The following is a 144,179-nucleotide window of genomic DNA, read 5'->3' on the forward strand; positions in this document are numbered from 1 at the left end:
AGACGTAATACACTTGTGTTTGGGCAACAGCAGCAACACCCTTCTGAGGAAGAGGTTTGAATAGCCAGGGAAAAAGGTGTGAAGTGCAAACATGGGTCCAGGAGGTGCTACGGTGGCAAGGCTGGTGAGATCCACAAAGACAACTCTGCTGGGTGATGTTTGCCAGACTTGCCGTCTCCTCTGTGCCCAGATAAGGGAAGTGAGTCCACAGAGCCAGAGAAACCACTGTCCTAGCTTTGCATATTCCAATCTGAAGTTGCACTTGAAATAATGACTGTGTAAATACACATTTGCCAAAAGCATAAGGAAAATTCTCATGGCTGTGGCACTGAAATAACAACATGCTTCCTCAAATTTAGCTGCATGTTTGATATTGATTCAAACTGGTCTGAACACACAGTGTACAGGGGTGTTGACAGACCAGCCTACTCGGCAGAAACTCCATGTTATAGTCCAATTTCATATTTTACCTGGTCTACCATTTGATACATGTGATAAAAGCTGCACCACATAACAATCTCAATGGGCTGACAATCAAAAGGAAGCCAAGAACTGAAAAATAGCCATTGCAAGGCAAAAAACTGAGTGCCACTGGCAGAACTGTAGATGGGAGTTTGCATTACCTCTCCTTCCCCTTCTCTGTGCTATGCCTGAATAATTTGCAATCATTGAGTCAAATTCTCTGATCTCTTAGGACTGATTTGCATGATATGTGGGAACATTAAAAGCTGCAAACCACCCGGGCGTGCAGTGTCCCAACAGGTAAGACTCAGAGTTATTCCTTGATTTCTCAGCCTGTAGGTGTTTTTGCTGCATGTGTGGATGGGTTTTTCTCTGCAGTCAAAGCATGTTAGAAATGGAGAGGAGTGTTTATAGAAAAGCTGAGATTCTCAGGTGACATAGTTCCAACAGCTCAGACTATTTAAAAAAAAAAGACACACCAAAACACACAAAAGGAGACTAGGACACCTTGCAAAAACTCTAATGATAAAATCATGATAAAATCAAGATAAACCTGGTCATGGAAATACTTGTGAAAAATTTCTATCGTTGATCCTGTCAAAGTAATGTCCTTGTGCCCTACCCACTAGGAAAAATCCCTTCCAGCTTTCTGCTTTGATATCAGAAAATGCAACACTTGTCCATCGTTTTCTTTAACTGAATTGAGCTAGGACTGACTGAGTAGTTTGCAAGAACTAACGAGAGCCGAACACCATCTGGGATGCCTAAATTGAGACCAAGTTATCAGATGTTCAGAAGTGCCAGCGCGGCTATTTGTGGAGATGTTTGCCATGTCCAAAAGTTAACATAATAATTTGGAAAGCTTGTTTGGCTACAAATTCAATCCTGAGTCAGCTGAACCAAAAGTTGCCAATTCAGAGGCAGCGTCAGTGTTTTCTAGCCCAGGTCAGCTGCACAGTCAGTCTGTGGGGCAGAGAGCTGTTCATGGAGGGAGCCTTTGCCTCCCTATAAAATCAAATGAGGGGGAGAGTGGCACCTCATATTGGTAAGTGGGACCACACCTGAGAAGTCTTTATCAACCGTGTTGGAGTTATTTTAGGGGCTCTGAATTACAGTGTTTGGGGGACTGGGCATTTTAGGGACTGTAGTACCTATGCTGGAGGCTGAAGAGGCTGTCTGCATCTGGCCTTCTGCTCTATTTTGGTTTCTGGAGCTGGTCTGCAATGATGTTAAGACATCAGGAAGAGAGACTGCTACCTATTACTGCTGTAATCTCCTGTTTAAGACCTGCATGCAGCTTTGAAGCAGAGCCATATGAAGTCATCATCATTCTAGTCTCATTCTGGTTTGAGACATCATGGAAGAAAATTAAATAAGCAGATAATATAAATACTGCTTTACAAATTATCCCACAGGTATTACGAAGGCGATAAAATGCACAGAGCAATTCCAGATCCATTATCAGCGGATGTGCTTAGAAGCCCTGTGTCTCTTATGGAAATTTGTGGGCAGGTGTCCATAAATTGATAAAAATGCATACTTCAGGCAATGCTTATGAAGCTGAGGCTGGAACAGTAACGGGGGAGCTGTGCAAAGCTCTAAGTATTCTCCATAACTATACACTCAGAGAAACAAAGACGAGGCTGGGAAAATCAGAATTAATGGCAATCTAACTTAACAAGGAGAAGTGATTGTTTCACAAGTGCTTATAGAAGGAATTAAGAATGTTTAATGCAGAAATTAGGATAAAAGGAGAAAAACCATTGGGTATAATCAGGGGCTCAGTCTGACTCACAGCAAAATCAAAAGCATTTCAAAGGTATAGCTGTCTTTGCCTTATCAAGCCTATACTATGGAATAAGGTCTAAACAAATGAAGAAGCACATGGTGTTATAGATGCAATAACTACCTGATCATGCGAAAGGGGAGAAGGTATACAAATAATTCTATGGGAGATGTTAACTTTAAAGCAACTTGTTTGTAGAAAATTAGGTTCAGGGGCAACAGAGGAGGGTAATAAGGTGAATTGTGGAAAGGAGAATGAAAGATTACTATGGGCAATGCTGTGTGAAGTTTTAAAGTAGAAAACACTCCCTCATGCATATGACCAAGCAGCTGAGGCTTAGAAGCTTGCCTAGAGGTGGGATTTGTATAACGGACACTGCTGAGAAAATTCTGTATAAACTTGTTTCTGTTGAAGAAAAAAAAAGCAAAATAGGCATCTGCTGACATAAGCATAAAAATGCCACCCACAGGATTTCGGATTAAATTTAAATGAATAAACTTGTGGATTTTTAATAAATAATAATAAACCAACAGAGCATATCTATATGGGATACCAAGAAATGCAGTTGCTAAAAGAAAATTTCTTTCCCTTTTCTAATGCAACACAGCTGAGGAAGAAAGCAAAGTGACTTTATAATTTTTTTAACTACAGTTGTGCAGACAGAACTTTTTGAATGGTTTATACAGAATTTTATCACAGAGGGAAAACAAAGCATCTATGTCTGAGCTGCATGGGATACTGTAAGAATGCAAATGAGTAGAAGAAATGTATTTGATTCACATGGGAGAAATCTGGCCATGTGAATTCCAGTCTCTCCATACTGTAAGTAAAAGTGAGAAAGGGATGCACGAGAAGCAGAGACATCTTTTTGTATGATACCTTCAAACCATTGGGAATTGCTCATGTGACAGCAATGGGGGGATCCAGGTACAAGCCTTTGTAAGCTACATTTGATTTTATTAAGTCAAACTAGGTGAAGAACATGGTTGAAGCTTTGCCTGTGGAGCGGATGGATAAGGTGTTAGTGGTCACACTGCAGGGCAGGTCAGTCTGGTGTATATTTGCATGATGTCCTTTCTACTTGGTGCCAAAATCAAACCTTGCAGAGCTCTTGGGTGGTGCTAGTACAGTACAGGGAGACTGCACTATGGTGGTCTGACGTTTTGAGCTTGATGGGAGTACGTGAACAGGAGCTACTCCCTTCATGGTGTTAGTTATTGGATACATCTTCTTGTTATGCAAGTAAGTGTAATCTTACTACCATAAGACTAGGAAGGACTATTGGGTCTTTTATTCCACCGTCTTTGCTGGGCCATGACTGCAAATGTTAAACCCAAACCTGCTGGGAGAGCTCAGGGGGTTCCCCTGGTAGATGTCCACACCTGCATGAGCTCTCTAGAAATGCGTTAGGTCAGCCAAACTCTCAAACTGCTTCTTCACCTACCTTGACCAAGTGGCTCCAGATGACTAATTCACATGTGAACATTTAGTCTGCAGACATCTGGAGTTAGGAGAGATGAATCTCACCTCTGTCATCCACATTAGGTGGATCATAACCTAGCAAACTGGTGACTTGCAACACAACTCCCTTCTCAGAGGAAAGAGGAGAGAAAACAGCAGAATAATAGGAAATTTGGCAGCAGGTTCAAGTTCCTCCTTTTATATTAGAATTGTCCTGTGCATGGCTGTCTTCATTTTGCACCGTTTTTGTCAGGTTTGTGGGTAAGAGGGGGAATGGATTGTTTTAACATGGAGGTAAGCTGATGGGATAAGTGAAGTAAAATGAAAGAGAGCCTCTTATCCTGGAGACTAATACTACTGTCAGCAGAATTGCAAATACTGCTGCTGTAAAGGCAATCATGTAGTAGGAGGGCTTGAGTGTGAGAGGATACAGTGTTGTAGAAATTACAGCATGGGCTACAGAGATAACAGATCTTTGCCATGTTTGTTTCCTGATGCTTAAGAACAGCAAGTCAGGGGGAAAAAAAACTCAGAGCATTTAAGGCTGTCATGTCAGGGAGTCAGAAACGTGCCCAAAGTAGCATCATGACTACATAGCACCCATGTTTGTGGGTGCTCAGCATCCAGGCCTGCAAGGTGCTGAGCACCCATGGTCCCATTGCAATCACTGGGAGCAGACTTTGCCAAGCAGTTTCACATGCTCCAGCCCATAGATTTCACAGTGGTACAGCCCTTTTCCTTGGCCCTGTCATAACTTGTGCTGGAATGTTGTGCTCAGAGTTTCTGGCAGTGGACGAGAGGGTTCTGTGTTGTTTAGATGGGTAGGGTGCCACAGTGTATCAGGTACATCACCTGCTCTCCACCACACATAGCTGCCTGTGGATGGAGGAACCAAGCGTCCTGGTGGCCACATGGCTCCTGTGGGGCTTAGGACAGACACTGCTGTGGGTGCTGGAGAGTGGGGTCGTAGGGGAGGACAGGACTGTGGTGGTCTCTCTGTCCATGGTCGTCTTCCACACTAGCTGTGACTCGCATCCTGCAGTTGTGTGACAGATGCCTGGCTCTCTCTTTGCTGTGCGTTTGGAAATGGAGATGTCTTCCCTTGTGGTCAGGCTGTGCTGGTGCTAGTGAGGGAGGGTGGCCCCTCCTAAAACCCTTGTGGTGGTGGAAGCTGAAGGTTTCCCCCCTCAGAAAGGCTACAGGGGAGCAGGGAGGGTTCAGAGAGAACAGCCTTGATAATCCACAGGATAGGAAACAGCTGAGAACAACAGGGTTTTGTGACTTTTTGAAGAGAAAAAGAGATGAGGGAGGGCATGGTAGAGGTCTATAAAGCCCAGAGTGGCCCAGGGAGAGGGTGGACATCACTCCAGGCCAATCAATTGCACTAAAAGACAGTGTCAAAACAAAAAAGTGTTTGGTTTAGGCAAGATTTAGGTATCAGGTTTAGGCATCGGGTTTAGGCAAGCTGTGGAGCAGGTGGCACTGGGGAGCTGTGGTTGCTAGAGGCGCTGGGGTGAAGTGCTTTGCTCTCCCTTCTCTCCCTTCCTAATTCAGCTGCTACAGACCAAGCAAATCCAACTCTTGTGGGGCTTGGCCCCCTTAGCAGGGTTTCTCAGGAGTGTGCCCTGCCATCATTTTCCAGCAGATATTCCTCTTGCCGTAACTGCTGCTATTTCTACTAACTAATTCAGAGAAAAGCAGGGCCACTCCTTACCTCCCTTCCTCTGGAAGGCTTGGACCTCCAGGAGATCTCATGCCTGAGCAACATCTAGCACAAGTTTTTCCTGGAGACGGTGGCCCAGGCTTATGCTTTGCCCAGGCTGTGGCAGAGCGGAGATGAGCTGCAGCCTCCCCGGTATGCGCCAGACTCCCCATCAGCTTCAGTTAGGCAGCATAAAATGTAATCTGTGTGCCTCAGGGGGTTCCTGTTCAGAAAGGGGCCATCAAACTTTTATGGCAGGTTGTAGTTAATTTACATGAGAACTCTTCTTCCATTTCAGTGCATGGAAAATGTTTTTAGAGTAGCTGTGCATGATGTCTATTCCAATCTTTTTACATCAATAACCGTCTTTTCAGGACTGAATTTATTCATGAAAACCCAGTGACTTTCCCCAAGATGTCTGAACTGCTAGAGAAGCCAAAGATGATGACCTATTAATTGTGAATTTAAAACCCCTTTGCTTTAAAAACCTACTGTATTTGAGAACCTTGCCCTCTGTGCTCTGAATGGAATAGTTTTGCCCTGAATTTGTTCTGGTATATCGACAGTTACGTGGTCCTGCACTAAGTAGCAACAGCTTATCTGCTTCATCTGTTCAACACTGTAGTTACGTGTCTTATGCAAAATGCTTCTACAGAGAGCAACTGTGAACAAGTGTTTCCTGCTGATCTTTGCCATTCCACTAATGATTTTAGAGGCCCTAATGTATCCCACCCATTTATCTTTTCCAAGCGTCAGTGTCCTAATTTCTGTAGCTGTAACTTGTCTGGAAGCTGCTCTGTGCCCTTGATCACCTCAGTCACTCTCTGTCCCCTGCCAGTTTCTACTGTCTTCTTGTGGGAGGACTGCACAGAATATTAGACTGCACAGAATATTAAAACTAGGGGTATAGAGTGGCATAATACTTTTTGTCACAAAATGAAGAAATGATGGATGCTTTATCCACAAAAGGGACTCTTAGACATGACCACTGCATAAATAAAATGTCCTTGTAATGAAATCCCCAAGTGAATTTTCACAATAAACTGCTGCATTTGTCTTTCCCCCTTCCTTCTGAAGCTTATGAGAACCTCTGCCAGCTTTGCATCTGCCTGGGTGGAGCCCTTTTCGTCATTGCCTGTTTTCCCATTTCTGTCCAGCAATGTGCTTTACCTGGACTGTGCTTCTCTTTGGCATTTCAGCGCACTACATTACGTTACTCAAACCCTCCCTTGCAAGCATAATGGCACTGTTCAAACTAATAATGATAACCATGTAATGAAAGCTAGCCGCACCTTTGGGCTACTCTCATGTAAACTGTCTAATCAACTCTCCTTGTCAGGGGTTGAGGAAATATTAGTGGGTAAACATTTATGAGTCACAGCGGTTTCTACAAGTCACCTGCCCGGGAAGCAGGAAAGTGCCCAGGTTCACGTAATCCCTCAGCCAGAGAGCTCTCTATGGTCAGCATTGCATCACTGCAGATGGGTTCAGACAGACCTGCTTCTGCCTTTTTTCACCCCTATAGAAACACAAAATGTTTTCCATATTTAATTGTCAAGTAGCTGTTTTGAAAAAAATGTTCATGTGTTCTTGAGTTATTAGTGTCAATTGATACCAAACCAAATCCCACTGTTGGAAGGCAGCAGGAACTCCACTATGGATTTCCAACAGAGTCAATCATTATTGAATATTTATACTATAAAAGTCTATTTATACTATAAAATTACCCCACTGTTTTTATGAGTATGTATTAACCCTAAGATATCAGCAGAGTGAAAGCCTGGTATCAACACACTTTTCCTGTTCCTTTTCTCCCTGCAGACAACAGACCATCACCACAGTCACAGCTTTCAGCTCACAGTTAGTATTTTGCAGCCTTCTCTGCCGCTGCAGTGTTCAAGTGGATCAGACAGACCTTGCTGAACTCCTGGGTGACCTCCTCCAGGGCACTGAAGTGTCCCTCATTTCACTTTCATTTATTTCACTTCCAAACTTAAGCAAACCAAATCAAATTACTGTCACAGTAATTGTGAGGATGTGTCTGTGCACAGAGATTAATGCAGTTGAAGTTGTCCACTTTAAAAGTTAATTCAGATTAACTCCCTTGGGCCCCCTGTGCAGTAAAGCCTTCAGTGGTCTCCCACAGAGCCAGCAGACTGGCTTCTTCCAGGGAATTAGAGAAATAAAAATACCTAGGGTGAGATTAATGTCACTTAATCTCATAAAGCCCCTTTCTAGTCCATGCAGGGCAATGAGGCGCAGCTCCACTGGCCTCCTCTGGACAGGTACATTAGGAAGCTTCCTGGAACGGTGAATCAAGGGCAGCTGGACCCTGTTGGATGTCTTGCACCATGTGAGATGATTCTCCCTCCTTAAGACGGGTCAGTATCCTAAATGTGAAGGAAACTACATCAGTTCTGTAATGTAATGATCAGTGGTGGCTATAATATCCACTGAGCTAACTGTGCTCCAGAAAAATGCCCCAAATAATTATGAAGTGAAAGACCCCAGCACTGTGAAAGGCAAAGCCCCTTGAATGTGGGAGCTGGACTAGGAATAGCTTGGAACGACTTTCCAAAAAAATTGAGTTTCCATCTTTTGTTGTATTTGAATCAGTTTTCAGAACTCAGCCCTGCAGCATTACCTACCAAAAATTAGTGTGTCACACTCAGTCCCCCTAATCTCCTGTATCACATGCAAAATGGGAACTGTATAAACACAGGCACCTAGTGCCATTAGAGATTCCAGGGAGCTCAACCACGCACAAGGGCTGGCAGGTATAGTACAGGATCCATAGCACACCCACACATTTCTGGAGCAGTGAAGGGAGACCAAGTGGGATGTTCTTAAGCATCATAAATTGCACTGATTGCCCCTGCTGAGGCACAATTGCTCCCTTTGCATCCTTATTTCTGAACCTGCGTCCAGTTTTCCTGATGAGCACTCACCTAGATGTACCTAGAGTCCTACCTCAGACAGCTGCTAGAACTACTTTGTCAGGATAAACTTATCTTTGGGTGAAGGAAGGAGGAAACAGCTCTTCTGGTACCTTCATGGGCCTCATAGGGAACCTGTGAATCTAGAACAAGTACTTTGGATTGTGGTTTCATCAGCATCTGAGCCAACCTGATGGCTCCATCTTCTCTCCTGTCCTTCCTTCTGCTCCCCGCTGCATGATGGTGCTGCCTCCTTTCCTCCTGGCTCCAGACTCCCTGGTTCCTCCTGTAAGATAGTTCCAAATTGTCCACTTGTTTCTGGTGGATTAGTGAGTGAAACTGGCTCAGAGCAGCATTTTTACAGTTGGCGTCAGCATCAGGAACATGGCTGAGAGCAGAAGAGGGGATTGGTAAGGGGGAGTGAGTGATCCCTTCTCAGCAGCAGTGAGCTGTTAAATTGGCTCAGATTACTATGTGAAACCCCACCAATGATAAATGTCTAAACTAGATGGTACGACCATGTCCCTGTGTGTTTTCCTTAGCACCTAGAACATCTGTGCTGATTAGCCAAGTGCTAAACCAGCCATAAACCCTAGAAAATAAAATAAATTCTAAGAAATGTTGATGCCCTTTATTGTGGCCCTCTGACACAACCTGTTTTTAATCAAGATGGAGAGCAGTTTCTGATTGGAAAGATGCGAATTAACCTTCTCGATTTAAGACATTCCTCTTGCCAAGAGGTCAGGATATTCTTTTCTTCCCCATTTGCTCCTCAGCACAACTCTTTGGCAACACTTGAATTTTTTTTAATACATGAAACAGCTTTACTTTCACAGAACTGTGCAGCACAGTGAAGCATGTATATATTTTTTATACTAGAGATGGAATGATCAGCTAGTTAACACCCTCTGTATTTGGTCAGCAGGTTGATGTCCAGTTAGTTTAATTAGGTTAAACAAGACATTGCCTAAAGTATGCCTGTTCTTTGTCGCAAAGTTTACATTCGTATTGCTCAAAGGAGTAATGGCAATGTTGCATTTGCTGTATTGCTGTGACACCATAGATCATCATTTGCAGTATAAATAATTTTAAACTTTTGTACTATGCTTGCAAATGCCCCAGGGAACTGAGGAACTGGAATCATCCCCATATTGCAGCTGCATAAGCTGTACTTCAGAGAGGATGTGTGACTCGTGTGGTCAGAGTAACATCAACATAGCTACAGGGAGCAGATTTCATCCTCAACCCATGCTGTAAATCCTGATATACCTGCACACACCATTACCAGTATCAGGATATAGGATGGTAGGATAGGATCACAGGAGAAATGAGTCTGGAAGGGCCCTTGGGTGGTCCTAGTCCAACCTCCTGCTCCAAGCAGGGTCATCCATGAGTACAGACCAGGTTGCTCAGGGCTTTGTCCACTGAGGTATTGAAAACCTGCAAGGACAGAGACTGTACAACCTCACTGAGCAGCTTTTCTAATGCTGGACTGTCCTCATCATGGAAACGTGGTTTTTTTTTTTTTTGTATACGCAGGACATATAGGGAGCAATATCTCTGAACCCTGGAGGGAACTAAACTCCTGAGCTTTTTCTTGTGCCTATCCACTCCACCAGTCTCTAATATCTTGCCCAAACTCCTGTTGATCTCATTGGGATATTTGTACAGTGGGGAGAGTAGTCTGGACTGGCAAGTCTGGAGAGAGGGTCTGTGCATGTGGAGAAGGAGTAGAATGTAGTGCAGCAAATACCTGAACTGGATGAAGCCCTGTGAAAGGAAATGCATACCCCATTTTGGCATCATCTCACCCCAGAATATCAGGCTGTTGTGTTTCTGGAGCTGTTTTATGAGCCAAAATGCGTAAGCTGGTTCCACCTGACCACAGCAGGGCGGAGAACCCACTCATGGCAGGAGGAGGAAAAACTGTCTCTGTAAAGGAGCACTATGAGCCAAAACCACAGAGTTTTGCAAGGCTTCACTAAGCACCTAACTACACTGGTACACTTCAGTGCTTTGGGAAACCTTATCTAGAATGAGTCATGAATGTAATTAAATGTTTAAACAGCCTCACCCTACTGTGGTGGATATCTCAGTGAGTTAATCATAAACGCAGGCAGAATCCCTATGGAAGCCAAGAGAAGAAGAGTGGTGTGTCTTGCAGGTGCTGGATGAGTTGCTGAAGACCATTTTGACACCAGACAACAGGAAAGCATAGGAGATGGAGGAAAAAAAGCTGAAGTAATGTCTCTTTTATTTTTCCTTTTTTTTGGCAGTTAAAATATAAGACATTCTGCAGTGAGAAAAATGAGGTTTAGAAATACTTAAAGACTTAGAATTTTAACATTGAGGTGCTTGCGTGAGTGTTTTATTTATGTCAGAAAGTTTTGTATTTATTATTTTTATACTTTAAAAGTTTTTAAAGAAAGATCATTAATTCTACTGAACTGCAGATGGGAGAAGATTAATGTCTCTGACAAGCATATTTTCTTGTGTCTTTAGGTTTTTCTTTTCCTGTCCATGGTTTTTTAGAAGTGTAGAGTCTTTGGGATTACCCTGGTTCACATTTGGTGTGCGTCAGCCCAGCAGTGCAAGTAGGGGAACAGAAATCAGCTGGAGTGCCCTAGGCCAGGGCTTTGGGGCTCGAAAGTATGAGAGTGGTTTCTATGGCCAGATCAAGTGGTCTGACATAACTGGTATCTCTCACTGCAGATTTGTGATTCTGCCTTGAAGAACTATGTACAGACAGCATGGCATGTTTCTTAGGCAGATGCATGTATGCTTCACTTGCCCAGTGAGAACTTCTTTTGACTTTAATAGGATGCATCTAAGGGCAAAACTTGACACTTAAATCTTTTGATGCTCAGGTACAGCAGCTGGAAATAATCTTATTTTCCTGAAATCAATCCAGTTAATGAGCTGAGGTTTAGCTAGAATTTCTGAAGTGCTTGTTTTTCATAAGGAGAGGATACTGGCTTTTTGCTGAAAGAGAACAGAGGAATCTGTGGGTGTTTGTGCCTATGAGTATATAAGTGTGCATATAACCATGTTTATTTGATGTTTCTGTATTTATTTTGGTTTACAGTAAGATTATTTAAATAGGATGTCCTGCTTATAGTGCATTTTCTTGTTTCTACCTTCTTTTGCAGTTGACCTGAATGTGATACGAGTAAAAAAATTTTGCCCTGGCTATAGTAGACAAAACCCAGAACTTTTTCATGGTGTCCTGGTTTCGGCTGGGATAGAGTTAATTTTCTTCCTAGTAGCAGGCATAGTGCTGTCTTTTGGATTTAGTAGGAGAAGAATGTTGATAACACCCTGATGTTTTTAGTTGTTGCTGAGTACTGCTTATGCTAGTCAAGGACTTTTTCAGCTTCCCATGCTCTGCCAGGTGCACAAGAAACTGGGAGGGGGCACAGCCAGGACAGCTGACCCAAACTGCCCAAAGCTCTATTCCATACCATATGACATCATGCTCAGTATATAAACTGGGGGGGGGTTGGCCGGGGAGCAGCGATCGCTGCTCGGGAACTGTCTGGGTATCAGTCGGTGGGTGGTGAGCAATTGCATTGTGCATCACATGCTTTGTATATTATTATTACTGTTATTATTATATTGTTATTATTATCATTACTATTTTACTTTATTTCAATTATTAACTGTTCTTATCTCAACCCAGGAGTGTTTCTCACTCTTACTCCTCCGATTCTCTCCCCCATCCCATTGGGGTAGGGGGAGTGAGCGAGCGGCTGCATGGTGCTTAGTTGCTGGCTGGGGCTAAACCACGACACATGGATTTTGTAGCGTCTCTACAGACTGAGAGATGTAGAACTGAGACCAAAGCTTAGTCAAAGTGCTTAGAGATTTGCCTGAGAATTTACCATAAATTAATTTACATAAATATTAAATAAATAGTAGTGGTTAAATAAATTTAATGTAGTGACAAATTTTAATTTGTGCCTGCCCTAAATTCCAGGACAACTGCACATGGTTTTGTGTGTGAAGAGACAGCCATGTTTTGTTTCAATAGTTTGCTTCCTTCATTGAAACAGTCTAAGTCTATGCACCTAAAACTAATCTAGCATTAGTTCTGGTAAGATTTAGATCAACTTTTCTGTTCCTTCTGCTGAAATGGATTTGTTCTGCTAAGAGAGCTACATGGTTTTGGAACCTGAGTCATTGACTGTTCTGTGGGTCTGATCCTGCAGACAAGAGAAATCTTCTCTATCACATGCCTGTGGTGTTGGATTAGTCTCTGAACCAGAGCGTTCCCAGGTTCAGGGTTTTTAAAATTGACTCTAAACAATTTATTAGCTTTGGCAGGTGGTAATGGTTTGTTTTTCCTGGATTAGATACATCTAATTTCAGTTGATGTAGTTGATTTTTAAGAAACCATAGTCGCAACAGAGCAAAGTATTGTAAACAAGCAGTGCTCAAGCACTTGGGAATTTGAATCGTTCACAGGAAAATGTGAAATAGCTCAGTGACACGAATCCAATCTAAAAAATATTAATACCAACTTCTTGTGGGTCCTTTGCTTAGATTGCTCATTCTGACATCAATAGCTTTTTACTCTGAGTGTGTTGAAGTATTTGGCATTTCATTCAGTTCATGGTCTTATTTATTGCTATTGTAACTTTAGAAGTGAACCTAGTTTCTATGGGTAGTAAGGAAATACATGTAATATCAGAGCTGACATTCTACTTACTTATTGATTCTGATTTTATCTCAGATGCCATTCTGGGATAGCTCTAGAGAAATAAAGAATTACTTCAGAGTTGACATCAGCATACCTGACAGCAGGATTTGATCCACTAAAACAAAATGATGCAACTTCAGATATTTATTAAGGTGTAAATGACTGATTTAAAAAAAAAATTGCACAATTATTATAAATGAGACCAAAAATCATTTTACAATTGAAAACAAAGCACAGTTGTTCCCACTTGTGTATGTCTCTTTGCCACCCCATAGTCTGAACACTTTGAGGCTGCTGGCATGCAGCCGTGTTTTGTGCAGCACGGGAAGGAAACCCACATCCCAAGGCAGATTTGGGCTGAGGCAGGCACAGGGAGTTTGTCAGAAAAAACACACAACATGCAGCAAGGAAGGAGCAGGGCCGCCCCTTGGCAAGTTCTGGGCAGCTGCAAGAAGCATCTGACTATGCTGACACTGCTTTGCGTGAGGGTTTGGGTTTCTCTGCGAGCGCTCAGGAAATTGTAATCCCTCTTTTTTCTGCCCTGTGCTATGGATTATCATCCGCACCACTGCTGAGGGAAAGGCAGCAGGGAGAATCCCCCCACAAGCATTTTGCTCACATCAGCTCTGTGCTGAGTGGCACAGTCTAGTCCTTGCGTGTGAGCATGACATGAACATCTGCTTGGGCTCTGGGGCGCTAGTTTGTTTAGCTGAATCATGATGGCATTTGGTGTCTTGGGGCTCCATTGCTCAGTGTCGCAGGTTGACCTCTCCTGACTTGGGTGGTTATGTCCGAGCATGGGATTTGGATGTGCTCAGTGGCTGCAGTTTGGCTCAAGCCAGCACATCGCCAGCTCTCATGTGTAAAAGTCCTGGTGCATGAAAAACTTGAGTGTTCAGAATTAGAGCTCTGAGTACTGGGCCATTGCTCAAGATGCCCTTAATTCATAGCAAGCCATGAGCTATTGATGCAAGTTTTGCTTGCTGGGAAAGGCAAAAATCCAGCTTGAGGGTTGTATGACCTGTCTGTGTAGAAGTAGCTCCTGGTGTTAAGCCTGTAAACACAGTGAGAAAACTTCTGCTGCTGGTTTTGCACCTAGATAAAGTGTGGTGTCTTATGAGGCCCAGAAAGTGCTCTCCACTGAGAAACAAACAAACAAACAAATCAATGGTACTCTGGAGTATTTTGAGCAAGTACCTCCAGAATACTTTCTGCCTCAAGGATGCATAAAATGCAGCCTTCTTCCTCTTTCTTTGTTACATGCTTTGAATCCTTTTTCCGGGCATTTTCATGGGTCAGGGTGATGTACAAACACTGGAGAGCAAGACTGTGCCTCCAGCAAGTGACCTGGGAAGTCTGGGACAGCAAGGTCCTGGTTTCACTCTCTGTGGATGGAGAAAGCTGTCCTGGGAGAAGGGGATCTCCTCCAGTCCCCTTTCCCCTGGAGAATGTAGGAAATCATCTGTGATCTGCTGTGATAACCAGCAACTTGCTGCACATGCAGTGGCAGTGGAGCTCTGGGACATCCCCTGCCAAAGGTGAAACCGCTGCTCTTCGAATCAAGTCATTCCTTTTCTTCCTGACTCCTTGTTACTTCTTTATTGCTAATTGTTTTCATTTTATTGCCTTTCTATTGTTTATTACGGAGCTACTGTAAAAGCTCTGGGAGGCTGCCATTCAGGTCTTGCTCCTAAAGCTGCTAATGGTATCACTGAATAACTTCACCTGACTAAAATGAGCTGCATGGATAGAAAAGGTGACTGATGATGAGTTCTTTGGATGGGACTTGGAAAACAGGCATTGACTCCTGTGTGTAACACCAGCCTTGGGTCCTGCCTGTGATGCACATGAGCTGTGCACACCTCAGGGAAGTTTTGCTGAATTGGTTCTGATGCAGATTTTCCCCATCGTCCCTTTCTGTTATATTCTGCATTACTTGCACCAATGTTTACTTCTGTATTACAAGCCCATCAAATAAATACATTCTATGGGGACCAGGACTGTAGACATCTCCATTCCTGTAGAAAGCTTGCTACTCACAGGACACAACTCAGCCCTTTTTATCCTCAAAGGATGCCTGTAATGACCCAACAGGGCTTTGAAGAGGCACCACCAGGTGGCATTTGAGGACCAAAGCACTGGTGGCACTGACAGGCTTTGCAAAGTCACTTACTCCTCCATCAGCACAGGGTGATGGGTAATCTCACTTTGGAATGGGGAGATTTGCTGACTCCAACAATGAGCGGGCAAGAACTCACACTGCTGTCTCCTCTTCACCGACCCAGAGAAATGCTGACATCAAGTTACTTGTGTGGAGCCCTGAAGTAGAGCTAAACTGAGCATGTTCATAAAAAGATGAACTGTGCTCCATGTGGGGGGGGGGCAGTGCAAGGGCAGGGAAACGATTACATTTGGGCTTCTCAAGTGAAATCCCCTGGATTTTACTAAAACATGGGGTTTTTTTTGCCTCAAAACACAATCTCTCTGTATTTGAAATCTCTCTGTGTCTCATTAAGAAAGTTTGATATATATTTTTTTGTTGTTTTTACACGTTCTTGCTCAGGCTTGCCACATGGGGGTGGGATTAATTTGGACAAATGTAGATGTCTCAGGTGTCTAGACTCACTTTCCTGTTGATGGGAAGAAATGAACACTTCTGCTGCCATTCATTTGGCTGCATTTCTGATGTCTACTTGATATGGATTGCCTGGGATGACTGGCTGGGATGTAGCAGTTTACTTCTAGATGTCTGACGTTAGGTGAGATGAATCTGTGCATCTAGATGTGTGGCAACAGATCACACTCAAATAAAAGCCATATTGTGACTTTATGGGGTCTTTTTTTCTTTATCTTCTTATGCTTTCTGATGAAAGTGCTGGCCAGGTGGCTAAGCTGGATCCAGCTGGTGTAAGTGGGGAAACTGTCAAAGGGACTGTGCTGGTTGACATAAACTGAGCATCTGGCCTAAACTTCTTTTTCAGTGTTGATTCATATTTCCTACTTCATTTTCATGTGAAATTCACCCTGGAAGTCTTGTTTCCCGGGATTTTTTTTTAATTTTATTTTTTTTAAGCTGCACCATTGCAAATATCAAAATTGAAGCAAAGCGTATTTTTCCTGCTAGCTCTTTACTCTTACTGCCTCCTGAGGAGATGAGGTGGATTTTCTGTGCATTTTATAGAATTTCTGAAGAACACAGTCTTTTCTGTGACAATGGATATCTTAAAATTTTGTGTTTCTGGCTCTGCAGGCTGGAGCCATACAAAAAACCTGGAAGAACCATTATCCAACCTGCACATGCAGACTGAGGGTGAGACGTGCACACTGTGCCTGATCGGCAGTAACTCTGGCCTTCTATGCTCTTAGAAAAGAGGAGATAATTGGATTAAATTTAGCCTGCAACAACAGACATTTATGTTAAGTCTTGGCATTTCCTGCAGTTAATGATCTGTACTGATACAAGGCAACCCTCTTCTCATTGGCTGTGTCTCTTCCAAGCTGTAGCTCAGGGCTTTGGCTAGCTCTAAAACAATGGCTTTAGCCAGCACTGTCAGAAATGCTGCCCTAGTAGAAGTAGCTGAAAAAAGCATGTCCCTTATAAGGGACTGTGCAGATGGAAAACTACCAGGCTTTGGTGTGTCCCTGCCGAAGGCAAACGGGTCAAAAATTCTGCTGCACATTGTGGCTTCCTCCAAGACAGAGATGATGTAGGATAGTCTCTCCATCAAGAGCAAATGGCTCTATTGCCTCTCCCAGAGTGTCTCACGTTGCTTCAGCTAATGTTCATTCGTACTGGGGATTTGTCAACGGCAGGGAATTATAGAAGATAAAAAAGAGACTTGCTGTAATGCATTGCTTTTGACAAAAATAAGTAATCCTTTCTAAATCCAAAATCAGCTTTCACTTCTCACCTTTTTTCACACGCCTTAACTATGTCCCAAATAATCCTGTCTTTTGGGCAAGCAGATAGGAACTGCGAGCTATGACTTATAGCCTAGCCTCCATAGTACCATTAACTTCTCTGTTCCTTGGTTTTACTGTCTTTAAGAATGAGTCTATGCTTGCCCTTGAAAAGCGCTCTGAAATCCTCAGAAGAAAGGATTTCTAGTTATCATCAGATAGATATTTCTGCTGCATTACTGAGGAATACGTTTAAAATAAACAAAAGGATGTGTCTTCTGAAAAGGGCTTATCACAGTAGAAAGGCAATAGGAGGCTGGATGGGATTATTCTGATTAATTTCAGGTATTATATAGGATCCAGGCTGCTTGTTGTCATTGACGAAAGTATTCCTCCTGAAAACAATTCACATAATACCAGATAAGCCTTTGCTGTTAAATGCTTTCTGGAAGAGCCTGTCTGTCTCCACTGGTCTGCTAGGGGGAAGACTGCCTGCTAACATGCAGTGGGGCCCTCCCTTCCTCAACCTCAGCAATGGTTAACATAGTGGGTGACTTTTATTTCAAGTTTGGGGGAATAATCTACTCACTAGAGCTCAGCAGCTCTGTTAGGGACTGCAACACAACGGAAAGTGAATCAATTGTGGTAGAGAAAAAATATTTTTGAAAAAGTGGATATGGAAAATGACTTCAGTGATGTATTGCTTTCCTCCTTCAGTAATATGAATACCCTCAGCAAGTTTGCAGATGACACCAAGCTGAACTGATTCGCTAGTGGGATGGGATGCCTTCCAGAGGGACCGTGACAGGCGTGAGGAGTGGGCCTGTGTGAACCTCATGAAATTCAACAAGTCCAAGTGCAAGGTCCTGCACCTGGGTCAAGGCAACCCCCGGTATCGATACAGACCGGGGGATGAATGGATTGTGAGCAGCCCTGTGGAAAAAGCCTTGGGGATACTGTTGGACAAAAAATTGGAAACAAGCTGGCAACGTGCACTTGCAGCCCAGAAAGCCAATCATATTCTGGGCTGTATAAAAAGAAGTGTGGCCAGCAGGTCAAGGGACGTGATGCTCCCCCTCTACTCTGCTCTTGCAAGACCCCACCTGGAGTCCCCTGCCACCACTGTGTCCAGCTCTGGGGTTCCCAGTACAAGAAGGACATGGACCTGTTAAAGCAGGTCCAGAGGAGGGCCACGAGAATGCCTCTCCTTGGGGAAAGGGTGAATGAGTTGGGGTTGTTGAGCCTGGAGAAGAGAGGGCTCCGGTGAGACCTTATTGAGGCCTTTCAATATATAAAGGGGTCTTATAAGAAAGATGGAGAAAGATGTTTTACCAGGGCCTGTAGTCACAGGACAAGTGGCAACAGCTTTAAACTGAAAGGGGGTAGGTTTAGATTGGACATAAGGAGGAAATTTATTACAATAAGGGTGGTGACACCAGGTGAGAACAGGTTGCACAGAGAAATTGTGGGTGCCCTATCATTGGCAGTGTTCAAGGTCAGGTTGGATGGGGCTTTGAGCAACCTGATCTAGTGCAAGATGTCCCTGTCCATGGCAGGGAGGTTGGACTAGATAATCTTCAAAGGTCCCTTCCAACCCAAACAGTTCTATGATTCTATGAATAGAAGATTGATTATTTGCCTGTATCGTTATACAAAAGGGGGCATATTAGTCATTCCTCCAACAATCTTTCTTCATATAACTATTGTATCTTATTTTTTGTTTGTTTGCTTTTCTTCTTTATAAAATAGTCCCAGTAAAATATGAATGAAATTTGAAGCACAAGGGTTACAGACCTGATCCTTGCAAGGAGGTTCATTCCAATTTTTTTTGGAGGCAGGCTCCTTGCCAGACTATGCAGACAGCTATTTTTAACAAGTCATTTCCATCTCTGATACTAACAATGCTTGTGGCAATTGCTGGAGCTCAGCTGCTTCCAAACACCTTGAGAAATACTGCAGTAACTGGTTCAACCGAATGTGCTTATTGTTGACAAAGCATGAATCATACCCCAGAACAGCAAACTCCTTTGAGTTGTGCCCTGTGAAGGCAGGATGCTCTCTGGGACACTGATGGGAAGCAAATATTGAGACATAAAGATGTTTGTTGTAGGCACTAGTAGTACTCTAGTCATTTTATACAGCCTTTGTTTGAACAGCTTCCCTCCAACACCAGTAAAGGAGTAATACTGATGAATGATGTTATATTGATAGCTATGATAAAAGTGGAGAGAGGAGATGTTTTTCTGGGAAACTTTCAGGCCCTCTCCTCTGCAAGATACAGCTGGCTTTGAATGAAAGGGTGATCTTATGGAAAGTTTGGGCTGGTTGCACTCTTTCTTTTTACAAGTTTGGATTTTCTGGTAGCAAATGGAAACGGAATTGCTGCAGCACCAGTGGAGACCGATTTCCAGTCCAGTTTAAAGGCATTTGGCAGCATCAGCGTGCAGTACATGTACTTGTGGCTGGCCATTGCTACCTCCCTGATCAGCACCTCCAGAGGGTCACCTGGTGCTGAGTGGCAGCAGCCCCGTGTCCTGCTTGTAGCGTTGAAAGCTCCCTGGGATTTGGCTTGGGCAATAACCTAATGCTCTACAAATAATTGTTCAAGGTGATATTATTTTTCTCTCTCTCTCATGACTAGTTCAGGACCGGAGACGAAAGTAGTTTATTTGGTCTGGCAGGGTACAGGCTATCCAGAGTGAAAATCGAATCACCCTGCAATGATTGCTGTTTGAATTTGGACACCATTACTGTACCAGCTGTTTCATAAAACGCTCAGTTTAAACTTGATATCTATAGAAAGGCTGAAGGCAGCATCTGCTCCTCTGGCTTTCAAAAGAAACAAGTCTGTTATGAAGATAATCCTCTAAAATCACACTGAAGATTAATTTGAAAGTTTTGCAGAACAGGAGGTTATTCTGGAATATATAACTGTTAAGCTCTAGCATTTCACAGCCCCACTGAGCCAGAACTAAATGAATTCTTAGCACTTTAAGAGAAGTGGGATATTCATCCTGTTTCAAGAAATGTCAGAAACACCTGCTACTAGTCTCTTCATCTAGGAGCATTTTTTACTTTGGTCAGCTACTGTCCTCTTACTTACTTGGACTGGGACTGAAGTAGGCACAATAAGAACAGATTTACAGTGGAAGGACAGATTTAAAAAGGAAAGAGATCCGATGTTGGTGATCACAGAATCATAGAATCATAGAATGCTTTGGGTTGGAAGGCACCTTTAGAGATCATCTAGTCCAACCCCCCTGCAGTGAGCAGGGACAGCTTTAACTAGATCAGGTTGCTCAGAGCCCCATCCAACCTGACCTTGAATGTTTCTAGGGAGGGGGCCTCCACTACCTCTCTGGGCAACCTGTTCCAGTGCTTCACCACCCTCATTGTAAAAAATTTCTTCCTTATATCCAGTCTGAATCTATTCTTCTTTAGTTTAAATCCATTATTCCTTGTTAAATCCATTATTCCATTATTCCACAACAGGCCTTGCTAAAAAGATTGTCCCCATCCTTCCTATAGGCCCCCTTTAAGTACTGAAAGGCTGCAATATGGTCTCCCCACAGCCTTCTCTTCTCCAGGCTGAACAACCCCAATGCTCTCAGCCTCTCCTCGCAGGAGAGGAGCTCCAGGCCTCGGATTGTTTTTGTGGCCCTCCTTTTGTGTGATATAGGATCAAAGGGACATAGGAAGTGAAAAAGTGTTGTCGGCACATGGGCAATGCAAAAATCATTACTTTAATCTCATACATAGGCAGCTGTAAATAGAGAACTATACTATGTGCTCAAGAATTGGCAGTAGCTTTCAGTTTACTCTGGGAGGGCAACCTACATCCCTCACCCTCCACATCTGCCCATCAGGGTCCTTGCATGTGCCCAACAGGCCTCCTGCTGCTGAACCTTGGTACTTTTCTTGGTAAGGTGAGCTACAACCTTTCTGAGGCTGGAATAAAAAAAAGGCTCTCTGCCAGGTAGAGTGACTTCTGAGCTACTTTGTGCTCAGACACCTTTTTGTTTATGGAATCCAACCTGCTTGGCCCCCTGAACAGTGTTTAAGCTTCATGTCTACTTGGTAGAGAATCTCACTGTGTATGCGATGAGCTCAGATGCCAAGCACTTCCCACAGCAAACAGTCCAGTTTTGTTCCTATACCAGAAAGGATTCATTTGGGATTAATACTCCCCTGCTGAACAGCCAACAGTTATATTCCACTGCAAACAACGTGCTGATAAAACAGAAGCATCTTTGCAAATGTCACTGCATAATTGGCATTCACAGAATATTTTACCTCATCGCTGGAGAGTGATGAACCAGCCAGCAGTGTGGGGGTCGTACTGGTGGGCTGTAGTTTTGGGCCATGAGTCCTAATAGCTGTACTGAGCAGAAGGTGGAGCCTTGTTTCCCCATCAGAGCATCGGAGAGCTCACGGCTCTGCCTGTGGGACCGACAGGGTTTGGTACAAAATAGGGCAGCCCTAAGGTTGTTTCATATCCATGGCGCAAGCAGCCTTCCATGACTGGGAATGCGTGTGTGGGGAAGGGAGGGAGGGGACTTAAACCACTGTGGCTTAATTAATACCTTGACAAGAGACTAACTTCTGGCTTGGGACTGATCCTACAACCATGTCCAAACCTTACATATTATTGTGTGCTAAGTCCACCCAGATGGGACTTCTTATTCCTTTCCTCTTCTAACTCCACAGTAATTTACTGACAAATCTTGCCAACAGTCTTTGGAAAGTTGAAGATTGTGTTGGGAGTACTGTAAAATAACAAGTCCCTCAGGGAGAATTAGGATGTACAGCTAAGCTGCAAAACATGGGCTTGAATGCTGAGACCTGGCATTGCCTGTGAAGGGTTGAACCACTGTCTGTAAGAAATGGCTTGGTAAGGGATAGTTGTCTGACTGATTTCATGGGAAGAAAGCTTGGTCAGGAATGGTTCCTGTCCAGGATGGAGACGCAGGCTTGTTTTTATACCCACAGGGCACTAACTGAGGTATCAGCACTGATTATAGGCTGATTATAGACCGCTCCTGGCTGACCTGGCAATGAGGCTTCTCTCTGCCTTGCTGGCTGAGCAGGTTTCTTTTGCAGACCAGCACAGACCCAAGCCTGTCACTGATGCTTCATTACTTCTATAGATATAATAGTTTTTTATGACATTGCAAAAGTAGAACCAAAGGCATTAGCAAAGGTCTGAGCCACTTTGTGCTGCCTGAGCCATGCTGCAGCTCTCGCTGTACAAGCAGGTAGGTGGGGGGGGAAGCAGGGGTGCAGAGACCTGCCAGCAGCTGCTCGGCTGCCTTGAGGCAAAGTTGGGATTACAATTCAGGGCTCCGAAATACCACCCCCTCTGCACTTCAGTATGTTTTTCTCTTTCTAAAATAAAAATTTCTAGTAAAGCAAGTGCTAAAAGATTGAGTTAGAGATGTTATCACAAAGCCAAGGTCCCCCTGGGTAGGGCACTGAATGTAATATTTCACTTCCACAAAGCATTTTTTTTTTTTTCAAATTTGAAATCTTTTCCTTTACATCAAAGCATCCATCAGTTCAATATTCAGTAAGAAGTGCACTCACTGAGGGTAACCCGACAGCATTCCCCACACCAGCCAGGACTTACCGCAGTCAGCAAGTTCTGGCTCTCCATCGCTGGCTGACCGCCCTGCAACATACTCGCTGAAGCTGCAGGAGGCATCAGGAAAATGCTCCTGCTACAGTCCCATATGGATGCTTCCGTATCTGCACTTCTCTTGGCCCACAATCAGCTGGCATCATCACTTACAAAACTCAAATCCTGGTTTTTATACTAGGCTCCATCAAATGTCTTTATTCACTTTCAGCTGGATCATTAGCTGCATGCCTCTGCCTAGTTTTTAACACATGGATTCCTCTCTCAAAAATTACAGTAATCCCATTTCTAGGGCCACTCAGTCACTGAGATAACATGCCAATTTATACCTGCTGAGGAGGTGGCTTATTTAAGCTTCTCAGTTTTTCTAACGAAGTATCTTGTCTTAAATAATGTTGTTCCCACGCAGTGAGGACTCCCCAGCAGCAGACGATCTGTGGTTCGGGTTCTCTGACATACAACAACAAGAATTAACTTCTATTTGTAGCTGCTTGCATTTGGCAGCAATGTGCCCAGTTTGGGACCATTTGGCTCAGTCCAGATCCCACAGAGCAAAAGGCACCAGGTCCCTCAGGCTTTCAAAAATGATTGAGAACAATATTCTGCAGCCATTAGAGAAACCCAAACCAAAACATGTGGATTGCTAAGTGCCTGTAGTAGTTGTGAGGATCTATTTTGTTCAAGGGAGTCTTTCCTTAGATGCACTGGCCCATCTCTATAAATATGGTTTTGATCAGAGCACTTCTCAAACAACACTGGAGCCTCCTGATGCTCTTCCTGTGGGACAGGTAAATGTTTGAAATCCATTAACTGAACAGGCCACCAAAAGCTACATAACTTTATGGATGTGGCAGGAGTGAACCTGGAAATAGACTCAATATCTTGACTTTCTTCTTATCCCTTCCCTTCCACTGGAGACAGGGCTTAGCCCAGGACTGGTCTGCTTTTTTATGAGAGAAGAGGGGCTGAGTAATTTTTTTAACACATTGACTATTGAAAACCTCCCCTTATGTAAGCTTTCTGTTCTTTTACACTCCTAAACATCCTATAACTTGGTGCTGGGCATAGTCCCCACCTTGGTTTATCAGGCAGCTCAGAGAAACACCCCCTTTGTAAATACAAGGGAGTTTTCTGTTCAGTCTCAGATTCATAAAATGAAAACCCCAGCACTTTCTGTTCAGCTGTTCCTGTGGCACAGAGCAGTTCACCAGGCAGAGGGATTACTGCCCTGTGCTGCCTTGCACAGCAGGCACAAAGGCATTGGTGCTACGGCCGGCAGGCTGATGCTCGCAGCCCGGCAGGCAGGGTGTTTCTGCTGGATGGCAATGGGAGATGCAAAGCACAGTCAGCCTCTGAGCACAGCAGGAAAAAATGAATTTAACAAATATTACCAGTGCTGGATTTACTAAGGGAGGGGAGAAAAGAGGCAAGGCTCAGGGAAACATAGCCCCCCAGGCAGCGATTTGTGAGTGTTTTGCAATCTGTGATGGATGGTTGGTGAAGGCAGGGTGCCGGCAGCGCTGTTTGCTGCCGCTTTCCTGTGTTAACACCACAGCTAGAACCAGCCCCCTATATTTTACACTGATTTCAATATGATGCTGTTAACCACCTGCTGAAGACAGCTTCAGTTTTGGCTACCACCTGCCTGAAGCCTGTTATCCCAACCCTGGACACCATGCCCCTCAGGGGCATATAGCGTGTGCCACAGCAATAGCCAGAATTATGCTGGTGACATTTTTCACTGCCCTTGAGGTGACGGCAGGTAGAGGTCAGGACCCCACTGTGTTTGGGCCAGGATATGTGCACAGGCAGAGACAGTCTTTGTCTCAAAGAGCTTTTAGTTTCACTAGCAAAGACAGGCAAAGGGTGAGGGGAAAGGAATTATCAGTACAGAGGTTGTACAGGTAGGAAACACCACATAGCCTGATTTCAATAATTCAGCACATATCTTCTGTCAAGCAGCCATCACTTTTTTGATGATTAATAATAAAAGGAAAGGGTAGTTCCTAGGACAAGAGTCTCCATTGTACCAGGTGCTCTGCAAATATGGATTGATTTCAGTGTGTATATAGACACATATGAGGAGTCTGCTTCTGCCCTGCTTGTTGCACCTCAGCTCTGGAAAAGTAAACTTTGGGCAACATGAGCAGAAGTTGCAGCTGGAAGCATAGCAACGTGGTCCTTCCTGGCAATGGGAACAGGAGATACCACCCTCACAGCCTTTGCTTGCTGTTACTACACTTAGTTATAAAACAGTCAGTGGGACTTCTCCTCCATGCCAACTCTTGCCAGTCTGGAAGCACACGGACTGAGGAGCAGTGTACATGTTTACATCCACATCTTTCAGCATTAAACCTCCTCTTAAAAAAGCCCTGTAGGCAGCTCAAGGCAGGCATCCCATGTAGTCTGGGGGCTGATTTACACCTCTTTGCATGTTGAACGTTGATTGTTAAATTCTGTAAGTCTGAAAATATTTCCTATACAAAATGAAACAGTCAAGACACACGTACTCTATTTTCTCCTTCTTCCCAACAAAGTGTCTCCTCTTTAGACCTTTTAATCAAGACCTGTCTTTACTACCACATATAAAAAAAAAAAAGAGAAGAAAAAAGAAAAAGTAAAGAAAAAAGTCCTGATTAGGACAGAGCAGCTGCTAAAAATTTGTCTCAGCTTTTGCTACTCAAGTACTAATTGGGTGCTCACTATAGAGCCACTGTTTCCAGCTGAGAAAAAGGGATGCTTGCTGGCTTGTTTCAGGTCTTATGGGAAGTTTTGTGTGCTTAGGAAAGAAGCTGTTTGGGACCCAGATGGTGTAGGTGGCACACAGCCTGGCAGGGAGGCTCTCTGCCTTTGCAAGGAGAGTTTGGTTGCCCGCCAGGATGCTGGTGAGCAAAACTGATCAGCTGCTTGTGGGTACTCGGGGTCTAGAGGACTGTCTCTCCCTGACAGCCTTTTTCCTGCAGAGCTACCAATTCATCTTATTCAGTTGCAAATTTTAAGGTAAGGTAGTGAAACCATTCTGTATTGGTAATGAATAATTTCTGAATTCAGCCCTGCAAGAGAGATGGGGTTGGATGTTTGGGTTTTTTGTTTGTTCAGGGGTTTTTGGTGGTTTTTTTGGGGGAGGGGGTGGTGGTTTTTTTTTTTTTTGGATGTTACTAGGCTATGAACAACCCTCCACTGAGAGGGCTCATGGGCTGCTCCTGGTGTTTAGGGTTTCATTTGGAAACAATGTTTTAAAACCTGATTTTGGTGAATGTGCTTTGAAGTGGCAGTGTCCTGTGGAATGTCCCAGAGACAGCACTGTTCTGCTGTCAGCCAAGTCCACCTGGACTAGATACACTATTATATGCTATTATACATGTTGCTATACCCTTCCTTAGCGTAGCTCATGCTTTTCACTTTAAAAGTTATTAAGCCTTTTAGGGAATTAGAAAGCTAAATCAATGGTAACTGCCTGAGGCATGGGCACATCATCACCCAAACATGTGCTGCCTGGTGAATTCTGTTATTATTTTTATGATGGCTTGTTTGTGGTAGAAACAGAAAGAAGATGAGAGAAAGTAAGACAAGAAATTGAAGAGAAGCACACCCATAAAAACCCAGAATCAGAACTTGGGGCTAACTGTGAACTTCAGAAGGGTGAATGAAAAAAAGGTAATTAATTTTCTGCTCCACTGGAGAAACAGGGATTTTGCACAGGCTTTTTAAAGATACAGGACTGTATGAGATATCTGATTTAATTACTACTACTTCTCCTAGCAGAGCTTTGCCCAACCGCTCAAGTCAAACAAGAGTATGATTGGTGCTGGTGAAGGGCAGGCAGCTTCTGGACAACTAGGCTGGAAGCTTGTACCTTGTTGAACCAAGGCAGAGCAAATAAGCTTGACCTGCAGAGGCAGCCATCTCCCAAAGATCAACCAAAAGAAATGAAAGGATGGAGAACTTTGAACCTGGCTGATCGCTGGGTAAAACTACTGACACCTCATGTGTTATGGGTACTTCATCACAGCAGGGAACTTAATTATGTATTGTGGAAAGAATGAATCCCCTGCTCTGCTGGGGTTCAAATACTTAATTCCAAAGGCGTCCTTAAAGAGACGTTCAGCCTCATGGTAATAGACTATCCTCTCTATAGGTCAGTTCCCATCAGACAAGGTTAAGGACAGTGTGAAAATGGTCTTGGAGGAAGTACAGAACAAAAGAGGTCTTGTGCCTCTGTAACTTGTTCTCAGCAAGGACTGGAGTGTGGCCAAGAGGAAATGTCAAGGAAATAGCTGTACATACAAGACTGGAGGCAAGAGTTGTGAATAATATGAAAGCTTGCTAACTAAAAATAACACATATTAAGCCTTTTAACTGGGGAGATGGGAAGGGTAGAAGGGGCAACCACAGTCCAGAGCTGTGTACATTGGGCTGCAATAGAGAGAAGTCAGGTAAGTTATGGGTGGAAAAAGTGAGAAAATAGAGAAAAAGAAATTATGTTCTTAATAACTGGGTGTAAATACATGAATACATAAAATAGGCCTATTTTTCCAGAGAGTGGTTGCTCTGTCTGAAATCTAAACCTTTTCAAGGTGTCTTGGTGGGTGTGAAAATCTCTGTGTCCTTTTAGCTTGGAGCTGTTGCTTGAGGGCAGTGTGGCTTGCTGGCTTGCTCCCGCAGGTCTCTGTAGAGCAAGAGGAGTTAATGTTTGCACAGGGATAAGTCTTTGTTCTTGTTCAGTGTTTACCAACTTAACTAACCAGGCATCACATATGCTGCCAGCAAGTAGCAAACTTAAATGCAGTCTTAAATACAACTGTGAGCTTGGAGAGCCTGTTCATGATGTAAAAGGTAGCCACTGGAAGAAAAACAGCAGGATGGAGCACTCAGCAGTGGCATGTCAGGCCCACAGTTATGTCTAATACCCTCAGGGCATTCTTCCAAGGTTTCAGTTAAATTCAGCTAATTGTATTTAAAGATGACTTCTTGAAGGAAAATAAACAAGTCCTTTAAAGCTTGTTTAACTGCTCCTGGCAGACATTATTATTGCTGGTATTTATCTATTCCATACTACCTTGTGCTTTCTTTAATCATTTCTACCTGCACAAAGTCAAGGGAAGACTTTGAGACCACCAGGAGATGGCTCAAGATCCCTGTGGAGGGAGGAAAGGACTCTAAGAGGTGCAGGAATAGGAGAAAAGAACCCCCGTGTGTAATAACTGCATTCTTGATTTTGTGGGCATATGTCAGTACTTAGTAGGCTTGTTACCCAGCTCTTGTGCATTGACCTAAGAAAAGTCATTGAGTATGACCACTAATTTGCACCTGTTCAAGATGTGCCTTCTTTGTTGTCATGACTCATGTTGTATAAAGACCCTAAATGTGTCAATAAAAAGTCATTGCTTTTCTTCAGAAAGGTCAGGATTTGAAAGAACCAAGGCTGTATGTGCCTGGGTAAATGGCCAGTGTTTGCGGAGGTCCCATGCTGGGGCACTGCTGTCTCTGAAGCCTCCTCAGAGCTTTGGAGTTTACGGTCATTTGTGGCAGAACTGTGCACAATTCAAAAGTTCAAATTACCAGTTGTTCATAGTGAGTTTGAATATACCTGGTATTTCTTCTTTCAGATCATCTTTTAGCCATTCTGCATATAACAGCATTGAGGGAAATAATATTTTTTTAATTAGAATGATAAAAACATGGAAGCAAATGGGTCAAACTGTAAGGTGTCTGTCACCCCAGTTTCTGCCTCCCAAGAGGGTCCAAGGGTGGATACGCGGGAGAAGAGTCTGTGAAACAGGTATGAGCAAGTGATTCTGCCCTTACCAGTTTCATGCAGTTAGGAAGTTTATAAACTGGGTGGATATTGGACCCTCTGGCCACAAACTCCTTAAATTTTCCTGAAATCTCTTTGAATTCTTTGGTCTCAACAACATTCCTTGCAGTGTGTGTTATGGTTTATGTGTCTCACTGAAGAACACTTCTGCTCATTTGTTTTAACTTGTTGCCCGATAATGTCATTGAGTGTTCCTATTTTGTGATCTGGGGACTGAAACTGAGACACTCCTCTATTCATCTCTCCATGTTGCTCATTATTTTATACCCCATTTTCAAACACCACTTCAGCTGCAGTTAGACAATAGAGTAACTCTCAAGAACATGGTGATCACATGAGGCCATGCTACTTGGGGTTGAACTTGCCTTCCTGCTCAATTGTGTTCCAAGAGCAGATTAGTTTTTTAACATTCAGGCTTTATGTTGGATTAGGTATAATTCTGGCAAAAGCTTGTGTTGTGTGCTTTGATCACTCTGACAGAAATGTGATAATGAACCCATACCAGATTCAAATCTAGCATGACTGCCAGGTGACCCAGCCATACACAGATCTGGCATTTATGATCAGAGAACCATCAGAACATGAGAAATTTGTCGTGAATATGATTTTTTTACACAGCTTTGGTTACCAGCAATTTAAGATTTATTAATAATTTTGAGAGAGATCACAGTATTAGGTTGTATAATTCTTAACAACATTTAAGCATCAGCCAATTTGAAACAGCGATTTGATGGAATTTGTTATAATCAAGCCAGTAACTTAGTTAAAAATTTGAGAATGGCAAGGTTCATGCTATTACTTACAGGGAAGAAGTACACAAAGGAGAATTCAGCTACACAGAGGGCTCATGGGTGCAGGGGATAAGGGGGACCCTCCCGTTGAGTCATGAGGTTCAGAATAGACCCCCTTGCTTTCTAAACTCCTTTCAGATAGGAGTCTAGGTGCGGCTGGGTCCAATCTTAGTCTCAGACTTGGTCAATGGTTTATGGGAGTAGGGATAGTATATATTGATATATATGTAGTCAAATTGCACACATACACACACCGAGGTTAACCTGTGACCAAAATCTCCCTTTTTGTAAGTTTCGTGAATTACTCACTTGTATGTGCCGGCATTCATCAACGGATGGTCAGTGAACCTCATGAAGTCAGTTCTTTGAGTCCTCGTGAAATCTAAGGACAATTCTTCAATCCTCATGAAATCTACCCTGAGAGGTGTCCCAGCTCAGGGGGAGATACTGGGTCACACAGCCTGCTGTGGTCCCAGAGAGCTCAAAGTCTCCCTCTTGGATCACTATTTATAGGATCTTGAGATGATTGGCTTTGGTCAGTAATTTACACTCTGGCCACAATTTGTGCTGAGTTGTTCTGATGTACCATTCAGTCAGCAGAGAGCCCAGGTGCGGACAGAGATTGCCTGATGCCCAGGTCATTATGACCAAGATAACAGCACAATGGGGCTTTTCTTGGGATCTCAGAGTGGCCTGGTGGGCTGTACCACCATAATACCCTATGAGGTCAAATCCAGTATCTGTCTAGCAAGGTGCTCTGTCTTCAGCAGTGACAAAAGGAGGTGATATTCAGGGAGAGCATGTGAGCCTGGACACTTTCTATGGTCCATTTTCCCCCCAGCATCCAGAATATTTTTATCATGAGTGTGGAGCACAGGTCTTACAAGGAGCAGCTGAGGGAACTGGGGTTGTTTAGCCTGGAGAAGAGGAGGCTGAGGGGAGACCTTACTGCTCTCTACAACTCCCTGAAAGGAGGTTGTAGTGAGGTGGGTGTTGGTCTCTTCTCCCAAGTAGTTAGCGATAGGACAAGAGGAAATGGGCTCAAGCTGCACCAGGGGAGGTTTAGGTTGGAAATTAGGAAAAATTTCTTCACTGAAAGAGTGATCAAGCATTGGAAGAGGCTGCCCAGAGAGGTGGTGGAGTCACCATCCCTGGAAGCGTTCAAAAAACGGGTAGATGTGGCACTTTGGGACATGGTTTAGTCTAGTCTACCCTTAATTGGTTTAGTGGTGACTTGGTAATATTAGGTTAATAGTTGGACTGGATGATCTTAAAGGTCATTTCCAACCTAAACGATTCTATGATTAATAGATACATCCCTGTCTGGTCCTTTTAGTATTTTTAGACCTGTTTTATCAAATGCATCCTCATTCTAGTGTTGTGGGTTTTGCTGAGTAACACGCAGCTCTGCTTTCACCTTATTCATGAGCTTAAATTTATAAACTTTGATCCTATTCCCAGTTAGTCATCACTTCTCCAAATGAAGAGTCCAAACTGTTTCAGTCCCTCATCAGGTGGCTTCTCCCACCCTTTTCTGTGCCTCCTGTAACCCTGCTGTATTTCTTGTTATGTGGAAACCAAGCTGCACACAGTATTTGAGATGTCAACATGAATTATTCTGTGATCCTGTCTTATGATCCCTTGTGGGTTCACCAGTGTTTCAGAGGCAAAATGACACCCGCTGGCTTCTTCCCAATATCCATCCTGATGATACCTGTGGCTTTTTTGACCGATGCTGCACACTGAGCTGCTGACTTCAGAGACCACCAGTGATGACTCCAGGACCATCTCCTTGAGTTTGATTGCCAGTTCCAAGTTCAGCGCTTCTCAGGCATGCTTGGTTATTTTTATCTCAGTGCACCACCTTAAAAACACAGTCTATCATCTCTTTTCCAGGCTGAATAGGCTCTGCCAGGAGCGATTACGCTCCCCTGATCACACTTACTAGTGTTTTCTGCACATTGCTGAGTTTTGTGCTCTTTTCAAGAGAAGCCAATTGGAGCAGCAAGCAGTTGCCAAAATGCAGTAATTTAGTGGCATATGATGTTCCCTATCATAATTTTATCTCATTTCTTACACTTCCTAATTCCTAATTTCAGTTTTTGACTGCTGCAGTGCAATAAACTGAAGTTCTATAGAGAATTATCCACAAAGACAGCAGCATTTCTTTCCTCAGTTGTAATAGCTAATTTAGAGCCTATTATTGAACATACAGGTTTGATATACAACTTACATTGACCACCATATTGCCACCTTGCAATGTTTTTTTCCTAATGTTGATGAGATATTCATAGTTGAGACAAGACATATATAATGTCATAGTGTCACATAGATGTGAAAATCCCTAAGCTTCAGAACTGATACCTGTGTGTGTGTGCCACAGGTGGTTTTTAAATAGCAGCTTGTCATACAGAATTGTGTATTCATCTTCTTGAGGAGCTGAAGCTTTTCCATTGCAAATCCTTGGACCTGTCAAAACAGCAGAACCAGTGGGAAATCAGGAAAAATGGAAACAAGTTAAGACAGCTAGTGAGAGCTCCAGGCTGTGAAAGAACCACAGCAGAAATAATGGATTTTGGGATAAAGGGAGTCTTGTTACTGCATCAGAATAAAGTATCTGACAATATACTGTATGAAGCAACTCTGCGCTGGCAAAAGAGATAAATTAAATAAATAAGCAGAAAAAAGTCTTCACTTAACTTCTGTAATCCTGAGAAAAGAAGGCATGAAATGAGTACATCATTAACCATTCATTAAGGTGTTTCTTGCTTTCCATATGACCAAGTACACAGAAGCTATTTTATTTAGCCCACTTTGACAATTAAATGTAATACAATAAATTTCTTCTCTGGGACTTCATTTATTATCACAAATGACATACTAGCTTAATAAAAAATGTTTCTGAATGAACCAATTATGCTTGCATTATAGTTTTAGATTGATTAGGCTTTTTATTTTGAAGCTTCATCTTTGTATTGTAATTATGTTTTACTCTTTGGGATGAGTGGTTTAAATTAGGAGACGATTTACTATTCCTTTCAATTTCCTTGACTAATACATATTTTGGCAGTGATGAAGTGAGCCAAGAGTCTTTCTTATGTTTTTGCATTTAAAAATGAGAGAGAAAACATTTTTATCACCTAGAGAATTAGGTTCTTTTTGCTTGTGTTTATTTGATGAAAATTAGAACTAATCATGTGGAGATAATTATTAAACTGGTGCAATACTGGTTGATTTACTACAAAACTCTTTTGAAAATTAAGTTTTGTTGAAAGAGGAAGAATTTTAAGGAGCTTCAAAAAATACAAACCACCTTACAAAATGCAAAGATACAGATCCACCTAACAAATTTTACATTCATGTGTGAGAAGGCTGAAGGCTGTTTTTCCTCTTTCTTCAGTTTCTAACACTTTCTCAGTCAAGGCAGTCACTCTACCCATAGCTTTACAATCCTTAGGCACTGGAGCTGTCTCAGATCTGAGCTGCACAAACCTTTGATCATCCCTGAAATAATTAATTTTGATGGTGCCAAAAAGTTTGCTGAGACTGCTGCTTCCAGAGAGGAGGAGACTTGGGGGGGGGGAAAAGCGGGGCAGCTGCTCCAATAAGGATTTTCTGCTGCCAGGACCACACTGGAAGCTTGCTCACCCTGTCCCCGTGAGGACTTCTGGATGGTCTTGGGAGATGTACTGGATAAAACAGGATTTGTTTCTGTGTCTGCCTTTCATGTTTCCAAGGATCCCCAACTCCCACCTCCCTGGTTTAATTCCTCTGTGCCCACCATGAGTGGTTCACATGTGAGCACTCAGAAAAGGCATCCCAAGGCTCATGGCTACAAAAATGAGCCTTGACAAGCATCTCGGTCTAATGCAGGTTAAGCCCAAGACTGGGTTTTGCTTGAACAAGAGGTAGAAAGCTGCACTGAGAGGGGGCCTTGTGGAAGGGGACAGAAGGTCCCTCCTCAAGCTACACCTCCCTGTGTTTAGATGGCTGAGGTTATTCTTCTGACTTTATAACCAATGGAGAAGTGATTTCTGCCATCCTACGGTAAATGTCTAGAGTGAGTCAGATAACCTGCACCGTAGAAGTGACTGTTTGTCTCTGGATGACGCGTGACCATTCCCGCAGCAAGAAGCAATCTCATACATTAATTCTCTGAGCACATGGAGTTCTGGAAGTATTTTGCTGGAAGAAGAAACGTAAGTTTAAACAATGTGGAAAAACTCCAAGCAGATTCAGTATTTAGTAAGGTCACTTGTACTCTCTTGCTGACAACTCTGAAGTGCTTTTTTTGCCAGCTTTCCTTTAAATTAGACTGCAAGTTACAATTATTGGATACCTGAGAGAACATTATGCGGTGCAAGAAGTGATCATGAAGCCTCTGTGATAATGAGACAGCTTAAATGGAAAAGAAAGGGCACAAAAGGATTTTTTTGAAAGCTAACAAAGCTGGAATGCTAGAAGCTGCCATGCATAAATCTTGCTGAGAGTAGAATAGAGTTTGTGGGTCTTTTTCAAAGAGTATGAAAATTAATTCAGAGACCCAGTGGACCTGTGTTACTGATAACGGGAAACGAATCCTTGTATTTACAGATATCTGGTGCGAATCTGACACAGTCTGAGTATAGTCAAATGCTGTGGTATGGTTGGTGTCCCACTCATTTAATATTTGTACCAGGGAAACCTCAATGAATCACAGTCATAAACTAGGACCCACATTGTCACTGTACCTATGCAGAAGGAAAAAAACGTTGTCCTTACTCCAGATTTTTTTACAATCCCCATGTGGAAGGAGCTGGGAGGCTCACTTAATCAATGTTCTTGATTAGCTGAGATGTCTGATTTTTAATTGCTTCCAATCAAGGCACTTACAATGGGAAACTTCCAAGGTAAGCATGTTGGTGGCCTGTAGAAACTCTTTCCTTCACCTTCTTTTTGGACATGAATTTGTTTTATTGTGTCTTCAGTTAGCTTGTTGGCTCCAAGAAGGAACAAAATCCTTATCTGTATCTGTGTATCATGTAGCATATGGGGACTAAATCGTCGCTGAAGTTTGTCAGTACTACCACAATCCTAACAGTTGCCAACCTCACCATGGGTCACTCATGAAAGACTTTTTCTGCACCCCAAAGAATCTGCACCCCAAGTCTCTCCTGATTTCCCACCTTCTTGCAGTGCCATGTTTGTGCCTTGCTGACAGCCAGGAGGTCCTCCGGGGAAGATGGGAGACACTTCCTCACGACATCTTTGGGGTCTACCTAGAGGCGGCACACAGTTTTGTGCCTGGCTTAGGGATAACAGATGGGTGTGAATAACTTTGGGGACATTATCAAATCTGATGAAGCTGCATGGAAGCCTGAAACTTTCCCATTTTGGCAACATCTTCCTGTGAAAATTTTCACAATCGCAGGAAGAGGGGAAGGAGTAATTTTCAAGTTTTCAGCAGCTGATTGAATTTATGTTGAAGCTGCAGTAAAAAGAAACATTCTTTGTGGAAATTTGAAGAAAGATTACTTTATTTTTCTTTCTAAGAGAACAAACTTTCTATTGCAAAAAGAATATCCATAGAACATTTTTAAGAAGCCTAAATGATTTTATTAAGCACTGTGGATGCATGTGCACAATATTTAAAGCACATACACTGTCATTGGATGACAAGGAGTTTACGTATCAAAGTGATGGAGCCTCTCTGTTGTGAGGGACTGATAGCTTCAGTTCCCTGAAAACTTCATTTACTTAGCTTAGACCTTTACAGAGAAGATTCTCCCTGGCAAATCCCATGTATAACGAACGCTGCCCTGCCATCTTGGCAAACAACCCCATGCTTGGTTGTACCGGTTGGTACCCGCTGCTGGTTGTACAGGTTGGCAGTGATGATGTTGCAGAGAGAAGTCCTAAAGCAATCAAAAGGGACTTCAGGGCACTGGGGTGATTGGTTGCAGGATCGGGAGCACAGGTAGTGTTTTCCTCGCCTGATTAACAAGTGGCTCAGAGGCTGGTGCTGCCAGTGGAATTTTGTTTTCTTTGATCATGGGGAGGTTCACACAGCACTGGGCCTGCTGGTGGCAGACAGAGATCAGTTGTCTCCACAGGGGAAAAGGATTCTCGCCCATGAGTTGGCGGGACTCATTGAGAGGGCTTTAAACTAGGTTCAAAGGGGGAAGGGGACATAACGAGGCTCGCTAGAGAGGAGCCCAGGGATGGCATGGCAACGTTGGGGGCAAAATCGATAGCCTGTCTCAAGTGCATCTACACCAATGCATGTAGCATGGGCAACAAACAGGAGGAGCTGGAAGCCCTTGTGCAGCAGGATAGCTGTGACATGGTCACCATCACAGAAACATGGTGGGACGACTCTCATGACTGGAGTGCTGTACTGGATGGCTATAAGCTATTCAGGAGGGATAGGCAGGGAAGGAGAGGCGGTGGGGTGGCTCTGTATGTTAGGGAGTGTTTTGACTGTATAGAGCTGGACAGTGGTGATGATAAGGTTGAGTGCTTATGGGTAAGGATGAGGAGGAAGGCCAACAAGGCAGATGTCCTGTTGGGAGTCTGCTATAGACCACCCAACCAGGATGTGGAGGTAGATGAAGCGTTCTATAAGCGGCTGGCAGAAGTCTCGCAATCGCTAGCCCTTGTTCTCGTAGGGGACTTTAACTTGCTGGACATCTGCTGGAAATACAACACACCAGAGAGGGAACAGCCTCGGAAGTTCCTAGACTGTGTGGAGGATAAATTCCTGACACAGCTGGCAAGTGAGCCTACCAGGGGAGGTGCCTCACTTGACCTGCTGTTTACAAACAGAGAAGGGCTTGTGAGACATGTCGTGGTTGGAGGCTGTCTTGGGCTTAATGACCATGATATGATAGAGTTCTCGATTCTTGGCAATGTAAAGAGGAGGGGCAGCAAAACTGTTACCATGGACTTCCGGAGGGCAGACTTTGGCCTGTTCAGGATGCTGGTTGGGAAAGTCCCTTGGGAGGCAGTCCTGAAGGGCAAAGGGGTCCAGGAAGGCTGAGCCTTCTTCAAGAAGGAAGTCTTAAGGGCGCAGGAGCGGGCTGTCCCCGTGTGCTGTAAGACCAACTGGTGGGGAAGACGACCGGCCTGGCTGAATAGGGAGCTTTTGCTGGTACTCAGGGGGAAAAAAGGAGAGTTTACCACCTTTGGAATAAGGGGCAGGCAACTCAGGAAGAGTACAGGGATCTTGTTAGGTCGTGCAGAGAGGAAATTAGAAAGGCAAAAGCCCAGCTAGGACTCAATCTGGCCACTGTTGTAAAAGATAATAAAAAATGTTTTTGTAGCTACATCAGCAATAAAAAGAGAGCCAAGGAGAATCTCCATCCTTTGCTGGATGTCGGGGGGAACATTGTCACTAAGGATGAGGAAAAGGCTGAGGTACTTAATGCCTTCTTTGCCTCTGTCTTTAATATCCAGACCAGTCATCCCAGGGTACTCAGCCCCCTGAGCTGTAAGACAGGGACAGGGAGCAGAATGGAGCCCTCATAATCCAGGAGGAAGCAGTTAATGACCTGCTATGCCACCTGGATGCTCACAAGTCTATGGGGCTGGATGGGATCCACCCGAGAGTACTGAGGGAGCTGGCGGAGGAGCTTGCCAAGCCACTTTCCATCATCTATCAGCAGTCCTGGTTAACAGGGGAGGTCCCTGATGACTGGAGACTTGCCAATGTGATGCCCATCTACAAGAAGGGCCAGAAGGAGGACCCAGGGAACTACAGGCCTGTCAGCCTGACCTCAGTGCCGGGAAAGATTATGGAGCAGTTCATATTGAGTGTGCTCAACAGGCAAGTGCAGGTCAACCAGGGGATCGGGCCCAGCCAGCATGGGTTCATGAAAGGCAGGTCCTGCTTGACCAACCTGATCTCCTTTTATGACCTGGTGACCCTCCTGGTAGATGATGGAAAGGCTGTGGATGTCATTTACCTGGACTTCAGCAAAGCCTTTGACACCATCTCCCATAGCATTCTCCTTAGGAAGCTGGCAGCTCATGGCTTGGATGGGTGTACTCTTCGCTGGGTAAAAAACTGGTTGGGTGGCCGAGCCCAGAGATTAGTGGTGAATGGAGTTAAGTCCAGCTGGTGGCTGGTCACGAGTGGTGTTCCCCAGGGCTCTGTTTTGGGGGCAGTCCTGTTTAATATCTTTATCAATGATCTGGATGAGGGGATTGAGTGCACCCTCAGTAAGTTTGCAGATGACACCAAACTGGGTGGGAGTGTCGATCTGCTGGAGGGTAGGATGGCCCTGCAGAGGGACCCAGACAGGCTGGACCGACGGGCTGAGGCCAGCTGTATGAGGTTTAACAAGGCCAAGTGCCGGGTCCTGCACTTCGGTCACAACAACCCCATGCAACGCTACAGGCTTGGGGAAGAGTGGCTGGAAAGCTGCCTGGCTGAAAAGGACCTGGGGGTGCTGGTAGACAGCCGGCTGAACATGAGGCAGCAGTGTGCCCAGGTGGCCAAGAAGGCCAACAGCATCCTGGCTTGTACCAGGAATAGTGTGGCCAGCAGGAGCAGGGAGGTGATTGTCCCCCTGTACTCGGCACTGGTGAGGCTGCACCTGGAATACTGTGTCCAGTTTTGGGCCCCTCACTATAAGAAAGACATTGAGGTGCTGGAGCGTGTCCAGAGAAGGGCAACAAGGCTGGTGAAGGGTCTGGAGCACAGGCCTTATGAGGAGCTTCTGAGGGAACTGGGATTGTTTATCCTGGAGAAGAGGAGGCTGAGGGGAGACCTTATCGCTCTCTACAACTCCCTGAAAGGAGGTTGTAGTGAGGTGGGTGTTGGTCTCTTCTCCCAAGTAGCTAGCAATAGGACAAGAGGAAATGGGCTCAAGCTGCACCAGGGGAGGTTTAGGTTGGAGATTAGGAAAAATTTCTTTACGGAAAGGGTAGTCAAGCATTGGAACAAGCTGCCCAGAGAGGTGGTGGAGTCACCATCCCTGGAAGTGTTCAAAAAACGGGTAGACGTGGCACTTTAGGACATGGTTTAGTGGGCATGGTGGTGTTGGGTTGATGATTGGACTGATGATCTTAGAGGCCCTTTCCAATCTTAATGATTCCTAGTTTTTACTTTCATTATAAATAATCCAGCCACCAAGCCAGGAAACATGAAATTGCTCCTCTACCCTTAATTAGTTTAGTGGTGGACTTGGTAATGTTAGGTTAATGGTTGGACTGGATGATCTTAAAGGTCTTTTCCAACCTAAACGATTCTATGATTCTGTGCTCTTCTCCTTTCCTATAGCTGAGCTTTGCAGGTGGTTTGTGCTTGCTGTCTCTCTGGTGCTTTTGAGGGACAGTTCTCTGTGTGGTCACGGCTGCCCTTGGCCGAGGTAACCGGTGGGGTCAGGGGTGCAGGAGAGCTCAGGTGCACCCTGATGCCTTTCTGTGCCCAAGCCTCCGGCAGACTAAAAAAACTGAGATTGAAATCTGGTTTGCTTCAAAGAGAGATTTTGCTGTTGGCGCCTGTGCAGTTATCTCAGGCTTGGCTGTTTCCCTTTCTGTCACTCCATGGCACCTTCTGCAGTTCTGTCTTTAAGAAGTTTTGGTGTTATGTAAACATAAAATCATGGAAGACGGCCCAGTTTCCACATCAGGCTTTATTAATGGCCATTCCCTCCAGTTGCCCCCTGACTCCTGCTTTGCATGAGCCATTTTTTGTCTTGCTACTACCTTTCCACTCATACTGGTCAGGTTATGGTGTTCTTTGGCACAGGGAATTTGCGCATTTTCTGTGGTCGTGCCCAGCGTTGCTGACTTTCCTCTCAGGCCTGGCCGGTAAACTTAATCTGCTTGCTCTGAATACAACTTTTAAACATTATCTGCTTCCCTTTCCTGTTTGCAGTAACGTTTTCTCCATAGCTAAATGCACCTTGAGTTTGCAGGTAATTTCAGATGTTTGAGCAGTGATTGCTATCAGGTTTGCTCAGCTGGTAGGTGCCTGCTTGTTTGGGCTAGTTGGGCTGTGTGCTTCCCCAGGTAAGTTTGTATTCCTACAGCAATTTAGGCAAACAAGTCCTCTGATGATAGGGGGGAAAAAAAATGCTGAATGTTTATCACTGCATGCTTGTGGCCATGCTTTGTCAGTAGAGTTAATAGCACAAAATTCTCGAGCAGCATAGGTTGTTTCTCCCTCTGAAATATGTGACATGTTTGTTTCCTTGGAAAAACTGTAGTATGAAATCATGCCCACAGAGAGCTCCTCTTGAACCAATGTGACCAATAATTGGGAAAATAGTACAGAGCAATATACTAATAAAAGCGAAGTTCTAGGTGCATTGAAATCCAACACTGCTCACAAATTTGCATGAGATTTAGTGAATGTTTCAGCTCTCAAAATGAGGTGTAAAGAAGTATATTTTCAAAAATGGAAAAACATGTAATTTCAACATTTCAAAATGAAGTTTCGGATATGATGAAATGTTTTTCTTGACATTCCAAATTGAAAAGGACCAAATTGCCTGCAAATAGAACCACATATTTCACTACTATATAGTATGAAATCTGAACTATATTGATTTCAGCAAGCACGTAAGATCTGCAACAATGGGATTTACATTTTCACCATCAAGTAAAGCCAAGTGAATCGTTTGCAATGACTTTGCATTTCTGAGGATAAGTCAGGTTGGTCTGGTTAATTCACAATGATAAATCCACAGGCTTTTATTTCATGAGTTTTTACCTCTCAAGCTCGGTTTGGTTCTACTGATTTCCCATTTTTTCTTTTTTGTTTTAGTTCGGGCATTCAAAGCCAAAAGTCCATTATTGCCCAATTCTAGTCCAAGCACTGTCCAGTTTACTGTTAAGGAAGAATTTTTGTGTATATTTCCTGTGTTATTGTGACTATTTTACCAGACCTTGATTGGCAGCAAGAAAAGACATGTGCAGACTCTAAGGGTCATTATTAAACACTGGTTTAAGCCTCCAGAAACCTTCAGAAACCTGGAAAAATTAAACTGCATGCTCCAGTGCTCAGAGATTTGATTTCCATTCCCCAACCCGCTTTCAAATGATGAATCGTGCGGCTTAAAAACACACACTTTGTAAAAGGGAGAAAAGCTAAGAAAATCATGAAGATAAATAAAAACCAGCCAGTCTTTTCCCAAAGTGTAAGGATAACTGTACTAAATTCCCCTTTAATCTCTCAGGGAGGCAATTACAGGACAGCTGGAAGCTTCCTATCCCTTCTCCAAAATCTTGGGTTGAAAGGGGCTCTCTGGGCACAGCTTTAACACAGAAAATGGTGTTTCTCTTCCATGTTGCTAAGAATGGATGCTGTGCTGAGCCCTGCTCAGGGGCAAGGGGAGAAGTCCCATCTTCTTCCCACAGCTTGCTTTCTCTGCAGTGTATCAGCTCCTGCCTCGGCTCTAGGCTCTGGCAGAGCAGAAGTTGGAGCAGTAGGTCAGGTGTGAATTGGAGACTGTTAAAGTTATTAGTGTTGTAGTCATACTTTGTTCTGTGCTTGCAAAATGTCAGAACAGCACGGGTATCCTATTGCAGGACCAGTGCTCCTGGACCTCAACATGGGGCAAACAAGGAGTTTGGTGGGATGAGCAAGGCTGGCAACCAAGAAGGAGGGACTGGTGGCTATGGGAGGAAAAATGAGACCCTTTGTTGAGGGGAAAATACTATATGACATTTGTAGAGGTATTTCCTTTTGCCTCCCTCTTTAAAGACCAACTCTACAAAACACAACTGCTCTTTCTTTCTACTCACTGAAGAGCTGAAGGACCAACTGAAGAATAAATAGGAAAAGGACAACCAGCACAGACCTCTGAACAGCCAGCCTGGGCCTGTGCTGTCTCTGGGAGCGGTGCTTTATCTTAGCTCAGCAGCTGTACCGCCTCCCGCCTCGGGGCCACGGGGAGTTTTGCCATCAGTTTCCCAAGAAGCAGGACTGCACCGTGGGTCCTTGCTGACTGTCTTGACATGTTTTATCTGCGGTAGCAACCAGACTGGGGCCACGCTTCCCTGCCTGCATCTCACCCCATTAACTCACCTCGTTCCTGGATGATTATGGCAGGCTCCTGGCAAGGAGTTGTGGCTAAAACTGGGTTGAACACAAGGAATAAGGAAGCCCTAAGGATGCTATAGAGCCACTTCAGCCAGGCATGATCTGAAAAATGACCTGACCAAGCTTTAACTGGGGTGGTTAATTTTAAGCTGGATGAATTCCTTAATCCACTATAGGAAGAAGCAGGAGGCAGAAAAGCCCCATGCTGTGGTAGCTGGGGTTGATGCTGGACTGAAGCATCTCAGTAACACAGCTTGAGGAGAAACCCTTGTCTAGTCCTGTTCATGGCTTTGCTGCTGGAAGGGAGTGAGAACTAACTAAATAAATGGCAAAAGCTGTTGTAGTGCATGTGGCACTGATACAGTGGGTGTCCTCACCAAGGAAGTGTACACAAATGCTTTTATGTTTATCTTAATTCACTGGAAAACTGCCTTTGATCTGGAATCTGTAATTTGTGGGAAGCTTTTATCTCTGGTCTTGTCACAGGTGTAAGAATTACGTGTGTGGGAAGTCAATAGATTGGAAACTTATCTTGGATTTCCTTTCTTTGCTTTTTGCTGTCTTGGTTTGAAAAGAAGTTTTGACTCTTCTCTCAGTATGTTTGCCTGTACATGGCCAAATTTTAAAAATAAATTAAAATAGATGAAGCATAAAACCAGAGCTTTCTCTTGTTTGCTTTCAAGAAAAGGAAAATCAGAATATAATGATCTCACTTTGAAATCAAAACTCCATTTTAACAGCTCCTTGAGTTAAATTAGAGTCCAGCACAGAAAAGAGCTTGAAGATATTGCACTGATCACTTTTGTTTACTTTTTTCAGAAAGGGGCTGTTCGCAGGCATGAAGCTGAAGAAGAAGAAAAAGTGCGAGAAAGGGTTGACTATTGCAAACAAAGATGCACTGGGTAAGGCCTCATAAATAAATATTGCAACTGGGAAGAGGAGGTGGGGGATTATATTATATCTAATTTCATGCGAACTCATTTGAATTGTGTGCTAGGGCTTAGTATTGATAAGAAGGGCAGTAAACTCCTTATCACTCCCAAGTAATCAGAGAAGTAATTCTTTTTGCATTAACTGTTTTGTTAACTCCACCTTCAGATTTTGTGAGTTCAGGCTGTGGTATCTGGTAGACTGAAACAAAGACGTCAGCCTGACTCTTACCATAGAGAGATGACATGTTTTTGAAAGTTTTTTTCCTACTCTAGAGATAGATAATTCATTACAGGTGTGTAATTCCTCTGGAAGATCTGCTGATTCTAGAAACCATAAGAACACAACCTGAGTAGGCTCTGATGGCTGGATGGTCTGGCTCGATAAAGCCAGGAGCTTTACTTAGTAGCCAGTCTCCGCTTAAATGTACAGCAGTTACTTATTTTATTTTAATTTTTATTTTTAACAGATGTGGGTACACCCATAAGACATGCAGAGTCTCCTGTTTATTTCCCTTAACACACCATTGGTTTCCAAGATAAAGATACATTCCCCTGCACATCCTACCACTGTCATTTTTCTCCTATTACCACAGTCCTCCCATTCACAAAAACCTGTAGTTCAGCCACAACAAAGTCTTCACCTTCCATAGTTTTATTTTGCAGTCTCATGCCTCAAACTTAATGGAATTTTTAAAGCATAGAGTACTATGTGTTTAGTGCAGCCCTTGAGTTACAGTGTTATAATAAACCAGCCATGTGTGTCTTGACTCACTGTTGGGCAGAAACAGGAATACATATTTTGTGTCAGAAGCATTATTTAGCTAAAAGGCACTAGTTTTAAAAAGATTCTCCTCTGGTCCTTACAGCAAGGGGTTTGGGCTTTTGAGGCAGAGAAAATCCATTAAACTTCTTACTAATTACAGAGACGTTGGAGTTTATTTATCTTATGCTCCATGAAATATATTATGTTCTACACTATACTGTAGTTTGCTCCAGTCTTCCATGAGAGCATTCAGATCTCTGTTTATTTCAAATGATTGTGCTTGAATCATTGGATAGATTGGGGTCCTTATGCTGCATCTTCATCTGTTTCATTAGTGTCTTTGTTGGTGAAGAGTCTGAACTAGCAAAGATACAGCAATCACCAGTTCTCTCTTGTCTTAATTGGGATTTGGGCTTAGGACATCTATTGGGGAAGTGTGCAGTAGGGGAATGTTGTCACTCACTCAACTATTTGCATTTTCTGTCACTGGATCCATACAGAGGAATAATTCCTGCTGGTCAGTTATGCACAACATACATATGGTTATTGAGGGGAAAAAAAGATAGTGATTCAGATATTAAAATGTCAGGAAAATGGAGCTGTAAAGGGAAAGAAGCATTGCAAAGAGTTTACATCTCAATAGAAACAACATGGAACTCACAAAAAGGGGTCCAGGCAGGGTGTCACGCTGACACATGCCTGTCCCCCAACTGGGGGAAAGTCTTATCTGCTTTAGCCTCAGAGCAAACAATACAGACTGCTACAAGCCCATAATCAAACAGCATGCTCTAGAGTAAATAGGATATGGAGGGTAGTCATGGGAACTTGGTGCTACAGATGCAAAACTATGGACAGATGCCTTTGCCTCAAGGGCTGAAGATCAGGCTATGCCTACACGGATGCAGAGACAAGTTCACCTTGTCTAGGGCGGTTGGACAAGAGCCAGAGGGTCAGTCGGGGAGCATATAAGTTATATGAGATTGCTAGTGGAGGAGCCTTCATGAAGCTGCCTCATGCCTGTCTGCCTTGCAGCAAAAGTTGTGTCTGTACCTGCCTGGTGGTTTGCCTCGGAGTAGGGGCTTGAGGAAGCCAGCCAAAAAAGGAACATTCAGACCTGATGAGAGCTATCCAAGTGAGTTTTACTGTACAATGGATAGTCCTTTGCTACCATCACCAGTTTCTAAACACCCCTCAAGTAACCATACCTTTGCAAAGAGACAAGGAAGCACTATTACAACCCTTTGCCTAGTTTTGTAATGGGAGCACAGTGCTGTAGAGTACTTGCAGAAGATGCACTTGGATGTGTTTCCTTTCATTCGATGCAAGGTTATCCATAAGGTCTGTTGGGGGTTGGGCTAGATGATCTCTAAAGGTCCCTTCCAACCCAAAGCATTCTATGATTCTATGATAAGGTCACATAAGCCCCTGGGTTTTGCTGGGCAAATCATCTTTACCGTTGCAGGTACCACTTGACAGCTTCTAGACCAGAAATAACTCACGTCCAGAGTCACTGAACATTTCTTGCTTATAAATGTAAATATTGGAATGAACTACAGGCACCCAAATTTTAAACTTTCACCTAAAACAACACATGGCTCCTTTGCCAAGGCAGGTGTTGAGCACAGACATGTTCGGCAAGGGGCAGAGATGCTGGTAGGACTTCTGTCAGACCAGGAGGACAAAGCGGAGCAGTGTGGGAAAGGCTTCTCTGGCCAAATGTAAATGTGTACATCTAAGCTAGCTGCTGAGATTCTCTTTATGGTCAGGAAGAAAAATAAGCACTTCTGGAAGCAATTTGTCTTATCTGAGTATAACTTTCTACAAGAGTTCCCATGAATCATGCTCTTCAACTCTCTTCTTCTGTCCTTGATCTTCCAGTTCATCATCTCTGCAAAGAGGAAAGGTGAGAGATGATTTCTAAGCTAGGCTCTGCTTTGGTTGCTTGGAAGGGACTGAAGCGTGTCAAACTGTTATGACAAACCATGGATGGCAGACCCACTGCTGCAAAGTAATACATGCAAAACCCAGCAAGAATCTGTCCCACCATCTTTCTAGCAGATGAGAGAGGGGGCAGTCAGATGCAACTAGTGTGCACGTGCCTGTTCTGGGTGTACATGGGGTCAAGAGAGTGGCTACAGCCACAATTTGTATGGTATATAATTTTGCACAGGAGGGGACCTGCTGCTGTAATCAATGCTGCTCAGTACAAACCACTACTGTATCTCTAACTGTGATACCTAAATAAATGAAATATTCAGTTCATGCTGATGAATTCACTGCTCTGCTCCAAGTTAGCTTTTTGCTAGTAGAAATCAGAGGTGGGTTTTACTTTCTTGATTGTTTTCTTCATCAGGTGATCATGATGAAAGTACAAATCTTCACCATGACACTCTTGGAAGACAAGAAGAGGGAGAGGAAGACATAATGAACAGTGATGCGCTGTCCAATGCTTTTGGATCCTTAAGCCCAAAGAGGAAAAGGTGCTCCTAGGCATACCTTACCTAATATCCTCCAAAACACCTTTTGCATCCTTCTCAGGAATGGCATTGTCCTAGGACAATACATCTGCTGACAGACAATCCACTTGCTGACAGCAGCGATCCCTTCACTCCTGCTCTCCCACATGACAGAGTAGGATGTACTTATCAGCAAAATATTATCAGCTCAAGACAGATTGTCACCAGATGCTATCCAGTGCAGGGAGAGATTGAAATGGATGCTGAGAGTGCCTCAACTGTGATAACGAACTCTGCTAATGAAAATGAGCCAAAGGAGACAGCAATCTCTATAGCCAAGAGCTTGTGTAGTTGTTTTTTTCATACAGGGGAGGAATGGAGTCAGGTTTGATGGGATCAACAAGTGAAATCATTCCTATGTATACCAGGTAGCTGCACTGGTCTGTGTGGATGCAAAACATTTCTCTATTACAAAGTATATGAGAAAGACAGGGATGGCCTCTGCTAATGAAATCAAGCCTATCAGTTCACAACAAAGCTACCTGCCATAAACAATGCTTGTTTAGTGACGAAAAGTCTTTCCAACGTGTCCAAGTACCAGGTCTTGCCTAGACATGCCTAATGACCTGTTTTGTCATTTAAACAGGGCAAAGCTGGTGACCAGAATTCACGAAGAGGACATGAAATCCCAGAACTACCAGGTAAGCAGGAGGTGATGGCCTTTATGCTCCTGTGAAATTCCCAGGCAGGCTGGACCTGAGCCCAGGAGTGTGTGGTGTCCTTGTGCCCCACAGATTGCCATCACCATCATTGAGGCCAGGCAGCTGGCGGGTGAGAACATCGACCCTGTGGTGATCATCGAGATAGGTGATGAGAAGAAGCAAACAACAGTAAAGGAATGCACAAACGCCCCTTTCTACAATGAGGTAGGTGCTTTCTCTTGAAGAAGGCACTTTTTTCAATGGCTCTGGGTGCCTTCCACCACTTGGTAGCTCAAAAGGGGATGAACTAAGTTTGTAGCACCTGCATGTCTGAGCAGGGAAGTCTGTCCAGGAGCTGTTTGAGTTTCAAGCTTGGCCAAGCACCAGCAATAGCTCTCTTGGGTTTAGCTGTATTTGGTCTTTCTCTTCTCAAGCTCTGTCCATCCTGTTCCCTGCCCCCTCCACTGCATCCTGCCCTACTACCACTACCTCTGCATTTTCTCAAATGATCCATTTGATGATGGATCAAGTGATCCATCCAGCTTTGTCTAAACTTCCCCCCCAACCTCCCTTTTCTATCATTTCACTGTTTCAGCCTTTCCTTGACATGTGTTTGTCCCAGCTGGTGACAAATGAGACCAAAACAACTCACAAAACCAACTGGTCCTTTGGGTTTCCTTGTGCCTTCTGTCCTTTTGACAATACTGTCTGATGTGGAGTGAGGGCCACAGGCATTTGTGAAGGGCAGTGCTGTGCAGCCTTGCAAGGAGGAGAGTAGAAGACAGGTCTGGGCCACAGCAGAAATGAGCCAGGGAGTGAGGAAAGGGTTTTGCTGTGTCCACCACTGCTTCCCCAGCACTCCCAGTGTCTCATCGGGGCTCTGTGCGGTAACCCAAAAAGCTAAAGCATGCTGCTGACAGTGCTGGCTACCAGCACAAGGAAGATTCTGATCTGCTGTCCCTTTTTCCCACAGCACTTTGTGTTTGATTTCGTTGGACCACAGGTGTTCCTGTTCGACAAAATAATCAACATCTCTGTAAGTACCTAGGAAAGCTTAGCACATTGTTGTTTGTGTCACTTCAGCTCTAAATGATTCTTCTTAATGTAATTAAAAAGAGAAATCATTTTAAATACCAAGAGTGCTATAAAGTCAGCATGAAGTATAGAAAAGAGAAAGAATAGGGGAGAGGAAAAGGGAGAAAGGCAGCTGGCAATGGTTTGAAGGAACGTAACCCTAAAGGAAGATTAAGTGTGCATTTTCAGGGACACTCATTGCTGGCTTGGCAGTCAGCAAGGTAGAGTGAGAAAATTCAGCTTAGTTAACTTGTTAGCATTACCTTCATCCCTCTAATTTTCAAGCTGCCGCTTGTTTCAAATGATTGAGTTGAAACTTCTGGCTTACCTCAGTTCCTCAGATATGACTGTTTCTAACTAAACTATCCAGGTACCTTATCCTCAGCAGCAGCTCTCGGGCTGTCTGGGAGTGTCAGTGGCTGGTTGCTATTAGCATGGCAGTGGGCTCCAAGCATTCAGTGCTGCTCCCACTGCTTGCTGCAAGTAAAGTCCCAGTGAAGCTATGTGACATCTCAGAACAGCCCTGATGGAAGACACACACGCTCTTGGTCTTGGGGCATTAGATAATGATTTGCAGTTTGGAAGGCCAAGTCTGTGGAGCTATGCTAATTATCTTACCTGAGGCTCCTGAGGTTCATCACTACATTTAGCAAAGCTGTGGAGGAATTAAGGAAGATCTTATGAGACTCTGGACAGTGCTGTATTTGTATTACTTAGAAATATCACAAGCTGTGCTCTTCATGAGCTGTTTTTTACATTTCTACTGCCAAAAGTCCCACCACTTGGCCAGAGAAATGAGCAGTGAATTGTTGCCCCAGGAAGGGTTCTTTTTGCCTGAAGTGCTTTGTCCATTTCAAAAAAGTACACCAGGAAAGGGTCTGTGCTGGTTGTGCTTGACGGAGACAGGCGGTGCTCAGGAGCTATAGGAAACATCTGTGCAAAACCTCTTAGAGAAGTTCACTGTGTACCTGTTTTGCTGAGCTGGTAATAAAGTGACTTTTCCCAGCTACAGAAATAAAAAATGTTCATTTACACATGGCCAGCTGGACAACTAGGTTTTCAATGCTGGTAGCAAATTGACAGTCTGAATCCTAAGCTCCAGTTGAAATCCATTATATCACATGCACAGCTCAAATACATGAAATTCATACCTACATAAGGTATCTGTAGATCTGACCTTCACTTATCCCTGAGGACAGTTTACTACAGGCTGACAATGGCCCATCTTTTGTGTGGGAGTAGATATTGTCTCACTGTTATGACTTATATCACAGTGTGGTACAACACACACATGTTTCCAACATGGTTAGTATCAGCACAGTACCGAGGCATCAACTCTGGTGAGCTTCTGCTGCTTGGGGATGTATAGTTATTTTTCTCCAAGATTTTTCTCCAGTCTTTCCGATTTCACATTCTTCTGATAAGGATTCCATATATCCAGTGGTGGAGGGGAGAGTGCCAGCTTTCTGAGTGTGTTGGGGGTGTGGGGAAATGTGTCATCATTACTTGCTGTAAATCTGCATAGTTTCATCAGGCTCAGCAAACTTATTTGATCTATAGCTGGTGAAGGTGCAACACTAAGAAATTAAAGGTCTCCTAGATAAAAATGACTTTTTGTAAAAAACCCCAACAAACTAACCCAGTGCAATGCTCATGTATACTACTGAAAACAGATTCATTACCTTGCAAGATAGTTATGGAGAATGCAATATATCAGGGGAATAGAAACCAATAGAGGAAATATGTGTGCTGGGAGTGAAGGAAACCCTGGGGGATGAAAAGTTTCACAGCACTTGCTTAGTATGAATCTCACGTAAGGAGAAACAAAGATTGGCAGTCTCCATTACCAGCAATCATTCATGCATTGAATTTGCTTAATCTGTGAAAATGAACTCATCTGCATATGGAAGCTCAAGGAAAATAAAAAAGATTAGTGCTGTTGTCCGTCAGTTCAGCAGTTAGTCTAGCTGTATTTAAACCTTGCATTTGAGGGGAAAATGAGATTTTCGATTTCTCAGCACCTGCTAATAATAGATTTTTTCTTCATCCCATCTTGTATCAGCCGATTTCAGCAAGCTCCTATTTCCATTTAGTTCCTCCAAAGCTGTAATTTTGCCTGGATTCAAGATGAAACCCACCAGTTTTCACAGCTTCTTCCCACCCCTGTGTGCCCTAGTCCAACCTCATAGGAGCGAGGGTCCAGTGCTATGATGGGAGCATCAGGGATTGAGGAAGAGCAGCACCAGTGCATGAAGCATTGGTTTCATGCTGGCTTCTCTCTCACATGAAGGTTGCTTAATTTTTAAGCTTTAATAGTAGAGTAAAATCAAACTGCTCTGTTGTCCACTTTTGATTTTTCAGCCCCAGAAACTCCTTCCATGTTGAAGTGAGGAATTATGAAGGACAACTGAATGTGTTCCCTAAATCACAGGGGCACAGTGGCCCAAGGCCTTTAACAGGGAATGACATTATGTTGCAACAAGAAACCTCCTGAATTTTCTGGTAGATCTTGATGAAGGTGTCAGTGGTCTTTACTTTGGAACTTATGTCTCCTGGTCTTGAAGAAAAATGCACAAAATGAAGTCACATGACAAATCCAATGCAAAATCACAAAAGTCTTGTATCCCTATCTGGGATGTATAGGTCCAAAGCCATGGTATGATGTCTTCCAGATTCCTAAAATGCTCTCAGAGGCTTGGTTGTTTAGCTCCAACATTTAGATTTAGCTTCTGTGGACTTGAATCCCATGGGTTTAGTTTCTCTTTGCAGTTTGGCCAAGGTGTTCCAGACAATTCACCCTGCTTTCAGAAGCTTTTCCACAATCAAGGAATAGGTTTCAACCTTTTAAGCTATTCTGAAACCAGGTGAGATACATTTTTTAAGAAATACAGTTCTAGAGCCAATCTTCCCTTTACTTATTAAATTGTCTTTATCTCAAAAAAAAAAAAAAGAAACCCCAAAAATCTGTCATGATTTAACCCCATCCAGCAACAAAGCACCACACAGCTGCTTGCTCACTCCCCCCTGGTGGGATGGGGGAGGGAATCAGAAGAGTAAAAGTGAGAAAACTCGTGGGTTGAGATAAAGACAGTTTAATAAGGAAAGCAAAAGCCACGCATGCAAGCAAAGCAAAACAAGGAATCCATTCACTACTTCCCAGTGGCAGGCAGGTGTTCAGCCATCTCCAGGAAAGCAGGGCTCCATCATGTATAACGGTTACTTGGGAAGACAAACACCATCACTCTGAACATCCCCCCCTTCCTTCTTCTTCCCCCAGCTTTATATGTTGAGCATGCCGTCATATGGTATGGAATATCCCTTTGGTCAGCTGGGGTCAGCTGTCCTGGCTGTGTCCCCTCCCAACTCCTTGTGCACCCCCAGCCTACTCGCTGGTGGGGTGGGGTGAGGAGCAGAAAAGGCCTTGACTCTGTGTAAGCACTGCTCAGCAGTAACAAAAACACCCCTGTATTATCAACACTGTTTTCAGCACAAATCCAAAACATGGCCCCATACTAGCTACTATGAAGAAAATTAACTCTACTCCGGCTAAAACCAGCACATTCTCCACCCCTTATTCTATACCATATGATGTCATGCTGAACAAAAAACGGGGGGTTTGGCCAGGGGATCATGGCTGCTGCTTGGGAACTGGCTGGGCATCAGTTAGTGGGTGGTGAGCAATTGCATTGTACATCACTTGTTTTGTATAGTCTTTTGTCTTTATTATTATTTTCCCTTCCTTTTCTGTCACATTAAATTGTCTTCAGATCACCTTCCGAGTTTCACCTTTTTTCCAATTCTCTCCCCCATCCCATGGGGCAGGCAATGTGGCTGAATAGCTGCGTGGTGTTTAGCTGCCTGCTGGGTTAAACCACAACAAAGGTGTTGCTAGCCTCTGCCTTGTCTGAAAAGTGAAATACATGCATGCATTTGAAAACCAGACACAGAAGTACATAGATCCAGGAATCCTGGCAAAGGAAAATTATTAAATAAATTTGAATTAAATTAAATTTAATTAATTACTTGGCAGGAAGGATAAGGAGCCAGACTCAGGCCTGTTTGCCATCTCATTTACATCTATATCACTTCTCTGGTTTCATTAATATTGTGGGGGGTAAATCAGAATTGAGTCTCTTGGTTTATGTGCACATTGAAATGTTGCAAAGAAACACTTTAATTCTTTCTCCTCTGGGTGTACTCAGTTCTTATGGCAATTCAGCTATTGCACAGAAAGAGATATGATTTCTGCAGCCTAGTGTGAAACCAGTTATGCCCCATGTGTTTATATTCATTATGATTTATTTAAAAATACCAGGATAAATAGTATAACTGCATCTGCTCTGAAGACACATCCATCTGATTCCCACTCTGTATAATCCTGGGACCTGGGATGAACCTGTGTGATTCCACTTGGATGCAACTATATTGGTTTCTAAATTGGCACAATATTGGGCAAAGAACAGATTTCAAATGCTTGCTGTATCTGCTGTGGCTATGTACACCCAGTGCTGGGTGGTGCTGGATGTCACTGCCCATTACCTATGAACCAAATATGATCTTTCTTTCTTTGGATTGCTCTTTCTTATGCTGACTGGGAAGAGAGATAGTGACATTCTTTAACAGACCTTTTTCTAACAGGTTATGCACAATAAACTGATCGGGAGTGTGCTGATAGGCTGCTTTAAAGTAGATCTGGGGACAGTATACAGTCAGCCAGGTAAGTGGTGCATTTTCTGCCCTTTTTGTCTGTTAAATGAGATGTGAGGCAGCGAAGGAGAGGAGAGGGAGGTATGCTGCTTTTCCACTTCAATGCTTGTGGTTTATGCCAAGGGATAAACTTAACGAGGCTTTGGAAGCGTTGTTTTCCTATTTGGATACCGGAGCACCAGCCAAATTTTTGGAAAAATGTTCAACGCTGAAAACACCTTGACAATCTGCCCGTTGGTGGGAAGCACTTATCAAGAACGGCTTTTCTTTAGAGGGTCAGAGTGGGCAGCTGAATGCTCTACAAAACCCAACTCCACTCATTTGTTACAGAACATCCAAAGCTCTGCTGCATGTTTTGGGGTAGAAGGGGTGGAGGGAGGGAGAGTGGGATGGAGTGTGGAAGGAATGGTGAGGAGAGCACGAGACAAGAGAAGGAGCAGACCATAATGGAAGAGAGAAGGAGATGACAAAGTGGTGACCATGGGTTCACTTGACCTGCCATCTTCAGAGCCATAGAATCATAGCCATCCAGTGCTTTCTGAAATGTGAAGCTAAGAAAAGATCACGTACCCCTTTTTTGGCCTGTTTTTACAACCATCCACAAACCATGTATCTTTCTCTCTTCCGTAATTACTCAAGGACCTGGTCTCTGCTCAGTCTTTGGGAATGAACATATTTAGGCCACTCACTATAGATGTCACCCAGTTACAGCAAAAATGTAGAGTCATTCAGGCCACCGTCTCTTCAGGGCTCCTGCAAGTCAGCAGAGAGAAAGGGCCTGACTGAAGTGAGCAGTCTACATCCATAATTAGACTGCATTAGTCTCTGAATTCTGTCCTGTATTTCCTGCTCAGACTTTTACAGGAGGGTGGTGTCTGAGGGTCAATCTTGAGCTCCTATCTCTGGTACACGCTGGTGTCTCCCTCCCACTCCTTTACATACCCAAGGTGATGGCCAAAGACTTAATGTAAGGTTTTAGGACCTTGCTCAAGGGGGGTTGCTGAAGCAGGGCTGCAGCAAGGGCTGTTGTGGGTGAATTGTCTTGTGCATTTTCCCACTGGAAAGGTGGACCTGAACCTGCTTCTGGCTGCTGCTTCTTCCTCTGAGGGCTGTCTGCCCTCCTTCTTCCCTTTCTCAGCTGGCTGCCAGTGTTATGCCTGGCCACAGCTCCCAGCAAGGGTTTTGCTGCTGGAGAGTTCTGAGATGTTCAGACAATTCTTATCAAACAGTTGGCCATTCCTCATAAAGTCTTAACCTTAATTCAGCTGCTGAAATCTCACCCAACCTTCCACTGGTCTTTAGTCACTGAACTCAGCAACCATTAATGAAAATGAGCTTGTTCCTGATGAGCTCTAGATCAATCATTTGTTTGCCTTTTGGTCACACAACATTTTGGACCCTCAGGATGCACCTAGTAAACAAGTGTACTACAGCATGATCCTCCTGAATGTACAAATGTTGTTTGCATTGCCCATTCTGGGAGTGGAGAGGAGAAATACTTGCACTTTTTGCATCCTCTATTTGGGTGTTTAAGTTTGTCTATCTTACAGGTCATCAATTTTGTGACAAGTGGGCGCTTCTCACAGACCCTGCTGACATTAGGACGGGAGCCAAGGGATACCTGAAGTGTGACATCAGTGTGACTGGGAAAGGTGATGCAGTACAAGCTACGCAGAAAACAGTTGATACTGAGGAGCAGATTGAAAAGTACTGCAATAGTTTCTTTTTTACTGCTTTCTTTTTTACTAAGTACCTCAAGCCTCCTTTCAGTCCTTTCCTTGCTAACTCAGGGTTAATAGCTGGATAAAATTGTACACCTGGCTGTTCTGATGTGCTCAAAGAGAGTTTTTACAATCCTCTCAACTAAATTGAAGGGCATGTTAGGGTCACTTCTCTGCAACTGATAGAGTAGACCATGCCCTGTGGCTAAGTGCCAGATTATCCCTGACAGAAGGTTCATTCATGTGAAACTGGTTAAATATTTCTGAAAAGCAGCAAAGTAAGAAGAAAAGATATGAGGAAAAGCTATTCCTTCTCCCCTACCGTGTGTGTGCATGGATATTCTCCATATCCTTAGATAAACTCAAGTGCATTAGCATTGTCCTTGTAAAATACAGAAGTTCAAGGTGGTAAAGTATGCTGCCAGCACACTTTAAATTTTACAGGGGCAATGTTTCTGGTCAGTACTGACATACTGGACCAAGTCCATGGAGAGTCACCAAGATGCTTGAGGGCTGGAGCACATGGTCTATAGGGAAAGGGGTGTGTTTGGGTGGAATTGGTTTCTTGAGCCTTAAGAAGAGCAAGTTAAGGGGTATTCTACATGAAGAGGGCAGAGCCAGACTCTTTTCAGAGGAATACAGCAGAAGGATGAGAGGCTTTGGACACAGGTTAGAAAAAGTGAATTTCAGAACAGATATAAGAATTTTTGTTACCATGAAGGTGGTCAAATGTAACAGGGGCCCAGAGACAGTGGGGAATCTCCATCCTTGGAGATATTCAGAATTTACTGGACAAGGTCCTGAGCAACCTGATCTAACTGGACCTGGTTCTATATCATATACATAAGTTTGCTGAGTAATGCTGTATCATTTTCTCATGGAAACCAGAAAATGTTTTGGTTTAGATGCAGAAGCAAATTCATACAGCTTTTTGTGTCTTTTCAGGATGCAAGATAACTCGAGATGACAATTTTGTTGGAAAAAATATCACTTCATTGTCTGAGTTTTCAATTTTAAGGAAATGGCTTCTTTTTTCTTTCAGGAACCTCTTGATCCCCAAAGGCTTTCCATCTGAAAGACCATGGGCCAGATTTTATGTGAGAATTTACAAAGCAGAAGGACTTCCGAAGATGAACTCTAGCATCATGGCCAATGTCACCAAAGCATTCATAGGCGACAGTAAGGACCTTGTGGATCCCTATGTGGTGGTCATGTTTGCAGGTCAAATGGTAATTAGGATCGTCTTAATCACAAATGTAGGCTTTCTTTCCTATTAGCTGTACTACAGGCAGGTGATTATGCTGATGTCCTTTAACTTAGAGTTACATAAATTAAGTAAAACACATATTTCTGTCATCAGAAAGAAAATTTTCAATTCTTAAATTATGCAGGAACAAAGTGATGGAAACAATGCCAGCATATCTAATATCAGCTTCACAGCAGTAGGTCAGAGTCAGGCAGCAGGAGGGGAAAGAGAATTCTGTAGATCTGTTACTAAGACATCAAGTTACAAGACAGTGAATTACCCAGTGTGGTATTAAGTAAGCGCTATGTTCTGGTCTCCCTAGAGTGAAAAAAGGAAGCAGGGCTGAAATCAGTAAAGATGGTTCAATCTGGATTTTAGGGCTGTGTATTGACTTCTGAATTACTCTGCCATAACTCAGGACCCTTGCAGCTTTTCTGTGGGCAGCAGAAGAGGAAGCATTTGAGTAGACTCTGTCTCAGTGTTGCCTGGCTTCATTGCTCCCAGAGCTCCTTCAACATCAAGCATGATGCTACAGAGAGCTGCTGAGAGGGGCCTTCTGACTTTGGTGGAAGAGTGCAGAGGAGGTCCAGGGGCCTGGTTCCTCTGGGGTACACCCATAAAACACTGTGTCAGGGAGCTTGCCTTGGTTATTGGCGTAAATGATGGAAGAATCAAACTGGAAATGATTTTAAGCCAGCAATGCTTTCTGTGTGCAAGGAAGCCTTAGACAGAACTCCAGTTAGTCCTTTACAGATGTTTCAGGCATGAGAATGAGGCCCTTGGTGCTGATGCCATGTGGTGTTGTGAATCTGAATTGCAAAGTATTGCATCTCAAACTAGTATGGTTTAAAACGGTCAAATGCATGCAGCTAATTCAGGTTTAATAGAGGGCTGAAGAAGATATAAGAATGGGTCACTCATGTGAGTTTGCACGCTGGTGTGTAAAATATGGGTTTAGAGGTATTGTTGGTGGGTTTCCTGACTCAATTTTCCCCAGCAAATATGAAAGTAGAAGGCTGCCACCACCTGTGGCTGGACAGACTGTGATACGGTTCTGCCGTCTCCTTCAGGCTAGAAGGAATAGCTCCGGTCTCTACATCCCTAGCACACAGGCCTATGACCAGAATGCAAACCACAGTAATCATATTTCATAGTAGATGAATTGCCTCATTTAAGGTAATTCTATTGGTACATGCAGCCTGGCAGCTGTAATGAATTTCATCTTTTATGAGACAAACTGCACTGCATTACCACTACCCAGGTATTTCAAAAGCCATTTGAAGATGTATAGTTTATAGCAGAAATGCCAAAGTCTGACTTCACAAATATGTTTTGTGCATAAGGGCCCTGAAGAATTAGATCTTATCCCAGGGTCTGCTGTGTACAGGTGAGAATTCTTTAGCCATAATGTGGTCTTTTATTAGATATGGAGAAGAAAATAAACAAGCTAATAGAAAAGCTGAAGTACTTTCAAGATAGGATATTTGTGCTTTAAAAATGACTGGAGAGGTGTTGCTAAGTGCAATTCGTGCTATACTCATTGCCATTCTCCGGAGTCTGACCCACCTGGACTTTCATTTCAGGGTCGGACAACAGTGCAAAAGAACTGTGCAGATCCAATATGGCATGAACAGATTATCTTCAAGGAAATGTTCCCTCCACTCTGCAGAAGAGTCAAAATCCAGGTCTGGGATGAAGGCAGCATGAATGATGTGGCCTTAGCCACCCACTTCATTGACTTGAAGAAAATATCAAATGAACAAGATGGTGACAAAGGTAAAGGGGAAAATGTCTGTTCCAGAATATGCCCTTAAGGTAAAATGTACTTGCTTGGGATCTCGGCACTGGCTAATCCCATTTCAAGAATGCCCAGAGCTCAAGTGAACATCCATAGTATTTGTTGGTTCTGAGAGACCTTCCCTTGTTTAATTTGAAGTTATATTATGTTGTGCTTGGTGCATGGTGGTCTGCCACTGCCTTTCTTGTTACAGGGCTGGTACATAATTTAGTACCTCCTTTGGAATCATGACAATAGTCTGCTCTAGTCCATTAGGGATGACTGATGTAAGTTTATAGTTTGTGAGAGTTTCTGTTGGGCAGTGAAAGCACAAAGTGCAAATCAGGGGCAGAGCAGGCTTCTGTTTTTGAACCACCCAGTAAGAGAAAAGTGTTTAGGTAAGGCTTAGCTGGGTGCTATCACAGCTCAAGGAGGTACCATGGACTAGTGTGTTTGTCCTCATGTATGTGAGGTAAAGCTCACTATCCTTTCACTGATGTTTGAGTCTATATGTATAGCCTTATTTATATTGTGTGATCTACGTGTAGAACATGGTCAGTTATCATAGCTCAGAAAAGGCACAGTAACTCCTTAAACTTGGCAATTCAAATGTGTATCTGAGTCCTTAATCAGAAAATAAAAGATAAATCATATAAACTGAGTAGTGACATGGGCTTGGGAACAGTTTGAACAAGGTGAGAAAGCCTCTGTTCCTCTCCCACCATGTCCCAGCCCTCAGTCTATGGGAGCAAGCTCTTTTTTCAAGAGGTGCAATAGGCCTCATGCTCCAGCATGTGTGATATGAACACCTTCTGAGAAAGAGCTCCATACTGGCAGAGACCCTGGTTGGGCATTGGCAGAGGCTCCTTGGTGTCTAAGAATTGCCCTGCAAAACAGCGCTCTGTATGAGGTGGTCCCCACCTGCATAGAAATGGGTCCAGGTTTGGCTTTTGGTGTGCAAGAGGCAAGATTTCTTGGAGAAGACAGTGAGGAGAGCGTGCTAACACCTAACAGAAATGCCATAAAAGGTGCTTTATCTCCAGGGTTTTTGCCTACCTTTGGGCCTGCCTGGATCAATCTTTATGGCTCACCCAGGAACCACAGCCTCATGGATGACTACCAGGAGCTTAACGAAGGTTTTGGAGAAGGCGTCTCCTTCAGGGGACGTCTCTTCATTGAGATCGCTGTGGAGATACTTTCAGGAGGAGCCCGTGAGTCGAAGTTTTCAAGTGTTATCAAGGATATCAAATTGCCATCTAAAGATAAAGACTTCAGAGCACCCAAAGGAAAAGACAAAACTGAGAAAGCAGGAGAGGATCGAAAGTCAGCTTCTCCTTCAGATAAGATGAACTCAACTGAAGTGGAAGTCGAGCCATTTGATGTGCCTTTAGAGGTCAGTATGATATTAAGAGATTGATTGACTTATGTCCCTAAACCTCCAAGGATGGCACTGGTGTGTATTTAGGTTCAGACCATGTAATACTGCTTTTCTGTGCTCCCTACTACTTCTCCATGCCTCCATAGTCTTGGGACCTTCCCATAATAATGCAGCACAAATGGAGCATTAATGTGTTCCTGTAACTCATAAAAAAATCTCAAGTAGGATCTGGTTTCTATAAAACTTACTCTCCTGTCCCATTGTCCCCTGTGCACTAGCTACATCCATGTATTCCTACTACAAACTTATATGATGTAATATCTGCTAAATGACAGAGAGCTGATGGGGGCAGCTGGTAATTATAAAGTCTGATTTCTTGCATTCATTTGAGAAAATTGGTAGTTGTCAATTGAAGTCAGTAGGGAATCACTGACATAGAATTTGTACAAATGCAGAGAGATACAGCCTAGCCTGTGTTGCTCTCCTCCTTTAACCCTGCATTGTCAATGTAATTTTAGATTGCTAATATCTTTAGGAGAGGGGCTGCAAATCACATGCTCAGTTTCAACTGGTGTTAACTGATGTTACTTTCCTAACTCCACCTGTTGTACTTGGTTACACCATGGGAAGATCTGTGCTACAATGCTTTGAGAAGGTTGTGCAGTTGTGGCAGGGCATGTGGGCTCAGGTATTGAGCCAATACTTGGGCTTTGATTCTCTGCTCCATCACATCACTGTCTGGGAGCAACAGCAGATTGGTGCATATGCAAGCTCTATTTTATTTTTACCCAATAAATAGGAAGAAAAATATTCTTACAACCAATTTTCTTCCCACTTCAGTATGTCATTGATCAAAATTTTGGCTTGTGTAGTGGGAGTTCCACCTCAGTGCTTAAGGCACTCATGTCCTTTATTAGATTTGATTCTTGGTCTTTTGACTCCATCTCTGCAAGTGAATAGGAGAGGAGAAATGGTCTTGAGGCCTAGCCTTGACAAGTGCTCTTCCTTGACCTGTGCTCTGGCATTGCCAGCATGAGTGCTAGCTGGAGCAGGTCAAGGAGAGTGTTAGCAGAGAAATGGCATGGGTAATTGCAAGTCGGTTGTGTGAACCTGTGCCCTGGTCTTTCTTTATATACTCATATAGTTGTAAATTGTCTCTGTCCCTCAGTTCTTCTCTGAAGATTGTAATAGAGGTGACATGAGAAGAAATTTATTTCCATATAGATTTTCCTTTATATGGAAGAAATACATTATTGTGAGCAGCTCAAACACTGGTCTTAGGTGCTAGCTAAATACTCCAGGTAGAGGAGCAAACCCTGCTGTAACACCAATAAATATTAATAGTAGTAATAAGGATTTATTTCTAGCTACTGTACCTCAGTTTCAAATACAGGATGAGTAAAAGGCAACAACATAATACAGTGATGCTTGATATTCTTTTGGTTTTGACATTCAGCAATATTTCATGCTGCAGTAGACACAGTAATTGTATTACAACTCTCCAAAAGGAAAAGCAGGAACTGGAGACATTACAAATAAGGCGAAAAATGTCTCATATTGCCTCTGAGACAACAGAGGCAAATCACCCACCCCCACAGCACAATTTTATGGACCTATTCTGGCAGCAAGAAGACATTAAATATTTGCAAATTCCTTTCTTTATAATGGGAGATAGATGTGTGTGCCATAGTCTCTGAGCCTCAGCTTTATTAGGCACCCTGTGCTCTGCGTTCATGCTGAAAATAATCAAGGCACAGGCAAGCTAAAACTGCTCTGGAGATGCAATCTGTTTGTGGTGTTAGCTTTGATATGTGATGGGGCTAATCCTTTCACTGAAGACCTATGCCCTTTTACTATGTATAGCAGTGGTTTTTCAAAATGAAGAGATCAAGGGCTGTGTCAAAAGCTGTTTCTGCTTTGCAAAAGTCAGGGAAACAAAATATTCATATACAAGTGATGTTTTATTCATTGCCTCACTCTGTTGCAAAAGAAGCTAGTACTGATCTTGCCTAATGGGCATCAGTACGCTGGTGTCCAAGCTGTGAAATGAGTAGGGTTTGCGTTTGAGGGATTGTGGCAGTCAGGGTGTAAATTTGAGGAGAACTCAAACATAAAATATATCTCCTTTGAGCTTAGTCTTGGTTTTGGGGCTAGTAGCTTGTTTTATTAATGACCCAAGAGCACTAGAGGTGTTAGCTGGCCTTCCTTGGGTGAAAGCGTGTGCCAGGGACAAGCAGATGCTGGGTCTCCAATAGGTTTAAACAGAGCCTAGCAGAGCCTTAAAACTCCACAAAAGGTCATTACACTTGCCAGGGTGCACTGCTGTGCTGAGACACTTTGGCTCCTGTGCTTCCAAATTTTGTCAAAAGCTGAAAACAAAGTTATTGGGTCACTGGTTTCTGTGCTGTGATGCCAGGGAAGGCAAAGAGTGGAGCACTGCAGCCCCTCCGCCCCCCACCCCCCCCAAGATCCCCTCTTCGGGCTTGTGGTTTAAAACAAAGCAGGATAAAAAAAGAATGAACAACTGCTTGATTTCAGTAGACTTTTGCACAGGGCTGTCACCTAAATTGTGGATACCAGAAATCTTTGTGTCTTACTGGTGTCACTGAGAGCTGAGTGTCAAAGTCTTGACTTTGAGCAAGGTCAAAGTCTTGATAGTACAAACACATGGGCAGTAGGTTAAAGTCATGCTGGGGAAAGCAGAGCTGGGCCAGCACTCCCCTGCCTGGATGCATTACAATGGCAGCATTTACTATTGCAATGCAAAGGAAGACTACTGCCACATTCACTCATAAATGGCTTATATCGGGATGGTGATATTTTGTTGCTGTTGCACTAAAAGAGTGCCCTTAAACTGCCCTTGAACTGCCATAGATGTATAGTTTGAATGATAGTATAAGAGCATGTGAGGATGCTGAAACCATTTAATAGCGACTACTGGTGAGGCAAAGTCTGAAGTGAGGGGTAATGACTTTTAGGTAACCAATTATGATATAACTGGACAACACTGACAAGGCCAAAGTTACACAGGCTTATCTCTTTTTCCAATCATATCAATTTCTCAGAGAAGAGGTATTACCTCTTCCTACAAATTGTGCCTCACTGACCGCCTCAGACTGATAGATCTACCACAGTAACACAGCTGTTAGAGACTTATAAAGACTCCTCTGTGCTGTAAAAAAGAACAGAAGGTAAAATAAATGACATTTTTCTGCCTCCTCCTTCTCCAATAGATCTATGAAGAGAAATGTGAGGAATTCCTCCTCTTTGGGACATTTTTTGAAGCCACAATGATTGAGAGGAAGGTTGGGGACAAGCCAATAACCTTTGAGGTTTCTGTTGGTAAGTGTGTTAAGCTCTTCTCCAAAGCAGAGGGGGAGTCTCAGGAGCAAGGTGATGCTGCATGATATTGACAGCTGTGTCTCAGAGCTCAGCAGTCAGCTTCAGAGTAGGGCTTACATTTGAATTAAACCATAATCATAATTTCTCTGGATAGCAGTTAAGTTGGGCATACTGATGCCTAGCTGTCTCTACTCCCAGATGCCCTGTATTAATACATCTCACCCACTTGCATTAATACTTCTCATCCACTATATACAGCAACTCACCCAGTATTTAGCCTCCTAATCTCTTGAGAGACCAAACTCAAATAATTTACTTCAGGGCAGAGGGGCAAAGTTCAATCTGTAGTACCCATTGCAATTACTCCCTGGCTGTGAGGGAGCCCCTTTGCAGGGAGGATCCATGCGGACAATCTTGGCCAACCCTATTCAGCTATGTGTGGGTCTGTGAGTGTGGCATGTGGGGGATGTACAGCCAAGCCTCACAATGCGTGCACCAGCTTGTCCTTTAAGATCCTCCTGGTAAGTTCTGTCCTCTTTCTGAGTAAAGCAGGACTGCACTGCATGAGGGACCTCCTCATGGTGGAGCTGAATTGTCCCAGGAGCAGACTAAAGAGAAAATGAAGACATTTTCATGAACATTGAGTGAATATTTTCAAAGCAGAAAAGATTTCCCTTAAGAGAGAAGCTTGAACTGGTCTCATTTCCCTTGAAGGGGTTTGCTTATCTTTGTACTAGCCCCACTTGGAGTCCAAGTGCGCAGTAGGACCCTGGCACTTCCCATCTTTGTGCTTGTCTATCTGAGTGTGCTCAACTGTAAGGCTATGTGTGCAGGAAGAGATGTCTGTGACAAACAGGGCAATCAATGAGTGATATTGATTCCTGCTGAAACTTAGCAGGAAGCAGAGCTGAGAATGACAAGAAACTCATTTGTATAGTTGGGCAAGAAATTATACTGATTCCTGTCAGAATTAATACTGAAGATGAATCTGGCTCTGAATTCTGGACCTGAACATCTACCACCTACCTGTGCAGTTGCAATTTGGATCCAAATTTGGCAAATGGCCATTATTTACATGAAAGGCTGAACCAAAAGTCCAGATCAGGATGTCACATGGGGTGATTCAGCACATCCTTCTGCAGGGAATGTTTTTTGCCTGTCTCTAATAAAATCTGTAATTACCAGTCTGATGGATGCACCTCTTTCCCAGTGCTGATAATTGCCCTTTAAGGCAAAATCCTATCAGAGAAGATGGCTGTATCATTAGCAGAGTTGTCTGGCATTAGGCTTGAAGCTGGGGGCTCAAAGCATTGTCATTACTAACTCTGCAACCCTACCATGCAAAATTTGCTTTTCTCAAAATGAGCTTTAGCACTTCTGAGATCAGACTTTGAAATGGTCATCCATCTGTTGTAAAGAAGATATACATTTCCTAGGTATATCAAACACATATCGGGGCTCCTGGGTCTACAAGTATCAACAGCAGTATTGTTTTTGCTTCTGAATTTCTTTAGCAAAAGCAGAAGGTCCTGGGGGCCAGCAACCAGAGGATTGCATCACTTAGTGATGGGGGTAGTAGACTAGTTATATATTTCATAGGGCAGGTAAAGAAGCACGGTCCTGGAGTCTGAAAAGTCATTGGGACTGACATAACCTGTCAGAACCTTTATAAACTGTGGTATGGCCAGAACAGCTAATGAACAGCAGGGGATAAAGATTTTCCACTGGTATGGCTGGTCTTTCTCTTTTTTAAAACCTCATTCAGTTTACCACTTCCAAGCTAATCATCTCTTCACTTGTAACCCTGTGTCTCTAGGTAACTTTGGAAATAATACTGATGGGGTGTCAGCAGGAGCTGGAGAGAAAAAGAAGACATATGATGGAGAAGCAGAAGAAAGCCTGCTGCATGAAGGGGAGGATGAAATTTGTCATGACCTTGGAGTACCCCTGATATCCACCACACCCCCTGAGAAGCCACTGATCACAGGTGGGAACAGGTGAGGATCTGTGTTTCAAAACCTTATCATGCACGACTCTGGTTCCTATCTAGTAATCCTGCAGGACTCATTAATGAACCCTGGCAGCTTTAAACAGCCTGTGTGGAATTGAGAGTTTGAAATCCTCAATTACATCTTTTACACATTGGAAAGCTATAGGAAAGTGCAACTCCTTCAGTGCTATCCCTGGTTTAGGGTCCCATACTGTGATCACGAGTAACATCCACCCAGTGACCAGCTCCAGAAGCAGAATAACACTTCAAAAATATTGAAATCTGGTCAAGACAAAGTCAGCTTCTCGGAATGCTTTCCAGAGCTAATAATTGTAGATGTAGACTTAAATAGCAAGTAGTAACAGAAGAAGGAGTAAATAATCCTTGAAAAAAAGAATGGAGCAATAGATGAAAACACGCAGAACAGTTCTTCTAAATGGCCTTGTTTGTAAACAGAAGCGTAAAGGTTTAATTCATTTCAAAGATGCTAATAAAAAGAAATATTTTCTTTGTTGCTTTGGTAGGTAGAATGATCCCTGATATTGCTGAATGCCAAGACTAGATGGTATCTCTTTCTTTAGAAGGCCAGGCACTGCCAAGCATTTACAGATAGAAGGACCAGGTGGGAAATACCAACCTGGATCTGTTTGGTTTCTGGACCTCCCTAAAGTTAAAAGGTACTTTCATCCTTTCTTGCAACCAATGGCTCAGTCAGATTAAATAAGGCCTAGTGGAAGAAAACAAGAATGAAAATACCGTGGTAGAAATTTTTGTTTCTGCAGCAAATAAATAAAGAGAAGGGGGAAAAAACTGAATGTTTGACAGAAAGATAGTTGCCTCTCCTCATTAACAGGATTGCAGATTTGGGTACATGCTGGGTTATTATCCTCGCTGAGAAACTGTGGTATTTTTAGTTTTTCCCTTAACAAGAATTTAGATGTAAAGAACCATTGTAAAAGACTGAATCATTCTTCAAATCTGCTATTTGCTTCTTGGCTCACTCTAATTTTAACAAAGTTTTCTCTCATTAAAGATCCCTTTTCCTCAAATTTATGTAAAATGCTGCATCTTTTATTCCCTCCTGTGCTATCTAAAACAGTTTGGCCAGCCACAGATACCAACTAACGGGTTTATGACTGTAATCTCATATTGGCATCTTAGTGGTCTCATCACTGGATATTTTGAGTATTAATCAGTACTTAATGGGATATCCAATAGTTTAGATAAACTCTGCATTTTAGATTCATAAATGTACAGTAGAAAACAATAACAAGAATCCATTTTGGAGATTAAAACCACTAACTAATTAAAGGAACAGGCAGAGCAATAAGACTTCTAAAGCAGACACCATGAAATTACAAGGAATTTTCCACATTTATGTCAAAATGTATAGCAAGGATAAGCTAATATTGAAAAAGTCATTCCATCAAATTCTCACAGAGGGAATAATAGACATGAAAGTTCATGTCTTCCATGTGCGTTATTTAATGGTTATATCATTTTCTTCGTAATTCCCATGAAGAGACTCATAAGCTCTATGAATTTCAGGTTAAGGTGTTCTGGCATTGGGAGATAGTTGAATGATTTTTTTCCTCTTATAAAACCACCAAAATTAATGATTGCCTGAGACCTGTGCAGCTCTGCTATGCACTGAGTTCAATGGGTAATGATCACCTTGTTGTGGGATATTGAGGAGAAAGTGAATGGGAAATTCTCTTTCTCTTTTGATATCCCATAGGGCAGTAAAATCAAGTTCTAGAGAAGATCTTCATCTTTTTAAACAGAAAAGTTCTCACATAAACCTATTAGGGATGTGTGGAAGTTAGGAGTTATGGGTAGAATGCTCAAGAGCAACAAGTGATTTGGTTTCTGTGGGCTTGGCTTAGTGCTTAAACACATGTGCCCAGTTCTATCTGAAATTACTTAGGGTGTCTGAGGCATCTTTACAAGCAAACACGAGAGACCCAGCTCCTTCTGGATGCCCATGCTTAGGCAACTCAGCCTATTGGGGCTCTGGATTTCAGGAGTGGATGATCAGGACTTTCTAAAAATTTGGCTGTACTCGGATAGAGACACCTTGAAATGGAAGAAGTCAAGTCTTCTCTCCATACCAAGTACACTCTCCCTTCTTGGATACCACAGCCTCTCCCAGCAGAGAGGAAATAGAAAATGCAAGCATTTTTTTCTGCCGGTTGTTGAACATCATGAAGAGCAGAAGGCTCAGGTAGTTTTATACTTTATTATTTAGGGAATCGGTTTCTATGGAGAAATACCGAAGGGTCACAAGGCAAGTTGTGCTGGTTTTGACTGAGATAGAGTTAATTTTCTTCATAGTAGCTAGTATAGGACTATGTTTTGGATTTGTGCTGAAAACAGTGTTGATAATACAGGGGTGTTTTCATTACTGCTGAGCAGTGCTTACACACAGTCAAGGCCTTTTCTGCTTCTCACCCCACCCCACCAGCGAGTAGGCTGGGGGTGCACAAGAAGCTGGGAGGGGACACAGCCAGGACAGCTGACCCCAACTGACCGAAGGGGTATTCCATACCATATGACATCATGCTCAGCATATAAAGCTGGGGGAAGAAGAAGGAAGGGGGGCACATTCATAGAATCATAGAATGCTTTGGGTTGGAAGGGACCTTTAGAGGTCATCTAGCCCAACCCCCCTGCAGTGAGCAGGGACAGCTTTAACTAGATCAGGTTGCTCAGAGCACCATCCAACCTGACCTTGAATGTTGCCAGGGATGGGGCCTCTACCATCTCTCTGGGCAACCTGTTCCAGTGCTTCACCACACTCATTGTAAAAAACTTCTTTCTAATGTCTAGTCTAAATCTATTCTTCTTTAGTTTAAATCCATTATTCCTTGTACTGTCACAACAGGCCTTATTAAAAAGATTCTCCCCATCTTTCCTGTAGGCCCCCTTTAAGTACTGGAAGGTCGCAATAAGGTCTCCTAGCAGCCTTCTCTTCTCTAGGCTGAACAATCCCAACTCTTTCAGTCTGGCCTCATAGGAGAGGTGCTCCAGCCCTCAGATCATTTTTGTGGCCCTCTTCTGGACCCACTCCAGCAGGTCCATGTCCTTCTTGTGCTGAGGGCCCCAGAGCTGGACGCAGTACCCCGGGTGAGGTCTCACCAGAGCAGAGTAGAGGGGCAGAATCACCTCCCTCGACCTGCTGGCCACGCTTCTTTTGATGCAGCCCAGGATACCGTTGGCTTTCTGGGCTGCAAGCGCACATTGCCACCTCATGTCCAGCTTTTCATCCACCAGTACCCCTAAGTCCTTCTCTGCAAGGCTGCTCTCAATCTCTTCATCCCCCAACCTGTACTGATACCGGGGGTTGCCCCGTCCCAGGTGCAGGACCTTGCACTTGGCCTTGTTGAACCTCATGAGGTTCACACAGGCCCACCTCTCCAGCTTGTCCAGGTCCCTCTGGATGACATCTCGTCCTCCTGGTGTGTCAAGGGCACCACTCAGCTTGGTGTCATCTGCAAACTTGCTGAGGGTGCACTCGATCCCACTGTCTATGTCATTGATGAAGATGTTAAATAGCACCGGTCCCAGTACGGACCCCTGAGGGACCCCACTTGTCACTGGTCTCCACGTGGACATCGAGCCATTGACCACGACCCTCTGGATGCGACCATCCAGCCAATTCCTTATCCATCGAACAGTCCACCCATCAAACCCATATCTCTCCAATTTAGAGAGAAGGATGTTGTGGGGGACTGTGTCGAACGCTTTACAGAAATCCAAGTAGATGACATCCATTGCTTTTCCCTTGTCCACTGATGCAGTCACTCCTTCCTAGAAAGCCACTAGGTTGGTCAGGCAGGACTTGCCCTTGGTGAAGCCGTGCTGACTGTCTCGAATCACCTCCGTGTCCTCCATGTGCCTTAGCATATCTTCTAGGAGGATCTGTTCCATGATCTTCCCAGGCACAGAGGTGAGGCTGACAGGTCGATAGTTCCCAGGGTCCTCCTTTCTTCCCTTTTTAAAAATGGGCACAACATTCCCCTTTCAGCAGGGACTTCACTGGACTGCCATGACTTTTCAAATATCAAGGAGAGTGGTTTGGCAACTACATCAGCCAATTCCCTCAGGACTCTGGGATGCATCTCATCAGGTCCCATAGACTTGTGTACATTGAGGTTCTTCAGGTGGTCTCGAACCTGATCTTCCCTTACAGTGGGAGGGGCTTTACCCCCCTGCTCCCCATCTTTTGATCCATCGATTCAGGAGGGGTGAGGAGAGAAGTTGCTGGTGAAGACTGAGGCAAAGAAGTTGTTGAGTACCTCAGCCTTCTCCTCGTCCGTTGATACAAGTTTGCCTTTCTTGTTCACCAAGGCGGGTATGCTTTCTTTAACCTTCCTTTTCTGGTTGATATACCTGTAGAAGCCCTTCTTGTTATTCTTTACATCCCTTGCCAAATTCAGCTCCATCCTCGCCTTGGCCTTCCTGACCTCCTCCCTACACAACCGGGCCGTTTCCCTGTATTCCCCCCAGGGGAAAATTCCCCCTGCTTCCACTGCCTGTGCAGTTCCCTCTTCCTCTTTAGTTTGACCAGCAGGTCTCGACTCAGCCATGCTGGTCTCTTCCCATCCTTGCCTGATTTTTTACACTTGGGGACTGATAGCTCTTGTGCTCTATGGAAGGTGTCCTTAAAGATCTGTCAACTCTGTTCCGTTCCCCTGTCCCTGAGGACCGTCTCCCAGGGGGTCCTTCTGACTAAGTCCTTGAAGAGCTGGAAGTTTGCTTTCCTAAAATTTAGGGTCCTGACTGTACTCCTCGCTTTTCCCATGTCCCTCAGGAGCGTGAACTCCACCAATGCGTGATCACTGCAGCCCAAGCTGCCTCCAGTCTTGATATCACCGATGAGCTCAGTTGCATTGGTGACCATCACATCCAGTATCGCATCCCCTTGGGTAGGTGTGTCTATTACCTGGCTTAGGAAGTTGTCGTCTATGCATTCCAGGAATCTCCTGGATTGCCTACAGCTCGCCGTGTTGCTTTTCCAGCAAATGTTGGGGTGGTTGAAGTTCCCCAGCAGGACAAGAGTCTGCAAGCGCGAAGCCTCCTGGAGCTGGAGGAAAAAGGCTTTGTCAGCAGGCTCCCCTTGATCAGGCGGCCTGTAGTAGACACCAACCACAAGGTTCCCTTTGTTGCCTCTGTCTCCGACTCTTACCCATAAGCTTTCGACCTGCTCGTGGCTATTCTTCAGGGACAGCTCTTCACACTGTATTGATTTCTTTACTAGAGGGCAACGCCTCCACCCCTCCTTCCTCGCCTGTCCCTTCTGAACAGCCTGTAGCCATCGATAGCCACGTTCCAGTCGTGGGATTTGTCCCACCAGGTTTTGGTTATGGCAATCAGGTCGTAGCTGTCTAGTAGCACAGCAGCTTCCAGCTCCTCCTGTTTGTTCCCCATGCTGCGTGTGTTCGTGTAGAAGCATTTCATCTGGGCTGTTGGCCGTGTCACCTCCTTAGTGGAACATCCCTTATTTCCCTTGGGGTGTTCCACGAAGGTTTCCTTGTGAGCTCTAACTATCTCAGGAGCCCCCGACTCATCTCTGCCAGACTTCAGCTGTGCTGCAGCATCCCCATCATGCCTCTGCACAACAGGTTGAGGGCTCACAGTAGCACCCTGTCCTTCTAGCCATTGCATACCATCCCACAGCTTGTCACAGGCAAGCCTGGTATGTTCCCCCTCCCCCTTCACATCTAGTTTAAAGCCCTGTCAATGAGCCCCACAAGCTCCTGTGCAAAGACCCTCTTTCCTCTTTGAGAAAGGTGGCTCCCATTTGTCACCAGCAAGCCTGGTGCCATGTAGGCCATCCCATTGTTGAAGAACCCAAAGTTGTGATGGTGGCAGCAGCCTCGGAGCCATGTGTTAAGAGATTGGATCTGCCTGTTCCTACCAATGTCACCTCCCACAACAGGAAGGAGGGAGGAAAATATGACCTGTGCCCCCGATTCCCTCACTAAGCGTCCCAAGGCCCTGAAGTCTCTTTTAATCACCCTTGGGCTGTGTACTGCAACTTCATCACCACCCACGTGGAAGAGCAGTAAGGGGTAGTAGTCTGAGAGCCGTACCAGGCTGGGAAGTCTCCTGGCGATATCTCTGACCCGGGCTCCTGGCAGGGAGCAGACTTCCCTATGAGGAGGGTCCACCCGGCGTATTGGACCCTCCGTTCCCCTCAGGAGGGAGTCTCCTATGACTGTGACCCGTCTTGTCTTTCCTGTGGAGGTGGTAGTAATACGGGGGGTAGGTCTTTGTGATCTTGGCAACATTCAGAGTGATGGTGTTTGTCTTCCTGGGTAACCATTACGTGTGAGGGAGCCCTGCTTTCCTGGAGATGGCTGAACAGCTGCCTGCCGCTGGGAAGTAGTGAATGTTTTGCTTTGCTTGCACACACAGCTTTTGCTTTGCCTGTTAAACTGTCTTTATCTCATCCCACAAGCTTTCTCACTGTTATCCTTCTGATTCCCTCCCCCATCCCATCAGAGGGGGAGTGAGCGAGCGGCTGTGTGGTGCTTAGTTGCTGGCTGGGGTTAAACCACAACACAAGTATACTCCAGAAAATAACTCTCCAGTACGGCTTCTTCTCAGCTACAGATGATGTATTGGTGGCATTGGGCTAGGGCCATTCCCAGAAGAACATAAAGCAGTTTACAGAGCTTTATATCCATTAAAAAGCTCTCCACTGTCCCACCATTAGTAAGGAAAATGATGAGACCTTTAGTGTTAAATCTAGTATGGCTGAGCATAGGGCTATAGCGTTTATATAAAGGGAAGACAACGTGGTTATCAGGTACATGGTTTTGACATAGTGCCTACCACAACTCTATTCAAAATGTCAGGCTTTGTGGCAGGTGTGGATTAAAGTCCGGAGAGCCTCTGGTTATGCTGGAATCTTGCTCATTTTTTTCAGTACAATATGGCTGAACACCCAAAGAAAGCAGCATTACAAGAAGAGTCAATATGGCAACTTGGACCTAAGATGAAAAGTGAGAAAAGACAGAGCAGCAGATGCATTTTATCATTGGGTTATTATGAATTTGTTATCACTTTTACTAAGCAGGGTCCTGCAGATCATCTTCTGCCAAGGAATGTTAATCTCCACTAGCTATTGCTTCTGAAAAAAAGCATCTTGTGAAAGTAATGTGGTGGTGAGACTCTGCCATGCCTCTCCTGCCTTGCAGTGTGTGGAGCCATTGCTCTTGGAGAGGTGATCAGATTTTAATCTTTGCTCTGTTTTCCCTTGTTGCTTCCCACCATTAACAGTATTTCAGAGCTTCTCTGCGTGCCTCGTTGCCTGGCTTTTCTCCCCCCCCTGGAAAGCACTGAAATTAGATCCACTGACTTCAAGCTTTTTCTCTTCAGGGATCTCACAGGTAGCACAAGTGATGTTTCTGTTTGTTCTTCTTGTGTTTGTTCTTCTCACAGTTAGCACATGTGAACTGGTTACCACATGTGAACACATCCTATTGTGTCTTTGGTTTCTGTGCCATGAGAGAGCACCAAACTGTTTTTCTTTCCCGCGCCTCTCCGTGAACTCCTCTCTCACCTTTATGATCTGCTGTGTACTTTGTTTTCACAGGAACTACCAGTACCTGCCGTATGATGAGAGGAAGCCCTGTATCTGTGTCAAGTGCTACTGGGGCAACCAGACCTTTCGTCTGTACTCTGCCAACGCTCTTGAGAAAATGGTGGATCACCTAGTAAGTGGCAACCATCCTCCCAGGCTCATGTATTATCATAGAATCATAGAATTATTTAGGTTGGAAAAGACCTTTAAGATCATCCAGTCCAACCATTAACCTAACAGTACCAAGTCCACCACTAAACCAGTTAAGGGTAGAGTAGCAATTTCATGTTTCCTGGCTTGGTGGCTGGATTATTTTTTAATGCAAGTAAATACTACGAATCATTAAGGTTGGAAGGGATCTCTAAGATCATCAGTCCAACCATCAACCCAACACCACCATGCCCACTAAACCATGTCCTAAAGTACCACTTCTATCCATTTTTTGAACACCTTCAGGGATGGTGACTCCACCACCTCTCTGGGCAGCCTGTTCCAATGCTTGACTACTCTTTCTGTGAAGAAATTCAGCAGAGTATGGCAGTGAGAGGTCATGTTTCCAAAAACAGGCCTTCAAAATTTCTGCCAATTGCATTCCTTGCTGTTCATTTTGTGAAAGAGTAGCTGATATGAGCTCCTTCCTTTTTTTTTCCCCACATTGCTTTGATTTATTAGAGCTAGTCAAGTATTCCTGTCCACAATTTTTTTATGGCTGTAGGGCTGTCTTCTTTTCTCAGAAACATTTTATTCTTTGTAAGACCAAACGATTAAAATACGACATATAGAATAATTCTGTCTCCTGTGGCTCTTCCTCTGATGTCTTCTTGCACAGACCACATGGTTTAACCTGTGTTTATGCGGGAGACACTTTAAAGGATGCTTTTTGGTTTTAGTTTTCCTAAAAACATTGATAGAGACAAAATGGCATATTGCCTCATGGACAATCACTGGGATGCCCTAGTCATAGTGTTTTCCCATAATGATTTTTTTTCTACCCTTGTTTAAAGTTGACTATCAACAGTCTCAAGAAAGTAGTAATATTTTTTAAAAAGTGATTTCTAATGTTGAATATTTTAATTTGGGGCACTCAGATTAAGAGTCTGATTCATCCCTCATTTATCCTTATATACCTCATAAGCAACAACACTGAAGTCACACTCATGCAAGGCTGTATCATGAGAAGACAGTGGCTTATAGACCAACATTTTGAACCCAGGTATTTGAAAATCAAACAGCTGAATATATATATGGAGAGATACGTTTGTCAGTGTACCTGAACACTCACAGGCCTTGCTGGAAATCCAGTCATTTATTTTAGTTTGTAAGAACAGAATCCATTTCTCAATGATAACAGAAGGCGTTGTAGTGGACCTTGCATATGGATTCAGGTGCCCACTAAAGTTTAAGAAGTTAACTCCAACAACTTGCTAAATTTAAGCAGCAGGGCTAGAAACAGAACCAAGGAGAACTACAGTTTTTCCTTCTACCTAGTGGAGAATGTTTCCCACTGACTGATCTTCACCAAAGAAGTGAGAAAACAAAGCTGCTCCAAGCAGTAGTAGCTTGGACTAGTAGTTAGAGAGATGGGGGAAAGATCAAAATAAATCACGCTGCTGGAGTCTTCTCTCTGTGCACTTCAAGCGTAGTGATATATCAAAGGTCCTGTTCTGTCAGGTTACAAAGTTGCCTCCCTCATTCTTGCTAGTCATACAGTGAATAATGGTGTTATAACACTGGCAGAATGACAAAGTGCCCTCCTTTACGTAATGTTTTTTTCATGTGTTTTTCATAGGAAGAATCATTAGAGCAAGTAAAGGACTTGATCAAGGTTTCAGAGATTGCATCTGAGGAGAAAATGAGGATGACCCTAAATGATTTTATCAATCAAAGCAGGTAACTACATTTACTGGAGGCATACAGAAAATCAAGGCATTCAGAAAATCAACTTTATATGCTGGCTACAAATTCAAGGCTAGACAAGGACACTGATGATAAAAAAAAGTACAGTAAAGTTACTGATATATGTGTTTTGTTTTTTCTGCTATAAAAGCCAAAGGCCTTCCCAAATTGCAGTTTCTATTTATACGAGAAAATATTTTATTTTCAATATTTGGTATTGACAGTACACTACTGCCAATCATTGTCATATTATTTTGGCTTTCTGGACTCTAAAAATAGAGTGTATATGGGATAAGTAGGATTTAATAAAGTGTGTGATAGACATACTCTAAAAAAGGACAAAGTTAAGATAAAAACAAAGGATTCCACATGCTGGGATAAATAATCCAGTGGGCTCTGTGTCAGATGACACAATTGGGCTCAAAATAGATATAAAGCCTAATTTCTAGATATTAATCCTGTTTCTGTGAAATGTGGTGCAGATTTTTTTTTACTCTATTCTTTGAGTCTTATAGGTGCTCAATATTTATTTTAGAGAATTTCAACATCTCTGTCTTCTGATTCATGTACTGCAGCAGACAGAGAACATTTCACTCCAATGTATTTAGCAGCTCACTATAAAAAATAACCCATTTAAAGAACCTGTTACTCTTGTGTCCTAGGGCCTTCATTACCATTGCTGAAAAGAAGCCCAAAGGGTTAAACTACACTGCTTTGGACAAAAAGAGACTCATGCTGTTCAAGCAAGAGCTGGTATGTGTTTCTTTTCCTTTAAGCTTTGATGCAATGATGTTAACTGAAAGCACGCTAGCTATATACCTTTTAATTTCTATTTGATTTCACCACACTGGAATGCTTTGTACTTAATATGAATATAGCATCCAAGAGCTTTTTTTTTTTCATAAAACCCACTGTGCTTAATAAAGAGTTGTAAGATACCCTAAAATAATTCAGAACATGTTGCTTTTAAACACAAATAAGACATTATGATAATGACCTGATTTTTCTATTCCATGCATCTTAAAATGGGATGATGCTGAGTTCAGTGGAAAAACACCAAATTAACACTGCTGGTAGGCATTTAATTACTGTGGTGGGGCTGAACTTCAAGACTAGTAAAGTCTGGCATTTGATATTCCTGGACCTAGTCACCTCCTCCAGGGAACTGGTGAGAAGAAACCGAACTGGGTGGAGGTTGTCTGAATGTTTACTAGCTTTATTTACTGTTTGTAGCACAGAATTTGGTTGTGACTTCTGTCAGGACTGAGGCCCAATAATTCTGCGTGGTAATCGCATGTCTCTTGGGACTTCCATACATGCAGTATACATGCAAACAAAAAGAAAATGGGGGACATTTATATTTTAAGCTGTTCAGCTCCAAAGAGTTGATTGCTTTCTGTTGTGACAAAGAAGGTAATTGTTACCTTGAACCAAGTGTCCCCATCTTCTCTTTTCAATTTGAATCAAAGACTTTTTCTCCTTCTGTGTCCAGTTCAAACTACTTGATAATGCATAAAAAATACGTATTGTCTTTCCTGACTGCAGGAAGCAATGTCCAATGATGCCAAGGGAATTGTTCAGCAGCAGAAAAAGAAGATGCCACTGGATGAAATGATGCGTGAGACTCAGAGCTTTATAGATAAAATTCGATTCTTGGTTGATGAGGTAATCCACACAGAAATTCAGATAAATTTAAAATCCATGGTTTGGCTTTGATTTTCATAATCCCATGTGAATAATAACTCCTGGTCTGGTTATCCAAAGAGTTCTTTGGATGTCTGGACCCAATCCTGTTTTGCATTAAATGGAGCTGTTAACAGACTGGCGTAGGAAACACTGGCCTATGTGGTATGGAGAGGATGCAGTACGGAGAGTTTTTTCTTCTTTTTTTTAAAGTAAGGTCATCCCATATGTGTCTTAGTGATTTGAAGACAGCCTGCTTTCTGATCTGAATTCATGTCTCCACTTATACGGATGTAGTGACTTAGACTGGTATGAGCTCAGGGGTCTCTATACTATTCTTCACTGTACAGACATTGCTTAGACATGCTATTAAGCCTGAGAATAACAGCAGAACAGCCATATTTGGTCAGGCCAAAATCCAGCCAGTGGAGTGCTGTCTCTCTGAGAGCTGTCTATGCTAGCAAACTAAACAGGACCATGGCTATTCCCTGGCTTAGAAAGCAAGTGGCACAGCCTGGCATGGGTTACCTGCTATGCCCAAATTATCTTCCTTCCCAAAACAGAGTGACTGTGCTCACAGTGCCTCCTGGGAACAGCCCCTGGTCTTTGCTTCGAACTACACACAGGCTTTCCTTAGGGAAATGTTATTTGGGGCAGGACAAGGCCATGCACACAAGCAGAATAGATGATCATGTGCCACGTCTTGAGTTTGGCCCTGGTCCTTTTTGGTTTGCTGGTATAGATGAAGTTGATGATATTTCCATGGTAAGTACTCTCAGCTTATGCAGTCTGTGGGTAATTTATTTCCTGAGACAGAGTCATACCCACATTTTCAGTTTTAGTTTCTCCTGAAATGATGTATAGAGTGGATGCTCCTTAGTCATTCTACAAAGCTCTTTACCTTCAGCTGGGCTTAGGAATGGAAGTTTGGACTGCAAAGCATGAAGTGACAACCTCTTGTATTCTGGGTGCACATCTGCCACTCCACAGGAGCCATGAGGGAATCAGCTCTTGGTAGAGAGTGTTTTAACAAAAAATAATGGTGGTGGCTCATAGAAAGAATTCAGTTTTAGTTCAATATTCCTCATCATTTAACAGCCGCAGAATACGGTGCCGGATGTGTTTATCTGGATGCTCAGCAGCAACAAGAGAGTTGCATATGCAAGAGTCCCAGCAAAAAACGTACTCTATTCCCCAGTGAAAGAGCAGAGAGGCAAGGACTGTGGGAAGATTAAAACCCATTTCCTGAAAGTAAGTCTGGGGCGGTCTGCAAACACAGGTAATGCCTGGGGAGCATTCGGTATTCAAATTTCTACCATGGATTGTATTTTACAGGCTATCTTTGTAATATACTAAAAATGTGTACCTGTTTATATAGGCCATCTATTAATGTTTACTTCTTATATTTATTTGTATACATTTATGTCTGCCACTATTAATGTTAACTTCTTATATTTACGCTTATCTTTCTTTAAGCACTGTATCATTGCCAGGCTTTTGGTGTCCGAGTAATTAATTCTCTCACTACTTGTTATGACAAGTTTATAGCATTGTTTATCTCTAGCTATATACATAAACAGATAGAAGAGGTACAGCCTCTTTGCTGGCAAAGGCATCAGAATGCAGCACATGAGTCTGGGAGGAGATTGGTAAGACATCAGCACGCAGCAACACACATAGCAAGGAAACCTGGGTATTCAGAGGTAATACAGCAATTACTTATGCGTGCTATTTAAAATGTGCCTAATTTGTGCAATATATGTCCAAAATATTGTTATGGGATTATTCATCTTGAAGGAAAGTCTTACTGGATATACTCCTACAAAGGCAGTGTGACCGGTAGTATCCGGCAGTGGAATATTATGCAATGTAATTGTTACTATGGCCAGCAGGAAAAGCCCAAACACATGAGACAATAGTAACTTTGTATAATGACTTTCTAGTGGTTTTTCATCTGGAGCTGCTGGGCGCACTCCTGTAAAGCACAGTTAAAGAGCAGATAGAAATATCTAAGCTCCTGATAGTTGCCATAGGTACTTGTTAAGCACAGTACTATTTGCCTGCGTGAACAAAAAGTACCATAATTAACTCTCCAGCCCCTTTAATATCAAGAGTTACATTAAGAACAGATAATACTAAACACTGAGCTTAGCAGAGCTAGATGAAGTGGGAGGGGAGAGGAAGGAAATAATAGTATTGTTTGTCAAGACTAATAACATTTATACTGGAATATGTTTTCTGACCTACCCAGTGGGATAATATTTTTAGGAATACAGAGGACTAATATTTGAGACCAGCAAAACTGCATGATATGTAAAGCAGGCTGAAGTCTGGAAAAAGTAAAGTACTACCAGCCAGCGCTGATACACTTGCAGCTATTAGCTAGTCTGCACAAACCTCTGCATATTAGTCAGTATGCCATTTACGTAGACTTTAACCAAGCAAACTACTGATTTCTTCCCTAAGAATCACAGAATTTGCTTGGCTAAATGGGTCTCAGGGCCATTCACTGTGGAGAAATGCCATTTTTCAGTGTATCAAGTCAGTGGATGCTCCTTTATTTCACTCTGGCTTGGTAGAACTCAGCACCCAGCCATCTCTCTTATTGACTTTGTTGGTGATGGATGGATTTTTTTTCTTCAGTTACCAGGCAAGCGCCCGCTGGGCTGGACTGTGCAGGCAAAGGTGGACCTCTATCTATGGCTTGGACCTGCCAGCTTTGCCCATAGCATCATGGAGAATTTACCTGTAGGGTATGAGACCAAAATACCATCCAACACCAGCCCAGGGCACAGCATGGTGCCCTCACCTGCCTGCCTGCTGTATAAAAGTAAGGCACTGTTTCTTCTCCATATTAGCAATTAAGAGGGCTTGTAAGAACCACATGGCCCCAAAAGCCCTAATTCAGAGGGCTGCAAAACCCCTGTTTAAAGTAACTGTTCTAAGATGATCACGGCTTAGCATCTTTTGATCAGAAAAGGCTGGTTTCATGGCCAAATCTTCAGTCCTGCCTCTGACACTTTGCAGATGTCAGGGAAAGAAAGGACGTGTTCTCTTGCAATTTCTGTTCCCTGTCCCACGGGTCTGTCTCCTCCTAATGAAGAAGCATCTTTCAGTTCTGCTGATGAAGCTACCGTGTTGAACACCTAGTAGATAAACCAGTGATGGGAGATAAAAACTGGCAGTTAACAACCTTGCAGTAGTCTTACATCAGACATTGATTTTAAGTCAATACAGAAGTCCTACACAACTTCTGAGTGTCTCAGGTGTTTCATTAGTGAGACAGTGCCAGCAACAGTTCCCCTTGTCAGGTTCTCGTTGGATGGCGGGTGGTGAATCTTCCCTTCCTACCTATGTGCTGCACCATTTCCATGATGCTGACATTACTGTTTTCTTTGCAATGATGTAGCCCCACACTTCTTCCAGCTGAGAGCCCACATGTATCAGGCCAGGGGGCTCATTGCAGCTGACAGCACTGGACTTTCTGATCCTTTTGCAAAAGTTACTTTCACATCACACTGCCAGACCACAAAGGTAAGTTCCAAAGTCTCTTTCAGTAAAACAAAACAGATTTTTTTTTTCTTTTCTTTATTAAGCCACGGAAAGGAAAATTCTTGGTTTTGCAAGGAGATACCTAGCAGGAGAAGTTAGATGCCTGCTGTTAAAGGGCAACTCCTGACAGTCCACTGCAAGCAAGGCAAAAGTTTAGGTGTAACCCACTACTCTAACATGAGGTGCAGTAGTAGGAGTTTATTTTAGCTCCTTCAGATGTCATATTCTCTGGGGCTGCTGGGCCTTTGCAGCAAGTGAATTACCTTTCTCTACATCTTTTTCTATATGTTTTAAGTGTGGGCTGTTGTCATTGCTTGATATGAAGATGAACCCCCATGGTTCTCTTTTCCCATACTCTATGTGTGCAATGATTGAGCAAAGAGTGAAGACCTTTATAGGAATTCTGTAGCCATGTGAGCCAGCATGGCTCTTTGTGATGGAATTCGGTAAAGCACACTGGTGGTTTTAGAGTGGCAAAGTTGAAATGAGCTGGAAACAGAGAGCTGTGAGACTTCCTGCACCACTTAAATGCTGCAAAAATGTGCCTATAGAGAGTGGTCTCACATCTCCCTCAGGCATCTCCAGGGAGAAAATGGTCTTCTGTGGACGTTTGATGGAGCCTCTAGAGAGAAGGGGGAACTTCTACAGAGCTCCAGCAAGAAGGGTTGAAGTAGAGCCCTGGCAAATGAGCAGGAGGATGGTCCCTCACCGAACACAAGGACTGACTTTCAGAGGTCCTGAGACCTCTACAACTATTCTGGGGTTAAAATGGGACTGAAAGTTCTGAAACCCATGCCACAAGCAGAATTTGCTGGGCCAAACATGGTCTTGCTTCAGAAAAAGCATTTAACCCCCCACCCAAACCCTCCCTCAAAAACTCCACAGAAGACTGTTTTAATTTAATTAGTTCTAACATTCCTCTGACACCTTCTTTTCTTAGGAAGCAAGTCTTGTAGCATGTGCCTAAGGGAGCAAGAAGCAAAAATCTTTCTCTGCTCTAAGTTATAGGTGATGGTGCTGCTTTTGCCTCAAGGATACAAACTGATTTTTTCCTGTAATGTGATTGTAAATTCTAATAAGAGTTGGTGAATGAAGCCAATGAAGTTAGTGTTTAGATGCACCAGATTCAGGAAAGTAGAATTTGTCCCAGGAAAAATAGCATTTTATAGGCACAGCAGTATTAAGTTTATTCACTGCCTGAATAAAATATTGTGGCTAATATCTTGCATGTTTTTAGATGACTGTCAGCCAAGTGCCAATAAACTGTACTCAGGAGCCTTATTTCCATTTGAAAGAACGATAGCAGGTTATGAGTCATTTTGCAGTTGGCATATTTTTCCTCTTTAAATGTTATCTTTGTTAAATATATTTCCTGCCAAGACAGTTAAAACATTGTCTATGATGAGATACCATAAGCACCCACATAAGCCAAATTGCAACAAATTAAAAACTGTTTAGTATGAGCAATTCTTTAAAATATATTTTCCTTCTTCTTTTTTTTTTTTTTTAATAAAGTGTTATGTGTCATTACACTGAAGTAAAAATAAGATTGAAAAAATGTACCCTGGAGAAGTGAAAACTGGCCTCGGTTTAGGGCAAAGGCTTTATTTTAATAGCATTGGGCATGTGCCTGCTTTCCTAAAACAACAGCTTTCCTCTAAATTTAATACTGAGCCTTGTCTACACAGACTGGTGGTCATGTATTGGTATGCCCGTGAGGGGTCTGTGAGGCAAGCAGGGAAATGAAGGCACCAGAGATACTGGCCTCAAAGCAAAAGAATCTTGTTCTGGCTGGGAACAGCTGCCGAAAAATGCAGTGTCTCAGACGAGGAATTGTTCGGGCTGTGGGAAAGAACATCACCAACAGATCAGCATATCCTGCTGAAGGACTCCCAACCAACCAGTTCATAGGTCATTAAACATTTCCTCTCTTTCATTAGATCATTTCTCAGACGTTATCCCCCACCTGGAACCAGACGCTGCTTTTCAACAGCATTGTGCTTCATGGTGACAGAGAGGAGATCGCTCAGTTCCCACCAGAGATCGTCATCGAGCTGTACGATGATGATGCAGTGGTAAACTCAAAATCCTTCTTAGTAAAAACCTGGGCTCTTACATCTTACTGCTAGTGTGAAAGCAGAGATATGTCACTGAATAGGCATTAAATGGATGACCTTGCTGAATGGAGCTCAGTGTTACAGTGGTTTGCACTTTAACATCTGAAAACAGCCCTGAGACTTACTTTATGTCCTTGCAAAGCTGTGGCCTTGTTTTTTCCCAAGTGAATCTTGCTCCCAAAGACTGGCTTAGAGAAATCAGAAGCATCTTGCCCCCACCTCCCTTGCACACAAGTGTAAATATTGTGTCTAATTCTGGGGAGACATGGATTTATCTCTGACCATGCAAACTCTGACACAGTCTCACTGGTTGAATGCAAAGCCCAGAAACTTTGGATGATTTAAAGAAGTACTAAATACTCAGCTCTTCCATTTTCATAGCTGCCTTACATTTTACTTTGCTGTTTATTTCAGGAGAAGGTTTTTTTCACAAATACTAAACTCTGCATCATCTTGGCTCCTATGAGAGCTGTGAAATTCAAATGCAATTGACACCTATATTCTCCCTTATTTAGGGTAAAGCAGAATATATTGGGTCTACAGTGGCTGCCCCTGTCGTGAGACTTTCTGACGAAAAGTATGAACCACCTAAACTTTCTTACCACCCAGTGTATTGTGGAAATCTTTCAGGAGGAGACCTTCTTGCTACATTTGAGCTTCTGGAGGTAAACGACTTTCTGGACCGTTACACTTTTACACCCTGGGCTCACAAAAACAGCTGTGGCATCAAGGCCCATCATCCTCCTGAATTAGTGGGAATTGCAACTGGAGCAGGATCATTCTCTTGTTGGACCTCATAGTCCCCATGCAACCTCTGTCACTGCCTCCACCCTGCCAGGGGAACAGGGACCACTGCCCGTGCACACACCATCGCCAGCCCCTCGCATGCTCTAAGCCTCATTTGCCCATCACTTGCCCTGCCCTAAATCAGGCTCTGGCTTGAGAAACAACTGTGAAAATCCCACTGTTGTTGCAATGAGTTGCTCTTTGGAGTAGCACATGGCCCTGACTTTAGCAACCTCAAAGCTCTCAGTACTACTTTCTCTCTAGGAAGGGGGAGCAGTGAATAATAAGGATTGGATTAGGGACACTGAGTTTTCAGATACCCTTAACGTATTAAGAGAAATGTTACACTGGTTTCCAACTGCAAGACAAGAAGCAAATTCAGCATACGTCTGGGGCTAGCCCAGTGGATGCATCAGTGGGGTGTATCATGCCTGGGATTTCGGGGAATTTCAGTAGAATTTGCAGAGCCACCAGTTAGAGGAAACCTCTTTGCTGAAAACCTACAGCAGTTGCTGAAATCTGAAATGGGAAAAATGTGGAACTCTGTGACACCTTTTGGAGATATTCCCAGGATAAAACAGGCTTTTAAGCATGATGGGCTAATTATATTCTTGGTGAAAGCCTGAAATATGACACCGTGTGGAACATTTCCTCATTACAGTGGGTACCTAGGGATAGATTCTAGTACCTTAGCCATAATTTTCCCACTTGTTTCTTGAAATCCACTTTTTGGTGATCAAAGAGAGCATTGTATTTTGTTTTGCCATCTTTTGGGACAAAGGAAGCAGCACTGCTTCTGGGATATATCCAAATATACCCCTAAGACTTCTCTAGAGAGTTGACAAGAACTGTAAGTAAAGACCCTACAGTCCTTATTTTCACACTCTGTATTATTCTTCTCAGTGACAACACTCTAGAGCATCTCACATGGCAGATAATAGCAATATGGACATTAAAGAAATTTTCAGGAAAAGATAGATGTAAACATCTGCCAGGCTTCAAAGCACTCGCAGAGCTGATGTGCCGGTGGCTCCTTCCAACATCAGGGGCTTCCTGATGATGCTCTGTGTGAAGATGGAAACAAAAATCTCTCATCACTGATTTATTCTCATTCTGAGCCCATAACCTTTCCCATGACATACTGCAATCAATAACTCTGATCTGCGGGTACTGTTTGGTTCAGCTGAAGAAGTTTGGTTTAAGAAGTGAATGCTCCTTTCTCAAAATGAATGCTATTATGCTGGATTTTGCTGGGGGGATAAAATTATTCTTATAACTAAGCATCCCAGCATTTAGAAAAATAGTAGACTAAAAAAATACAGACTAATGAATACTAGGAGTCTTGATTTTGCTCAAAGTGGGCTCAGGATTCACTGATTTTTTTTTTTGTTTGTTTGTTTTAATCAAAAGAGTGAAATCCCCTTGTAAACACACTTTATGGTTATTTTCCTCTACTGTCATTTGAGTGCTAGATCATTCCTCACCTCTGGTTCTGCACAGTTTCACTGTGGCCATGAAGCAGAGTCCTTTCTGAGTTATACAAAGCTAATTTCACTGAAATTAACGGAGTTTCACTGTGTAATACAGAAACACTCTCAAATCCACTAGTGGTTGTTAGATCTTGGAAAACTGGGGACCTTGCAATATATTGGAGAACTGTTCAGTTAACTGCAATACTTAAAAATAACAGAAGTGAAGATCCCAGGAATCTTGATTTGATATCAGTCTTAAGTTTTGCAGTCCCGGAGTTCAGTTTAATAAAACTCTTTATGAGGCAGTTCTGTCCTCAAATGTGAGATCTTGCCAGCCTTCCTCTCCTAAGCCATGTCCTTTGGAACTAATCCCTTCTCACAGCTGTAAGAGGAGACCTGAATAGCTTTGTATGTTCTAGTTTAAAAAAAAATAAAATAAATGGTGCAGTTTAGAAATTACCTATGTGTAAGTCACTGTATCATGCAGATTAATGTATTTTTCTTGATCACCTGTCATTAGTACCCAAGTCAGATAATGCAATGAAAGTGGGTACCCTGAGGTGTGAACTGTGTGCCGGGACATGACATCTGGTATGTGGTCTGGTTCAGGTAGTCTTTGCCTCTTATTTTTTTTTTTTAAGTACCAGTTAATCTATTATGGGGTAAATTTTTGGAGCATTTAATGTCAGTTAATATGGAGTTGGAAGCTCTGAATATAATTAAACAGGTTGATTTCTAGACAGGCAGATATTGTTGACAATGTTGTGTGTTTCTGTTTGGCTTTTTAAACAGCATCTCAGAGGTGGCTGATAGAAACCACATACATTGGGGAACAACAAAACTAGACCTAGATCTCTGGCTGGCCTCAAGTTCAATGAAATCTATTAAATTAATTGCTTTAGATTTTTACTGATAAAAAGCAGTAAGCATGTGCATGTGAATTATTGCTGTTAATTACGTGAATACTTATATATGCTGCAGGTCCTGTGCTAGAAGATAGTTTTTCACCCATCTCCTCCTTCACCTATAAGGTGCTAGGGAACATATCCTTTCTCCCTTATGCTAATTAAACTCCTGCACAAATGTACATAGCTGCAGATAACAGACAGATGGCCTAGTTAAAATAAGCAGATGACTTTATAGGTCCTTTGAGAGCTGTATCTCAGCTGTTTCACCTTTCAACAGCAACAAGTTCACTTAGGAATGCTGAAGCACTCCAGAAGTTGTGTTTCTTTTTCCCGGAAGCCATACGTCCAGTACACTTTAGGTATCGTACTTCATGTGAAAGCTGAGGCGAGCTCTGTCTGTAGGTCGTTAGCTCACCTGTGAAACTTGTGTTCCTACTGTTCTCTGCTATCACAGCCTGGGCTTCTGGTAGGACTGATCATCAGGTGCTGGCTTCAACTGTTTTATGTAGAAATTTGCTAAATCAGGCCAGGCTTCAGATCATAGAATCATAGAATCATTGAATGCTTTGGTTTGGAAGGGACCTTTAGAGGTCATCTAGCCCAACCCCCCTGCAGTGAGCAGGGACAGCTTTAACCAGATCAGGTTGCTCAGAGCACCATCCAACCTGACCTTGAATGTTGCCAGGGATGGGGCCTCTACCACCTCTCTGGGCAACCTGTTCCAGTGCTTCACCACCCTCATTGTAAAAAATTTCTTTCTAATGTCTAGTCTAAATCTATTCTTTAGTTTAAATCTGTTATTCCTTGTCCTGTCACAACAGGCCTTATTAAAAAGATTCTCCCCATCTTTCCTGTAGGCCCCCTTTAAGTACTGAAAGGCCGCAATAAGGTCTGCTCGCAGCCTTCTCTTCTCCAGGCTGAACAACCCCAACTCTCTCAGCCTGGCCTCATAGGAGAGGTGCTCCAGCCCTCAGATCATTTTTGTGGCCCTCTTCTGGACCCGCTCCAGCAGGTCCATGTTGGATCTGGTCCAGGTTGCCCAGAGAGGCAGTAGAGGCCCCATCCCTGGCAACATTCAAGGTCAGGTTGGATGGGGCTCTGAGCAACCTGATCTGATTAAAGCTGTCCCTGCTCACTGCAGGGGAGTTGGGCTAGATGATCTCTAAAGGTCCCCTCCAACCCAAAGCATTCTATGATTCTCTGATCTACCCTGCATGGACTGAGAAGGTCATAAACACACTGTTGAAAATTAGGGAGGGATTGGGAAATGAAGCCAGGGAGCTTTTCCACAGAAGGTGAACCAAACAAGCAGCACAGCCTGGAGCATGGCAAGAGGCAAAGAGATGGTCAAGCCTCAGACCTGTGGTGGAGCGTGCTCTCCTCCCACCCATCTGGCACAGGGCAGTCGTGTACGCCCAAATAAGCTCCTGAATGTGGGGCAGACTTATGTGCAATCACACATATAAGTGCTTTCTGCCACAAGGTTTTAGTAGTTGCACAGAGAAGACGCGGCCCTAACACTGGAGATGCTATTTGCAAGTTCTGAAATGCTGAAAGCGTGCAACAATGCAGGACTGCTATTCTGTAGTGGCTGAAGAACATTATGTCTGTCCGGCAAATGTGTGGTTTAGCTGATGTGTACTGCTGTTCACCAGCCTTTTTTAGCTAAAATCAGATCTAGAATGTTCCTGTGAAAATCTTCTAAGCAGTTTTGCACAGGATTTTCGTTAAATAGAATTACCATGCTTCAGTACACACATGTCTTTAGGGCAGACTACGTCCTGCTAGGACAAACGAGACTTTTTTCAGAAAGGTGCATAAACCCAATCTATTGAATACCCTTCCTGCCAAGTGTTTCAGCATCACAGCATGACAGTTAGCAATGCAGGTCACATTCCTCTCATGGCACAACCTGTCTGCTCTGCAACAGGTCTTGTGAAACTGCATTAAATTTATGTGTTCTATGTACCATTCACAGATACTTCTGATACTGGTTTTATTCTTCAGAAAAACAGCCTAAGTTATGACTGCTTAATTTTTCAGATTCCTGAGTCAGATCCAGACAGACTTCCCCCACTGGATCCACCAGATGTTGGCCAGATTTACCCAGTCCCAGCTAACATCCGACCTGTTTTAAGCAAGTACAGAGTGGAGGTGAGTTACTTAGAATATTTCCATTTCCAGATCTCATCTCCTTTTATTCTCTTACTGAACTAAAGGATGACGATTTTAAAATCCTGATCAATAGGAATCATGTAAAAATAGTATATGGATACCAAAATATACATGGTAAGCTCAGATCAAATTGATTCTCAGAGGCTGGGCATGCAAGGCAGTCCTTCCACCTGAGGCCAGCAAAGGCTATGCCTCAGTCCTGACCTGCTGGGACTGCTGCCGTGGCAGAGTGTGGCTGGTGGACCTGTGCTCTGTGCAGCCCGGGGAATTGTCTTTGGGAGATGGAGAGCTTCCCCTTGCAGCTGACCTCACTGGAGGTGAAGTTCTACGTCAGTCACCTCCCAAGCTTTTTCTGGGTCTCAAACTTCAGCCAAGATATGTGGCCTGCCTGCGTACACATGTTTGCACCTTCTCTCCTGTCCTCTCTTGCACCCGTGAGCAGTCAGCTGCCATTTGGGCCCAAAGTCCCCTTATGTTAGGAAGCAGGGAAATGCAGTAGCTTTTCACATCAGTGTAGTACCTGGATGCTGCCCAGCCTCACCACTCTCTGTTGGTCATCCTGCAGCCTTCACACCAGCTGCTTATTTGCCCATTTTTCTGGACCAAGTCAGACCCTGCTTGCATAACCTGGTGGCCCTTCCCCAGACAAACTCATTCGGGAGCCCAGAAGCTGTTCTAGCTTTGCATTCAAAGATCAAGCAATTGAGCTGCTGAAAAGGAGAGAACAATTGTTAGCTCTGCTGTATCATTTAGTTAAACTCTTGTTCTTTGTACGTAGGAAAGAGGTTTTGTTAGCAGTATTTTTTTTACGCCAAACCCTGCAAGGTAAATAAGCCCATGAACTACTCTGCTGATGCTAGAGGGACAACTTAAATCCTTAAACTTAGGTGTTCCTATAAGTATTGTGCTATGAAGGCCTTCCCACTGCCCCTGCAGTACGATGAATTTGTGCTGCTTGTACATTTTCTATTTTACGCTGCTGTGACATTCATCCCAACTAGCTCTAAGGCACCCAGCTTAGAAGCATCCTCACTGTAGACTTCTTGTTTGGACAGCTGAGCAGAGCAGCCACCCTCCCAGAGCGATTCAGATCTTAATTAGACTAAATTATGTTTTGGAAGTGCATCTCTGTCTCTCTTAGTTCTGGAGGGAGACCAGGACTACTCCAGTTCTCAGTCTGATGTCTTGGGCACCTTAAAATCAGGGAAATTGCATCCAGGTCCAGACAGTTAAATTGCTACGAGAACAGGTTTATGGTTGAAGTGCATGTATATAGAGTGAAATATGAACTCTGGAGGGTATCCAGCAAGGAAAAGACACAGAATGACTATAACCCAACTATTTTTATTAAGATACTATAAACTATATCTCACACTGGTGGAAAAGGCCATGGAGCCATTGTAACTGCAGAAGTGTGCCCCAATTTTAACCAGAAACCTCCAGCAACAGAGCAGGATCTCACTGAGCCTCATGCCCCTCCAGTGCCCCTTGCCACTCTCTGACTCACAGAAATCCTCAGTCCTGCCAGTATTCAAGTTGTCAGCAAAGTCTCCCACACTCCCTTTTTCTTCCAGTCTTCATTTCAGGTTCATGACACTCGGCTTCTCTCACCAATGGTAATGTAACCATCTCTTGCTGCCCTGACCCTCTCCTTCAGGGCCCCCTAGTGTGTGCTGTATAAAGTCCCATTTTTCCTGCAGACCGCTATTTTACAGACCCAGTCTCCTTCTTGTCCTCCAGACCAGGAGCACAGTCCTTTGGAGGAAAGCTGCTTGGAGACCTCCTGCCATCCATTGCAGACCTGAAGGCTAGCTCAGCTGGCAAGCCCCTGTTAATCACCTCTGCTTGTATGGGATTTGTTTGTTCCTTCAATAGCTCTGACACTTTAAACAAACCAAGCCCCTGCTGTTCAGATGAATAGTCCCCTTGCCCTGCTGAAAAGATGACTTTTGCAAATGTGATATTATGGCTTGATTTTGGCAATAACTCCTTGATAACAGTTGGATCTTATTAATTGCTTTAACTTCCACCATAATCCTGATGGTTATTGGATATCAGATTTAAGTTGTTTGTTTTTTTTCTGGTAGTCCTGCATTCCCAAAGGAGTACGAGGTGATGGGATCCTAGCGGTGGCTTCCCCCGGACAGAGGGTTCTCTGCAGGCTACCAATGTTTCTCTCTGCCCACCACAGGTCCTGTTCTGGGGTCTTCGAGAGCTGAAGAAAGTCCAGCTCCTCTCTGTAGATCGCCCCCAGGTTCTCATCGAATGTGCAGGGAAAGGAGTGAAATCCTCTGTCATCCAGAGCTACAAGAAAAATCCCAATTTCAGTGGCCTTGCAGACTGGTTTGAAGTGGTGTGTACAGCATTCTGCTCCTTGCCTGTCATTCTCTGGTTAGGCAAGGTGTTAATTACTAATTTCCTTCCTTGTCAAATAATTTCCTCTGTGTCTTGATTAAATACTAAGGGACATCTGTTCTTATGCAAAAGCTACTGACTTGAAGATGCTTTAAAAGACTTCTGCTACAAATGTATGATAAAAGATGATGATGTTCCTCATGTTATGTCCCAAGTAGGCAAGGAAATATGTTGCAATCAGATTTTTACTTATTGGTTGGAACTTGTTGGCAGATACAGGGATATTTTTAGTACTTTTTCCTCCTCCTTTCCCTTTTTGCAGGGTAGTGCTCAGTTTCCTTTATTTTTGTTCAATTCTTTTAATTTCCCTTTGTGTGTTACTGGGCTATTAAGGGAATTGATCATTTCTGGCTCATGAGCTCTGGACCTTTTCATATTGTAATGCTGTTATGGACTGGAAATGTAATTATCACCTGTTGGCTGGGTTATAAGAGCTGGTACTTTCAGTGGACAAAGGTCAGCATCAGAAAAAAATAATCTGTTTGATTTGCTGTAGTTGCTAGCATCAAGAGAGAAGTTTATTTATAAGACAAAAGGAAATCAAAACACTAACCTGGATACTGAAGTATGGTTGCCCCAGCATTTTTAGCTTCCACTGTACGTCATATGTCCAAAGAGCTGTTTTCCCTTTTGTAATTCATCCTGTAAGGCATGTAACCACCCAGTGTCCACATCTTGTGGTTGGGCAAAGTGAGACAGGTAGGGTTAATAAACTTCAACAAAGCAGCAGTGGCATTAAGACTCACAACTTGTAACACACAGTTCGTTCCTTCTGAACATTCCTGATTCTCCCAGTTTATTCTAACAAGAGATGCTTGTATATGACACTATGGGAACTCAACTCAGTAGCACAGTTCATGTGGTCCACTCTCTGTTCTTAAGGACAGCTTTCTCCAGACTTTTCAGAAAACTGAACAGAACTATATTGCCTATGCTGTATGGATTTTGCATTTTGAGTATGGGGAGAAGAAGGGAGGGAAGAGTAACTGTCTCATTGCTCTGCACGAAAATATTCTATATGTGTTCTGTATTCTCTAGTAATTCTCATGCTGCTGTCTGTCCTTCTTCACTAGGAGCTGCCTGAAAATGAACTCTTGCATCCGCCACTGAGCATCTGTGTGGTTGACTGGAGAGCATTTGGAAGGAGTACTCTTGTTGGAACGCACACCATCAATTGTCTTAAGCAATTCCTATGTAAGACCCAGTTTGGTCCTCAAGCTGCACCAAACAGACTAGACATTGTAGGAACTGAGGAAGGTAAATGTCTAATCCTGACCCCAAATCAAAAGACAAAGGACGTACTCAGAGGCTTGACACTAGGCATGTATTTGGAAGATATGCTTTATTGTGTCGAGTGTAGGGTCAAAACCTTAATGGTATGATCATTTGATGATCACCAAATGTGATGATAGCATTTCTGGAAAAATCTTACCTAACTTCCCAAGTTTCAATTTCAGCTTCATCTGAGTCATCCCAGCCTGCTGAGTTATCCCAAGAAGAACCATTTTTAGCTGATCACATCTACGCTGAGGTGGAGCAGGGTAAATGCACAGTGATAGAGCCAGACTTATATCTCTCAACACTTCCTGCCGCTGAACGAGAAGAGCACTCTGCCTCTAAAACAGGGAAAGAGAGAAAACAGAGGGTGGGTATAGCTGAAGCTGCTAGCTAACTTTCTGTTGCAGTCTTGTAGACTTTAGCCCTTCCTTATAAAATGGTAATCTCTTCCTTAACTCAGGATTAGAGATTCTGGTACTGATGTTAAAACCCATGCTATCTTGCTGGCCCTTAAGAGAACTAGTTAGCAATGCTGCTTTGACCTCATGTAATTTCATTACTTCCATTAATAGATACTGCCTTTCTTTCCTCTTTGTGCTGGATGTTCATCCCATGAGCAAGCACTACTGGAGTAGTAGGGGTTTTGGTTTTTCTGGCCTTGAATAATCTACTTAATTGCAAAACTCTCACTGTGAATTACTGTTTCTGTGTCCATGGGTTTAGGCAGGGATGAAAGCCCCCTTGTGTTAGATGCTGTACAAACATGGAGCAGAAAGTCTTACAGTCAAAGTATAAAACTGGTGTAGGTCTGTGGGTAGAAGCAGATAGGAAAGTACAGGAAAACAAGGCAATTCTGGTCAGCATGGTGTTTACAGTACAGTATATGCTCTAGATTATGCACATTGTTGTTCAGATGCACATGCTGCTCCTTTCTCTGTAGTTTCTCCCATCACAATCACTCTTTTATTAAGAACGATAAAAGCAGAGATGCAGGACTGAGTTTCATTTCAGAAGCTGTTTCTGCATCTACATAAAGAATGTTTCTTTAACCTTTGATGTTTCAGTGGTCAGATGTTTCCAGCATCCTTCATAATTAGGAGGTCAAAGAAACTGCAGGGATGTCTTGTTCCCTAGATGTACATGCCAGTCTGGATCTTTCATCTGGTACAGAACAATTTTAATGTACAACAGCAAAGTATAGTAAGAAAAGAGTCCTAGAGCGAACCCTGTAATTTAACCATCTGTGTCATATTAGTTATCATTCCCACTTATCTGTCATTCCCAATTATCTATTTTTGCTCCGGCCTCCCCAGCCAAGCTGACAATTGTCTGTAAGGGTGTAGGATGAAACACTCTATTTAACAAGGGCCAGTCTTTAGGCAAGAATGAAGTTAGTAAGATTTACCGCATGAGCAGGTGGTCTTCAGGATCCGATTTCAGCTTTTTTATAGAAAGAGAACAGCTGAATTGCAGCAACTACTGGGGCTCTTTCTCCTTCCAAAAGGCAATAAAGTAATAATGAGAGTTCTTAAAATACTTGCAGACTTAAGTGGAAGAAACTGATTTGCACCTGAATGTTTAGACCCCTTAAAACATTTCTATTTCTCTGTGTAGATTATCTATTTCTCTATGTAGCCTGTTGTCTGGGTTGCTTCTGTGACAATGTCTCAGATGTTCAAAGTTTTGGCATCATCAGTAGTTAATATAGATAGACTTAATAATATGATGATCATGATGAAATGTGTTGGAATGAAAGATAGAGACACTAATTCATATTGCATTTTATTTAGCTCTTGGAGGTGGGAATTTTTTTCATGTACATCTGTTCATGCTTGATGTCATGAGTCAGGTGATTAGTTTTAATCAGTTCTAGAGTTCAACAGTGTTTTCCCCATGCTTTGGTAGGATATGAAAAAATCCATCCGACCATCAACAAAGAGGAGAAAAAGAACACTTGCAGATGAATCGGCTGAAAATGTTATTGACTGGTGGTCAAAATACTATGCTTCTGTGTTCAGAATGCAAAAGGTAAGTCACCCAAAACTCTCATGGATGTTGTAAAAGTAGATTTACTGCTGAATGATTCCTTTTCGGTATTACATTCATAATGAGGAGTTTGTCCATTGTGTTTTTCTTTTGAAAGGCAAAAGAAATTTTTTCCAGCGAGGGAAAACCTGAAGACAGTAAGTAAATTATTTCCATTTTTCTATTATTTTGTACTACTACTACTTTGCTTCTCTACTATTTTACCATCAACAATTAATGCCTAGTAACAGTGTACTGCCGGTATACTGGGTTCTTTCCTCTACAGCTGATCAGACGGTGGGTAGGTTAAAACTTCGCAGGCAGTGTTGGGTTAACATGAGTTTCCTGTCATTCAAATCTCATGCACAAAGATTTGCAAAGTCAAAGTCCTAAATGATAGAAGGTGGAGATTATCCTAATCTTAGATTGCATTTGTAACGGATTCAGAAAAAGAAACTCCTCCAATTCAGGATCAATGATGTAGGAACAGCTTCTGCTAGGAGACTCCATAGTCATGTGTGTTACTTCAATAGCTGAAAAACTTTGTGTCTAGCTCAGGTTCTAGTGGAAATTTTTTTGATAAGAACCTAAAAGAATTGGCCAGAAATAGGCTCTGTGCATGTGTATGTATATATGTCTCCATACCTGTATGCTCCATGGCTTAACAGGTCCTCCCACAATCAAACAGAGCTCTAGAATTTTTTTCTTTTTTTTTTTTTTTTTTTTGGACAAATGTGACTGCTTGAGCACACCGGGAAAGAAAACAAATGTTTACACAGAGCTGCTATTCAGAATTAAAATATAGCATCTTCCCATGCCAGAGCTGACAGCACTTCATCAGTGATTAAGGTGATTTCTGTTTTAAAGGAGGTATTGAGACAGCTCTGTATGGAAGACATGAGCTAAATGTCATAGAATCATAGAATTCTTTAGGTTGGAAAAGACCTTTAAGATCATCCAGTCCAACCATTAACCTAAAATTACAAAGTCCACCGCTAAACCAATTAAGGGTAGAGTAGCAATTTCATGTTTCCTGGCTTGGTGGCTGGATTATTTATAATGAAAGTAGTTTGTGATAGGACAAGAGGAAATGGGCTTAAGCTGCGCCAGGGGAGGTTTAGGTTGGAAATTAGGAAAAATTTCTTTATGGAAAGGGTGGTCAAGAATTGGAACAGGCTGCCCAGAGAGGTGGTGGAGTCACCATCCCTGGAAGTGTTCAAAAAACGGGTAGATGTGGCACTTGGGGACATGGTTTAGTCTAGTCTACCCTTGACTGGCTTAGAGTAGACTTGGTAGTGTAGGTTAATGGTTGGACTGGATGATCTTAAAGGTCTTTTCCAACCTAAACGATTCTATGATTCTATGAAAGTAAAAACTAGGAATCATTAGGATTGGAAAGGACATCTAAGATCATTAGTCCAATCATCAACCCAACACCACCATGCCCACTAAACCCATGTCCCTAAGTGCCACGTCTACCCGTTTTTTGAACGCTTCCAGGGATGGTGACTCCACCACCTCTCTGGGCAGCCTGTTCCAATGCTTGACTACCCTTTCCGTGAAGAATTTTCTCCTAATATCCAATCTAACCCCCCCCCCCCCCCCCCCCCCCCCCCCGGTGCAGCTTGAGCTCATTTCCTCTCGTCTTATTGCTAGCTACTTGGGAGAAGAGACCAACACCCACCTCACTACAACCTCCTTTCAGGGAGTTGTAGAGAGCAGTAAGGTCTCCCCTCAGCCTCCTCTTCTCCAGGATAAACAACCCCAGTTCCCTCAGCCGCTCCTCATAAGGCCTGTGCTCCAGACCCTTCACCAGCCTTGTTGCCCTTCTCTGGACACGCTCCAGCACCTCAATGTCTTTCTTGTATTGAGGGGCCCAAAACTGGACACAGTATTCGAGGTGTGGCCTCACCAGCACTGAGTACAGGGGGACAATCACCTCCCTGCTCCTGCTGGCCACACTATTCCTGCTACAAGCCAGGATGCTGTTGGCCTTCTTGGCCACCTGGGTACACTGCTGTCAGATGGTGTCATTCTGGAAATAGCAGCTGATGGTGTTTCAGTGATTGTCAGGGCTGCTGAGAGATCAGATGGAGATCAGTGTCTCAGTGAAACTCACTTGTCCACATGGAGGAAATATTTAGATAGAAAATGTTCTACAAAGGTGTGATGTTCACTTACAATTAGAAATTTACTTGATACTGTGACATCCACCCACACGCTATTCAGGCAACTGCTCACATTGGTTTTGACTGATGACTTCAGATCTTGTAAATTCTCTTCTGATAGTTTTTGTTACATATTTTCACTTATGATGATAAGCATTATACATACAGGACAGCACTGATATAATATATACATGTATATATTTCTAAATATTTAGTGATATCAAACACACATGAACTACTGAAAAAATGAAAGTAAAGTGAACTCAAAATCCGGATTTCAGCTAAAGAACTGAACCATCTCAGTGCCATTTTTGAGGGCTCACCCTCTATTTGTTGTTGGGAAGTACCCTCTCAGTGTTTGGATTCTGGCTTGAGGCTGGTCAGATACCTCCTGCCCTTTCTCATACTTCCAAGCTTTCCCAAGGTCAGATATACTCTATTTTGTGATGCCTTTGAGCAGAGAAGTACTTGGATCACCTGATATCTGAAGTACCAGTCAGCCTAAATAGCAGCTTCCAGTTTTTAAAAAAGCCTTAAATTTTATGTGAAAGCTGTTAAGATCTGTTAGTTCGTATCTGGAAGGAGTCAGAAAGGAAGAAAAATGGTGTTCTGGGAGGTGGCCAGCAGGGAAGGAATGAGGCAGGACACCATCACACTTGGTCCACCAAGCTCATCATGAAGACTGTTAGCCGCAGAGAGGATAAAATACTATCTCTCTGCTTGGGATGAGCAGTGGGAAAAGAAAGGACCCTATGCTTGGCAGTAGAAGAATGAATGGAGAAGGAGCAAGGAGGAATTTTCAAAATGTATTTTGCATCCTTATCTGAAACATTTGATGTGCTTTGCTCACTAAAAACCTGCATGATGTCATGAAATTTCTGCAGATAAGCAGACTTCTGACCACATTGCATTGATCATAGAAGAGGATCCAGACAAAAAGAAGAAGGATAAGACATTGAAAAGGAAACAGAAAGAAACTCCAAACCTAGCAACACTGCAGGTAAGAGAGAAGTAAGGCTGAGGGGTAAAGCTGTTATTCACTATCTCCTGAAAGCTGAGTGCAGCGATACCCTCCTTACATTTATTTCAGACACTTTGAAATGAATAAAACACACAAAATGATAGTGACAATGCATATCAGCACATGGGGCCCAGAAGAAACCAGGGTCTCGTAGGGTGGATGTGGCCCACTTGGCCTTAGACCTTTAATTTACCAGTATAGACACACCCAGAGAGACTTAAGTGAAAATTCAGTTTTGTTGTTCACCTGTAAAACTGAATTTGGAAATTCCAAATTCATGTTAGAAATATTACAGCCTATTAAGAATGACTTAAAAAAAGAGTATGGAAAGCATTGCTACAATTGCTAGTGCATCCTCCCCTGGTGGGGAGGTAATATTCAGCTCGCATTAGATTTGGTTGCGTAACGACAGAAGCAATTCAAAGAAAACTATATGGGTCATGCAAAATGAATGGAGAGATGAGGAGGCTGAAAAGATGAGGACTGTTTGGATTAGATTGCAGCTGAATAAAGGGGAATTTGAAACTGCTGTTTCCATTTTTTAAGAGATGACACTAGTCTAGGCCCTTCTATTTCACACTGAATAACACTTCATAAATTACAGGGGGAGGGTGTTGAAAGAAAAAAAATAATTCTTTTAAAAATGATTTGGTCTTTTTACCTTTCCTAAAGCTCTGTCCCCACAGCACTTTATTAGTGTGTGCTTTGCTCTCATGTTCTGACACATTAACATTAACAGAATGGGTCAGTACCTCAAAGGCACTTTGCAGAGAGGAAACGGAAGCAAAGAGCAGCACATCCACACTGTGCTTATAAATGTTCATTCTGGCCCTTCAGAGCCACTTCTACCTGCTGCATTAATGTGCTATTCCAGTAGTTGGAAAGGACTTTGGTTAAAGAAAAAACTGTTCATGTTTTAAGTGGGGAATTAGCTTTTTTTTTCCTCAAGGACTTTTGCAAACCCTTGGTTTTATTAAAATCTGTATTTTGAGTCAAAATGGATTTCTGTAATAAGAAAGTTGCTATAAATATATTCACTGCACCACAAAAAATAAGCATTCTCCTATTTTCAAAGATTTATGAAGGAGACTTGGAGAGCGAATTTAATAACTTTGAGGACTGGGTGAAAACTTTCCAGCTCTTAAGAGGAAAATCTAATGATGAAGTTCATGCTGACTCTGAAGACAGAATAATAGGAAAATTTAAGGTGAGCTTCAATGTTGATTAAATGGGTAATAATTTAGAGACTTTATGTTTTCATGCATATTTCAGGTATACCAAAGATGAAAGAAAAAGACATTGACAGTCTGTTGTAAATAGTTATCTCTCTTTTTGCATCTAGAGTAATGTTTTTCCTTTCCCGTTATCTGATAGATGAAAGCAGCATCCAGCACCAGGTGTTCACTGTTGTTTTGAAACAACGAATTACAAAAAAGTTTCAAATCACAGCAGGGGAAGAAGAGATATATTATGTAGTCCAGATTCTGTTAATGCAACTTTATTACTGCACTATAAGTTAGAGCACCTTACATGTAATTTTCAGTAATTTAAATGGAGGCCCTTACACTTACTCCAGTTAGAAACAACTGCACAGCCTGATCCAGGGCACCATTAGGCAATCTGAAAATGTATTTCAAAGGATGAATAATGTTAGTCAGATTTCAAGCACTTTGTACTTTATAGAAACTGATTAAATTCATTGATACCTCAATTAGTTTGCAATGCAAATTTCTGTTCAAGTGACGTGCTAGTTGCTTTCAGGCAGTATGAGCCATTTAGCAGCATGAGTCAATATTGATTTATATGAGTTGTATATAGTGGCTGCAAAAATGCAGTTGGATTCCAGTCACACTGTTGTGAAACCAATTCAGTGGAATTATCAATTTGCAAATATACAGTTAAGGGCAAAATATTATTTTTAGAGTATCAATACTAAGAAAACTAGATTTAAAACACCTGCAGGTGTTAATCCTTTAAATAATAAAATAGAGAGCTAAAAGCATGCAAGTACTTCTTGCAATCATCTAGATGTGATGATAGTACCATATTATAGAGCAAAGACATTTTAAAAGCTGGTGTTTATTGCACTGAAGTCTGTGTTCCCTTTGAGTGGTACCACAAAATGTGTTGTGTATATGTATGTGCTGCAGCACAGGCTGTATGAACGATGTTTTATTTGCATTCAAAGGGTTGGTTTTGTATTGCACTTGGTCTGTTTTCGAGGGAGATAAAAGACAGTTTATTACCAGGGCTCCTTCTGCATATACCCAAGTCCTGAGGATGGCAGCTTGCTGGACAGAGGGCAGCCCCGCATCCTGCAAGGGATACCACCAAACCACCCCGTCAAAGTCCTCATCAGGGTTTATATTGTGGCAGTAAGTAGACAGATGTTCTTTCAACATTGAAATAACTCGGATGTTTCTCTTCAACTCAGTTTTACCTCCCGTGTCTTTGTGGTGAAGCTTCTGAAAATCCTCATCCATGTGGTAGAATTTTTTTTTGGTCATACTTCAGACAATGCTTCATGTTGTAGAAATGGGTGTTCAGAGTAGAAAATGTTACATATTCCTCATGATAAATCACAGGACTGGAGAATCACTTTATGTGTTCAAACTGAAAGGGCTAGAGACATAGCTAACATAGTATGGACAACCTGTTCCAGCCACATTATGCAAATGAAGCCACTTTTAATCAGCAGAGTTATTTCAAAATGACACACATTTAAACAAAGCCTTCTCAGTAAGAGGGAAATGGGAGCATATTTTTTGAGTGCTATGAATTACATGTAATCAAAGTGGTAGATGTTGTGAATAACTTATGGGGTGGAGAAAGAGATAGAAATATAGGGGACAAGGTGATGAAGGAACATGATGTGAGAAGTGAAAGGGGTAGAAGGAGCTGGTATTTCAGAGAAACAAGAGAGTTGCAGGTGATCTAAGAGGGAAAGGATGGCATGCAAAGAGACAATGGCAAACAAAACAGAAGAATAGAAAGAGGTTGCTTTATTTCCTGAATATACAGACTTCCAAGCCATCTTGTAAATACAGTCTGAAGAGTTGTTTTGCACTGTTCAAGGATCTGGACCAATACCTTTCCTGAATCCTACATGCACTTGTGCAGCCAGCTTCTTCCTCAGCGTTGCTTGTCCTGCTTATCTCTTTTTTCCACCTTAGTGGTGGGACAGCAGTTACATCTGCTCCACCTTTGCAAACTCTCTTCTCCTCCAGATCATCTTTTCCCAATGGCCTGCAAAGCTAAATGCTAAATTTTGTATTATACAAGGCAAGCAAAGCCCCTGCACTTCCAGAACATCCAGGACTGGGTAGGAAACCCACAGTCCTGTGTCATGACCATGCTGCATTTAAGCAAGCTTCTTGAGGACACAAGCCTTTCTTCCTAACAGGCGTTTAACCTCAGCCCAGCTGACCCAGATGGCAAGTCAGATCCCTACATTGTGCTGAGATTGGGCAACACGGAAATTAAAGACAGGGAAAACTACATCCCCAAGCAGCTAAACCCAGTATTTGGAAGGTCAGTGATGGCTTATTTTCTTACTCAGGGGTGTTTTCTGCTTTATCACTTGTCACTACTATTGCTGTTACAAAGTGTTTGTTATATGCTGATTTCTGCCTGGTTGGATGTTTTGTAATTCTACTGGTTAAAGAATTGGTGTTACCCTGTATGATTATAAATGATTTCATTTTCACAACAGTCAAAACACATCACGGAATGCAATCTGTGAGAGGTTTTGCAAAATGATGCATGAGAGGAAATGAGGCAACAAATGATCTTGTCTGTGCAAATTAATGCAATTGTTAACTTTAAAGTGAAATAAGTATCAGCACAGTAAAGTGTGATTTCACAATATTTGTTGCTATTTCAGGTTGAACAGAGTGCCAAATAAAGCTCATAATTTTAGGCCTAGGACCAAAAAACCTAGTTTTTTGAGGCCACACAGTCTTCTGAATGGGGGAACCAGGGGAAAGCTGTCAGTAAACATCAACTTTGTATTATCAACGCTTTATACTTATTTATTATTAATGCTAATAGCTGTGATTTTTTACCAGTAAGTTTCCCTGTTTTAAGAAGGTTGAAAATGTTTTGAATTGGGATGGAGTTATTCTGTAAGAACATTAAGACAGAGAAACTATACTGCATTGGACTGAAAGCCCCCTAAGCCAGGGTGCTGTCTGCAAAAGTAGAGACTTAAAGAAAAGTGTAAGGAGAAAAGACAGTAACAGAGTTGTCCCTCCACTGCATGCCATCTCAGTGTCTGTGATTTAAGCTCTTCCTTAGTAGAGGTTGCAACTGAACCATCATTATGATAAACCGTAAAGCACAGTCATTATAGATGCATATAGATGGAATGGGAAATTGCCACTATGTGTGTTTGAGACAAGGTTAGGAATGAGCCATTCATTTGGATAGTCCTTGCTGCTGCTGCCAGCGTCAACACTGGGGTGACTGGAGCAGCAACTCTGCAGCAGTAGCATCAGTCATGGTAACTAGCTCTCATCATCCTAGAAGCCCTGGTCAGCATGGCACCACCAACCTCCAGCAATCCCAGACCGTTCCCAAACCTCTCTCTCCTCCCGAAACTGTTCTGCTGTTGCTACAAAATTGACTTTGGCCACTTTGAGAAAAAGGACAAAACTGATCCTTCAGGAGATAAAGTTAAGTTTTGCCTGTGCTTTGGAGAAATCTGGAGCCAGTGTTGTGCTGATGAGGATGTCCTGTCTTCCACTAATTTGACAAATCCCTTTTAAAATCACTTTTATATTTTCAGCTTCCCTAAACATCTCAACAACAATAATTCCAGTCCCTGAAAAATGCACTGAGTGAAAAGGAAGTTCTGATCTTTGCTTTTTTGAGACTTGTTTAAAGCTTTTGCCTGATCATTTTGTTGGGTGTCCCCAGATTCCTATATTCAATATTTAACCTGGCGCTTTTGGAAGAAAACAGAAAAGACTCGGATGTCCCTTTTGGGGGTTCTGAAAAGCATATGAGAACTCTCACATACAGTTTCATTAGCCTTGTAATTTCCATACTTCCACCTCTATTGGATTCAGGATAAATCATTGCAGCTGACCAGCTCTGTCCCATTGCTCTGTTAACTGTAGGTAGGAACAATCTTAGAACTGTACAGGGGGTGGTAGGGAAGCAGGAGAAAGAAAATACTTTGCACTGTGTGTTTCCAGTATGTTCAGATATTTCATTGAAACAAAAAACACTACCAAAAAAAACCCACTGCTTATTAGAAGAGATACTGTCCACATGTTGCTTGCACAGTATTCATTAACTTAGTCTTTTAGGCTTCAAAACTGATTTGACTGTACGTATGTCTCAATTTTTGCTGTAGATCATTTGAAATCCAAGCCACATTCCCCAAGGATTCCTCGCTCACAGTCCTGATCTATGACCATGACTTCGTGGGAACAGATGATCTCATTGGAGAGACTAAAATTGATTTGGAAAATCGTTTCTACAGCAGGCATCGAGCTACCTGTGGGTTACAAAGTCAATATGAAATGTAAGTACCTCTGCAGACAGCAACAGAACACACAGTGAATGACTTGACTTGAAGGAGAAGTTCCAGATGTGGCTAAATATTATGCTTTCTCCAGCACAAAAGTGTCTCAGGGGGTGTTTTAATTAAAATTCACCGGAGAGATTAACAGTGGCTTTGGGTAGCTGCCAGTCTCAGTAAGAAGTGGATATTTTAAAATTAACAACACTGTTTGTTCACCAAGTATTTTAGATAGTAAACAGCCTATGTATAACATACCAGCTTGATAAACTGCCTTTGGATAGGCATAAAGGGTAAACGGAAAAAACCTGTTAGAGAAGTTATGACAGGGTTCTACTCTGCTCTCCATTATTCAGCTGCAACGGGAGTGATTGCAGCAAGGCCGGTGGGACTGGCGTGGCACTGGGGGGAGCGGGAGCAGAGCAGGGCTGCTGGCATGGCCTCTGTAACAGAGGTGAGTCACAGGGCGGTGGTGTTAGCTCCCGGTCCCCCTCATCCAGCTGCCCTCTCAAGGACGTTGCACACAAAGATTAATTAATGCAGAGAAAGTAAAACTAAAATAACTCCATTGCCTTGGGTGGGGCACTAACCTGGGAGATGTGGGTTTGGAGTTCTTCTCCTATGATAGTTTCTCTATTTTATCTACAAACAAAGGGTGGACAATGTAAAAAAGCAATCCAGGAGCACAGACCTCCCTTGCCAGCTCAGTCTCCAGTGTAAGGTATTTCTGTATGTGCTTGTTCCAGGTCCCAGATAATCTTGCCTTCTCCTCTGCATGTGGGAGCTGCAGAACAATTCTCCTTAAATGGAGGTAGAACATGTAGACTTGAATCCTTTAGGTAGAACTGGGAACGAGCTCTGGTCCTTCTCCTCTTGGGGAGCATACCAATGCCTGGGCTACTTTATCTAAGCTGTAGATAAGGCTGCCTCAACTTCTCCTGTGTTTTAAGAGAAATGAGTGGTTTGGCCCAGGACCTGAGCAGACAGAGTGGGTGTCTCAAGTAAGAAGTTGTGCTGGACAATTCAAAGGAAAAATTTGGCTGAGCAGATGTCAGGGCCACTGACCATGAAGCAAATCTTTGCATGAGAAGTCCTGATTTGCCAGTGCACTTTGCTGAAAGAAAACCTCACCCATTTCTCTTCAGTCTCTGTTCCCTCCTTGCAGAGATGGGTACAATGCGTGGCGCGATGCAACCAAGCCAAGCGAGATCCTCACTAAGCTGTGTAAGGACTACGGAATAAATGGACCCTTCATGCGGCCAGGGGAGCTACAAGTAGGAACAAAAGTCTTTAAGGGACAGACAGTCTTCACAGAAGATGAGAACGGTAATGAAGTAGTACATCATTCTTCAACTGCATTGTAGCAGTACCAAGAGCCTGCCCAAGCTGTATAACTGGGGTCCCATTGTGCTGTGCACTCTAAAGTCAGATTACTAGAACCTGTCTCTGCTTTGAAATACTCATGTAACTGTGATGATGAAGGCTGTGTCTATATTAGCTATTGCTGTAGCTTAATTGCAGACAATCTGTAGGCTGAGACAGTTATTGCTGATGACCTGACATCCCCATGGTAGGTGTTGGGGGATACTTTGGACTAGGTCCTGCCTGATCCCAAGGATGGGATGGCCAGGATTGGTTGGAGTGCAGGAGATCCTCTTGGAACACATCTTCTGGCTTAGTTTCATCTGAAAGGAGTGCAGCTTGCATGCTCTGAGATCCTACCACAGAGCAAATCAAAGTTTGGGAAGTCAGGGAGAGTCTTTTCAAAAATTCATTCCCTGTCTAAACTAAAACACTAGTGCAGACAGACCCAAGAAGTGAGAAGATGGGGGAAGGGAAATACAGATGTGAAGTGAGTTACTCAAGGTCAGACACATCCTCTGTTTGACCACAGTTATGTTCCAGGCCACTTACCTGCCAGTCCTACCTTACCTGCTTGGCTTTCCTCTCTGTTGTTTTCTTCCTCTTCTTGATTATTACCACTCTGACTGCTCTTCTGAAGCACTAACACAGTGCTGTGTAATTCCAGGTATCTGTGGGGCCCATGAATCCGGAGAGCAGCACAGAACTTACTTTCAGAGCTCCCAGATTAAAAAGAGGGCAGAGCTACCAGGAATTTGAGTGTCCATATCACATAGGAGTGGAGTGGGACAGAGCTATCAGTGAAAGATGTCCCTGCCCATGGAAGGCAGGCTGGACGAGATGATCTGTGAAGGTTCCTTCCAACCCAAACCATTTTATGATTCATTTTTGTACTTAAGATAAGGAAAAGAGGTGTGAGGATGGAGGCTTTCAAGAGGGAACAAAAGGAGCTGGTCTTGGAGACAGTAATGGACACTGTGGCAGTGTAGGGAAATCTCTACTCCCTTATCTGTGTTTATTCATCTTTTAGCAAATTCCCCTTGGCAGCTACAAAATATAGCTCACACCTCGACTGGAAAGCTGCTCAGGTAGCACTGTTGAAGGGAGAAGAGTTGGTACATTTTGGTTTCTTGGCCTGAAAGAGATTTATGACTTCAGTATTGCTGTTTATTTTCCTCACTAGCAGACGACTGAGTGAGACTGCCAGCAACAGGACCTCTTGATCAAAATTCTGGTTCACTAAAATGAGCTTCAGACAAACCAACATCAGACAAGATGATGGAAACCAAAAGCGAGGAAATACAGAACCAGATGGCAAAATCCAAAGTACTTATGTACACAAGTTTTTCAACATGTTATAAACAAATAGTTTATAGCATACAGTCTTCTGCATGATCCTGATCCAGATGGCTGCTCTGACAAGTACATCTGGGTTCTTATTTCCTGCTGGGTTCCTGTGCTGGTCATCATTTGGGTTTATAAAGCTAACAAAGACCACAGATTTGAGCTATGGAGGAGTACAGAAAAGGGGCAGCAGTACCATTTCCACTTTACAGGTGGAAAAAATTATTCTTGTGGGCCTTACATCCAGGTTTAAACTGCAAGGGAAAGAATAATTTAACTTTGCTCTAGGAGTATAGAAGTTTAATAGAACAGAACAGAATAGAATAGAATAGTATAATTCAGTTGGAAGGGACCTCCAACAATCATCTACTCCAACTGCCTGACCGCTACTCCCAGGTAGTCTAAGACTACCTTTAGCCAATGGGAAGAAATAATCTTCTTCAGAGGGTGAAAACAATCTTTAGAAAGGTGCCTGAGAGAGGATATGGGTTATCATGGGACAATCTGTCCTTGCTATTGAGGCTGCCTGACTGAGTAGCTCAGGCTAAAGACCTTGCTTTTAGTTGGCTAAAATTAGGTGAAATACATCATATCTCAAACACATGTCAGTGCACAAGAGGGAACTAGGACTCATAACTACAGGGTCATCCTTCCTCCCTCTCTGAGCCATTAGGAAGGGTTTAATACCTACTGTTTAAATCCCAGACAAACCTTTTGTGTCCTACCAGAGGTAGCAACACTGCAGGAAAAGTGATAACTGTTTGCTGACAGAAAGAAGTCTTAACTTTCTTCACACTTGGGTACTCCTCTCCTAATCTAGGAGACATCCCTCTTCAAAAGTGTGGGTTCCTTTTGTGTGGAGCCCACACAAAAATGGAGGAAAGAGAAGCTCAAGAGCTCAAAAGGCTTTCCCTGCTTTCCACTATCCACCCTATCTTCAGTATTAGCACTGGTCCTTCCTTGAGGTGTCATTCTCTGGGGTCTCCCTTCCTCCAGTGGCCAAGTTGAGCTGGTCAGGAGGTGACATGTTCTTGCTTATGGACTTCAACCCTCTTCCTCTGAGGTGTGAGTTGGTTCTCCAGGGGAGTCTTTCCTGTTGCCATCACAAGGCAAAGTGAGGTGTAGATATAACTCCTAGTGCCTATTTACTGTCAGCTCCGTCAAAATCCAAGTCTCCTTGTCTTTCATGAACCATGAAAAAGACTCACATTTGCAATTTTCTGTAAAAAGAGTAGTTCACACGTTTCTTCCATCTTGCTGTTAGAAAATTCTGCCATAATAGTGAAATGATTTGCTTTATTTTATAGAAAAACTACATCCTAAGTGCTAATCTTCTAGTTATCCCAGTGGGTACCCTTATTTACAAGAATTAAATGCATTTCAAGACCCTTCTTTACTTAGCTGGGATACATAAAACCTTCCTTTTAACTCAAGCAAATTTTTAATGACCACCTTTAATAATTAATGGAACATATTACCAAGGGATTCAACATTATAATTCAGCTCTCTTTGTTCTTTTTGTTTTACTGTTTCCCACAGAGGAGCCAGTTGAATCGTACGAACATCTCTCCTTAAAGGTTTTACATGCTTGGGAAGAAATCCCTGGAGCTGGACACAAACTGGTCCCAGAGCACATTGAGACTCGGCCTCTCTACCATAAGGATAAGCCAGGCATGGAACAGGTAGAGCAGATCAGAGATGGTGGTGATGGTAGACCCAGGAGCAATTTTCCTTTCCTCCAGTTACTGTGGTTTCTATTTGTACCTGCAAAATTACAAGAGACAGCATCCAAATGTTGTACCATACGTGAGACTCTGTACAGTATCAACCTCAAAATTGTCACACATGTATGTATACAGCCAGTTACCTAAATACACAGTAATCATACAATGTGTGGCTGCACATTTTCATTCTTTTAAATGCTTTAGTTTATTAAGTTAACACAAACTCTGCTTGTATTTGGGCTTTGGTTCTTTTTTTCCTTTCATCAAGTCCATTTTGTATGGATTTTACCTTGAAGTTGCCAATGTTTGAGCTCAGTTCCAATTTCACTAAATTCCTGAGAGATTCATAGAATATGAGTATGAAAAAATATATTGTGTATTAAGTTTATAGATGAAATCGTAGTTACAGGATAGTGAGCTGGTTGGTGCTTATAGAGCAAGCAATGGTTTTGGGTGTCAGAACTACATTTAAAGGCTTTTAAAGTCTCTCTAAAATCGGGTTACAGAGATATTTATCTCTTTGTTTTCAAGGGTCGTGTACAGATGTGGGTTGACATGTTTCCTAATGATATGCCTCTGCCAGGACCCCCAGTGGACATTTCACCAAGAAAACCCAAAGGGTAATAATACTCTATGCTTTCCTCCCAGCACAGTGGCCTTCATGTCTGAGTCTTTCTTAAGTGTCTGGAAAGAACTATAAAAGGAACTATCATAACAAACTTCTGTGATCCTGAGAAAAGTTTTCTTAGGCTCACATGTCTTCAGGTCGAAAGAGAGCATCTAGTTTGGTCTCCTCCATCAAACAACTCAAAGAACTGTTGGTGATTTTTTTTCACCAAGGGCTATCACACACCTCTTTTAGAAAGATATCCCTTTTTCATATAGAGATTGCAGATGGCTAGATGCAAGAGTCCCTTAATAATTCTGATGTTATCTTTCACTTGTTGAGCTGAAAGAAGTAATTCTGGTTTCACTACCTCTTTCAGCTAGATAACTTACTTGACCCTGGTTGAGATGTTTACTCTGATGCAATAGTATTACATCTGTTGGATTTCCAGCACTTCATTCAAAGATAAGATCAAGAAACTCATAAAGCAGCAACAGATAGAAGAGATATATTTGGAACAACCTTCTCTCAAATTTCACACAGATAATTATGCTGATTTATATGTAACACTACACATAGTTCTTCAAGCTAATTGAATGTTTATAAATGAAACACAAAAATGAGCAACAGAGTTCTCAGCCCATCCTGTATCAGCTTTATTCCAATATTTTAGCAAGGCCTTTCTTGACAATTTTATGTATGAAGCAGCATCAGGTAATATTCCTGTATTATTTATGTTTGAACAAGAAACAATGTAAGAAAAACTTGTTTCTTCCTTTCACAAAAGCAAAGATTTGACAAAAATAAGTCTATGTAACAATTGGTTACTTCAGACTAGAACTTTCTGCAAAGCTCCTTAACAACATGCATCTTCCAATCCAAAAAGATTTAATACTAATCATACCCACAAAACCAAACTGTTGCTGCCATTTTTGTAGTCTACAGAAGCAGGGAAAAATATTGTCAAACCATTAATTATGAGAAAGAAAGTAAACGTGCAAACATGAGTTACACATTTTGCTGAGAAATGCATATTTGCTGCAGCAAAACAGGCTCTAGACTTCAAACGCTTTGTGAAAACGTTTTTTGTTAATGATCTTCAACTGAACAAGGAACTGATGGAGCATTGCAGATGAAGGTTTCTTTGGCTAGTGCAGAGGCTTTGTTTTCATGGTCAACATCTCCTTAAGAGCTCTGTGACCTAAGGTGTCTGGTAACTTCTGGGGCAAACTGTTTCACACCTGAGATTGAGGCTATTTCCAAGACAACACACGTCATATCAGAGAAACGATATGTTGGTGTTCTCAAACATTGGTTTTTTTTTATTTTTGCAGTTCATACAATGACTCAAGGCATACCTAAGTTTTTGAGTATCAAATTTTTATGTCACCTGCAACATCTGTAATTCAGATCAAGCTTCTAGAACTTTCAATGGCCACCATAAATATCTGTAGATAGGGAGTGGAAAGGATGGGCAAGCTTTAACCCCTTTTACTGTTGCTTCTAAAGATGATTGCAGTTGCTTAAATGACAGTATCTCCAAACAGTGCTTCTCTTCCCTTTTAATGCACTAGATTGCACCAAATACAAAGTTTTTAGGTATTTCTTCTGAAAAGCACCTCCCAGGGAGCTCCAGTTTTTATTAGCAAGCTGCTCACTGTTTTGTAGACTGCTCTGATGATGTTGTTCAGATCAACTTTGCCTTGTTTCACTGCAGCATTTTATGGCACATAAAAAGCAAGGATTTTTCCATTCCTCTGAAGCTGGCAGTGACCCTGCTGTTGTCCGGCGTGCTCCAAGGGCTGAGAAGAGCCACCATCCCCACTCTATCACTAGACTCTTGTAAACAGAAGAGGCCTGAGGCTGATGCTATTTTAAGAGTTTTGCACCAATGCAACATTTCTCACTTTATAAAAGTATGATTTGATAGAGGTTTACATTAGTGTCTGACCAGAGCTTGAGTATACACAGGCCTACTTTCTTTTCTCTTTCAGCTATGAACTGAGGGTAATAATCTGGAATACAGAGGATGTAATTCTAGAAGATGAAAATATCTTTACAGGGCAAAAATCAAGTGATATCTATGTAAAAGGGTAAGTTCTTCAAGACTTGTCTTCAAAATAATGTAATATTTCATTCAAAAATCAGATGAAAATATTAGGTTGTGAGAATATCCAATAAGCTATTTCTGTGACCTTGGCACTTTGCTCTAAATGCCTGCCCAATTACTCATCTATATTGGATACTGCTGCTTCCCCCCCAACTTAAAATCACGTAACTTTAAAATGACACTAGTCATTACTTCCTGCTCAGGCAGAGATTACACAAGAAGAGAACCAAGCCCACAGTTTAGCAGAGATCAAACACTTACAGAACTTCAACTCTAAGAGCTTACACAGATGCAGAGCAAGCCTCCCCTTGCAGGAGCTACTCTAAAATCACTGGTATTCACACAGATATATCCAACTTGGCAATAAACTAACATGTTCTGAGCAGTAGCAGAGTAGCTCTGAGAGCATAAAATTGAGGAAATAAATAGGGAGCCAGCCTTTGTGCTGAGCTGTGTGATAACATGAGGACATCACTATCAATGCCAAAGTGGTCTGACAGGGAGAGCCAGAGTGGATAACTTTTTGCTTCTGTGCCTTAATGATGAAGACACAAATCTCTTTATGTTCAGACAGTGCACGTGGCACTGAATCTGTCACCAGGCATGAATTTGCACTGGAGGCAGTGCCATGCTTGGAATTGTTACCGTTTTTCTCAATTCCTTTTTGAAATAATGGGGCTTTGCAGGGTAAAAGCCACTCCTCAGATGCAGTGCAAAAATGCTAATCTTTACTCAAGCTGTGATAAGTCATCTTCCGAACTAAAATATACCTAGATGGATCATTACCTCAGTGGAGCTCTTCAGAAGAGATGATTATGTTTGGGAAAGCTTTGTCCTTTTATAACATAGCATTGCACATCAGATGTTGTGCACACTGTAGCAAAAACCAAGAGGAAATCACAAGAAAAAACAGGGACACTGGTTTATTTATTTATGGCATATTTATACCCCCAAACTACAACCGTGAACGCTTTAGACCCTAACACCGAGCACTTAAATCAGTCTTGGGACATGACACAACATGAATACAGGGTGATTAGTAGTGGATAAATGAATGATGCTGTCTTTGCTGGTTCCAAACAAGACAGATGTCTTGGCCAACAGTAAATGGCCAACTGGTATTTTGGGGTCTGATCTAAATAAAAATCACATTTTCACTCTCAAATTTTGATCATCACTGGCCACTGCTGCAGCCTGTGCCATGGCTCGGAGGTAGCTGAGATCCTTGAGCCAGGGCTGTCACTGTGCGTTGCAGTCCTGAACAGTGTGTTACCTTGTACTGGTTAGGGACAAATTAGTAAATTATCATGCTGTAACTGAATAATGACAACCACAACTCCAGCTCCCCCAGTGACAGCAGTGTATTCTACTATGTGCTTGCCACAGGTGGATAAAGGGCCTGGAAGAGGACAAGCAGGAGACAGATGTACATTACAACTCCTTGACAGGAGAGGGCAACTTCAACTGGCGCTTTGTGTTCCCGTTCTACTATCTCCCAGCAGAGAAACAAATGGTGGTTAGTAAAAGAGAAAACATATTTTCCTTGGAAAAGACAGAGCGCAAAGTACCGGCTGAACTGGTGCTTCAGGTGTGGGACTTTGAAAGACTCTCTTCAGATGATTTCTTGGGTAAGTATGCAATGGATCTGTCTGAACTTCACCTGAGGTCTTGCCAGACCTGTATTTTATAGAGGTATTGTGCAAAGAAGTGTTTGAGACCAAACTTTTGCTTGTTGAAGTACCACATTGCAAACTTACACATTTCTTGGAGAGGGACCAGTTAGGAACTCAGATGAGACAATGCCAGGGCAATACAAATGAATGGCTTATCGGACAGAGAGATCCGCAGCTATGGAGCTTGGGCCCAAGCTGCTGCATTGCTCCATGTACCTGGAAGCTGCTGTTTGAATGTGTTCATATCTGTCTGGTCTCTGAGTGTTGTAACATTACTTCTCCCTCCAGGCACTCTTGAATTGAACCTGAATGGGTTCCCCCGAGCAGCAAAGACAGCCAAGAGCTGTGACCTAGGCATGGTTGTGGCAGCAAGTGAAGAAAACAAGATCTCCATATTTCAGCAGAAGCGTGTCAGAGGCTGGTGGCCTTTCATCAAGGCTGGGGAGCTCACGGTAGGCAGCTCACTACAGATGAACAGCTTTTCTCTAGGGCTGATACACTCTGCTGAGATCCTGAGGCAGACAGGTGCCAATTTTGGATGTGGCATCTGAAGAACAACCACCACTGGCAATGCATACGACTCCCCGAATGCTTCAGTGGTCCCCCATAGATTTGGTTCAGATAATCCCAGGCAACCAGAGCACACTTGTACTTTTTCTTTGCTTCTTCCACTGTTCATTTCCCAGCATGGGGTGCATAGAGTGGAAAATCACATGATTCCAGCCAACTTTATGTCAGCTGAGGAAATCCTGGGAGGAATCTCACCTGCTTATTTATTTCTTTTCTATTTATTTCTCACTTCAACCAGGGTGAAGGAGCTGATTTTCGAGTCCACCATTATTCTCCTTACTAGTGACACATCTCAAGTAGAAAGAACACAATCCCCTCTTCCTGTTGAAGTGTGCTCACTAAGCCAATATTTTTTTGGTTTAGTGGCATACACAATTGATATGAAGGAATGCAAAAGGACAATGACAGCTTCCCCCAAACTCTACAAGACTTGTTATGTTAGAAGTATCATCCTAAGAAGAACATAGGTGGTGCCACACAAATTTTCATTTACCTGAAACCTCTACTGTAACAAAGCTTGCAGCAGGGTATAAATCTCATTAAGAGTGTACCTAACCTTTTATCTCAGTTTTCTGCTGCAGCTTGTCTTCATAATGTTGTAGTGCTTTCTGTGTATAATGTGGAGCTACACTGAAATTCTCAGTGTCTAACACAACTTCTCCATTTTCCCTGTCTTTAAGACTCCTTCGTACTTTTACAGCAGTATAGAGATCCTCAGTGTAAATGACAGACAGCTTTGCTCCTCTGTTTCCTAGGTGGAGTGCATGTATCTAGGCATGAAGTGCATCCCAATACTTAACTCTGCACATGGTCTTTGGGGCATATCTACATGAAACAGAGCAAGAAGCAGAGTAAGCTAGTGAAGGAAAGCCCAAGCTGATGTGCTCACATGGCCACAGAGCACTTCAGGAGCTTGGACCCAAACCTGCACATCCCTGCAGCCCAGTTCTGGCATTAGTGTGGTTGGAGTCTTTTTAGGTCCAGCCAGATCCCTGTGAGGACACAGACCAAGAGCTACAAGCTACCTTCCTGTAGTATAGCCCTCTACAAAGTCACCTGCTTTGGCCCTTTTTGGGAAGATCTCCCTCCCTCTGTAGAATTTTATTGACTCTCCAAGGATTTTCGTAAACCTCACACTTCCTTCATATTTCTGTCCTTTCCAGCAAGAAGAATGCTTTAATAAAAAGTGCCATCTTCAAGTTCATTACCTCCTTCTGATTGAAGGTGACTGCATACTTTCCAAAGTGGATGGACCCCACCTGCAAATCCCTGCTTTACCTCAATTTTCTCAACTCTTGTACAACTGATTCGCTTTCCCCCAGTACACTTTCATGTCTTGATCCCCTTGTTTTCCACGCTGATCCCTTTTATCTGCATCCTTCTTTCAGCCCCATCCTGTGCTGAATCCCAGCCACTGGCCATAGATTAACACTTTAGGTTTTGATATCCACAAAGGTATGGGGTAGGAAAATAACAAATACATGAAAAGCCATTTGTCTGTTTTTCATCACAGATTTTATGAAGCTGATTTGATTTACCCACTCTTAATTGTTACTGGAATCTTTAAATCTCCAAAATCTTCATTTTTTTTTTCCCTTTGGCCTAATTAAATCTATAGTGGAGATAGTACTGAAGAATGTACCTGGATGAACAAAGAAAAGAGAGAATGTCTTTGTAACATAACATAGACAGAATTATCAACAGATTTGTTGCTGTGAGTACAAGGGAAAAACAAATATTTAACCCATATTTAGGAAGCTCTAACTTCTATAGCAGAAGCTACAGTTGATACTAAGAATCCAAATAACTCAGAGTACATATTTCTACTGCAAGCTGTAGCAGGCATGATCCTTTATAAGTGCTAATATTTTATTGGTCACTCAACAAGCTTTATTGACTTGTCACAATGAAAACAAGTAGTAAATGAGCAGTTATATTCCATTTTGACTTTTCTGAATTCTAGGAATTATCAGTAAGTTCGTGCTGAACAAAGTTGCCCTTTTGTCACAGCTCTGAGTATCATCTTCTGGCCGTCTATGAAGAAAATTGACTCTGAATCCACCTGTCAGACCCCTATTCTTTTAGCCTGAACAGAGCTCTAGGTCTACACGACATTTTCTGCACACAGATCTCATTTCTAGCCATCTTCTTTTTGCAAGCTGAGACCCCACAGCTCAACTGCTCCAGCACTTGTGACTGGCTGAATTTCCCCCCATTGATGGACTGCACCTTGACCAAATGAGCAGCACAGCTTCCAGCTTGGCTGTTGAGCTCTGCTGGTATGCATGCTAGATAGAAGACAGGTCTGCTGAGATGAATTATGTTGTAATTTAGGGAGCAGAAAAGATATTTATGGGTCTGGAGGAAAACATACTACCTCTCTTTCCTCATGGTCCTTGAGCATAAGTCAGGAATTTGGTGCTTGGATTTTCCTTTGTGCTTTCTCTTTATCTGCAAACACTTTATCTTATTTTCTTCAACCAAATTCCTTCACCCTCAGCTGGTTTCATAATTTCTCCACAAGCTGAGTTCTGCTGTGATTTAATTATAATAAACCAGGATTGGATGCTTATGTATCATCTCTCTGATCCAGGGCAAAGTGGAAGCTGAGTTTCACTTAGTCACAGCAGAAGAAGCTGAGAAGAATCCAGTAGGCAAAGCTCGAAAGGAGCCTGAGCCCTTGGAAAAACCTAAGTGAGTAGGAGCATACTCATTAAACAAGCTGGGGAAGGGGCATTCAGCAGGAGACGGGGAAGAACACGTCTCCTTGCTCCTCTCCTGGCTTTTCTCCTCTTTCCTGCTGTAACCTTGAGCAAGCCATTTGGCCAACTTTTGCATTGCCAGGCTCCCTCATGATGGGGCTGGCTGCTGGCACTCATAGCTGGCAGCACGTTCCAGGTTAGCTGATATGCCTTCCTCTGGAAGCTGAAATAAATCTGCCCATTTGTCCTTAACTATAGTTTACATGTGGGCTCATTCCGTAGCTGACCTGGCATGTGATAACCTCTTAAACCATTGTAACATGCATAGATGGATGATATTTATTATATTAAGAGGATAATGATAAGCCATTAATGTTTAAGTGCTTTAAAATGACTGTATGAAATATTTCCTCTGTCCATTTTTTTTTAATATGACTATTAGGAGACAGAGTCTTAGTATTAGGAAACAAGAATTTTGGATATTAGGAAAAATGTCTTCACCAAAAGGGTTATCAAGCACTGGAACAGGCTGCTCAGGGAAGTGGCTGAGTTCCCCATCCCTTCAGGTATTTAAAAGGCTTGTAGATGTGGCTTTTAGGGACATAGTTTTGTGGTGGACTTGGTAGTGTTAGGTTTACAGCTGGACTCAATGATCTTAAGGGTCTTTTCCAATCTAAATTATTCTGTGATTCTGTGATCCTATGATTCTAAGAATTATCTGCATACATTTAAAGGTGTCTTAGCTGCTACATATCCATGGAAAACTGACCTCTGCATACATCTAGTTATTTTTGCATAAATTAATCACTTGCAGATAAAGGCACATAAAACATGAAAATCAGGAATGATACGACTTTAAAAAAATCTATCTCTGATTTTTTTGTACTTCATAATCAAAGAATGAAGATGCTTATTTTTCATCATAAGATTTTAATAAGGACATTTTAAGTAGTTCAACAAAGGCAGATGATCTAGAAGGAGCATTTTATCTTTCAGTATTTTTCACATGAAAAAAATACTAGCTGCGATTTTTGCATTCAGAAAAAATGTACTTCTAATCTATTTTGTCTCAAGTATTTTGTTCTACTAAAGTAATGAGCTAGATAAAAAAAAAAGAGAGAGAGAGAAATGGATGTTATATTTCCTGCTCCCAAAGCTTCTAAAAATCACTTGCTAATCATAATGATAATCATTGTGCATTCTGTTTGATTTTGTTGGTTTGGTATATATCTCAGGATAAACATGAAAAAGGAGAAAACAGCATAAAGGTGAAATTGCCAAGGCCCCTACAAAGAGTATAAATTTAGCCTGAAAATTAGAGGTATCAGACACTCATTGAAAATTAACCTTGGAAAGACTTCAATCAATCATTTCATCCAACATCTTTACCCAAAGGCAGGATGATCTATGCCTGACAGGTGTCTGTCTGAAAGATCAATGGAAACTAAAGCACTGTCTTACAGGGAAGAGAGGACTGGGATAGCTCTGAAATACATCTGGTGGCAAGCAATCAGCCTAGGCAGTTTTAAGAGGGAGTGTAGTGTGTAATAGAAAGATTACATGTCCAGAAGGTTGTCAACAGGATGCACAAAGGTACCCTCTCATTTTCCTCTCATTTTTTCAGGCCCAGCCCATGCACCCCAGGCACCCTGGGGCTCCAGGGCTCCCTGCATTTTCACCTCAAGGCCATTTTATCTGCAAATGTGCTGTTGGGCCAAAAGGTTGTCACTAGCCTGGTGGCCCCTTTTCTGCTGCGCACTCAGCCTGGGGGTCATTTGACCCAGAAGACACAAAACAAGACTCTTCCTCCAGATCTTGTACTGAGTAATCAGAGAGGCTCCACATCTAGGTTTTTATAGTGAAATACACAGCCAACAGATTGCTCAATCCGGTCCTACTCTTCATTGAGATGTATGCCTCAATTAAAATTAGAGTGGGGCTAGTCTCACTTGACATTACCCATCTCAGGAGCAACCCATTCAGGCTCCTTTTGTAGCTGCTCATGTACAGGTGGGCGAGTCATCCCCTTTACCTAACACACATATCTTAAGATGGCAGCTGGGGAAAAAGATGAATCATCCTCCAGAAGATCCTTCCTCTCCACATGCAGACAGCCCACATGACTGACCAAGTTGGGCATCTAAGTTTTAAAGTTAGGCAAAAAAAATGCTAAGGTTACTAAAACAATATCAGCATGTGGATAGTAAATACTATTTTAGCTAGACACTCACTGGAAAGAAAATAAACTCATAGCTGAAGACATTGCATGCCTCAATTCCATAAAGCTGGTATTAAAGTTTACCAGCTCAGTTTACCATCACCTCTGAGTGATGGAATATGTGGTTTATACATGCAGAGTAGTCAGAATCAACTGAGACATAACAGATGACTATTTCTGCACTTCAAATGAGTTCTCTTCAGGAAGAAGTGGATCTCAAGGAGCTTTGTGTCATGACCTCTGTATCTCTATGCCAGTACTGTAGGTTCATATTTTTTTTCCTAATCATGTAGGCTTACACAGAGAAGCAGAGAAATTTTCAGATTCCTTTGCATAATTAAGTTTTTAAATTAAGAAACAAAATATTTTCAAAACCAAAATTATGTTCTAGGAGCTACTAGACAGTAGCAGACTCTTTACCAGAGCAAAGGTGGACAAAGATTAAATGTCTGGGAACTAAAAGGAAACATGCAAATGAGAAATAAGATACAGTGAGTGTAATTTCCTGCTGGCCAAAGCACCATAAGGTTATCCATCTCTCAATCTCTGCTGATCAGGACAGGATGCTTTCCCAGATGCACTCTATTATAACAAATATGCTGCTGTAACTGGTACAACCTCCTCTCTACAACTACCTGAAAGGAGGTTGTAGTGAGGTGGGTGTTGGTCTCTTCTCCCATGTAGTTAGTGATAGGGCAAGAGGAAATGGGCTCAAGCTGCACCAGGGGAGGTTTAGGTTGGATATTAGGAAAAAATCTTCACGGAAAGGGTGGTCAAGCATTGGAACAGGCTGCCCAGAGAGGTGGTGGAGTCACCATCCGTGGAAGTGTTCAAAAAACGGGTAGACGTGGCACTCTGGGACATGGTTTAGTCTAGTCTACCCTTAATTGGTTTAGTGTGGACTTGGTAATGTTAGGTTAATGGTTGGACTGGATGATCTTAAAGGTCTTTTCCAACCTAAACGATTCTGTGATTCTGTACTAAATTCTATTTCCTACATTGCAAAGATAACGAGCAACAGTCTGGCTTTTTTTCCCTGTCTTTAAAGTTTATGAAAAGCCAAGTAGTTGGAACATGCAGAGTAATGGTTTTGTTACTCAAGTCATATATAACCAATGTAATACATAACTATATAACTAAAAATAGTTCCTTTTAACCCAAAGGGCTTATTTGTTGATTTATTTCTGAGTCATTTCCACCTCAGTATAAAAGTCTTTAATTAAAGGATATTCAGTTGGCCTTTTAGATTTACAGTCTTTCTGTCACATTGGCATTCATTTCCACATGGTGAATGCTGAATTCTTCAGATGACTAAGACATTGCTTAAATTCCTTAAATAGCTTTCTGAAGTGAGACATGGCAGTTGCTTTTTGTGACCCTCAGTCTTAATTTCATTCTCCTTAGTGCTGCACCATCTGCACAATTACAGTGATACTGGATAAGAGACAACCTGCACCCAATTTTGCAGGTGTTATTGTTGCTCCACACCACGGTACTCTGCAGGTCATCCCATCATACAAAGCTGACAGATGTTGCCTCAGCTTATCACAGGGGTAGGGCTGTTGAAGTCAGAGGCATAGCGACCTCCCAAGCTGGGTGGCACACCAGAGGAGATACTCCACCAACATTTTTCCTAAGGAGAACGTTGTTTTCCTCTCTGTATGCAGCCAGCTTTGCTGTACAGTGTGAAGAAACTCCTGGTTATGGAGGAGAATGTGACATGGGGCAGCATTTGGAAAAAGCTTAGGAGAGTGGAGTGCAGATATTCTCCACCAGAAGAAGGTGGCTTTTGTTTATGTTCCCAGGCAAGCTACCTAGATTTCAGGTTTCATCTCATGTCCTGTTTTCAGGAGGCCTCTTTTAAAATTCCTTCTGAAAATAATGCCATTTTGGGCCATATGCCAGGCCTGAGCTGGCTCTGACTGTTATGGCACCATGACTATCACTGAGCAATCAGATTTTTTGTAGTGGCTCATTACTCCTTTTGCAATGCTAAATTCCTTGCAATGATTAGAAAGCTTTTGTACTCAAGTTCAAGATGTCTGCATTTCTTCTTCAGGATTTATCATGATCTTCTCTGTAATTTTGAAGCCCATATCTTGCCTTAAATTGGAGTAGTTATGAAGTGTGAACTGGAATTTCATTCTGAGTTGTGTGCGGAGCTTGGGCTTGGGGACAGATGGAAGAAGAGTGACCCAACAGTATGTGAAACTTGTGGAAGTTCCCTCTAAATTCTTTAGTGTGTTCACAGGAGTTACAGGTCCTTTTTAGATTCAAATATGTATTTTGCAGTGGGGAAGCTTTGGAAATAGCTGGATCTGCCTTTACAAAAGTTTTTCTCTTCTTCTTTCTTCCTCTTTAGCCGACCAGACACATCCTTCTCTTGGTTTGTAAATCCTTTCAAGTGTTTGTATCACCTGATCTGGAGAAATTACAAGAAGTACATCATCATCGGCATAATTCTGCTTATTCTCATTGTCTTCCTGGTACTTTTCATCTACACGCTGCCAGGTGCGATCAGTCATAGGATAGTTGTAGGATGAGTATAGGTTATGGCTCTCATTGTAAGCAATCATATACAAACACTTCAGTTAAAAATAAAAGTCAGGCATACAGAATTAATCAACCTGAAACACATCTCATTCCTTGTAAAAAGAAAACATAGCTATTTGTATTGGAAACTGGAGCTCTCTTAGAATATTTTAATGCGTTCTTCGGCTGCTCATTCAGGCCCAGCCTTAATGTATATTTTCATTAACATGCTGCTGCAGCTTTATTGACAATGAAAGTTCGATTCTGCACCTAAAATTGAATTTGAAAGTAAATTCCTTGATGCTATGCAGAAACTGATTTGTCAGTCAAGTATTTATTATTACAGACAAATGATTAAATATTTAGAGCAAAATCTGTACACAAAGATAAAAGTATAATGCAGTCTTTGCATAGTTTTGTAATTAATTATTTGAGCTATTTTTCAATGACCTTATAATGGCATGATTATTTTGAGATAAAATGTTTATTAAAAAAAAATCTAAGGTTAAATTGTCTCGTTTGGTGTCATGTGCAGTATTTATCCTGCATCTCTCAGTAGGAGCTCTGTGCTCTATAAAGATGTTTCACACACTTATAAATGAGGTAAGTGTTGGTGACAGGGGGAGGTAGAAGCAGAGATAGAACGAACTTTTTTCAGCTGCAGTTTGAAAGTGCTGGAGGTCGCTGGAGGAGAGGGATCAGGAAGATGAAGACTCAGCCACAGGCACTGTGGTAGCAAATGATCCTTGTAAAGCAGAAAGAACAGGGAGAATCTTGGTGCTTGATGAGCAGAGGGAAAGAGGAATGGAAAAGAGAAAGGCTGCAGAGTGGAAAAAATCATGGAAGATTAAAGAAAGCAAGGAATAAAACCTTACACAGTTGTCAATGTGAAAATCCTCATCCTACTTAAGAATACAGAAAATGCTGCAGCCTATGTCATGCACAAGGCAAGGCTTGATAACTTAATGACCCCACTTGGCCTTAAAATGAGTGAATATGACTTTGAAGTAGCTATAGAAATCTCCTCTAGTGTCATCCATGGTTAGACATGTTGTAAAGGTGACCTTTGAGAAAATGTTTTCCATCGTGCTCTGCTCATACATAGTGTGAGCACCCTTTGCAAATTTTGAAGTATCAAAAGGCAAGTAAAAGAAATCCTAGAAATTCTGATAATTCTGCCAAGCTCAGGGTGCAGGAATAGGAATGTAGGCATCTGCATCATTCTCAGAAGCCACTTTTCTGGGAAGCTTGTGTGGTACTGCTTGTACCTGGCCTGTTAAGACTCTGCAATGAGCCTCTGTGTTCCCCTCTGGCCTACAACACAGGTAATTGCATTATTCTGGAAAATGGATGTCGCTGAAACTTCCACAGAGAAAATATATCACATTTAAAAAGCATTTTAGAGGCTTATTTTGGATGGGATGAATTGTTCTAAAAGTGCCTCTTCCTCATTCCATGATGATAGAGGCAGGTGGCTAAAGGCAGGCTGAAAGCATCCCATCCCCACCCCATCCAGCAGATTATGACTCAGTATTTCTTCTAAATTTCGTGTGCTAAGTATACAATAAATATAACTAAATCATTTAGGTATGCGAGTAATTACATTACAACCAGACATGTGGCAAAGGACCACACTGGATGGGTTTTATTGTTGGGCTATTTTCCTTTAGAATTGTATTTAATATGACCAAGAAATTCGAACACAATTGCATGGTTGAACCTGCACTAGTTAAAGGTAGCAATGCAAGACAGTGATGTGGAAAGATGCTGATCACCCTTGAGTCCCTCTGTCTCCATACCCCTCTGCACTGAGCCCTCGTCTGGTGCAGTCTCTGCTTACACAGTGTGCGACACATTCCTCTGAAACCACTTGTTTTTCACTTCTGTGCTATACTGCAGTTGAGCCTGTATGAAACGGGAAAGAAAATGTTATTTCTCCTAATATGTCTCACCATACCATGAATTTTGGAAATGCAATTTAAAAGCTCCAATAAGAGCAAATAAAACTATTTTGGTGCAAAAGGTGGGAGATGAATCATGACAACCAGAGTATGTTGTGACAGCCATAGAGGCAATCATTCTGATTTTTTTTTCCAGTGTGTCAGGGCAGTAGGCCTGATCCTGCATGGCAGCTGCTGTGTCCATCTGTCCTCACTCTGCTTGTTTGCCCTTGCTGCCATGGACTGTGTGAAGCATTGGACTGTGGCTTGAATGCCCTGCCCTTGCCAGAGGATTCTCCTGCACGGCTCCAGGGCCAAGCCTTGACTCTGGACCCCAGCAGCAAGCACCCAGTGGCAGCAGCTCTGTTAGGACAACATGGCTGAAATGACATCACCCTCCAAGTCCTGGTCTGAGTCTGGATGAGCAGAGGACCCTGTCTCCCTTCATCCCTTGCATCCCAGTGCAAATAGCCATCTCCTTCACGCCTGCTGCCTCTGAGGTCTTCAGTCCCCTGCAGCGTGACCATTCCTGAGCCCCTATGTCCTGGTTTCAGCTGGGATAGAATTAATTTTCTTCCTAGTAGCAGGCATAGTGCTGTGTTTTGGATTTAGTAGAAGAATGTTGATAACACGCTGATGTTTTTAGTTGTTGCTGAGTACTGCTTATGCTAGTCAAAGACTTTTCAGCTTCCCATGCTCTGCCAGGTGCACAAGAAACTGGGAGGGGGCACAGCCAGAAGAGTTGATCCAAACTGACCAAAGGGCTATTCCATACCATATGACGTCATGCTCAGTATAGAAACTGGGGGGGGTTGGCTGGGGAGCAGCAATCGCTGCTCAGGAACTGTCTGGGTATTGATCGGTGGGTGTGCATCACTTGCTTTGTATATTATTATTATTATCATTATTATATTGTTATTATTATCATTACTATTTTACTTTATTTCAATTATTAAACTGTTCCTATCTCACCCCAGGAGTGTTTTTCACTCTTACTCCTCCAGTTCTCTCCCCCATCCCATCGGGGTAGGGGGAGTGATTGAGCGGCTGCGTGGTGCTTAGTTGCTGGCTGGGGCTAAACCACGACACCCTAGTATCGCTGAACACTGAGGTCCCCTTACCCCTACATTGCCCTGCACTCTGGGCTAAAAAGAGCATCACAAAGCCAAAAAGCAAGCAAGCTAAGTCTTTCACAACTCTTAAACTGCCTATCACTACACTCAACACGTAGTCTGAGCTGGATAGTGTTGTCTTATGGGACAAAGCTAAATCAAATATTTTTTCATGATCTTCCAGATGGCTGCAAAGTAGCTGGAGAGGTAGGGCTGTCACTAACTATTAAAGAGACAAAATATAGCAGCACTCAATGCTGGACTACTGTCGTGGTTTAGCCCCAGCCAGCAACTAAGCACCACGCAGCCGCTCGATCACTCCCCCTACCCCAATGGGATGGGGGAGAGAATCGGAGGAGTAAGAGTGAGAAAAACTCCTGGGTTGAGATAAGAACAGTTTAATAATTGAAATAAAGTAAAATAGTAATAATAATGACAACAATATAATAATGATAATAATAATAACAATATACAAAGCAAGTGATGCACAATGCAATTGCTCACCACTCGCTGACCGATACCCAGACAGTTCCCGAGCAGCAATCGCTGCTCCCCGGCCAACCCCCCCCCAGTTTATATACTGAGCATGATGTCATATGGTATGGAATATCCCTTTGGGCAGTTTGGATCAACTCTTCTGGCTGTGCCCCCTCCCAGTTTCTTGTGTACCTGGCAGAGCATGGGAAGCTGAAAAAGTCCTTGACTAGCATAAGCAGTACTCAGCAACAACTAAAAACATCAGGGTGTTATCAACATTCTTCTCCTACTAAATCCAAAACACAGTGCTATGCCAGCTACTAGGAAGAAAATTAACTCTATCCCAGCCGAAACCAGGACAACTACTCATACAGATGTCAGATGTCTGTGGTTTGCATCTTAAGTGAATTTATGGTGACATGGGCTTTGTGGTTAATAGGGAGTGAGGTTTATACCAAGGATTGTTGTTATTGTCAAGGGCTCCTATCTATTTCATACAAAAAGAAGAGATCCTTATCCTGATCTGTGAATATAAGATTGTGCTCTTGGAATGCAAAGGCTAGCCAGGAATCCCCCAAATATTTGGAAATAATAGGCTCCAATTGCTGATCTAAAAAGGCACATCCTGCTTTAAGACATTCAGCTTGCAACAATAAACACTGAGTTTTGTATACAAAACTCTTCTCAGGTGGGAGCAGATGTTATCCTTCTAGGGGGCAAACCTGAAAGATGGAGAGACCTGTGCCTGAACTGTTGAAGACAGACTCAAATTTGGGGTATAATAGTTTCTGAGTGCCCAATTTCAGATACCCTGTGTCAGATTTTTAGACACAAACTCACCTCCTGCTGGTATTTAAGGAGCAGAGTGGGAACAGAGTCCCTTGATTTAGTGTTGTGGAGCAACTTGGGCATTGATCACCTCTTCCTGCTCTAGACTCCAGTTGTAGCTGATTTGACTTATGGGTGCATCAAGATGGGTCACTGGGTACAGACATGTCAGAGGGTTGTGCTGACCAGACTGAAGACAGCTCTAGCCTGGACACATGTATTGGTGCCAAAGCCTTGCTGCTTTCAACAGGACACATCAGAATAGAGGCCTGGTGTCACCCATGCATGTGGCCGTTGTTGTAGGTGGATGTGCTGCATTTTCAATCACCAGACAAAACGTTGCACCAGAAGAAATTGTACAGATTTATAAATGCTACTAGCAGATGTCCAACAGCACAGCGGTAGAGATGGGGCAACAGGGGAAGATGGACCTCTGCCTTATTCTGGTGATACAGCTGAAGAACATCTGAGGAAAGGAAATGGAAAGTCTGCTTCTAAGGAGGAAAAACAAAGCAGAACTTAAGATACAATATAAACCATGAGAAGAGGAATGGTTCTCTGCAGAGAAAAAGCTCGGCTCCAGGCATATTCACGGGCTCACTAAAATGAAATCTTTATAAAACATTATTATTACATAAGTCAGAGGAAGAAGCATTACTGCCATTGCAGAGCAGAGATGTGAAACCACTTGCTTTAACAGCAGGAGGAAAGCAACAGAAAATCACTATCAAATCTTTGCTGTCAGGGCCTCCCATAAAAGGGAGCAATACTGAAAAAGCCCACCAACAGATTACTGAATTGTGAGTCCTTGAGCAAAATATCTATTCATTTCTGTTGGTGCATGGTAATACTACAGGCAAGCAAGAGCATGAAATGCTTGAGAAGCAGCAGAAGTTCTGAGCTCGACCAGTAAAAGCAGGCAGTTACCAGTAACACCAACACAGTGGGGTTTACTACAGTCTTACCTGATTTCCTACTGTAAGAACAGAAAAGAGCTGTTATCATGGCTACATGATGACCAGGTACATGACAGTGAAAGGTGAGTCTTATGAGTATTGACCTCTTTTGAAAATTTTGCATTTCCATATAGCTAATTAGAACAAAAAAAAAGAAAAAAATCTTGTCTCACACTGCACGGTACAGCAGCTCCCAAAGAATACACTTGCTGTTCCTGACTCTTACTACACAAGTCTGCAATAAAAAAAACCCATTTACCTGTGCAAGCAAAAGCTACCCCAGCCCAGCTGCTGAAGACCAGCTTGTGTAGAACACACTCTAGTGTGAAATGATCACTGGACTCCCCGGGAGATGAGGATGGTGCCACATGCAGCACCCATTACCAGCTAGTCCCAACTCATAACATCCCAGCCCATCACAAAACCCTCAGAAGAACTCAAGCATAGGCTTCCCTCCACTGCCACCACAACTCAGGAGCTTAAATACCACAAGATAAAAACAGATTGGGGAAAAAACACATAATTTCTAATTCCCCCTCCCTGTCCATTGAGTGAGACAGAGAAAAGCAGCACTTGATTTCCCTGTGAGCCAAGTTCCCACCAAGCCCCCATTGATGCTGAGCTGGCCAGCAGAGCCTGGACAACCACAGTGTCCCAAGCAGTCCTGGTGCCAGCGAGGTGCAGCCCTGAGGCTGTGCTGAGGTTTCAAGCCCAGGCTCACGCTGGGCCAGCCAGGACATGCTCACTGTGACCTGCAAAGTCATTTCTGCAAAACTCACCAGGGCCCTGCCAGTTTCTGTGTGTTGTGCAGCTAGTCTGCATTTCATATGGCAAGCTAGTGTCCTGGCAGCGTGCAGGACTGGGCTGGTACATGGGTTGTCCAGATGGGCTACATTCTCATCTGCAGCCAGAGACCTTCTCTGGAGATCTGTTGTCCTTTCTTTGCCATGTGGCCCCTTGGTGCTGGCACAGACCCCTTGGCAGCAGGTACATCCCTCTCCTGTCTCAATGTGACCTTGGCAAAGGGCTGATTTACTTCTGCTGTGAATGAGACAGTGTGTCTGCCTCCCTCCCAAAATAAATGGGCTTGGGAGCAGGGCAGGAGGGGCTTTTCTGACAACCTAGCTGATGGACAAATGTTTCCAGGTCCTGTGCTGAGAGCCATCATGCTCTGAAAACAGTGTGTCTTGCCTCTCCCCCTACACCAGAACAAGCCAGGAGACTTGGGAGAGCCTCTTCAGCCACCGTGAGAGGTGCTGGCAGACTCTGAGGAGCTGTGCCAGCCCAGCCTGGCATCTTGGCCTTGCATCACTCAGACTCTGGAAGAGCAGAACACAGAGGGGTGAAGGAGTGGCAGAAGATCCATTTTGCACATGGGAGAAACTCCAGCAACTCACACACTGTGCTTCTCGTCAGAGGATTTCTAATTTGTTTCCACAGTGGAAGCAAGCTTTGCTGGCTGTCATTTACACAGTTCCTTCCCTTTTCAAGGGAGTGGTGGAAATATGTGGGTTTGCTTACTGCCCAAAACCTTTAGCTACCCCATTGTGGCAGCTAGCATCTAATTTGCTGCCGGACCCCAGCTGCTCATGCTGAACCCCAGCTCTCAAATGCATCGGTCAGCAGCCGTGGTTGCACAGCCATGGTTGCCTCATATCAGCTTGCACCTCCATACCTGCTCCAAAATGCCAGAAATGTCACAAAACAGGCAGCTCAGCCAGTCAATCCGGAGGAATTGTGACTGATTGAAAACAAACTACTCTAACAGCCTGTATCCCTGAAATGTTTCAGGGAGATTAAAGCTTTCAGGATAAACCAAGCTTCACCTAAGAGGCACAGCAGTCCTTTCCTACACGGGGACATAACCACGTGTCAGGCCAGGTGCTGGCATTTAAATTCTCTGTGTAGAAAAGCACCACAAACAGAGAGATCTGACACCATTTCCTGGCTCTGCCATGGCCTCCTCTTTGCCTTTTGAGAGGACACAGAGAGTCAGGTTTTCATGCAAACCATTAAAAGCATCAAGAACTGATTAAATCTGTATAAGTTCCCATATAGACACACCTAACTATCGACCAAATTGTGATAAAGGTGAAAGGACAGCTTTCAAAAATGTATCCTCCAATTTTCAGTCGGTAAGGAAGGGATACGTTTTTTTGAAAGCCTAGCCTTTTTATTTTCTTAGCTTCTTGCAAACATTTTAAAAAGTGAAGATAGCAATGGCAGAAATTGTGGATAGCACACTCAATTAGTTTTGGTGGGATTACCATACTGAGAGTGGCCATTCATAGCTAGACTGCATTAATGTACTGAATATTGAATTTGTGGATTGACAGAACAATTTACCCTACAAAGCAACGGAAGAGGGAAAAGCTAAACAGACTGTATACATCTTTATTCTGCAGTTATAATTCTTCTGAAACAACAAATTCGACAGCTCTGTGCCTCTTGGCAGACTTAATTCTTCATGTTTTTTAAGTCCCATATGAAATAGCCTGGATCTCCTGGATTTGGGGAGTTGGGTATTTTTTGTTTGGTTTGGGGGTTTGTTCTGTCATTTTTTGTTTCTCCCCCCCCCCCCCCCCCCCCCCGCCCCCAAACTGTCTTCAAAGTTAAGATTCTGGACAAATTGAAGAGATTTTACCTGTAAAGAGATTTGTTTCCTACTCAGAAAAGGTTTGAAGGCACTATGGCTGATGTTCATGTGATTATAGCTCCAGAAGTTAGTTTATCTGAAGGCTCAACACCTGGGGGTCTAGCTACCATTACACCTACCCCCTGGAGGTCTCCCTTTTTACACTGCATGTATTAGACCACCTCCAGCCAGTCCTGGCACCTTGCAGTAAGTGCAAGGTGTCCTCCACTTCCACTCTGATTTCAACACAAAGAAAGGTGGTCACCACTGCCCAGGAGGTATTAAGGACATACCAGAAAAAGGAAGGCATTACCCAGACCTTTGAATCTTATTCCTCACCTAAAGGTACCCTAGAGCCTTTCATGTTTAACTATCACCACTCTGCTGTTCATATAGATGAGACAGCTGTATCCATCCTACATAGAATATTACAAATCAAGTCTCCATCTCAGTGCACCGAAACGTTCCGCAAAGCACAGGGATATCTTGTAACATTGCAGTTGCTGCTGCTTCTGAGGTGTTTGCTGGGAAGGTGGTTCGCTTGGTGTCGTGAAGCCAGTGGGGTCAGGAGGGGTTTGTGGAGGGTCTGCCCTGCCCTGCTTTCTGCAGAATATTCTGTGCCTTGCTCGCAGCCTGCAAACTGCACTGCACCCAGCAGATTGGTCTCATAGTGACTGATGACTACATTAAAATGACTTTTACATTTGGAAGAAACAAATCCCCTGATGAGGTGATATAAGAGTCTGTTTCCTCCACACGTTAGTCACAGAAACGGCTTTTGATTGCCAGGAGGAGCTCCTCATTGCTCTGTGTGCAGGCTCTGAGCTCTAAAAGGGATATTTATGAGCTTGGCTGAATAGCCTGTTTGCCTTCAGCTCTGAAGTGCAGAGTGCTGTCTCCTTCCAGACTAATTTATACATTTTCTACCAGCTATTTGTGACTGGGGAAAAGCTCAACCCAAGACCTGGTTCCACACTCCCAGACATTTGGTATATGACAACCGCCTCTCCCTTCCACTTTCTAATTAAGTCCCCATCTCAAAAGCAAACAAATAACAATTTTTCACATATTTCTGATGCAGGAAGGATGATTTACAAAAATCTTCCAGAATACATCTCTTTTAATCACTTCTGCAAGCAGGTATGGAGACTAATCAGAGCTACATTAATTAGAAGAAACTATGCGCCTGCTTCCTGGATGCCTCTGCCATGGCTCCAGGACTTCACAGCAGTAACGGAGGCCACCTTCACTAAAAGCAAGCTGGAAAGATCTCTGGCTGTTCCCTCTCTCCCACTGAATGAAGAGTGGCCCTGGCTGAACTTTCTCTGATGACACTGACAGCTAATTAACAGGCTAATTCCAGCACCCTGCTCTTTCAGAGTTACCCGATCATCACAGCACAGAACATTTTTCATATTGCAGCTCCTCAAAAGGGCTGTGCTTGACCTGTCAGCGCAGGAGGACACCCTTACCTGCAATGTCTCCCTCTTTTGCTGCGCTGGTGGCTGCTACTCTTGTGACAAGCAGCTGGCTCCTGTCAATGAGCAAGGTGGAAAGCAACAACTCCACTGCATGCAACTGCTGGCTCAGAAGTTGGAGTGAAGGGGAAGCTGGCAGAGGGGAAGGAAACCATCTCCAATTTCCATGTCCAGCCCCTGCCTGCATTTTCCCCTGCCATTCAGGCACTGAAAACATGGCAGACTTGCAGGTGGTATCTGCAGGTGCTGTAAGACTTCTTCCCCAAATATCTTTTAAGAAAGGCAGGTACAGAAATTTGACATCCATTAGTGAGCAAAATTGAGGGTCATTGGAGATTGGGAAATACTATATATTAAAATACATTAAAAATACAGACCAAGAATTCTTCAGCTGTCAACATTGCTAAGAGGGATGGTTGAACAGTATAGTTATACTGCTGTCACCTTCCTCCAGTGGTTTCATTTTACTCTAGTTCTTTGTTATTCTCTGCAGTTCTCATCCAGAAGGGTCTTTCTATGCCCTTGGTCCCTGAACCAGGGCAGTCAGCCACCCTGGGGTACCACACCTCAGAGGGATTCCTTCACCCACTTTTGCTACCTGCAGCCTAAGTGGCTACAGCTGGTCCAGCTGCCTCCTTTGGAAGCCCTGCTTCTCAAACCTTCATACTTGATCAAAGCACCTTGCACTCATGAGCAGTGGTTACAGCTGCAAGCCCCTGCTGGGCTAAGGGATAGATTTCAGGCACAAGGAAATCCAGATAGGTTTGTTGTGCCCGGAGAATGCTGGTCCATGATGTTTAGCTCTGCACCGCAACTTACACACCAGATTTCAGGAAAATTTTAGAAAAATAGCCAAATGCCAAAACAACTCTGAAGGCTGTTGGCACATCATGAGAGACAAGGATTTATTTTTTTGTTTACTTATTTGTTAGTGATGTTTCTTTTTCCTGACAGATAACCAATAGTTAATCCACTCCAGAAACAAGCACACAATTCTAATATACTGACAAAACATTGGCCCGTCGATATGACTGTACAGCAGATAAACATCGGCTACGTTTGGTGTATGTGATGACCTTTTAATTAGCCATTGCAATAAAACTTCACTGAAACACTAAACAAAGCAATTTTCAAAAGCCTGTGGCCTCTTGACACCATCATTCTTGGCTCTTGGTGTGTGAATAGCTTCACCCAAGAGAGCAGCTCTGCCTTCGGCCAAAGGCTCTGCAGGACTGGTACCCACAGTGCAGATGGATGCACACAGCTTGTGCGAAAGTGCCACACTATAGCAGTTTCAAAGGCTATTTTAGAGCCCTGGAACACAACTGCAGTGAATATCATACAGTAAAGTCAATATATTAAGCAAACAGTAACAATAAGAGCAACCCGTTAATCACAGGATTAGTGAGAGTCATCTTGTTCTGCTCGGTTCGCACATTTCTCCTCCTTCAATATCTTTATTCGGAAATGGTTTGTATGTCCCAGGCTCTGTTATGACTGATTCCTGATGGGGTGCAGCTCACGCAGATGGCCCATCGGCAGCTATGACCACAAAGAGGGCTCACTCACAGCTCTGGGAGCTTGGGTGGATTTTGATGTACTGGGGCCAGGTCTTCTTGTTCTTGGCACAAGGGAGCTGGAGTAGCTATTTGTGAGGAGCACTTATGGACTGAATATGTAAAATGTGACAATATGGAGGCTGGGCTTCAAAGCCAGGCACTGTGGTTTCCCCTCCCAGGAGCATGGTAAATCCTCAACAGAGCTGAATATCTGCCTTCTCCAGTGCTGTCCGTGGGATCCTGGGTCAGCATCTCTCATCAGTGATGCTCACTGCCCACCAGGACAGGCCTCTAGAGGGTGGGGCCAACACGTGCTCAAGAAATAGGAATTTATTAGATCCTCCAGTTGTTTGAGTTTTGGACATGAAAAGGGTCTCAGCCTGAAAAGTGAAGCTGGGATGCTTTGTCAGCATTTTTTTTTTCCCCTGTAACATCTGTGATGGGGATAGGAAAGATGGAAAGGCTGAACCCTTTTTACTGACTCCATGGACTTTGATCAGGGCCTTCTTGGTTTGTAAAACCAAAGATTGTGCAGGCAGCTAAAAAAAGAAAGTTTGGGAACAACTATGCAGTCTAAATCCCATTACAGCCCTCTAAAATTCCAGTGACTGTAGAGCACCTGCAGCCCCTCAGGTCAAGTCCCAAAACATAATTCCAACCACCTCAGTTTCCCCCAAATCACCTTCAACTTTGGGGCTGAAATTTGATAGATTTACGTTGGTATTTCCATTTCCATTTAGTGGTGTGAGAAGTCAGCTGGATTTAGGGACAGGGAAGAACAGACTGGCCAGAACTTGGGGCTGCCGCCCCAGGCTGGACTGTGAGCCATCAAACCCAGCTGTCCACCCAGAAGCAGCTGGCTGGAATGGTGGCAGAGCTGTGCACAAAACCGTACGAGGGGCACGGTCCAGGCTAAGCTCTTGCATCAATCCTTGGGGGCCTGTATCACAAACACGCTCTAGATGGTGAGATCTTGCGCAGCTGAATGCCCCCTTGCCAAAGCTGTTTCTTACTACATCAGGCAAATTATTTCTCAGCAGGTGTTAGGTTATCCCAGGTGCTCTTCCCATTAGACCCAAAGGGGGAAGTTGCACCTGTAAATCACTTGCACCTGTAGTCACTGGGATGCTGACTGAATTCCCTGTGGCATCCAGGCATGTGGGGTATACTCAGGCATTCAACCACTTATGCCAGAGACAAAACCTTTTTTAGGAACAGGAAAAAAAAAAGGTCTGACATCTGCCTAAAAGGTTGTTCCACTTGGTTAAGTATTCAAATATGATAATTTATTCATGGCAAGAAAATTATCTTGCTGCACACAGAACTAAACACTGACTGCTGCCATCACTTACATTTCAGTAGCTTCACAAAAAACGACGGGTTTGGCTCTGAATTTACTCCCATTCATTTTGCTCCCTGGGAGGGAGTTCCTCATTAGTCACTGGCAGCATCCTGAAGACTTCCCAGACAGGCTGGGGGACTGGCGACCTAAAGAGGAAAACATCCTTTCACTGTTTGAGTCTGGTCTTGGAAAAGCAGTAATATTTAACAAGCCCCACTGGTCATGCCTTGCTTTGTTAATTTATCCCATCTGACAGGGCTGAAGGACAAACAGAGCATGCGATATGAATCCTACCTGTTAATTAACTTTGGGTCACTCCCTGCTTTCAGACCTCTCCTCTGCATGCTTCAAGGGCACAAGGCTTTCCCTGCAGTCCCTGGTCACAAGACAACAAGGTTTCTAAATCAGTTTTCACTCACTGCTAAAATTAAACATTCACTATTGCCAAGTGATCAGCTAAACCCCCTGTTTCTTTTCCCTTGTGTGACCCGTTCCCAGTACTGCAAGAACAGACAAGTAATTCCCTCTTTGGAAGAAAGCAGCCTCGCAAGTTCTTTTTTCATTTTAAATACCGATGGAGCAAGCTCATCTTCAACCAGCAATGAAAAGTAGACACACACCTGGTTTAACTGGGCTTATTGTTGCTTTGTGTGGTGCAAAGTACCCACAACACGTTATTTACTGAGCCTGTATTATTGACTTTCTTCATTTATTGGCTGTAAATTAAAGGATAAAAGCAAGTGGATCACATCTCTGCAGTTATTGGGACTGGGAAACATGCAGCCTGCTTGGAAACAAATGAAAATGAGCTACAGAAAGTGTATTTTGCAAGAAGGTTTGGCAGCACAAATCAGACTCAGACCTGGAACCCAGGTCCTGTGCATCCCAACCTGCAGCAGGAGCACAGAGAAGGAACCAGCTCCAAATTTCACAGCTGGTCCTGCTACCACCAGGTAGCAGCTTGAGCGTGACAGGAGCAGACTTACCAGGTGGACTGAGGTGCCCCGTGGGATGTGTGATGGAGGATGGGCTCTGATGTTGCCGAGGGTCCTCAGCGCTGATCAGGATCAGCCTTTGATAGCACCAGCCCACCCCTATATAATCTGGTCTCATTTCAGCTCTCTGGGTCTGATGGCATTTCAGTACTTTTGCAGGACTTTATGCAAGTTTCTCCCAGGCTATTGTTGATTCAAAACCACTGGCAGTTTCTCTTGGAACTGAATTAAATAAAGGATCATCCCTGTCTCAGGAAAACAGGCAGTATTGTTTTGTCAGTGCTTTTGAGGGGGCAAGGCAAATCTGTGAGTGAAAAATTTTATATTAACCTGGGGCAGCTTGCAAGTACTTCATATGTGAAAGCTCTTTGATTTCACTGCTTGTAAGTACATTAACGCAGAGCTTTCACCTGGCTTTTGACTTACAAATATACATGACTGATCTCTTTTTCTAATCCATAAAAATACCTTTCATCCCAGGGTCATAAGGTCTTTTACACAGGAATGCTTGTGGGTTGGTTTTACTTGCTACCACGTACCTCACTGAAAGGGAAGCAGAGTGCAGCTCCCAGTGTTGTGTGTGCAGTTGCAAGACATCTGCTGAGCTGCGTGCAGCTGGTGCATGTCCTGCTTGCACCTTGCAAAGCTCTCACGGTGAGGCCTGCCATCAGAGCAGAGCTCCTGAAACACTGGTATGCCAGGCCATTCATGCTCAACTAATTACTGAACAGACAACAGGGTTTGTGTGGTCAGTCATCCCTGGCACAGCTTAAACTTTAATCTGAAATGACTCTCTGCCAGCGTTCAGCCCCTGGGGTAGCAAAGCATTACACAAGGAAGCAATTCTGCTCTTGCTGAACACAGTAGGAGTTTTGTTTGTGATGTGTGTGGGGCCTGAGATTGCTAGACTTCAAACAGTCAACAGATTGAGAGTAAGTAACTTTGCTGCTGAAGGCTTTGGAAAAAACCTCTGTTGCCTCTCATCAAATATATGTGCTTCTGATAGTTTTGTATGTGAGAGGAAACTGAACACCCAGTAAAGAAAGAGCCACTGTGATCAAATGCTGCATTATAAAAAAGCTGCTAGTAGCTTCAAGATTTGACATTTTCAGACTTTTGTTGTACAGGACTCAAGATGACAACTGGGGGAGAAAACCCAAAAAACCTCTCTTAAAAAAAGGCTCTCTAAACTCCTGCAGTTTGATTGCAGCCAGGAGATCGATTTCCATCATGCAGGATCACCAGGTGCAGCTCTGAAGCAGTGGGTGGCGTGTAGGAACATCACCCAGGAAGACATCAAGGCCGGACTGAGATCAGATGTCCCGTTTGCACTGCTCTGGTGGCACAGGCGCTGTGAGGCAGAGCAGAAGCTGGACAGTCAGCTGCTTGCGCTGTCCCCACCATCCCCCATTGCAGCACCTGACATGAGGACCTCACCAGCCCACCCTCACCAGGAGATCTGCAGATGCTTCTCTGAGCCTGGATATGAGCTACTGCTGCAAATAACACCTTACAAAACATATTGAGATGGGTCAGGTGGTGCCACAAAGCATTTCTAGCAGTCAGCAGCTGCAGAATTGAACCCTCCTAGTCAAGAGCATTTCAATGCTGGAAACAAGGATTGTACAGCACACACTAGGGCAATTCGAAGTGATGGCAGAGAAAGATCTCCTGAGTTCAGATTGCTTTGCAGCAGGGACCCAGAACAAGCTGTTTCAAAAGAGCTGGCAATCAAACTGTCATGGTTATGAGATGGTGCTGGGTTAACAACCAGAGACTTCAGCAGAGCAAGGCTGGGCCAATAGGCAAACCTACTGCCGTCCTATTTTGCTGATTTCAGTCCTTTTATTGCAAAAGCTGGGAAGAAGTCTAATTAAATAATTTCTCAGCTGTGGCAAAACAATGAGTAACATTTCAGTTTGAAAATGGGGACAATGGGAACAATGGAGAATATGATCAAATGAACGAGGTAGATTCTAGCACATAATTTGTGATTTTCAGCCACATCTACCATTTTCACTACATTTTTATTGGGATGCCAATTTTTATCTGGATGTTAATTTTTACCCATAATCTGTGCAGTGTTTTCACTGATCACCTCTTACTGTTGACTGAAATGGAGCAGACTCATGCCAGAAGTCTATTCTCTCATCATAACTCCCTGGAAGTTTATATATTGGCTTGCCATAACCCAGCTGGTAGAGCATAAAGTGACTGGTTTCATTACAGGGCAAAATTTGAGTCACCTACCCAGAGTATTAACATCTGTTCCTTTTTCCTTATTTCCTGTTTGTAGAATAAGTAATTCATAGTTATATGCAGTTATATTTTTTGAGTAAGACCTTTAGCAGAAAAACTGTTATGCCAGTGCAGTTACTACGCTGCAGGGACTCTAAATCCACCTGGCCTAATGAGGACATTGGTGATGCAAATGCATCACTCCCTACACTGCAGACAAACTGCAGCACTGAGCTCAGTCATTCTGCAAATCCCTATGTAAACATTTCTTTAAAAAATAAAGAATATAAAAATTATTAAGTCAAGACAAAGTATGTAAGTTAAGACACCACCTTTTTTAGACCAGCCAGTGCAAAAGGAAGAATTAGGCAAGTTTTGGGGCACACAAGAGCTTCTTCAGATCTGCGATAGAAGCAGGAAGTTTCACAGGCATGTAACAGCAAGGAAAAGTTGTCACAGTTTGATGAGCTGTGTATCAGACCATTGCTGAAGAAAATGTGGTTGGTACCTCTCAAGTGGAGAGATATTAACAGGATGAAGAGAAAGTTGCGGAGGTAGATATCGCCTGAGGAAAGAGAAGGCAAGATATTGTAGAAAATGTGGAGCACAGAGAGGTTATCGGGGAGAATGGAAATTAAGTGCCATAAAAGCAAGATTGCTACAGAGCCACTGATTTTTGATATGCAATAAGAACATGAATTTTAATTCCCAGGTTCATATTTGGCAGAAGTTTTGTAAGTTTCCTTAATTCAGTTTTGAGAGAACAACTAGGAAGAGTTTGGATTTTAGGAAGATTTTTAAAAGTCTCTACATAGTAGTATAGCTTAGCAGGAGTGTGTGTGTGTGTGTGTGTGTGTGAATGCAGTATACTTTGTTACTGCTTGAATATCATGTATATTCAAATAACATCTTCCCATAACCCACCACATTGTCTTCAGAGAGGACTTGCATCCACTCTGAAGAGCTGAAGCAGACGTAGCCAGGACGGTGGGTGGTGCTCAGTGCCCCTATGTGGCTACTGGGAATGGAAGTCACTGCTTTAGCCTTGGTGGAACCAGATTAAGAAATACATCAAGTCTGTATGATTACACTCTACTTGCAAGATCGTTTGAGGGCTGAGAATTTGTAAGGTTTGGAAAGGTTATTCCCAAAGTGCTGCCTGCCTAAGGTGGGCATAGGGGATGGAGATAGGATTTCTGGGTGGTCAGTAGTTTCAGGGAGCATACCTGCTTTATGAAAATTCACTATTTGCGAACTAATTTTTGGAGACAAGTTGAAATTTGATGGTGGGATGTAGGTTTTTTGAGGAGAGGCATTCTCTAATTGCTGCACAGGAGTAGGTTGCTCCCAGGCACAAGAGGAACAACCAAGTGCAGAGGGACCTCAGTGTCCTTCCTGCTCACATCTCCCACTGTACTCACAGTTGGCTCTACGTGACCTCATTAAGCAGCTGTTTGATGTGGGCCCTTTGAACCAGACTTTAAGCTGTGATTAACATCTCTGTTCTTGGGACCTCATACAATCACACTGAGGCTTTTCTTCACCTTGTGTTTTCTGAGCACTTGTGCAAAGACAACCATAACCTGCAATTCAGCAGGAAGTTGCACTGAGAACAAGAAAAAGCAAGAAAAAGTACAATTTACTTGTAGCACTTACAGCAGTGGAAGATCAAGCATTTACTGGTTGAGGGAGACTCAGAGGAAACCTGGAAGACACTCAACCACCCCTAATACAACCAAAGTGCTGTAACTCTCCCCTGTGATAACACTGACCCTTTCTTACAGCATAAAAAACCCCAAACCAACCACCAAAGGATGGCTGCCAGAGAGCCCCTTGCACACTGAACGAATGCAATTTAGCATCTGAAACTGCCACCGGAGCTAGGAGCTGGTGCTTTCCAGCTACTCAGAAGATACGTCATTCCTTCCTCTCAGCTTTCCCATTTATTCTGCTCATTCACTGCAATCAAGGTTAGGGTGGCAATCAGATTTTAGAACAGGGTCTCATTCAACAAGAAGTTGCTGCTGATACCTTCTCTAATAAATTGGAAGCTTTCCGAGAAAATTAATTCCGACTCTTGGCAAGCTGCCATTAAGGTATGCTGCCTCTCATAAACAAAAATAACTCCTGACCTGTTTGCATGGAAATGGACTCATTCAGGGGCCGCTATCTGCCTCTCCTCTGGGTCTCAAATGAAAGCAAGCTGGGATAATCTTATTTTTACAGTATTAAACTAGCCTCAGAGGGCAAAGAGCACTCTGAGAAGGTGTGAGAGCCTCAACCACTTGAGGAAGCATGGACAGACACATCCGACTCTTCAGAGGCAGTGAAGATGCAATTGAGTCCCATTCGGAGGAAACCTATCTTCCTATACAACAGCAAGGAAAAAGCTTCTGTTAGCCCACAGAAGTTTCTTTTTTCTTTTTCCTTTCTTTGAAGTTACAATAATGATGCTGTTAAATGGTGTTTAACTTTCTCTTCTCAGCTGGCCTCTTGGCAAAAAGCATTTGGGCAGCTTGCAGTATCCTGAAGAGAGGCTGAATGCTGTGAAATCGGGCACTCGGTATGACTCGCAGCTGAGCACAAAGGCAGCTCTGAAGGAGCTGCAGTAGCTGTGGCAGGGGGTACCCATCCCTTCTGTTGCTGGCTTACAAAAGGCTGCCTCTTGTAAACAAGTAAACCATAATCTGTGTAAATAAATTTACCACCTTTAGCAACTCTGGTGCTTTCATTTGACTTGCATCCATTTTCAGCTGTACCAGGGAAAGTTGCTGGAGGTGGAAGCTTGGTGAACATGCTGTTGGGAAGAAAACAAGAGCTGTAGCATCTAATGCACTTTTAAATTACTTTTAACTTCTCACATTTTCTGGTAGTTTTACAATAACTATTCTGATTCTCCCAAGCAGCAAGTTTGTTTTTCAGACCCCCAGTACAGAGGAGCTGCCAAATCTCACTTTTAATGGATAGTAGGAGCAGCTGTGTGAAAAACACCTTTCTTCTTTGTGCCAGGAGTTGGTATCCAGTTGTCCAGGACAGTGGGGCTCCAGATTTCATGTCCTTATCTTTGCTGCAAATGTATTAGTGAACCAAAAGTCAGTGTGTGTCTGGTTCTCGTGGCTGATGTGTATGAAAATGGGCATGTACTGTATTGCCCAAATTACAGACAAGTGAGCTCTGTGGCTTTGAGACTACTCTCCTGCCTATTTGCTCTTAATATGCTCTCTGCATATTGTCCTCAGGACCTCTTAAGCTTTTCCTCACTGCACTGATCCGTCTGAACAGTGTATGTAGCCTGATCTTCCTACATCTTCCATGTCAGAGATTTCTGCAATGCTACCAAGCCCTGTAGTCTTTTCCAGCTCAGAAATCTCACATCTGATCCATCCTAGCAACACTAAGGGCCCTTCTGTGCTTAGTCCACCCAGAGCCCACTGAAGCAATGGGAGGTTCAAACCAGGCCATATTTATACTCACTATGTTATGCTGGCCTTGGGAATCGTTGCACTATTTTCAAAATATACAATTAAAGTTGAAAGTTACTTGTTCTTCTCCTATGTGTCTGCAAATGAACATTTTTAAATAAAAAATTTTTGCAGCCAAACTACTGCAGCTGCAAACGTCTCCAAAGACCATTGTTTTTCTCAAAAAATATGAAGCTTTTCTTTCATATTGTGGAAACCCACCATATGCTCTTCTCCTGACTGGATGTTCAGCATGGCTGGATCTGCAATGCAATCTGAGGGTTGTTTTTTGACCTTGACCACTGTGGGCTTCTTCCAAACTTCCATAGCATCCCCCCTCACACAAGCATTAGGTAATTTATGCAGGAGACCTGATTCAAATGCTTTATTAAGAAAAAATAATGCAGTTGTTCCCTCTTGCAATACCTTCTGCACTGAACACTCAGTTAATAATTTGGAGAATGAAATATTTTTAAAACCAGTTGAAACACAAGCTAAGCACAGGCACTTATATTGCAGGAGCCTGTGGTGGGATCCATATTTCACAAAGAAGTTTACTTTCATTTTGTCATCTCCTGAAGCTGGCTATGGAGTCACACTGCGACGTGGTGGGACACATGGAAGCATGCTGCTGCCTATGGTGTACCAGAGCTGTTGTCACACTGGTGCCACAGAGCAGGTATGCAGCCCTGGCTTTGAGTTGTCTTTTTCAGCATATTTGTTCTTATGGGGATGCAGAAGCAAATAGTCCCCGTGCTGTCGATGGAATTGGGAGACCTTGTAAAATGAATAAATGGTGCCTGTATTTCAAACTGTGCCCTTCGTGTCTTGTCCTGTCACTGGGTGCCACTGATATGATCCTGGCTCTGTCTTCTTTATTCCTTCTGCATCAGGTATTTATATACATGGATAAGATCCCCAAAGCCTTGTCTTCTCCAGGCTGAACAATCCCAGCTCCAGAGAGATGCTCCAGTCTCTTAATCATCTTCATGGCCCTTTGCTGGACTTGCTCCAGTATGTCCATGTCTCTCTTGTACTGGGAGTATTGTACTGGTACAGCACCCAGACATGTCTCACCAGTGCTGAGCAGAGGGGAAGGATCACCTCTCTCTCCCTGTTGGCAATGCTCCTCCAATACAGCTCAGATGTTTTTGGTCTCGTTATTACTTATACTTACAACTTCCATTTCCATCTGTAAAATCTGACATTGTATCAGGGAAGTGATAAAACTCTTTAAAGAGTTTGAGGCACTGCACTTGGCAAGTGTGCCAGCAGAGCCCTTAATAGTTATTTAAATCAAGGAAAATATTTTGTTCTCAAGTAGTGACCAAAGTAATGAAAAGCCCTTCAGCTGCTTCCCCTGTGCCCCATGGCACAATAGATAAATAAATAATGACTTCCCAGCAAGCCCTCTGTGAGAGGTGTGTGGGCAGGCATGGGAGTGAATGGTTTGGACAACTCCATCCTCTGCATTAGTGATGTAGCTCTCGGTCCTGTGGGGAGATAAATCTCAGTAGGACTGTGGGTTGCCTACAGTGTATGTACAATAAATAAATCTTACAATGTGTGATTCATTACAGCACAAGGAAGGTCCCAGCCAAAGAAGACTCTAGAACTGAGGGGCCACCTGGGAGGACAAAGGAGGTCCTGTTACATTTGCATGTTATACCTCCAAGCCTGTCTCCAAAAGACATGACAGGGGAAGGCATTAGAGCATATGGTCCCATATACAGTCTGAGCAACTGAGGCTGCCTTCCTATTACAGGGAAGGACCAGCAAGCGAAATTCAAATACTGCTGGGGAAGGAGGTCCATCACAGATAAAAGGAGCAAGAGAATGCTCAGCCACAGCTGCCCTGGGAAGGATGTGGAAGGTGTTTGGTCAGGGCTAAGACCTCAGCGGTTGATCCCCTTTAGGAGTTCGACACTGAACAACAGCATGCAGGGAGGTGAGCGGTGGGTGATGCCTCAACTCCTTTCTGCTCTCCAGCAGCTGAGAAACAGCTTCCAGCTCCAGGCACCCTTTCCTCTTCTCCTGCTCTTGTCACATACCTCACCTGTTGAGGGAATGGAAAGTTTTGTGCAAGGCAGTCTCCAAAAACACTTGGGTCTTTCCTGCCTCAGACTTTGTTTTCTGTATTTTGATGATGCCTAGATCACAGCCCATGCCCAGCATGACTGTTCCAGCAGGTACCTCTGTCTTCTCACATGGACTGCATTGCCTCATCTCAGCCAATGTGGGGGCATGACCCTATCTGAGATAACCATGAAGAAAGGAGGAATTATCTCACCTCCATATTTGACCAAGTGAAAATACCATTATCCTTCTATCTTCACAGCATTTTTCCATCAACCTCTTTTGGAGAGTATGACATATCTGTTTATTTTTCTTCATATGGTGACATCATTGCCACATTTTCGTAACTGTTCTGACACAGAAGTTTCTTGCACTCCTGCCTGGGGTTCAGGGCATTGCTGTTCTTCTAGTAATCATCAGGAAAATCATTTCAGAGACTTCAGAAATCAAGTATGCTCTTCCAATCTGCTAATTACTATTATTAAAGCTAACTAGCTGAGGAATTAAACTGTACTGCAAATAGGTGTTTGATTGAAAAAAAGCCAATTTCATCATGAAACCAGCCCAGAAGCTGGATGCTCATTCCATGAATGTCAGCAGGGAACAGACCCTGTTCAGAAAGTGTAACAGGATCTGAATGGCCCTCTCCTCCTGAAGGCATCAGCAGGATGCAGGTGAAGGTGCAGGAGCTTTGTACAGCACTATGGCAACAAAAGCAGCTGATCTAGTGACCCTGGCAGACTGACATCAAATAGATGGCAAAGGCTTGTGTTTCATCTCAATTTCCAAATTCACGGAGAGTGTTTAAAGTTAGCAGAGATAAGGGACTGAGATAGGTCCTATACCAATTCTTGGAGAGGTAGCCACACTTGCATCACTTTTTCATTTAGTTTACAGGGGAAATTTCCCAGGCTGGGAAATTTCAGTTCAAACAGTTACAACTGAGCAAAGTTACAAGTAATGGGAGACATGCTTATAAGGCAAATTGTAGGGTTAGAAAGATCCTGCCTTCAAAGCAGGCAAGTAGGTCATTCCTCATCCATTGATCTCACAGAAAGTGTTTTCTGCTCTCCAATCTGTACCTTCTTCCATGTTTCTTTGATTACTTCTTATCCTGCCCATCATGGGATGGAAACAGGGATTGCTCCTTTCTTCCTCGCAGGAACCTGATGTGTTTTTCAAGGCCATTTTAATGTTTCTGCATCACTGCCTCTGAACAGACCCAAGTGCTCCAGGTGAGACCTCATCCATGCTGAACAAGGCAGCAGGGAAATCTCGGGGGCCTTATATGCTAATTGCAAAAGTCACCTTAATAATTAGTCTGGTGTGACCAGCTGAGCTGTATTGCTTGCGGAATGGTGGGGGAGTCTGGCAGGTCCAGTCGCTTACTCTGTTGTCCATGTTTCATAGGCACGTACTGCAGCCAGCCCAGGAGAAGGAAGAAAATGGTCAAAGAAAACTGTTTGGTTTACCCATCATTAATCTCAGTGGATCTGTAAAACTGTTATTAAAACTTTTCAGCTGAAAGGTGCTTGGGGAGTATAAGAGTATAAGGACAAATGTGCACAACACATTAAATTGTGTAAAGACACCTTTTGTATCAGGCCACTTCTAAGTCTTTTTTACACCAATGTATCATTATATGCAGAGTGACCTTACAGACTATTATATGCAGAATCTGAGCAGAAGAGATAGCACGAGAAAAACTCCTGTTTCAGAGATTCAGAAATAACATGGACACTTCAAAAAACAAGTGAAGGGCAGACATGTGGCTTATGTGCATGTCATCTAAATGCTATGTCTTATCCTGACCTCAGACCAGATTGCAATTCTTAGTGAACTTTGTAGATCAGACACAAAGTGTACCATGTAACAGTATCCCCCAAAGACTGTCTCCAACGCAAACTCAGCCTCCCACTTCTGTTAATAATGGATTACTTGTGACAGGCTAGGCAAAAGATTGATTATTGTTATAAATTATTTTATGATCCCTCTTCTGGTGCAATAAAAGGCAGTGATTCAGCTATCAGTGAATAAAAAGAAATGGACTTAGTTAAGAGTAATTCTAGATCAGGAATTGGTTGATAGAAAATTGTTGAATCCATTTAAAATTCCACTCAGTTATTTTTATTTCTGTAACAGAACTCCATCCAAAGTACATCAGCTATAAAGTCAGTAGAACCACACCAGCATTCCACAGTGTGAGGTTATACCTTGACTAACCAGTGAGCCTTTTCTGAACAGTCTGTTTCTATTTTAATGTATTATTTTTTTAATAAGATTAATATTTTCCCAAGATTTTTACAGAGTACTGCAGTTTCTTTATCTATGTCAATGCAGCATAAAAATATTCCAGAGGCTGGAAGAGAGAAAAGACGTAACAGAAACTGGTTTCTACTAGTGGAAGAAATTAATGCACTGGTGGTAAAATGGATGCTATGTTTTCTAGAAGGAAATTTAAAGTGGCTATTAAAAGGATATAGCTACATATCAATTCAGGTTTAAAAGGTTAGACACGGAGGATTTTTTAAGGAAAACATGCGATATTGCAAGTAAGCCCTAGGAGTGACCCAACACAGAAAAGTCTTAAAGATGAGTGAGCGAGGTCCATGAAGGAGACTGGCAGCACGCAGCATCCCAGGACCAGGACTGAAGCCACTTGCCCCATCACTGAATCCCTAGCCCTGAACTCAACACCTAAACTCTCATGTGATGCATGAATCGTATTACACAAATGTCACAGTGGTAAATAAGAGTGGTGCAGTCCCTAAGCCACAGCAGGGCATGTGACAGGGAGGAGGAGACAGGTTAAATGCCCCTTTCTCTATAAAACGTTCTCTGGAGTTAATGCTTCAGTCGGGACTATCCTTTCTCATGGAAAATGATAAAAGAAGTTGTTTGTGTCCCATCACTCATTAAATGGAGCAATAACCCTGTGATGGCAACACTTCAGCTGAGGAAGGTTGAGGTATAAATCCTGTTTCTTTCTTTTCCGTAGCTGAAAATAAAATCTGAGTTTTTTCTTTTGCCCAATTTCCCAGTCATAAAGAAATCTCTTGTTTGATTCATAAGAAAAAAACCCTTCTGTGGGCTTGAATATAGCTTAAATAATGCCATTTTGTGTATGCAGACTCCATGTTGCTTAAATGAGCAGGTGACATATTAATTTGTCTCATTGTCATTTTTGCTCTCCCCATGCCAACAGAAAATGATGTAAATTCAGTCAGCCCCTGATTACTGTTGCTGGGATACTGTAAGCAAATAAGTGCAAGACGAGGCAAAATAAAAGATGGGATACTGCAACTAACAAGTGTCAAAGCATCACAGGTGCAAGATTTCTCAATAAAGGACCTAAATGGTAGACAGAAATCACTTTATTTAGGATTCATCCATATCAAGGCATTTAAAGATAACAACTGGATGTTAACAATATTTTAAATTGAAAGAAAAGCACAGTAAAAAGCGAGGCTGGGATCTGAAGACTAAAGAGCCATCAAGCATGTTATAGAAATTACTCTCACCCTGTGGCTGGAGGCTTGGCCAGTCAGGTCCTGAGCAAGAAGGTGTGTCCCCTAAATACAATACATATTTTTGTTATTCTTCTTTACCTAATCTGGCAATAAATTAATGTAGCCTGTATGACAAGGTTCTAGGGTTTTCTTTGTTATCTTTGCCTGTCCAATTAAAACAATGGTGTAACAGGTTAAGTGATTATTTATCTATGTAAAAGCTAAATGTTTTCAACTGAGAACTGAGAGACGGTATATATAGTATATAGGAATAAGAACATTCCCCTGGGAAACAGAGTGCTTTTGTTAGATAAAAAGGTCATTTGAGTAATGATTGTCATATTTACAGGAATAATGGTTTTAGGTAAGGCTTCAAATGGATTTGTAATGTCACTTGGTGTTACAGAACCTGATATTATTGGGTTTGCTTTTATTAAATATCAAAACCATTACCTGAAACCATTTCCATGAAGTGTTCTTTTTCAGACAGGGAAGTAGTACATCTCCATACAGCTGTATCTCAAGTATTGGATACCAGATCTCAAGTATCTCCAGCTGCCATAAATCCAGTGCGAAGACCATTGCCTCTGGCTCTCTCTGCCAAGGGCTGTGGTAGTGGCAGCCTCTTTAAGCTGCTTTTGTCAAGCTGGCCAAGAATTGGTTGTTAAATAAAAATTATATGGGTCTTTCTCATTAAAAGAGAAAGGTCTGTCTCTAGGAGAGGAATCATAATTAATTTGATTTAGGGTATTACATCTTTCTGAGGGCAACTCCAAAAATCACAGTGTAGAATTGAATGTAATTACTACAGACTCAGTGATGAGAACTATTTTAATAATAGGAGAAGAGGTGGTCTTGTAGCCTAGGTAGGTTTGCACCTGTACACTGTTCCTCTGAAAAGCATGGTAAGGAGATACAACTGGGGCTTTTCCCAGGTCTTTCATTCAGAACAGGGTGAACACGCAGTCTCCAGGAAAGGGAGCAGCTTTCCAGCCCTGGAAATTTCTCTCCTTCACATATAGGTCAAGGGTCGTTCCATGGCTAATTGTGCAGCTGAGATTTCCACCTACCCATCCATCAGTGGACTGCAACGCTGACTTTGAAGGCTCCTTTCTAGGGTGATAAGCCATCACTTCACTCACTGGTCTGTTCACTTCACAGAGCAGTGTTGTGAAGCCTTAACAAATGGACTAGAGCTGCTATTTGATATTTACTGCTGGAGAAGGATCAGACCCCACTGCTGGAGTTGCCTGGAGGTCTCATGTACCCAGGGAACATGGCATCAGACATATTCTCAGATACAGAGGACTGAGAAAGACATTAAGAAACAGAATGTAGCCAAAAGTCTCCTAGACTCCAGTATCTTCTCACCAATTAATTCTGCCATCATGAACCTCCTGCAAAGCTGTAAAGGCAGCCTTAGACATAATTTCTTCAACAGCACTGAAATATGCCAAGGAAGCTCTGCAACTTCCCCAAGTCATCCCAGCACAGCCCGCTTTTTGATCTTATTTAGATTCCAGTCATAAGCATGTAAAGATGATTTCTCTCTCAGTAACACCCTGCTGAATACTCATGATTTGTTCATACCTATTTTTCATCCTTGGTTGCAGTGCCTTGCCGGAGCAAGCCCAATGACCAAGATAGACTTCTGCTAAATCATAGGCTCTAAGAACAAACCCATCAGGATTCACATTGCAATATGTTCCCATGGACCTAAGAGGAGAGTCCCCAGTATAAATCTTCCTCACTGACTTGCAAATGCTTCTGGCACTTCAGGGAGTCTCAGCCTGACACCTCTTGTATTTCCCTGGGGGCTTGTCACCTCTGAACCTTTCACTTCACTTCAAAACCTTTTTCCCTTTTTTTTTTCCTTAGCTTGAAGTACTTAATGTCTGAAGTTCTGTTAAAGCATCTAAGTGATCTGACATCTGCAACCCACAGAGAAAAAGGCTCCCTCCATTAACTGGCACATGGAAAATTGCAGTTGTCAGGTATTGTGGAAAACCATTTTCAGTTTCAGTAAGTTTGTGGGTCAAAAGCCCTTGTCCCTCAGGGCCTTGTCTGTGCCCCCTTATCTTGGCCTGAGGGCAAACTCTGCTCTTTGAGCCCTAAGCAGGCAAGGAAGGATCACCCGCTGCTCCAGAGGGGATCCAGGCTCAGACCACTTCCTCTGGTTCCCAGTTAGAGGCTTCTTTCACTTGGTCCTCCAAGAGAAATCCCTGCCTCCAGGCTGGCCAAGAAAATCAAATAAGCACTGCTAGCCCCTTCCATGTCAAACATTGCTCTGTGCTGGGAGCAACCCATAAGGCACAGACAACTTTGGCAGCAAAAATTCTGCTCTTGTGATGAGGACAGCAGTGCAGCTTCCATATCTTGACATTAGGCACTTGGACACCAAAACCTTTCACTACTACTCAGTGATACTCTGTTGGATCTCACTATACTTCTCTTTTTTTAGACCATCCTGTAGAGACTTCCCCGGAGATTGTCCACTTGGGTTGCTAGCTGCCTTAGGACTTAAGGCAGGGCTCAGGTGACTGAATGTAAATGTCCACAGATACAGATTTCCATCTCTGAGCTAGTCAACCCAGATTTCTCTTGGAGCCGATGTAATCCACAATTTCATAGGTGTAATTTCATCTGATCCTATGGCAGCTGTATGAAATAGCTCACATTAATTGCACCTAGATTTTTATCTTTTCATTAAAAAAGATTCTCCAAGATATATATGTTCATGTGCCTGGAAATGGTTTCCAGGATTCGCTGCTCCACCACCTTCCCAGGTATCCAGGTGAGGCTGACAAGC

General features: G+C 43.0%; 1 protein-coding gene across 1 annotated transcript; it reads left to right on the forward strand.

The window, feature by feature from the left end:
- The first annotated feature begins 40,676 nt into the window (after positions 1–40,676).
- On the forward strand, positions 40,677–116,775 carry FER1L6 (fer-1 like family member 6). Its single transcript, XM_075705084.1, has 41 exons — positions 40,677–40,693; positions 42,041–42,123; positions 45,270–45,396; positions 46,019–46,073; positions 46,167–46,298; positions 47,047–47,109; positions 51,786–51,864; positions 53,405–53,561; positions 54,618–54,804; positions 56,405–56,597; positions 57,642–57,991; positions 61,210–61,318; positions 63,135–63,315; positions 70,912–71,032; positions 72,689–72,789; positions 73,458–73,548; positions 74,341–74,460; positions 75,577–75,729; positions 77,122–77,308; positions 77,888–78,012; positions 79,971–80,105; positions 80,663–80,812; positions 85,357–85,467; positions 87,680–87,841; positions 88,977–89,160; positions 89,361–89,548; positions 91,087–91,209; positions 91,325–91,364; positions 94,259–94,374; positions 95,471–95,602; positions 96,645–96,770; positions 97,799–97,926; positions 99,755–99,925; positions 101,088–101,248; positions 104,168–104,310; positions 104,884–104,972; positions 106,954–107,052; positions 108,456–108,697; positions 109,031–109,194; positions 111,906–112,006; positions 116,595–116,775. Exons 1-41 carry the CDS (start codon positions 40,677–40,679, stop codon positions 116,773–116,775), a joined length of 5,577 nt encoding a protein of 1,858 aa, XP_075561199.1.
- Positions 116,776–144,179: the final 27,404 nt, after the last annotated feature.

The sequence above is a fragment of the Pelecanus crispus genome, chromosome 2 (genome assembly GCF_030463565.1).
Source record: "Pelecanus crispus isolate bPelCri1 chromosome 2, bPelCri1.pri, whole genome shotgun sequence".
NCBI lineage: Eukaryota > Metazoa > Chordata > Aves > Pelecaniformes > Pelecanidae > Pelecanus > Pelecanus crispus.

What these genes read in the sequence shown, in the direction of transcription:
- FER1L6 (XM_075705084.1), top strand. An exon ending in CTTCACAGAAGATGAGAACG is followed by an intron (nt 101,249 to 104,167) that starts GTAATGAAGTAG and finishes TGTTTCCCACAG; the next exon opens with AGGAGCCAGTTGAATCGTAC. An exon ending in GAGCCCTTGGAAAAACCTAA is followed by an intron (nt 112,007 to 116,594) that starts GTGAGTAGGAGC and finishes CTTCCTCTTTAG; the next exon opens with CCGACCAGACACATCCTTCT.